The sequence below is a fragment of the Suncus etruscus genome, chromosome 7 (genome assembly GCF_024139225.1).
Source record: "Suncus etruscus isolate mSunEtr1 chromosome 7, mSunEtr1.pri.cur, whole genome shotgun sequence".
NCBI classification, from domain to species: Eukaryota; Metazoa; Chordata; class Mammalia; order Eulipotyphla; family Soricidae; genus Suncus; species Suncus etruscus.
The window spans coordinates 357,837-502,015 of NC_064854.1; the positions used below are offsets into that span (position 1 = coordinate 357,837).

Here is a 144,179-nt window from a genome sequence, read left to right on the forward strand (position 1 = left end):
CATGCAGTCAAGAGAGCAAAACAAGAAGACACAAATTATCACCACAAAATTGTCCTTTACTAACAAGACCAAAGCACCTACATACAGCCTTTTTATTGACATCAAGTTCTTTCAAATTTTAAAGTGAGTAAACTCTGGAACCATTCTGGAGAACGAACAAATCACAGCTGTTCACACAGAGCATTTGCCTGTGAGGCCTGAAACTGGATACTGCATTACCACACAAGGACACCACTTTGGAAAGTCAGGCCACTTCCCCAGTGTGGGAATGAAAGAGCAATGGTTTCAGAGCAGTCTAAAACAGATGCTGGGAAGTGGGTTAGATTACAGAACTGCACATTGGTTAATACTGGGTGGGTGAAGAGCAAGGTGCCAAATGGCTGCTGAGAGGGAAAAAAACTGCTGCTATACTGCCCCCTTTCACTTTATCTTTCTTTCTCTCCCAGTTAGCCAAGAAAACCTAACAAAGAATGAGTCACTTTTGCTGCTGCTTGTCTGGAAATATGTAGCCAAAATCGGGGTATACATGAGTAGCTATTAATGGGAAGAAGGGGCTCAGAATGATCCTATATGGTCCCACTTGCTTTAAAACTGCATTAAACCAGGAGGTTTGATGGCTACAGGTAGTGGTGTGGATTGGGGCAGGCAGTGGAGGAAAGAAATGCCATTGGCTGAACTGTGGTATTTACTGAGTCCCTCGGCTCAGTCAGGAGGGCAGTTTTGCCTTCTGGTATTTCAGGGCACTCAACTTCTCAGAAAGCCCATGAGAAGGCTTGGATATTGACAAAGATATATCTTGGTCAAGATATAAACCACCAATTTTCATATTCATATAAATTACCTACATTCAACCTATAATGAGTTAGAAAGAAGAGTCCAATGAACTGGCATCACGCAGAAATAGAGTCAGATATTTAGGGTATTACCCCTGCATATAAAACTCTCAACAGCCTAAGAAATGCATATGCATGAGAGGATTTGTCATCTATCTCAATATTCTTTCTCCTTCATGAGAGGAGTGAAAGTAGGGCTAATAAATGATTAAACAAAAAACAGTGTCCTGGAGTCAGGTCTCCTCTGACACATGCCTGAGCTCCCAGGCTCGCATATGACAAAGCTGTCCAAGCACTATGTATCATGACAAAACTCTTCTTAAAACCAACATCTACAAGAGAAAGTATGCAAAGCCAGTTTGACAATCATTTTAAAAAATAAGAGCTCTGAAGCCAGAAGCTATTTTAATTTTCTTGGCTGGAATGTAATGTTTCCCACATGTGTCCCATGTAAAAAAATGTATGCTAGCACTTCTGTGACTAATGCAGTTCCTTTATGAGATATTAATCACCCAAACAGTAGGCAAAAAAAAAAAAAAAAAACAACTCTATGTAGCCCAAATGTATGCTGATAAGTCAGCAAACTTTGAAATGAGTTAAATGACAGGGCTATGGATCCAGTTGAGTCACCTTTCTGCTTCTCAACTATCTGGAATTGGATCCACTAAACTTAAGGATAAAGTTAGAGTGTTGATAAAATAAAGACTAGCTTGTCTTCATCATACATAGCTGGGTATGTATGCTAGAACTGTTGACCTTCTTCACTGCTTTGCTATGCAGCCATAAAAAATCCCTCTGATGTCACAGAGTCAGTTTCTCCCAGGCAGAAATTTCTGAGAATCTCAAGGAGCCTTTGGAACTTAAGCCCTTGGGCAAGAAACCTTTGCTGAGAATCAGAGGTCCCAAAGGGCTGCAGTGGGCTCTCTTGGGTTCCTGAAAACACTCAAAAGACAGAGGGGTTGTCCATCTCTTACTTCATAGGCCTACTCTCCCAAAAATCTGAGCAATTCCTTCTTAATTCTTCGGTTTCTTTTCCTATACCTGAAAGGCACCCACAAGAAATGCAGGAAAAGTACCGACAGTAGGATGTCACCGAGAATCTTTGCAGCCCAAGAGGCTGCCTGATGCTTCCTGCTGGCTAGTCAATAGGGGAGACATCCACCTGAAATATTATGTACAGAGAGAAAAGTGGTGTCGCTGTTCCCATGCACAGCTAGCTCTGTTCAGGAGACTTACACTTACAGACAACACCGAGTAACATGCAACACTACAGAGGTTCCAAATGTGAAGAATTTCTATTTACACCAGTAAGGGTCTCTGTTACAACACGGTCATCACTCATGCTCTAACTGGAAGGTTTCTGGAGCGAAAGGAGCTAGGTAGGTGTTTGCGCTTCACTGTTCCTTCTTACGTTCCACTGCTCACTCTGCAGCAGGCATGATGCACTCTGGTGTGTGTTAGGTCTGAATAGGTCTCTTAGTGATCTTTGGGCACCTTTTTCTCTCCCTTTGAAGAGCCAAGTTCAAATGCTGGAAACTGTGAGGTCTCTGGAACCAGGATGTCTGAGAGAAAGTGAATTGCTCCAGCCATACCTGCAATGCAAAGAAAATGCCATTATAAAACCAGTGGTCTGGGGTGGGTGGTCAGAAATCATGGTATGTTGTTTCTTCTGAGGAAATTGAGGACCTGAAGGGAGCCCTGTCCTGTGCTTCTCTGTCTTTTCTGAATCCTTGAAGCTCTCTCCTCAGAGCCCTGGGAAGTGAACCCCCCCAAAAACTGCATTCTGAAGCTACCCAGCAAGCGAGCGAGTATGAAATGGCTGACTGTGGGGACTGCCAGGTGAAGTGCTGATTGCTTAACCTGTGGAGTGTCTGCCCTGCTGTTTTCTTCTGAGGAAACTGAGGACCTGAAGGGAGCCCTGTCCTGTGCTCCTCTGTCTTTTCTGAATCCTTGAAGCTCTCCCCAGAGCCCTGGGAAGCAAACCCCCAAAAAACTGCATTCTAAAGCTACCCAGCAAGCGAGTGAGTAAGAAATGGCTGACTGTGGGGACTGCCAGGTGAAGTGCTGACTGCTTCACTTGCGGAGTCTCCGCCCTGCTGTGCTTCTTCTGAGGAAACTGAGGACCTGAAGGGAGCCCTGTCCTGTGCTTCTTTGTCTTTTCTGAATCCTTGAAACTCTCCTCAGAGCCCTGGGAAGCAAATCCCCAAAAAACTGCATTCTGAAGCTACCCAGCAAGTGAGTGAGTAAGAAATGGCTGACTTTACAAGCCCAGAAAGGGGAAGCCACTGAACTCTGCTGGAACTCAGATGCTAGCACCCCTATCTGCCTCTCTTCTGTGCTGTGCTCCATTTTTGGCTTGATTTCATCCTGTGTGTGGATCATCTGCAGACAGCTCGCCTTCCCTGGAGGTGAGTTTACAAGCCCAGAAAGAGGAAGCTGCTGAACTCTGCTGGAACTCAGATGCCAGCACACCTATCTGCCTGTATTCTGTTCTGTGCTCCATTTTCGGCCTGATTTCATCCCGTGTGTGGCTCATTTGCAGACGGCTCACCTTCCCTGAAGGTGAGCTTACAAGCCCAAAAAAGGGGAAGCCACTGAACTATGCTGGAACTCAGATGCCAGCACCCCTATCTGCCTGTCTTCTGTGCTGTGCTCCATTTTCGGCCTGGTTTCATCCTGTGTGTGGCTCATCTGCAGATGGCTTGCGTTCCCTGGAGCCTTCCCTGGAGGTCAGTTTACAAGCCCAGAAAGGGTAGAGCTAGAGGAGCACGGCCACTCCGCTTCGCTTCCCGGACGTGCACATTATTTAGCCAATGAATACAACCACAACACGTAGAAAAACCCACAATACAAGTGTGATAATGGGGAATCAATGCAGGCCAGTGCCAGACTGAGAATGACTCTGATGACGTGAACATGACCAACCAACTAGTCAGTCTATCAGATAAGGAGTTTAGAGTTGCAAAATGGAAGATGTTCAAAGAACTCAAAGAAAGTATAGAAGAGAACACTAATAAGAATCAAGAGAATATGAAGATAGAAATCAGAAAACTCCAAACTGAAATTTCAGGTCAAATAACAGGTCTGAAAAACTCAGTAGATGAATTGAAGAAAAACATGGTTGAGCTTTCCCACGAGTTAACAGCAGCTGAGGATAGAATTAGTACACTGGAAGATGAGATGAATAACAATTCCATACAGCAGAAGAAATTGAAAAAAGCCTTAAAGCAAATGATCAAACAATGGAAAAATTAATCAAAGAATGGGAACAGATGAAAATAGAAGTCTATGATAAGCTCAACAGAACAACTTAAGATTCATTGGAGTCCCAGAAACCCAGGAAGAAAATCTCCAGGAAGAAACAACAGTCAAGAACATTATTAAAGAGAAATTACCAGAGCTAATGCATACATGTGATCAAATCCTGCATGCCTGAAGAATACCAACTAAAAGAAACCCCAGAAAAAACACCCCAAGACACATCCTAGTCACAATGACGAATCCCACAGATAGAGACAGAATTCTGAAAGCAGCAAGATCAAAAAGAGAAATTACATTCAAGGGAACATCCTTGATTTACTGCAGACTGTCACCGGAAACACTCAAGGCCAGAAGGCAGTGGTGGGACATAGTGACAAAAGTCAATGAAATAAATGCTTTGCCTAGAATACTGCACCCAGCAAAACTCACTTTCAGGTTTGAAGGAACAATACATGGTTTCACAAACAAACAACAGCTCAGAAACTTTACAGATTCAAAACCATTCTTAAAAGAAAAACTGAACAGCATACTTTAAGACAAGACTGACCAACAGACACACCAAACTTCGATATAAAGATGGCACTAACTCCCAGGACAATTCTTTCTCTCAATGTCAATGGACTAAATGCACCAGTTAAGATACACAGAGTGGCTAAATGAATCAAAAAACTCAATCCAACCTTCTGCTGCCTACAAGAAATGCACCTGAATAGTCAGAACAAACATCGACTCAAAATAAAAGGCTGGAGGAAAATCCTCCAAGCAAACAATACCCATAAAAAAGCTGGAGTGGCCATACTAATATCAGATGATGCAAACTTTATACTCAGGAAAGTTGTAAGGAACAGAGATGAACATTTTGTATTAATCAAGGGATACGTAGAGCAGGAAGAAATCACTCTCCTAAACATATATGCACCGAATGAGGGGCCAGCAAAGTATTTAATAAAATTGTTGACAAATCTGAAAAATAGTATCAATAACAACACAATAATTGTGGAATAACCAGTGGGTCCGAGATGAAATCAAAGAGGAAATCAATACCTTCCTAGAAACAAATGACAATGGAGACACAAACTATAAGAACCTATGGGACACAGCAAAAGCGGTACTGAGAGGAAAATTTATAGCTTTGCAAGCACACATCAGGAAAGAAGAATGGGCATATCTGAATAGCTTAATGATGCAGCTCATAGAATTAGAAAGTACTCAACAAAAGGACTCAAAAATAGGGAGACAGAAGGAAACAACAAAGCTGAGAGCAGAAATCAATGAAGTGGAAACCCGAAAAACAATCCAAAAGATCAACGAGAGCAGAAGTTGGCTCTTTGAAAAAATAAACAAGATTGATAGACCACTGGCAAAACTAACAGAGAGAGAGAGAGAGAGAGAGAGAGAGAGAGAGAGAGAGAGAGAGAGAGAGAGAAACTTGACAACTCGTATTAGGAATGAAAAAGGAGAGATCACTACTAATATGGTAGAGATTCAAAGTGTAATCAGAAACTACTTTGAGAAACTGTGCCACTAAAAATGAAAACTTGGAAGAAATGGATAAATTTTTGGACTCTTATAATCTTCCATGGTTGAATGAAGAGGATGTAGCATATCTAAACACACCCATCACTATTGAGGAAATTAAGACAGTAATCAAACGTCTGCCCAAAAACAAAAGTCCAGGCCAAGATGGATTTACTAATGAATTCTTTCAAACCTTTCAAGAGGAACTTCTACCAATCCTGGCAACACTCTTTCATGAAATCGAAAAAATAGGAACACTTCCAAATAGTTTTTATGAAGCCAACATCACCTTGATACCTAAACCAGACAGAGATGCTACCAAAAAAGAAAATTACAGACCAATATCGCTGATGAATACAGATGCAAAGATCCTCAATAAAATCCTGGCAAATAGGATTCAATGCCTCCTTAAGAAGATCATCCACTACAATCAAGTAGGTTTCATCCCAGGAATGCAAGGCTGGTTTAACCTTTGTAAATCTATCAACATAATACACAGCATCAACAACAAGAAAAATAGAAATCACATGATCATATCAATAGATGCAGAGAAAGCATTTGATAAGGTCCAACACCCATTCTTGATCAAAACTCTCAGCAAGATGGGATTGGAAGGAACCTTTCTCAATATAGTTAAGGCCATCTACCACAAGCCAGAGGCAAATATTGTCCTCAATGGAGAAAAACAGAAAGCCTTTCCTCTAAATTCTGCACAAGTCAAGGCTGTCCTCTCTCACCACTCCTATTCAACATAGCACTGGAAGTACCTGCTATAGCGATTAAGCAAGAAAAAGATACCAAGGGAATCCAGATAGGAAAGGAAGAAGTCAAGCTCTCGCTGTTTGCAGATGACATGATACTCTACCTAGAAAACTCTAAAGTCTCTACGAAAAAGCTTCTAGAAACAATAGACTCATATAGCAAGGTGGCAGGCTACAAAATTAACACACAAAAATCAATGGCCCTTCTATACACCAACAGTAATAAGGAAGAAATGGACATTAAAAAAACAATCCTATTCACAATAGTGCTATACATACTCAAATATCTTGGAATCAACTTGACTAAAAATGTGAAGCACCTATACAAAGAAAACTATAAAACTCTGCTCCAAGAAATAAGAGAGGACACGCGGAAATGGAAGCACATACCCTGCTCATGGATTGGCAGCGTTAACATCATTAAAATGGCAATACTCCCCAAAGCATTGTACAGATTTAATGCGATCTCTCTAAAGATAACCATGACATTTTCAAAGAAGTGGATCAGGCACTTTTGAAATTCATTTGGAACAATAAACACCCTAGAATAGCTAAAGCAATCATTGGGAAAAAGAATATGGGAGGAATTACTTTCCCCAACTTTAAACTGTACTACAAAGCAATAGTTATCAAAACAGCATGGTATTGGAATAAAGACAGGCCCTCAGATCAGTGGAATAGGCTTGAATACTCAGAGAATGTTCCCCAGACAGACAATCACCTAATTTTTGATAAAGGAGCAAGAAATCCTAAATGGAGCAAAAAAAGCCTCTTCAAGAAGTGGTGTTGGCACAACTGGCTAGCCACTTGCAAAAAATTGAACTTAGACCCCCCAGCTAACATCGTGTACGAAGGTTAAATCTAAATGGATGAAAGACCTCGATATCAAACCTGAAACCATAAGATATATAGAACAACACATAGATAAAACACTCCAGGACATTGAGACTAAAGGCATCTTCAAAGAGGAAACTGCACTCTCCAAGCAAGTGAAAGCAGAGATTAACAGATGGGATTATATTAAACTGAGAAGCTTCTGCACCTCAAAAGAAATAGCACCCTGTAGGATACAAGAGCCCCCCACTGAGTGGGAGAAACTATTCACCCAATACCCATCAGATAAGGGGCTAATCTCCAAAATATACAAGGCACTGACAGAAATTTACAAGAAAAAAAACATCTAATCCCATCAAAAAATAGGGAGAAGAAATGGACAGACACTTTGACAAAGAAGAAATACAAATGGCCAAAAGACACATGAAAAAATGCTCTACATCACTAATCATCAGGGAGATGCAAATCAAAACAACTATGAGGTACCTCATAGGTACCTCATACCCAGAGATTGGCACACATCACAAAGAATGAGAACAAGCAGTGTTGGCGGGGATGTGGAGAGAAAGGAACTCTTATCCACTGCTGGTGGGAATGTTGTCTAGTTCAACCTTTATGGAAAGCAATATGGAGATTCCTCCAAAAACTGGAAATCGAGCTCCCATATGTCCCAGCTATACCACTCCTAGGAATATACCTTAGGAACATAAAAATCAAATACAAAAATCCCTTCCTTACACCTATACAGCACTATTTACCATAGCAGGACTCTGGAAACAGCCAAGATACCCTTCAACAGATGAATGGCTAAAGAAACTATGGTACATATAGACAATGGAATATTATGGAGCCGTCAGGAGAGATGAAGTCATGAAATTTTCCTATACATGGATGTATATGGAATCTATTATGCTGAGTGAAATAAGTCAGAGAGAGAGAAAGACGCAGAATGTTCTCACTCATCTATGGGTTTTAAGAAAAATGAAAGACATTCTTGCAATATTAACTTTCAGACACAAAAGAGAAAAGAGCTGGAAGTTACAGCTCACCTCATGAAGGTCACCACAAACAGGGATGAGTTTAGTTAGAGAAATAACTAAGTTTCGAACTATCCTAATAATGAGAATGTACGAGGGAAATAGAAAGCCTGTCTAGAGTACAGGCGGGGGTTGGGTGGGGAGGAGGGAGATTTGTGACATATGTGATGGGAATGTTGCATTGGTGATGGGTGGTGTTCTTTACATGACTGAAACCCAAACACAATCATGTATGTAATAAAGTTGTTTAAATAAAAAAATTAAAAAAAAAAGAAATCATGGTATTTCATCATTCATTTACTGGGTGGTGAAGATTTCAAAAAGGGTGCTGAGAATTTATTCCATTTATTAAGGCACTGTGATTTATAATGTTATTTCTAATATTGTTATTTTTAAATAAATTCTTTAAGTGAATTACATTGAGAAACAGTTACAAAGTTGTTTATGATTGCATTTCTGTCATACAATTCCAATATCCTTTACCCAGTGCATATTTCCTGTAATGGCCCCAGTTTCCCTCATGCCCTCTCCCTTCCCTGCCTTTGTGGCAGATTTTTTTTGTCTTCTTCCTATTGTTGCTTTTAGACACTGTGGTTTTTAGACATAGATGCCCCTTTACTGAAGAGACATCATGCATATCACTTTTCCTTTCAGTGTCTAGTTCTTTTTTTTACACTTTAACTATTTATTGGAACAGAATGGCAGTAACTAAATAACTTAACTCAAAATATAAAAACTAAGAGAACTAGTAAGATTTTCCTTTAAATCACAGTTTTTTTTTTAATTTTTATTGTGACTAAAGTGCATTACACAGATTTACAGTACATTGTGTCAATGAATGAAGGGCATTCCCACCACCAATGGTGTCCTCCCTCCACTCCTGTTCCAAGCATGTCTCCCATATCTCCCTCCTTTATCCCCCAGAATACTAGTGTAATTGGTCTCCACTTTACAGTGTGTTGCAGATTGGGTATCTATTCTGTTATTGACTTTGGGTTTGGTGTTCCAGTCTGGTCATTTTTTATTTGCACTACATGTTCATATGACTGGTCTTGGTATCATCATTTCCCCCCCTCAATTTATGACGCTGAATGATTCAAGTTATGCTATTCTGTTGGAGATAAAAAAGTTAAGGAAAGGAGAAGAAAAATTTGGTATCAACTACTAAAAAAAAAAAAAATCACCAAATAATATCTACAAGAGTGAAAGAGAAAAAAAAAGTGAAAGAAAAAGGAGAAGGAAAATAATATCAAAAACAAACAAGACAAAACAAAACAAGAAAAAGGAATGCTGGAGTGGCAGCATTTGGTGTTCCTCCCACTTTTTTTTTTTTTTTTTTTTTTGCATAGGTACAGTTAAGTATTGGGGAAGGAAGGAAATTCCCGTGGCCTAAGAGATTCAGGGTTTCTCGATTTTTGAAGCATATTGTCATGGGAACAACCACTGGCTCCATACAAACTCATTGCAATATCCCAGGGTTTTTTTTTTTTTTTTTTTTTTGTGGTGTCAGGAAACTTTCCTCTCGGTTGTGGATGAGAAAATCAGGCCACTGTAGCTAGCAATCTTGGTATTTGCTCAGGTCCTAGGACAAGGCCTAGGACAGAGTCTTTACAGTTCTAGAGGTTCTGTTCCATCATCATTGGTGTGTTCAGTTTTCTGTATCATGTGCTCCATGTTTTTGCTTGTTCCGTAAGCCGAAGTCTAGGAAATTATGGTTCCAAAGGTTCTGCTCAGTCTCTGTTCTCAAAATTGGGAAGTGCCTAGTTCTTGTCCAGAGTAATCATTTCTAACTTACACTGTTATAGTGATTCCTTCTCTTCCCTAACTGAACTCCCTTCCTATTTGTGGCAAGCTGCCTACCAAGTAAGGGTTTAGCATGCAATATTTCAACACCAATCCTAATATGCATGCCAACTCATGACAGTCTCCCATATTCCTACCCTTGGTTTTGAGAATTTAAAAATGGCTTCTGGAACTACACCAGATTAAGGAGCTTCTGCAACACACACACACACACACACACACACACACACACACACACACACACACACACACACACAGAATGATCAGAATAAAGTCACCCTACAGACTTTCCTAATGTCCATCAGACAGAGGGTTAATTTTTCAGTTATATAAAGTACTGGACAATCTAATGAGGGGAAAAAAACCCACAATCAACAAATCCATATAAAAAATTGGGAAAAAGGACTGAGAAAATATAAAAATGTTCTATATCAGTCATCAGCAAAAAAATGCAAACCAAAACAAAAAAAGGTATAGCACATCATATTACTGAGCTTGGCAAACATTTAAAAACATTACCAGTGTTGGCATGCATGTAGGAAAAAAAGAAACTGCATTCACAGCTCATAGCTATGTCAACTGGCTCAACCTTTCTGGAAAATAATATGGTTATTTCTAAAGAATACTATGAAATGAGCTTCCACGTGAACCAGCAATCCTTCTCTGGGCATATAGTCCAAGGTCCTAAAAACTCATTCAGAAGACACTGGCACGCCAATGTTCACTGCAGCTCTAGTCACAAGAAGCAAAATCTAGAAACAACTCAAATGTCCAAGAACAGAAACTGGGTAAAGAAACTACAGTGCATATATACGTAATGGACTACAACTTGGCTATCGAAGATTTGCTGCTATCTGGAGGTATCTGGAAAATGTTACACCAAATTAACAGAAAGAGCACAGACACAGAACGTTCCCTCTCATGTGGAAAATAAAAACCCACAGCATGAGAAAAAATCAAGGGCTCAAACCAACAGAACCTAAGAAACTTAGCTCTACAGATCAGTCTACCAGGGCTAGAGAAGTGGGATGAGAAGGGTGAAGTGGAGGCAGGAGGGACCTAGAGACCATAGTGGTGGGTCTGGTGAAAGAATGTTTTATGCATGGAGCTCTACCACTGACAGGATGGGAAAACTGTAAATCACTGTGGCTAAAAGTAAAAAAAATTTTAGAAATTAGAAAAGATATTCTTAAAAGCAGGTTTTCAAATCACTATTTTTTTTTTAAACTGGTTTATTGCTGGCGAATTTGTTCATGAGTTGGGTGTATGCTATACATTCAGGAGTCCCCATGTGAATCTCCCCATTATAACCAGAGTGCCACTGAGTGTGGTCTCTCCTTCCCCACCCATCATGGAGTCAGGAAGAGGACCCCAGCATTTTCCAGTATGCCCCCAAAATAAAAACAAAACACTTTGGTGGAGGGAGGTTTCATACTTTAGTTTTTGTTTCTTAGAACTTTAAGATAATCTCAAATTTCCTTTTTTGTTGTTTGTGACCACAGCTGTCGGTGCTGGGAGGCTGGGGGAATACAGGGGTGCTGGGGATTGAACCTGGGTTGGCCTGTGCAAGGTGAGTACCCTACCAGTTGTGCTCTCTCTCTGACCTCACATTTTCACCAGCAAAGGTTATGCATGCTGCTGCTATTGTGGGATTTCAACATAGAAAATTTCCCCTTTCTGAGACTTTATAGCATATCGTTAATTTAAAGCTATATTTAATATTGTTTTAAGGCTTTAAGAATGCTATTCTAAAGCAGCTTCATTTTTTATCAAAATGCTTACCCCAATTCACAGCAGTAACATGTTTTAAGCTACTGACATGGTGTTTCTGAAGAGGGATTAATGCAGGCTGCCTGCTGCTCCCCAGGTTTATCCCCTATTTCAATTAGAACAACACCTTCCCTAATGGGTTTCTGTTTGGTTACAGTTTTCATTCAGATGTAAATTTTATGTGAAGAAACAAACCTATCTTTAGTGAACATCTCTGAGTTTTGACATATACTCACACCTGTATAAACGAAATAAACTCCTTCCCAGCTGCCTCCCCTAAGAAGGTGCCCATCTGCCTCTCTTCTCTCCTCAGCCGAGATTTATTTTGCTCAGTTCTCAACAGCACGTGAATGGTTTCAAGCACACATGATGTGGCTTTACCTGAGGCTTCTTCCCTCAGGGGTTTCATTCTCCATTTATGTTCTCTGTGTGCTGTGCTAGTAGCTGTTTTCCTGCCTTGTGCTATCCTCGTTAGTTATTCCTACTTGTAGTTAAAAAAAAGGATACCAGTCCCTTATCTGAAAGCCAACAGATTACGGATCTATTAGAAATGCCAGTGATCCATGATAACCTCAGGAGTGGCTCTAGCCCAAGCACAATGCAGATGCTGATGTTCGTATTCTGACTAAAAAATGTAGCAGTCTGGGGCCTGATTGAAGTGATGAAGTTGAGAAAAGCTGCTACAGGAGGAGCTGCAGGTGAAATTCGCCCTTCTATTCTTACAGCCACACTCCCACTCACCGGATATTATATTATCATCACATTCTGACACCCAAACAGAATGACAGTAACCAGTCACTGGCTAGCTCTGCCAATGACACAGGTATAACTGGTACAAAAGAAGCATTTGAAAAAAACAATTTAAAATCTATCTACTTAATTTTTAAAAAATGCAATCTTTTATTCACTCTGAAGTTTATTTGGAATTGTATAGGAAATAATTTAAGATGTAGTGCTGGAGGGAAGCTGACACTGTTGATGTGCTTAAAGAGTGAATGTTGAGTGCTAAACTGTTATTAGCAGCTTTGTGAATCACAGTATCTTTAAAAAAAAAAAAAGTTCTACAATGGGGAGGTAGCTCAAAGGACTCACTTGCTTTGCATGCTGAAGGGTAGGACCATGACCCTGCTGGGTCCCCAACATAGCAGGAATACCATCACCTCAAACAGCAAGCTGGGACTAGGCCTGAGCAGCCCTGAGTAAGTAACCCCTCCCCCCTTCAAAAAAACAAAACAAAACAAAACAAAACAAAACAGAAAGCACAGAAAAGAAAGAAAATAATTTAAAATAATTCAAAGGTATCAATATATCCTAATGCTTTGTCCTTGATTTATTTCTGGCTTAAAAAAATCACAACAGGCACACACACAGGACTATTACCAAGTATCTCTGGAAGATTTTGCTTTGTTTGTTCTAATTTTATTCTATTTATTAGCTGCACCAGACTGTCAATGCTGCATTTACCAATATTATGATGTCACTGCTCTTATTTTTCAGCATCCTATTTTTCCCACTATTTCTAACTGATATTTTGTTTTTTAATTAATTAACTTTAATTATTTTTAATTAATTAACTGCCAAGAGCAGATGCCTGGGAGCATCTCCTAAATGATTCTCTGTCCACCTGGCAAGGACCCAAGGGCATGGTGTTGCCTGGACTATGTGGATGACCCAGAGCCAAGCCTACAGTGCTCAGGGACCACCAGGGCCACCACAGAGAAGCTGGGGCTTCCTGAGCCACATCTGGTTATGCTTGGAGAAGCACGTGGCTTCAGGACTATCCAGGAAGGATAGCTACATGCAAGGCAAGAGCCTTAAGCCTGGACCACCACTTTGGCTCCTGATACTTCTTAATTACAATATTACTACTTTAATTACTAATAGTCATGCTGAAGGGTAGGACCATGACCCTGCTGGGTCCCCAACATAGCAGGAATACCATCACCTCAAACAGCAAGCTGGGAGTAGGCCCTGAGCAGCCCTGAGTAAGCACCGCCCCCTCCAAAAAAAAAAAAAACAGAAAGCACAGAAAAAAGAAAGAAAATAATTTAAAATAATTCAATTAAAGTCAATTAAAATAGTAATTAATAGTTATTTAGTAATTCCCTGTATAACTTAAATATACTTAAATAACTACCCAGGCTTCCTGTAAACGGTTCATTTCATACATACATTACAGCTACAATACACCAAGTGGTAAACAATTTCTTGCTGTTTGCAAACATTCACTGTTGTGTAGCATTTATAGATTTCATAAAAGATCTGAAAATTCTTGGCAGACATTCACAGAAGCAAAAGGCAGGTAGAGAGATCGGATGTACAATTCAGCAGTAAACTGATTTGTTCATTTTATGTATTGTAAAGTTTTTACTCACATCAGATCTAACAGAGTAGTACAAATCCACAGAGAAAGAAGCAACCAGCCTCCACATACCCCTTAACCTAGGTCTTCTTTTACTCTCCTACCTTCAAAGAGTGAATAAGGTCGGTCCGGGATGCGGCACCCATGTGCACCATAGTCTAGACACCACTCTGCAAACTGAGAAGAGACTTATTTTAAAAGTGGAAGTTTTCACTTGGTGAAAGGCAACAAAAAACAACTGCAGGGGCTAGAGTTAGCATGGAGGGAAGGCATCTGCCTTGCATGCAGGACGGTGGTTCAAATCCCAGCATCCCATATGGTCCCCCGAGCCTGCTAGAGGCAATTTCTGAGCGTAGAGTCAGGAGCAGCCCCTGAGCGCTGCCGGGTGTGACCCAAAAACCAAAAAACCAAACCAAACCAAGCCAAACAAAACAAAAACCCTAAAAAACCCAACTGCAATAAACTCACCATGAATCAAAGAAAGAAGATTCTTGGCCAGCAGGAACATAGCTCAGCTAAGTGTCTCAACTAACAAGTGAAATTGCCACCCTCCTCTGCTTGCTCTCTCACCGTGTCAGGGGCTTGTAGGGAAGAACGAAGTAGAAAACCAACAATCTAACAACCTTCTATCCTCCCTAGGCCCCTGAATTTTGCTCCTCCAGATGACAATTCCAACTCCAACAACTTGTTCTATCACAACACAAAGCCTGCCTCCAAAAATGCCATTCAAACCCTTGGTTCCTCTCTCGTCTCAATGGGGAAAATAAACACCTGACTTTAGCTAGTCCTGCCACTCTGGCACTTTTCTTAGAGGATTGCTTCACTCAGGCACACTCACTCACATCATTACTTACCTCATCACTCACGAATGCATCAAATTCATCACTCATGCACTTATTCATGCTCACTCATTCACAGTCACTCACATCTACCTACCTGACTTCCCCTAAATACTCCCTACATCTCTGCATCTCTTTACTTTCTCCTTCCTCAGAGCTTCCAGACCAGTGATTTGTGGGTTATTCTGATGTCACTGTCATGGGTGTAGTCTGGGCCCCAACCATCTTATTGTTGTCCATCAAGTCTTGGATAGCTCTCACTTCCTGACCTGCAGCCCGCCCATTCCTGCAGCGCTGGAACTCAGCCATGGAAGAAAGGAAACTGTATGTCTGGCTACCAAAGGGAAGAAGTCTACTGTATCTGGCTTGAAAAAGCATTTCATAACAACAGATGTCAATAAAAAAAAAGAACAATGCCACCTTTAAAGCTGTCACTTATCAAATGCCATTTAAACATCTGTGTATTTTCTTTAAAACATTTTCTCTATATATAATTTTCAATGCTTACATGGTAATAAAAACAGCAAGCCATCAAGGCTTGCCTTGTGCTATTCATTTTTGTACATGCCATTTTTAAATTTTTTTTTTTTTTTTGGTTTTTGGGTCACACCTGGCAGCGCTCAGAGGCCACTCCTGGCCTCTCAAATCACTCCTGGCAGGCTCCAGGGACCATAAAGAATGTCGGGATTTGAACCACCATCCTCCTGCATGCAAGGCAAATACCCCACCATGCCATCTCTCTGGCCCTAGTACATACCATTTTTATCTTTAGATTTATAGAGCTTTTGCTCAATGCCAGTTGAAGGTACTAGGGTTAAGGCAGTGATGATCTGCTAAGTAAGATGACAGTCTTACCTTGCAAGCACGGTAGAGGTACTTTTTGTCCTGTGTGAGATGATACAGGGACAGGAAGGAATAGCCATTTCCTGCAGTCCCATGGCAAATCCCATAGCCCTTCCGGAGCAAACCTCGCTGCCAAATCACATCGCTGCATTCAATGGCATCTTTTAAGTATTTTTCCTCCTTAAAAACCTGGGCAATGAAAAACACAGCAATGCTATAATTATTATCTCTAGTAAAAGCAGCAAAATGTTTCCACTTTTGGTTAGATGATTCATCAAATTAGAGAACTTGAAGAGGCACTGAGATAAAAGTCAAATACTACTGTTTTGGGGCTTAGGGGCTACATCTGGATGTTCTCAGCGCTTATTCCTGATTCTGTGCTCAGAGATCATTTCTTTTAGTACTTGGGAGACCATATGTGGGGCAGGGATTGAACCCAGGTCAGCTGTATAAAAGGCAAGTGCTTTAACCACTGTACTATTTCTCTGCCCTCTACTACATGTTTTTATAAAAAATAAAAACTACTGTACAGAACCATATATAACCTACCTATTTGCTAGCTCATGGTTCTGCAAAAATAAATTCTAAACTTTATTTATTTACGGAAGTAAAATTAAAGTTACCAGATCCCCACAGTGAGATATCTCTCCCAAGCAAATTATTCTATGGCTCTTGGGACAGTCCTAAAACTGAGCATGTTGAAGACCACTGAGGGATTGATGATCACACAGTGCTCATCTGGTCTAAGAAGATTTAGTCTTGGGACAGAGAGAGCTCAGGAGTCCTGGGTTTGATCTTTGGCTTGATCTGGGTTTAATCTTGATTTCAGAGCCATGAGTTCCTGCTATCAAACTGCTATCAGGTATGCTCCCTATATAAAAACAAAATATACTAAGCTCACACACACAAAAACATTGCTTTGAGAACTTAGTCCTGTATTAAGTTCCTTCCCAGCTTGGAAGTTTCTTTCTCTTCTATTTCTAATAAAGCTTTCTACTTTTGGAAACAAAACAAAATATTACTTTGAAAAGATGTATGCATTTCTATGCTACTTGCAATGTTCTATACCAGGGGTCTCAAACAATATATCTGGGGGCCATAGGAGGCAAAGTCGGGGGAGGCAGGGCCGCATAAGGGATTTCACAAAAAAAAAAAAAAAGGCCTCAAACGTCATTATTAACAGTTTTAATTATTTCTTCTGAACATGAACAGAACATTGAGTAAAGATCATGAACAGTTCTTCTGAACATGGCATCTTTTGCCTATTCCTTGCTGCCAGAGACTTGACAACGCTTCTTCTCACAAATCTGAACCAAATTTGGCTTTAGAGAGGAAGCAGTTGAGACCCTCAGTATGGCTTGAAGATGATCATCATGAAGTCTAGACCTGTACTTTGACTTATTGAAGTTCAATGTGGAGAATAACTTTTCACACAAATATGTGCTCCCTTTGACACATGGTGCGATTGAACATTCGGGAAAGCTCAGGGAAGCTGGGGGGCAATTCTCTCAAAAATTGCCCATGCATGTCTGCTTTTCCACTTATCTCCCTGAACTTGGCTTTGAGATCAGAGTTGCATTGCAGGTCAAGGAGCTCCATTTGAAGCACAGGAGGGGCATCTTGCACATCAAAGGAAAAGGGCTCCACAAAAATTCGGAAAGTGGCTCTGTGCTTTCTGAAGTCTGCAAATCTGTGATAAATTCTTTCTCTAGCTTAAAAATAGTATCACCATATTTCTCACCACTGAATGGTATGCCTGCATCCACAGGTTCCTTGCATGCTGGGATTTCCATAACACAAGTTTTGTGGAGAATGTTCTCACGTTGTTATAGGCAGCACTGATAAGCTGCCCCGAGCCTTGTAACATCTTGTTTAGTACATTCAGCTTATGTGTGATGTCAATAGGAAACGCTAAGTCCAGGAGCCATTTATGATCACTCAACTCAGAAACAGCATTCCCATCCTTCTCCATGAAGGCTTTCACTTCTCTCAACTCAAAAAATCTTTTCAGGACATTTCCCCTGCTGAGCAACGTACCTCAGTGAAATAGAGCACATCTCCATATTCTCACTCCATTTCCTCTAAAAAAGCACAGAACCTCCTGTGCTTTAAGCCCCTGGATCTGATTTGGCTGATGCATTTCACAACAACAGACATCACATTGTCACACGGCAGGCATTTACTGCAAAGGGCCTGCTGATGGATAATGCAGTGAAGAGCAATGGCCTTCTCTATACCCTCCTCTTCAAGTTTTTTTGAACAAGTGCCACTAGTCCATTTGTCCTCCCTGTCATCGATGGCACTCCATCGGTTATTATTCCAACAAACCTCTTCCATGGCAAACCTGCATTCTCAATGGCATCACACAGATTTCGAAATATTTCATTAGTGGTGGTCTGGCCATGCTTTGGAATTATTGTGAGCAGCTCCTCTGTCCATTCAAAATTGCAATCAACACCACGGCCACAAATTGTGAGCTGCGCAGTGTCTGTTATATCTGTGACCTCGTCAAGAGCAACTGAGTATGCATCAAAACATTTGGCTTTCTCACACAGTTGATGATGTCACTTGACATGTCAGAAATGCGCTCTGCCAGTGTTGGCAGAAAGGCTGATTGTGCTAAACTGACCTTTCTTTTCCAGACAGATAATACTTGCAGCCTGTAACATGCATTTTTTTTTGTTTTGGTTTTTCGGGCCACACCCGTTTGATGCTCAGGAGTTACTCCTGGCTAAGCACTCAGAAATTGCCCCTGGCTTGGGGGGACCATATGGAATGCTGAGGGATCGAACTGCAGTCCTTCCTTGGCTAGCGCTTGCAAGGCAGACACCTTACCTCTAGCGCCACCTTGCCGGCACCTGTAACATGCATTTTTTAACAAACTCTCCTGTGAATGGTTTCCCTGCCTTAGCAATCATCTCACTAACCATGTAACTAGCTTCGACTGATGCAACATTCTTTTTGGTTGCTTTCTTGAAGAAATCTTGTTGCCTCATTAGACATGCTTTAAGACTGGCAACCCGCTTGATATTTTGCACATTCCCCAGCATGTTTAGTTGAATAATGGCATTTCAAGTAGTAATCCTTGTACACTGCAACTTTATCTGAGAAAATAAGACATGTGGGGATGCCCCTCTGCTCAACAAAGAAATATTGCGTCTCTCACTTTTCCTGAAATTGTCTGTGCTTGTCATCAATATTTCTCTTCACTGCAGGCTTTGATGAAATCATGATGAAGGTATGACAAAATCTAATTCTGTAATAAAACTTCTCTCCTTTAGGCCTCCGATAATGCAAGGGACAGCGGGCAGGAGCAGCGGAAATGACGTCTGTGCTAGGCATAAAGTATTCGCAATATTCACTTACCGAATATTCGCAAAAAATCGCATTAGTAAGAAAAGAATTGCAAAAAGTCGCATTAAACATTTGCATAGCCCGAACAAAACTGCTCGGGGTATGCGAATGTTTAATGCAATCTTTTCTTACTAATGTGATTTTTATTGCGATTATTCGGTAAGTGAATAGTTGCGAATAATGTGGCCAGCTGCAGGCCACAAAATGTTGTACAGAGGGCCGCAAACGGCCCGCGGGCCGCGAGTTTGAGATCCCTGTTCTATACAGTATTACAGAAATAAATGAGGTGCTTAATAATAGAACAACAGGTAGAGAATAAAGTTGATATATATATATATATATATATATATGCACACATACACACACATATATATCTCAAAATACTACTGACCTATGAGAAGATAAACAGTTTAAACAGTTGTGGAACTAAAGGGTATAGTACTAAGTGAAATGAGTCGGCATTTAAAGAAACACATCGAGTGAATAGGGACCAGGCAATGAAAACAAACCTAGAAACTCTACCAGAACTAAGTCTACTACATGAGGTGGGAAGAAGAAAGTGGAGGAGGGACACTGGCACTCTGTAGTAGGTGTGATATGGTAACACTACATAGGCCAAACAGCGAAACTGATACCATGCTAAATCACAATGCCTCAGTCCAGGAAGGGAGATTCAGTCTCCATCAATTGTAGGTCAACAAACGCCTAATGATGTAGCAATGCATACATTTAGGAAGGAAAAGAATGTACGATTTGAAAAAGTGATATACAAGTGATATCCCTTAGAATGACATTCTGAGCTTCAAATAATCAACTTACTAAGTGAACTTTCAGATCATAATTTAAGTGAACATGTATTTTTCTGATTTACAGACAATAATTGGCCACTGGAGTGGTCTAGTCTATGATGTTCTTTGGGGGGAGTGGGGCCACACTGGGGTTGCTCAGGGTTACTCATGGCTCTGCACTCAGAAATTGTTCCTATCAGGCTCAAGGGACCAACCTGGCTGTGACCCAGGACCCAGGACCAACCTGGATGTGATCTCTGTCAAGCCATGTGCAAGGTGAATGCCCTACCACTGTGATATCGCATCAGCCCCTAGTTAACAATTTTCAAAGCTAGCCTGTGATTGCTGGAGGGCATATCATGGTTCTTCTATCCATTTGGTAGTATATCAAGGACAGATTTAATATCACTCTGATAAAATATCTATGGCTTCCTATCACCACATATTGACCTTTCCAAACAAATTTCAGTTGACAGATGGTAATCTGTTAAATGGTTAAAACTAAACAAACGTGTTATTATTACTTCTAATTTATTGTATGCTAATTAGCAGAATAGCCTGCGGCTAAAAATTCACAAATGTAATATAAAAAAATCATTTGTAGTAGAAAGCCTGTCTAGAGTACAGGCGAGGGTGGGGTGGGGAGGAGGGAGATTTGGGACATTGGTGATGGGAATGTTGCACTGGTTGGTAAAGGGAGGTGTTCTTTACATGACTGAAACCCAACCACAGTCATGCTTGTAATCAAGGTGTTTAGATAAAGGTATTTTAAAAAAATCATTTTAAATTCTGAAATAAAGTTGCTTCATTTAGAGAAATATGAGGTGGCTGTAGAAGATTTCTGTATGTACAGCAGTGAATCTGGATGGTCGGTCTTATCATATTTTCATATTCGCTGCTGTACATACAGAAATCTTCAGGCAAAGACAGTTTGGATAAAAGGCATATATACTGTCCTCCCTAGAGCATTCCCTGCTTCTCTCCTTCTGGTCCTCTTTCACTACTCTCTCCAGCTCTCTTTCTCTCTCTGATCTCTATACTTCTGACTCCTCTCCTTTCTACATCCCAGGGATGCAAGTATGGTTCAACATACGCAAATCAATCAACACCATACACCACACTAACAACAAGAAAGATAAAAATCACATGACTGTATCAGTCGATGCAGAGAAGGCATTTGACAAAATCCAACACCCTTTCATGATGAAAACAGTCAGCAAAATAGGAATGGAAGGAACCTTCCTCAAGATAGTTACAGCTGGGGCCGGAGAGATGGCATGGAGGTAAGGCGTTTGCCTTTCATGCAGAAGGACGGTGGTTCAATCCCGGCATCCCATATGGTCCTCTGAGCCTGCCAGGGGCGATTTCTGAGTATAGAGCCAGAAGTAACCCCTGAGCTCTTCCAGGTGTGACCCCCCCCCAAAAAAAAAGATAGTTACAGTTATCTATGAAAAGCCCACAGCCAACATTATCCTTAATGGTGAAAAACTGAAAGCATTTCCACTAAGGTCAGGAACTAGGCAAGGCTGTCTACTCTCTCCACTCTTATTCAATATAGTTTTAGAAGTCCTAGCAATAGCAATCAGACAAGAGAAGGGAATCAAAAGGAATCCAAATAGGGAAAGAAGAACTCAAATTATCTCTTTTTGCAGATGATATGATAATATACATCAAAACCCCTAAAAAGTCCACAATAAAACTCATAGAAACAATTAACAAATTATCTCTTTTTGCAGATGATATGATATACATCAAAACCCCTAAAGAGTCCACAATAAAACTCCTAGAAACAATTAACCAATATAGCAAAGTGGTAGGCTACAAAGTCAATACACAAAAGATAATAGTGTTCCTCTATACAAATAATGAAGTAAAGGAGAAAGAGATTAAAGAGACAATCCCATTTAAAATAGTATCCAAAAATATCAAGTACCTAGGAATCAACCTTACAAGAGAGGTGAATGACCTATACCATGAAAACTTCAAGACACTTCAAAAAAAAACTGAAGAGGACCTAAAGAAATGGAAGAACATCCCATGCTCATGGGTAGGTAGAATCAACATTGTCAAAATGACGATCTTACCTAAACTTCTATATAGATTCAATGTAATCCCTATCCAAATTCAGACTTTATTCTTCAAGGACTTATAACAATCAATTATAAAATTCATATGGAACCACAAAAGACCCAGGTTAGCCAAACACAAACTGAAAAACAAAAAGCTGGGTGGCATCTCTAATGTAACCTGAAGCTTTACTATTAAGCCATAGTACAACAGCATGGTACTGAAACAAACACAGAGTCTCAGACCAGTGGGTCAGAACAGAATATCCAGAGATCAAAACCCAAATATACAGTCAACTAATATTGACAAAAGAGCCAAGAATTTGAAATAGAACAAAGACAGTCTCTTCAACAAACGGTGTTGGAACAACAGGATAACCACCTGTAAGAAACTAAAAATTGAACCATACCTCAAACCTTACACAAAAGTCAACTCAAAAAAGACCTTGAAATCAGACCCAAATTTATTTATTGAGGAAAAAATAGGCAACACTTGAAGACCTATATATCAAACAAGTTTTTGAGGAAGAATGCCAATGGCAAGAACTTTAGAATCAAACCTAAATAAATGGGACTATATCAAACAAAGAAGTTTCTGCATGGCGAAAGAAACTCTACTTAATACTAGAAGACAGTTAACGAAATAGGAAAAAATTTTTGCACTCAACATATCAGATAAAGGGCTGATATCTAGGATATACAAAGCACTCAGAAAGCTGAGCTCCAAAAAAATCTAATAAAGCCATAGAAAAATGGGGAGAAGAAATGAATAGACACTTCTCCGAGGAAGACCAAAAGATGGCCAACAGATATATGAAAATATGCTCACCTTCACTCATCATTAGGGAAATCCAAATCAAGACAACACTGAGGTACCACCTTACACCAGCAAGAATGGCCCACATCAAAAATAATGGGACCAATCTCTGTTGGCGGAGATGTGGTAAGAAAGGAACTCTCATCAACTGCTGTTGGAAATGCTGCCTGGTCCAACCCCTATGGAAAACAGTGTGGAGTGCTCAGTAAACTCAGAATTGAGCTGCCATATGACCCAGCAATTGCCCTCCTGAGTATCTATCCCCAAGTCAGAAGGACATTCATCCCAAAGTATGTGTGCACCCCACTATTTATTGCAGCACTCAGTACAATAGCCAAGATTTGGAACCAATCTCGATGCCCAACAACAGATGAGTGGATCATGAAGATGTGATATTTATACACAATGGAATACTACATAGCAGTTAGAAATGATACAGTCATGGGTTTTGCAGCAACATGGATAGATCTACAAAATATTATGTTAATTGAAGTAAGCCAGAAAATGAAGATAAATACAGAATGATAGAACTTTTCTGAGGTACTTAGAATATACACTATATGCACATCTAATACTTGAAGAACAAATACAATGGTCTACTAGGGTAGAAACTCCAAGCACTGTAGTTGTCAGCATTTACTGGGGAGAAGTGTTCAAAAACAAATGGAAAAGGAACAAAGCCTTGACTATCCATTATACCATAAAAAACCCCAGCAACAATGGAAACAAAGGTTTAGTGAACAGGTATGTAATCAGACTTTTCCTACAAAGCTTATAATAATGTCTTAGGGAGCTCATATACAGATACTGGTGAAGAATATGATTGGAAGTCAAAGACACCAGCAGCAGTGTTTCCTAACAATATGTTTTAGTGCCTTAATCTTACTAGGTATAAATTAACCTCTCAGCTTCTCTGTCCACAGGGATTCTTGGATACAAAGGGTGGACACCCTAATTTTCTCTCTCTTTTTTTTTTTTTTTTTGGTTCTTCAGGCCACACCCGTTTGATGTTCAGGGGTTACTCCTGGCTAAGCGCTCAGAAATTGCCCCTGGCTTGGCGGGACCATATGGGACGCTGGGGGATCGAACCGTGGTCCTTCTTTGGCTAGCGCTTGCAAGACAGACACCTTACCTCTAGCACCACCTCGCTGGGCCCCGGACACCCTAATTTGACACCTTGGTGCTCAGTTATACTAGATACCATATTCAGTATGCATTATGAAAATGTCTTGATAAAAAACCCAATATACCCTTTTTCTCTGGTTTATGTCATCTATTTGGAATTGAAGCATATGACCATTCAGACCACTGAAACAGTCAACTGCGAACCACAGACATATATTACAGAATCTACTCATCAAACACGTTTGGGCAAATTAACATTTCCTTTCTTTCTCTTCCTCTCTCTCTTCTCTGTGCTTCTTTCCTTCTTCCCTTTTCTTCTTCCTCTTTTTCCTCCTCCTCATCAATTCAATCTATTGTCAAAACCCAAACTGATAGTTTCTCTTTAGGAAAGGAACTTCGATACATAAGATGCAATGGACAGTACTACATAGGGTAGCCTCCCACATAGATAGGCCTCATTAACGAATTGTTTAGTACTCAAGACTCGAAACCTATGTGTATCCTAAACGGCTCCAGCCATTATCTAACCCTGAAACCTTCATTTAGAAGGGTCTCGAACTCAATTTACCTGGGGGCCGCAGGAGACAAAGTTGGGGTGAGGCAGGGCTGCAAAAGGGATTTCGCTTACTGAATATTCGCAATAAAAAAATCACATTAGTAAGAAAAAATATCGCAAAAACTCGCATTAAACATTTGCATACCCCGAACGGAACTGCTTGGGGTATGTGAATGTTTAATGTGATTTTTTTTCTTACTAATGCGATTTTTATTGCAATTATTCGGTAAGCGAATAATTGTGAATACTGCGATATTTGAAGGCTGGCTGTGGGCCACAAAATGTTGTACAGAGGGCCGCAAGTTTGAGACCCCTGGCCTAACCCCATTACTGATGAAATGCCTAGAAACTGGGAAAACCTCCCAACTCCAACACACTGACCCAATTTCTTGTATTTGATTTATTGAATTTTTTTAAATTTATTTTTACTTTACCTACTTTTCTGTTTTCCTCTTTCTTAACCTCTACTCTCCCTTTCTCTCTTTCTTAAGCTATACTTAAGCTAATTATTTATCTTAATTTAACCAGTTCTTAAGAGCTCAGCCCATCCTATTAGGGTCAAACCTCTAACAACATTTTAAGAAGAGATCACTAATGTATGTCTTTATGTGGGCATGAGTACATAGAGAGAGGACTCCTCCATGAGAGCCAAACCGAAACTGTAAAGTGTAAACAATCCATGCCTATAATAGTATATATCCCTCCTCTCCCCTTCAGAAATCCTACTATCCCTTCATCCCCCAATCCCAATCTGATATCCCACCTTAACGATCTCTACCCTCAGTTCTTAACTCATTAGGTATCAAGACTGACTTCCTGTCCCAATAAACCATCATTCAGCTCTCAAGCAAAGGGACACAAACTCAGGTCCACATTTTGTCCCCCAGCAAGAAACTACAACCAACACTCCTGCTAACTCATGCTCTGTGGCCCTCCTTTTCACCACCCCCCACAAATGTGGACTGTTGCTTGATACCAGATTCACCTCCAGAAGGACCCCCAGTGCAAGAACTCTACCCGAGCCCTTTCTGCTGAAAATTATTTCTGAAACTCAACAAAACCAAGGTGTATGATGAAAATGTGATCTGGATTCCATCCCCCCACAAGAATATCTCAAAAGACAATGAGGAAGCCTATATTTCCTTTATAAGTTTAAGACCTCTATAACACTACCTCTTTATCTGTATATCCTCAATTGTAAGGTAGTCTCCTGCATCACTTTGTTCCCTTAATTACTTTTTTAAACTCATTTTTTATTTTTTCCTTTATATATATAAATATGCTTTCTTCTTCTCCTAACTTCATCTGTTTTGGTTCTGCTTGGTACAAAAACCTACAAGAAAAAGTCTTGCCCGAGATTAAAGCTCAAGTCAAAACCAGGGGATAGAGATGATGAAGCCTGACACTCTCACCCCCAAATCCACCAGCAATATAATATAGCACCATTTCTTTTTGCACAGGCACACTAAAAAGAGGGAAATTTTACGTATAGAAACAAGCTCTTATCTATGAGGGATAAGAACTCATACATTTCATAATACAGGGATACCTCCCACCTTGAACATATGTCATGTGGTCCCAACTTAGACTCCATGTGATTAGACAGCGACCGTCCAACCCTGAATCCTAGATCTCAGACATAATACCGACACAGTTCTCCGCAACAGCTCCAGGAACCAAACTCCCTCTGGGACATTCTTAACACTGCTCTGACACCAACAAGCACCAGTTTTGATAATATATCCTGACAATGAGGAAATGGCAACAACTTGGTCTAAGAGCAGATTGTCTTACCTCACTACCTAACGATAAGATGAAATCAGAAGACATGTCATCTTTTGATTTGTGCAAAAGCCAAGATTGTTAACTTCAGAAGACTGTCACAACCATAGGACAGAACGTATCCCGGGACCAATAAAAAAGACTCTAGTCTAGGCTTTGACCTCCGACCTGCACAACAACTAAGATCTCTAATTCCAGAGGCCTGACTGAGACAATTGCAACTGAGCAGAACTTCTGGAAACATAATGAAAGACTATCTTAGGCTTCACCCTAGGATCGGTGCAAAAACCAATACCACCAACTACAGAAGACTGATTAAAACAATAGTGATGGAAGAGAACTCCTAGAACCATAAAGACTCCACCCTAGGCTCCATCCTATGACCTGTGCAAATACCAAGATCTCTAGTTACAGAGATTTTATCATCCACGACTGAGTGGAAAGTTTCCAGACATCACAAAATGACCTTGGGGAGAGAGTAAGAACATGTACAGAGCCTGTAGTTATTCCCATGACAGTATACTTCAAGGGTGGAGAAAATCTGTATCTCTTAGGCCAAGGGAATCTCCTTTCTAATCTCCCCAATATTTACTGTGCCTATGCAAAAAACCAAAAAGCACAAATTAATTTTTTTGTTATTGTTGTTGCTTGTTTTTTTTCTTTTTTCTTTTGGTTGTTTCTTTTTGTGCTTTGTTTTATTTTTATCTCGGGACCATGGTCATTGCTTGGTTGTCTTTATTGTTGTGGTGCTTTTTTTGTGTGTGTGTTCTTATGTTTTTCTTCCTTTTTCCCTTTCTTCTCTTAAATTGATACTTATAGCCTCTAGAAGGACTCTTCCCTATTCTCCCCCCCCCCCCCACTTTTTCTTTTCTTCTAACAGAACCACATACTTGAACTATCTTGTTCTACCTCACAAATTGGAGGAGAAATAATGGAGGGTACCAAGACCAAACAGTCGTATGAACACCGAGTAGAAATAAAAAATGAGCAGACTTAAACACCAAATCCAAAGCCAATGACAACAGATTCGATACCCAATCTACAACAAGCTAGACAAACCTATCTACAACAAGCTAGACCATTTATACTAGCAGCCTAGGAGGCAAAGAAGGGAGATATGGGATGCATGTTGGGAACAGGGGAGGAGGGAAAACAACCTTGGTGGTGGGAATGCACCTGATTCAATGTCACTATGTACCTAAAATATTACTGTGAAAGATTTTTAATCCACTGTAGTAAAAATAAAGATTATTTTAAAAAAGCTCCTAGAAACAATAAATCAATATAGCAAAGTAGCCAGCTTCAAAGTCAATGTACAAAAATCAGTTTCATTCTAATATACAAAATATAAATCAGAAGAGAAAGAGATCAACTTTATTCCATTTAAAATAGTATCCGAAAACATCAGTAATCTAAAAATTGGCTTAATAAAAGATGTAGAAGAGCCACAACATGATAACTTTAAGTCACTTAAGAAGAAATAAAATAAGACATTAAGAAATGGAAAAATTGAAAAAATCAGTATTGTGAAAATGACTATCCACCCTAAACTATTATACAGATTCAATTCAACCCCCATCTAAATTCAGGCAATGTTCTTCAAGGACCTAGAAAAGTCAATAAAAAGCTTATATGAAGTCAGAAGAGACTGTAAATAGTCAAAGCTATATAATATTGTGTTGCAAGTCAGCCCCTGAAGAGGTTGACTAATGGAGGGATGGAGGATGAGGTCTTTCCCCTCCAGCTTGGAGCACGCGTCTGCCACCCTGTCCAGCCGATGGTTCTGAGGTGAAACGGCGGGTAAACAGCTCGCAGACAGTCAGGCTTGTGGAAATATTAGCTTTATTAGGTGGACAAGACTGAAGTCCAAAGTCTCAGCCTCAGTTCCAGCCAAAAAGCCCCTCGCCTTCCACAGATCCTTGTTTTTATCCCCCGGAATCAGGTACCACCCAATGGTGGGATCAGATACCACCCAATGGTGGAAGCAGAATCAGGTACCACCCTAGGGTGGGGGCAGAATGCCAGGTCGCACCCTAGGGTAGGGCACAATCACTGATCAGGGTAGGGTCAGTAACATAATAATCCCATAAAATGTTTACATACAGAAGAGTATTGAAAATAAAAAATGTGGAGGTATCTCATTACCTAATTTGGAACTTTATCACAAAGCTATAGTGATTAAAATTGCCTGGAACTAGAATAAAGACAGGCTTTCTGATCAATGAGTCAGAATTGAATATCCAATGCAAAATACCATATAATTGGGCAATTAATTTTTGATAGAGGAGTTGAGAACATTAAATGGAGTAAAGATAGTGTCTTCAACAAATAGTGCTGGGAAAACTAGATAACTACATGTAAGAAATTAAAATTTGATTCCTACCTCACATCTTACACAAAAGTCAACTCAAAGTAGATAAAAAAACTTATGTTTTGGGGCCACATCCAGTGGTGCTCAGGGGTGACTCCTGGCTTTGTGCTCAGAAATCACTCATGGCAGGCTCAGGGGACCATATGAGATGCCAAAGATAAAACCCTGGCCGACCATGTGAAAGGCAAACACCCTACCTGCTGTGCTATTGCTTCAGCCCCAAGTTCTTGTGATATTAAATTCAATTTTTAAAGTTTCTGAATCATTATTATTCAACAATAAAGGCAAACATACCGTATTTTCCGGCGTTTAAGACGACTGGGCGTATAAGACGACCCCCTAATTTTGCAGTTAAAACATAGGCTTAGGCCTATATTCGCTGTATCAGACAGAACATTCCTGTGCTGCAACTGTATGTACCACAGTGAGTCAATCACAATAAGCAAAGGTTCAAAGGTTATACTGTAATAGACTTCCTCTCTGACTCTGGCCAATCTGAACAGGCTTTTGACAGTGTAGATTCGAGTCCAGAACATTGTCTAATTTGCATGCATAAAAAGCCTGCTTGGATTGGCTGAGTTAGAGAGGCGGTCCGAACAGCCTCGCAGTGATTGGTGCAAGATCGAGTTGGAAAATTCATTTTGTGGCAATATTCAGACAATTTTCGTTTAGCGGCATATTGAAACATTTTTCGGGATATACTCGGTGTATAAGACGACCCCCAATTTTTGGTTAACTTTTTTTGTTTCAAAAGTTGTCATATGCCGGAAAATACGGTAATCAAGCAAGGAAATAAAATGATGTCAAGTCAAATAAAAAAACAACAACAACAATCTAGTCTATCATTCCAGATATTTCTATCCCACCAGATATTTCAAGTCATTAGAATTAAAATCTTTGATACTTTAGCCTGAATTCTTTTCTTGTACAATGAATAAACTTTCTGTTAAGATACTTGACATCAAGTATGGTGATGATAAATACTGAAGACACTTTATCTTATATAAAAACATGTTTGCATCAAGTGAGTTTGACAAAATCTAACTGAAAACTTGGTTGTAGATTTGTGAACTAGGAACATGAGAAGCACATGCCACAGACAAAGCACTGACCTTGTATGCCTGCATCAGCATGTGGCTGACACCCGGAGCACCATGACACCAATGTACCAGTCGGTCTGTTTCATTGCTTAATGAAGACGGGTAATTCCCAGAGCGGAACCTTTTGTGACGCACGTAATCTATGCTGGGTTTCACAAGGTCTGTCAAGGTTTCTTGGTCCACTTTTGCTTCTGGCTTTAAATAAAAAATAAAAATAAAATTTTTATTTTTTCCTAGAGTAGAAAAAGACACTGTCAAGACTATACTTTCAGGGATCATTTCTAAAGTATGTGACTAGAGAAGTTTCTCTGATTGTATAGCAGGGGTCTCAAACTCGCAGCACGGCCCTCCGTACAACATTTTGTGGCCCTGGCCTAGAGAAATCTTTTTTTGTTTTGTTTTGTTTTAGTTGTTTGGGTCACACCCCCCAATGTTCAAGGCTTACTATTGACTTTGCACTCAAGGATCACCCTGACTTTGCATCCTGCAGCCCGCAGGTAAATTGAGTTTGAGACCCCTGGTGTAGAGCATCTGAAGCCACAAGGAGGAGCCAGAGCGTCCTCTCCTGAGTGTGAAGCCGGCTCTAGATGTTGCTTCTGTGACTGCCTCTTCCCATTGATGATCGTTCTCCCTTTCCTCTGGAAAGGGTAGAGGGAGAGGATGCAGTCTGAGTGGTAAAACAACAACAAAAAAACCCAAAACACTGTCATAGCATCACTCTATCTAATACACTGAGGAGCATATGAAGGTAGAATAAGCTTTATTTATTTGTTTGTTTGTTTATTTATTTGTTTATTTATTTATTGGGGGGGTCACACCCGGCAGCGCTCAGGGATTACTCCTGGCTCTATGCTCAGAAATCGCTCCTGGCAGGCTCGGGGGACCATATGGGATGCCAGGATTCAAACCATCATTCTTCTGCATGCAAAGCAAATGCCTTACCTCCATGCTATCTCTCTGGCCCTTGTTTATTGTGTGTGTGTGTGTGTGTGTGTGTGTGTGTGTCTGTGGTTGTGTGTGTGTGTGTGTGTGTGTGATTTTTGGACCCACACCTGGATGTGATCAGGGATTACTCATGTGTGTGTGTCTGTGGGTGTGTGTGTGTGTGTGTGTGTGTGTGTGTGTGTGTGTGTGTGTGTGTGTGTGGTTTTTGGACCCATACCTGGATGTGATCAGGGATTACTCATGGCTCTGCATTAAGAAGTTATTCCTGGCAGGCTCAGGGGACCATACAGGATACCAGGGATCGAACCCAGGTCTGCCACGTGCAAGGTAAATGCATTATTTACTATACTATCACTCCGGCCCTGGATTTTCTTCTCAGTCTATTTGGGGGGGGGGGGGGCGGGGGTCAATACCCAGCAGCACTCAGGGGTTACTCCATGGCTTTGTGCTCAGAAATTGCTCCTGGCAGGCTGGGGGACTATATGGGATGTCGGGGAACAAACCTAGGTCTGCCCTGGGTAATGCCCTACTGCTGTGCTATTGCTCCAGCCCCTCAGTCTAGGTCTTGAATTGATCTGTCATGATCCATCAATGCCACGGAGACCACTTTACAAAGTCCACCAATTTAAATATCAGTCTTACACAATATTCTCTCATAGAAACATTGAGAATAAAGCTTGTCAAATTCTTGGTCCTTTAGCCCAGTCAAATAAACCTCTGAATTAATTAGTCTATCATCACAGACATCAAGATAAATACCATTTCATTACTAACCTTTCCTGATTTATAAGGGAGTTATGATCTGCTATGTAACACCATTGCCCTTTCTTCCTGTGATAACCTTACCTACAAGAAAGACCTGCCATTTCTGGGTGGGGTCTTTGGTAGGTAACAAAAAGGTTTGGCCTCAGGGGCAAAGGGGATATTTCAGGAGGATCGTTGGAGAGGAGATGGCAGAGAGAAGCTAAGATGCAGGGCTAGCTGAAGAGAACATGCTTTAATGGTTAGCCTAGTGTCTAGGGCCATGAATTAAGATGATATCTCCAGAAGTCTGACTGCCTGTGCGTTTTCTACCCGCCCCTATCCTGAATTTGCGAACCGCGGGCTTAAGGGGGTGGAAACATGTGATCCTGGGCTGGAGGAGAAAGGCCTCTCATCCCTCCATCATCATCCACCACCATCCAAGCCCATCCAAAGGGCTTATATTCTACACTGCTAGACTTGTCCTAAATGTAAAACAGTGAAGAGAAAACACATTTAATACACATAATCTCCTGAACATGTGGTTTAGTCTAACCTTCCTTCAATGTTCTTTGAAAACAAAGACCAGTTGAGAGTTGGGAAAAAATCATTGAACACCAGGTTCACTATTCCCCAAAGTGGGTGAGTAATATCAACTCCAATAGGGATGCTGGAATAATCCAGATGGGCAACAGTATCTTGGGTGCAGGTTTACAAATTAGCATATATGCGCGTGCACGTGTGTGTGTGTGTGTGTGTGAGTGTGTGTATAAGAGAAAGTAAGAGGAGATAAGACACATACATCTGTGAACTTCTGTTCTAGCATACATTCTATTGAAGGTGAACATCTCAGACAGAAATGGGCATTTTATAGATATGGCAGGATGTGAAAATGTAAAGTCAGTATCCAAAGATTGGTTTTCATGTCCTACACAGTCTTTCAAGGTACTTATTGTTGTTTTACCTTGTGAGTGCTATGGCTGATAAGAAACAACTTTTGTTGCTGCTTGATACAGCCTAGAAAGAGAGAACTATACATTACAATAAGACTGTTTTGTACTAACTTAGCCCAGAGAAACAGCAATATTAAACAAATTTGAAAGAACGAAATTTAAAGAGCAATTTCTACCAAGTGTGTACAGCTTTCGTAACATTTTTATAAAAAACCATACATTGTGTTGTCCTAAGTTCTGTTTTATCTGGGCTGTTTGTCAAACAAAAGAAAGTCTTCAGTGCTCTTGTGAGGTGGACGCAATAGCCATGATGGACAGGAAAGTTCTGGCAGGAAGCCAGAAGGAGAATTTTTCCATGTGCCTATAGACCTTTACCTTTTGTTTAGCAGAAATTAGGGGAAGAATAGCTACCTGCCTATGCTGGGAAGACTTAGTGATAGGTCTGGCTGTTCTGTGTGAAGATTTCAAAGAAGACTTCCTATTACCTGTATCTGGATATACTGGATTGCATGCGACATCACTGCATATCAGCCACTGGATATACTGCACTCATGTGACAGCATTTGGTATTTCAAATTTTCTTTTGTTTTGGTTTTTGGGTCACACCCGCCAGTGCTCAGGGGTTACTCCTGGCTCTACGCTCAGAAATTGCTCCTGGCAAGCTCAGGGGACCATATGGGACACCAGGATTTGAACCATTGTCCTTCTGCATGCAAGGCAAATGTCCTACCTCCATGCTATCTCTCTGGCCAGCATTTCAAATTCTTAAATTCTAAGGTCAAATTGTTTTGTTTTGTTTTTTTGGGGGGGAGGGGCACACCCGGCGGTGCTCAGGGATTACTCCTGGCTATCTTCTCAGAAATAGCTCCTGGCAGATACGGGGGACCATATGGGAAACCGAGATTTGAAACAACCACCTTTGGTCCTGGGACGGCTGCTTGCAAGGCAAACGCTGCTGTGCTATCTCTCCGGCTCCTCTAAGGTCAAATTGAATTGCTGAAGCTGGCTTGCTCCTCAAGCACTGTGTCTGATGTTTCTGAATCTCTTGCCTTTCTCTTAGCATTTCTCTCATTTGATATATAGTCTGGAACCCTGAGGACTCCTAGTTTAATCATTTCTATTTTTTATTTTGAGGTTTTTCAGAGGATCTTCAAGAAGAGGAAATATCTTTTTACCCTTATGAAATGGAATTACGTTTCAGACATAGATGAGAAGTTTTTGTGTATTGTTCTGAGTCTTCCAAAGGAAACTGACAGTGGAATCACAGTTGCTACATTGCTATATTGTCACACACCTACATTATTATATTACTTGTGTAGCACTGCTAAACTGTTAAATTGCTAAACCATAAAATGCAACATTGCTACACCATTACACTAATTTACTGTCATATTGCACTATTACATCGCTTTGTCACTATTCTGTAACACTATTATAGTTCCATGATTACTTGCTAGAATCCTGCACTTCCAATTAGATTGCTTTATTATATTCTTATATCATGTATTATGTAGTTAATATATATGTTAACTATATTATATATACTATAACATATAACTATATAACATGTGTTATAGTACATATTATATTTATACTATTATACTGCTTCATGCGTGTGCTGTTATGCTGCTGTACCTCTACATGAGTGCACATTATACTACTACAAAAGTACAGTCATTGTTATACAGTGACTGTATATTACATATTATATATATTATGTTATACAGCTGCTATAAACACCTAAAGTTAATTACTATGCAGTGACATGCTTATGTTGTTACATTGCTCATTCTCACTGTCCTATTACTCTCTTACTTTGTTATGCTGCTACATTACTGTGCTGTTACTCCCTTACACTGCTACAATGTCATAATGCCACACTGTCCCAAGGCCAGACTGGTTGTATATGTGAGCAAGGAAGGAAAACACTGCTCAGTCTGAATAATAAATCTAGTTTCTGTCCCTCACTGAAAAAGTGACAACTCTCATCAGCAGAGGACACGAACAGAAGGGAAGTGGGCAACAGATGACTAATTCTGTATAAAATTGCATAAAGAATGCACTAGGGATAATTTAGTGCATAAGGAATGTGCTCCTGAGAATATGTGGCACCAAGGTACATACACCATGTGCTCTTGTTCACTTACTGTGAGGCTCCGAAAGTGGAGCTTAAGGATCTGTGATTCCAAGTTGTTTCCTGCCAACTGGTTGGTTTGTATTATAATTTCATTACAGTCAACTAATATATCCTAAAGTATCATTGTGCTGGTAATTCAGAGTGCTGCTACTTACCTGCATTAACATGTAATAGATGCCAGTCATGCCATGGGCCGCCCCCACATACTGCTTCCCATGCCACTGATACAGAAGAGGACAGCGTTCAGTCTTCCTCTCTTCCCTCGACAAGCTCTTGCCTGACTCAATTATAGCAGTGACCACCTACAAATAGGAAATAGCCTTAGTATAAAAATATAAGAGACATGTCCTTAAACTGAGAACATAATAAAAAAAGCTTTGAGTTAGCAGCTAACACTGTTGTCTTTCTTATGTAAATCTAAAAACAAACAGAAAAACTCAAAGATAATCTCAAAGAAGAAGCATGAAGGAGTTGAACAAGGGGCCAGGAAAATAGGACATGGTTAAGGCACAGGATTTGCATGCTGCTGATGTCGGTTCATTCCCGGTACTGCGTGGTTCCCAAAACACCAGTGGGATGACTCGGGAGATCCCAACATAAAGGACTAAAGCAGAAGCTCTAACATTTAACCTGGACTCTGTATTGAAGGGCTGATCTTACTGACTAGAAGCACAGGCTTCCTCAGCGAGTCCCAGCCCCCAGAAGATGCAGAAGTAGACATTGTAAGTTCTTCCTATGAACAGATTACTAATATCTAGGAAAACCACTTTATAAAAACCTGCCTACATTTTATTTTGGCTACAAAGTTTCCCCCCAGAACTGGGAAGTTGATCTTCTGTCATGTTTGGAGGAACCACATTTAGGAAAGCCTACGGAAATATGGTTTGTGGTAGAGTACAGGCTTTTAGTTAGGTATGAGAAGAGCATATCTGGAATGACTGGAAAAAATACAAGCTACTTCCTCATATTTATTTTTTCCTACTTTTGGTACCTGTGCTGTTACATGGGCATACTGCCCCCATCTGCAGAGAGCTGGACTAAGTTGTGACAAAGGGGGTGAGCAGAAATGACAAAGGAAACCACTAGACTTGGTTAAAAAAAAATGTTGATTTCTGTGTCCTCCTTTGTCCTCATAGTTAGAGGCTCAAGTGGCTTTGGTCTTGTAGACAAAATACAGTAATATAACAAACTATAGTAATACACTCTGGCCACTTGAACTGTCTACTATTCCAAAAAGCTAAGGAAAAAGAAGTAAACATTTTTTTTCCTTTGGTTCTAATAAAAATAGCTAAAGGTAAACTTAGGCCTATGCTAAGTTCCTCCCCACATGGGTACTTCCTTTTCCTTTCTTCTCTATTTTCCAATACACTTTTCTACCTTCTAAAAAATAAGCCAAAGGTAACAGAGATTAAAAAGACATCTTTTATATATTGTTTATGTATCCCTACCAAAAAAACAGGTGTCATTTATTTACTTTATAATATGCTGTCATATATTACTCCTACTAGCCATTACTATGGCCCAATGATGAGAGAGAGGTTCCCATGTATCAATGAGAAATGTCCAGATTTGCCAGGAAGCCCACAATACCTCTTTAATAGTTGACTCACTCACGGTGCCAGGACCAATCTCTGTGTTCAGATAGAGTAAGGCATACAGATAACCTGCCCGTCCATAGAGCAACTCATCAGGAAGGTCAGAATTTTGACAGATGACAGTTCTCTGGAGCTGTAAAAGTCTTCCCCAATAAGGAAAGTTCGGCTTAGACAGAAGAAGTCTATGATAACCCTCCTGAAATAGTACTTACTGTTACTTTAAGAATTATGTTTGGGGGCCAGAGAGATGGCACAGCAGCATCCCATATGGTCCCCCCAGTCTGCCAGGGGTGATTTCTGAGTGCAGAGCCAGGAGTACCATATTTTCCAGCATATAAGAAGACTGGGCATATACTTTTTCTGTTAAATATAGGGTTTGGAATATATATATAAGACATATATTTATATATATACCTATATTATTATAATAATTATAATTATTTTATTTACATTATATATTATATAATGTATATTATATTATAGTATAATAATGTAATAATATATAATGTATATTGTATGTAATAATTTTATTTATATTATAATTAATAATTATATACTTATATATACATATATATATATATATATAAGACTACCTCTCTTTTAACCCACACCAAATGGAAATTAAAAAACGTATGAGAAAAAGACTAGAACACTCAAAGGTTAATGGTATATGTTTAATAAAGCTAGACTTTGAAGTGCCAACAATCCCTAGGGATTGTTGTAGGGAGTGACTGTGATTACTTTATTGTGATCTACATTGAGAGCAGGGAGAGGAGGTTCCTCCAAGAGCGGCTGGCTGGGGTGCAGTGACACTTCTAGGACAGCTAGAGGGAGATAGAGTGCCTCATTTGTGTCCCATAAAAGCTGAACAGAGGACTGAGCACCTGAAAGTCGCGTACCCGGAAGCTGGATGAGATGTGGCACTCAGCTCCTCTGTGTGCCCTGAAAGATGAATCAGGACAAGCAGAGGACTGAGTGATGACTGGGATGCGGTGGTAAGAAGGGGGCAGATCACTTGTCCCTGAAGTTGGAGTAAGTTTCAGCATGCCGTCCGTATACTGGAGTATAAGATGACCCTGACTTTTAAGAAGTTTTCCATGGGTTAAAAAGTCATCTTATATGCCAGAAAATATGGTAATCCCTGAGTGCTGCTGGGTGTGGCCCAGAAACCAATCAATGAATCAATCAATAAATAAAGTTTAAAAAAAAAGAATTGTTGTATTTTAGGAGGAGCTGTTTCCTATTCGTTTTGAGCCATACTAGGCGGTACTTAGGACTGGCTCCTGGCTCTATGCTCACGGGACTATATAGGATGTCAAGAATTGAACCTGGTCAGCCACATGAAAGGCAGGCACATTAGCTACTGTCTTAACTCACCAATTATCACTTTGGATCAGAAAGAATGACCTGTTATTTTAAATTTTTTTAAACATTTAAACATTTAAAATTCAAATAATTCTTTGCTAACTTTAAAAATCAAAATAATTAACAAAAAATACCTCTTTATGGACTAACTTTCTACCTTTCTATCTATTCTGAAACATCTGAAGAGAGATTCAATTTTTAAGTACAGAATCAAAGAGTGATTTCATGGTAGTAGTCAGTTCTTGGGAATTAAGACTATCTTTCACTGAACTCTATCAGGTGCTGATACAGCTGGTACCAGGAACTCTATGAGGCATCTGACTTCTGCTTCTTTCAGAAAGGAAAAAAAATAAGTGCACCCAAAGCTTATGCTACCTAATTGCAATCTGCAGATCTAGTCAGTTACTTAAAGGTTGAAATTTTAAATAATTTAGTTATTAAAGTGGATCTAAGGTAAATAATTTTTTCATTTTGAGCCATACCCAGCAATGCTCAGGGATTCTTCCCGGCTCTGTACTCAGAGATCATTTCTGGTGGTGGTTGGGGAACCATACGGGATGCTGGGAATGGAACCTGGTTGGCAGCATGCAAAGCTAGTGTTCTTGTTAACTTAGTCAAGCTGCTCTCCGCCTCCTTATAAGCTAATTTCCAGACAAAAATTACTTAGAAAAAAAATAAAACAAGATAAAAATACATCAAAGAAATCTATTAATTCACTCCCTAATTAATGTAAGTACATTGGCTAGCAAGCATAGGATATTAACATTATGTTCAGGATTAATATACACATCTCTTCTTGGAGAGATCTGTCTGCAAGTGGGGAATGAATTTAAAAACATTAATTTATCTTCTGAATTTCTATCTACCAACAAGAGTCTCAACTGAGAATTTGAAGAAAATGTTTCTGGTTTTAAAAACCTCACCTTGTGATGCATTCCTGTGCCTCATTCTCACTTTTGAGTTTGTGATAGACCACAGCTCCAACAGCCAGAGGCCCTGCATCTCCACAGAGGAAGGTGACTCTGCGGCCATTGAGATTCCGAAGTGTTCTCTTGACGTGATCCAAGGATCGAAGCAGGTAGGTCTGATCAGCTGTGACCCGGTACAACTGCAGGTATAGAAGGGCTATGCCTAGAATCCCCATCCCAGAAGAAAAGCATTACTATCTTTCCTGTAGGAAATTTGTGATTACATGAAAAAGCCAGTTTACTTTGTGATTACATGAAAAACAGAGTTTACAAGATATACATACTGTTTCTGAAGGGGCAACAAATAAATTAAATTAGTCATTTCTAAGAATACAGGAGTGGGGAAGAGCTCTGTAAAATTTTTAAAACAAGCTCAAAGCCTTACTAGTATTGTTTTGTAATTCGCTTTTGCACAATGATTCAACACTATGTTGAAGTGAGCCAATGCTTCCAATCAAAAGCTACATCCCACTCTTTTCCACTTAAAGTTAAATCATTTCAAGGTTTTATTTATTTTTCTTTCCATGTTAAGATAAATTGAGCATTTGTTTTCCTGAAAATAATGATTTTTTTTATTATCCCAATAATTATTTTTCTGGATTTCATACCCTACTTTTCCCCCACCTGTTTAGTTCTCTCAACTTTCCAATTTTCCTTGTGATCATCCTACTGTAACGACCAACTAGCCATTGAGTCAAGCCATTATTTGTGTAGTCATTAATTTAAGTAGCAGCATAATAGTCTGACAGTATATAAAATATATAGCTTATATCAATACCACTTATGTACTGCTGACTTTTCTATTTTCTGAAGTAGTTCAAAATAGCCCTGAAATTTCCTTTTTTTTAAAAATAATTCTTTTTACCAATTTCATTTGTTTTTATTCCCTATGTTTACTGAGCTATTGTTGACAGTTTTATCTATTTACATGCCCATAGTGCTTACGTAATACTGACTGTGTTCAGGGATCACTTCTGTTGGGGACCCATATATAGGAGCACTGTGGTACTGAAGATCAAACCGAAGGTAGCTGTGAGAAAGTTTGGCATCCTATCTACTGTACTATTGCTGGCCCACAAAATTCCCAAGTTTTGGTTTGATTTTTGTTTTTGTTTTGGGGTCTCATCCCTTGGTGCTTCAGGGGTTTATTCCTGGCTCTGTGCTCAGGAATCACTCCTGGAGGGCGTGGTGGACCATATGGGATGCCAAGGATTGAACCTGTGGTCCGCATGCAAGGCATGCACTCTAACTCTAATTCTAATTGCTTCAGCCTCAAACTTCCCAATTAAAAAAGAAAATTATTTTCACAATTACTAACAAAGCATATGAATTTAAGACTTCAGAAAATATTATCAGACAGAAAACTTTGACACATTAATGAAAGAAGAACCACCTCTAAATTTGAGTAATATAACACATAACAGGGTGACCAACTAACATAAGGCTTGATGTATCTAGATATATACAAATTTTGATAAGGAATTTGGAAAATTATTATTCATTCCTATGTTATGAGTCAGATGTGATTGGGCAAATGGAGTTTCAATTAGAGTTATTCCTCACTGAAAATAAAGGACTACTAATTATTAAGGATTATTCAGAAATTGTCCTAATGATTTTGATAGTTTATCCCTATTAGCTAAGTTTTTCAGTCTTCAGCCTTCATTCAGATGAGGCATTGTCCCATCCACATCAATTTGCTTAGGATTTTCTCATGAAGGGAAGTTTTATGTTGTCAAATGCTCTTGCAGCATATTAATATGATTAAAGTAATTTTTTTTATCATTCATTCATTATGGTGTATCAACTGGTTTGTTTTGAACTGAGAGATAAATTTCTCTTGATCTTCATGTGTAATCCTTTTCACAAGAATGTTAGTTGCCTATGTTATAAAATTATTTTATGAAATTTTGCATCTACTTTATATCATAGATATTAATTTCACTTTTTTTTTTCACCAGCATCCACTTGTGCTGGGGATAGATCCAAGGTAGTCGTGTGCAAGGCAAATGCCGTATCCACTGTATGTATTATTGCCAAGCCCCAAGCTTTCCTTTCTTGTAGTGTCCTTTTTTGTCTTTGGTATCAGGATAATGCTGGGCTTATAAAATAAGTTTGTTTCTTTATAGCTAGTAATGTCATTTGGTCACCTTTTTTTCATTGCAAATTGAAAATATTCTTTCAGCTTTTCCCACAAGGAAGTCAAGTAATCTGATTTCCCTCAGTTCTACGGGAGTCATTATTACTCCTACATCTCAGAATAAGTTTCCTGGAGACGAAATGCTCTTAGCAGGGATTATTTTTCTTCTACACATTGAGTTTGTCAGTTCATTATCTCCTAGCCTGTCAGATTACTGCTAAGAAACGTACTTAGAATGTGGGTCTATTTGAAAGTCACAATCTTATCCCTGCTCCACCATGTCCCTTTAGGTTATTTAACTTTGATTTGTGACAGTTTCATTTTACCTCAAAAGTCTAGAGTGCCTCAGGAAAGTCTTTGCATTGAAATAACAAGATGATACACACTAAATAAGATATACAGTTCTCTCTCCAAGTTTAAGAAGTTCCTAACTACTTACATTAAAAATAAGCTTTCTATCCTCCTGCTTCTCACCTTCTGAGATAAAAATTATTCTATTATTTTTATTTTTTAATAAATTCCCATCAATCACAAAGATTTTCTTTCTTTTTATTTTTAATTGTTATGAGGGTCATTTCTGGCAGAGTTTGACCATATAGTGTTAGAAAGTCACAGTGCCATGTCTGGAGGTGCATGGGGAGGAGGGAAGGAATGCCTGGAGTTGAACCCAAGGTGTCATATAAGAAAAAAATGTACCTTACCATTGAATTCATATACCTGGTTTTCTTTGCTTATTTCTTCTGTTTCCTTACCATCTTTTACAACCCCTCAGCTTACCCTGCCTACGCTGATCACCTCACCTTACCAAAGTGGCCAATGTCCTATGAGTGATCCAATCTACTTCACTATTCCCTCCCATGTGCCATCCCCACCCTCATTTAGCTTTCTTAGTTCTATAAGCTTGGGACAAGGATTTGTCATCATTTGATACCTCTGAGGTAAAATTATCCAGACTTTGTCCTCCATCTGGCTTACTTTACTTAATGCAATACATTCCACCTAAGATCAGCAAACTAATTGCATGACTTAAATTTTTCTTATGGCTTCCAAGTATTCCATCTGTATATATGCCACTACATCTTTATCCACTGATCTGTGGACATATACTTGGAGTATCAATATATCCTGGCTATTGAACAGCACAACAATTAATACCAGTGTATATAAATTTTTGCAAATTAATGTTTTTGGATGTGTGTGTGTATGTGTGTGTTGGGGCTCGAGGTCAAGAAGTAGAACTGATGGGTTATAGAGAAGCTATATTTCAACTATTTTTTTTATGTTTTTTGGGCCACACCCAGCGGTGCTCGGGTTACTCCTGGCTGTCTGCTCAGAAATAGCTCCTGGCAGGCACGGGGGACCATATGGGACACCAGGATTCGAATCAACCACCTTTGGTCCTAGATCGGCTGCTTGCAAGGCAAACGCCGCTGTGCTATCTCTCCGGGCCCTATTTCAACTATTTTTAAGAACCAAGACAGTTTTCCATCAATGCCACACCAAATATTCCAATCAATAGTGAATGAGTATTCCTTTCCACCACTTCCCTGCCAACACTGATTAATTCCAGACTTTTTTTTATATTTACCATCCTCATTGGTGTGAGATGATATCTATTTGTCATTCTGATTTGATTATCAGAATGACAAAGAAATGAGAATGGGTAACATAATGCGAAGTGATAAAGAATACTCTTACATATGCCTATTGGTATCCTTATGTACCTTTGAGGAAGTTTCTATTCCTCTCTTCTCCCTTTTTGGGTGTGGGGACTGTCTGGGCCATATCAGCGAAGTTCAAAGCTTACACCTAACTTAACCGGTGTAAGTGGTGTTCTAGTGGTGCTCAGAACACCATAAGTGGTGCTGGGGATTGAATAGGAGTCAACCTTGTGCAAGGCAAGTGATTTAATCCCTCTACTATTTCTGTGACCTTTCTCTCCCTGTTTTTTTTGATAGGGTTATAAGTGTTTTCTGTTATTTCAGTATAAATCATTTATTTGATGTGCTTTGTGCAAATATTGCCTCCCATTCAATAATCTTTTTAATTTTAGCTTGTTTCATTAATCATCGATCAATTTGTGTAAAGTATAAGACGTAAATCCAAATAAAATTTATTTTGCCAGTGTAATGTGATGTAATAAAGTTGAACCTGTGCATGCCCCCTTGGACATGCCCCGTCATGCCAGGTATAAAGGGAAAAACTTGGAGCGTCAAGGGAGTGGGCAGGAAAGTGACCAGAGTAGCACCTGCTGGTGGAAAGATGCTGCCTGCTTTGTATCTATTCCTCTCTCTTTCTTTCTTTACCCTGGGTCTCTGGTTGGTGAATTCCCATCTATCTCTCCCTTTTTCTCAAAAACCCCAGTGGCTGAAACCTCAGATTTCAAGAGGAATAAAAAAGATACTTGATTTCTAGTTCTCTTTTCTCTCCCTCTCTCTCCCTCCTTCCCTCTCTCCCACCTTCCCTCTCTCCCTCTTCTCTCTCCTCTCTGTCTCACTCTCCTTCTGGGAGGTTGCTACTAGTTGTCATCCCTGGCTGGGCCTAAGCCCTCACCCAGCAGCGGGGCCCATGGCCCCTTCGACGAGCCTTGCAGCCCTGGAGCTCTGGCAGCCTTGGGCTTCTGCAACCTTGAAGCAAGCAGACTTGCAGCTTATTTTAGTAACCTGTCGAAGCCTGGAAACCTTGTAGACTACTGAAGTAACTGCAGTGAGGAATTCTACAAATTTGTACAAAAGTGTGTAACTGGTTTTACTAAAAACATTTTTTTAAGTTTTCCATGGCTTCACTTCTTGTACTCCACATCTCCTTTGTCATGAATTAACTCTCAATAAATCTGAAAGCTTATTTCAGAGCTCCTGACTGGTCTGAGAATCTATCTTTATCTCGTACCAAACCATTTTGATTACTAGAGTCTAAGAGTAATTTAAGTCAGATAATGTGATATATCCCATCCTGTTTTTTTCTCAGAATAGCTTTGGTTATTTTGCAAAATTTCATTATGCCATACAAATTTTAGTAAAGTTTGTTCTAAGTTCTAAAAAAATCAGAATTTTGATGGAAATTGCACTGACTCTGTTAAAATGCTACAATGGCCGCAGTCTGTTACAATGGCCATTTTGACATTAGCTGTCTCAAAACATAAAGGTAAAATTTCCACTTTTCTCTGGAATAAATCCCACCTGAACACAAAGCAGATTTTTTTTTAGGTCTACTGTAGAAGTCAGTATATTAAACTCTTATTGAAGATCTCTGTGTTTTTGTTCATTCTGGTGTCACACCTGACTGTGCTTAGGGTCTTCTCTTAGCTCTGTAATTATGAATCATTACTGAAGATGCTCAGGGGTCCATAAGGGGAGCTGGTGATCAAACCAGATTGGCTATGTGAAGGCAAGTGTCCCACCTGCTATACTATCTCTCTAGCGCCTATAGATTTCTTTAAATAAGACCCCTATTTGGCTTTGGTTTTAAGGTAATTATAGCTTCACAGAAGTTGCTAGAAAAGATTCCTGTTTTTTAGATATTTTGGAAGAGTCTGAGAAGTGTAAGGCATTAATTTTCTTTGAAGGTATTCCATAGTGAATCCATGTGGGCCTGGGCTTTTCTTGTTGGGAAGGACTTTAACTACAATTTCAGACCTTTGTTGTAATTGGACTATTCAGGTTTTCTACTTTCTTCTAATTCAATCTGGGGAGGTTGTATGATTCAAGGAATTCATCTATTTATTTTAAATTCCCCAGTTTAGTGGAACAGAGGTGTTCATAAAAATATTATGAACTTTTGTATTTCTGAAGTGTCTAGTTTTTCTCCCCTTTCATTTCTGGTCCTACTTATCAGGTTTTCACTCTCTTGTTCCTTAAGAGTCTAGAGATCGTCAACCTTCTTTATCCATCCTAAAAAACCAATTCCTGGTTTCACTGATTCATTGTATTGTTTCCTCAATTCATTGAATTCTGTACTATTTTCTATTTCGTTCCTTCTACTCATTATGATATGAGATTCTATTCTTTTTTTCTCAAGCTGTGAGAATGTTATGGTTTTCTGTTCCTGACAAAAACCTGTATTGCTATGAACATCCCCCTTTGAATTGTTTTTGTCCTATATCAAGGTTCTGAGTTTGGATCTTTATTCTATTTCATTTTGAGGGATCTTTCATTGTTGATTTCATATTTAATCCAACAATTATTTAACAGTATGCAGTCTGGTTTTCAAGTATTAGAGTTTTCCCTTTCTTTTCATAATTAATTTCTACCTTCAAGGCAAGTGGTCTGAAGACAATATTTCTATTTTCCTGATTTTATAAATACTTCAATTATGCACTAGCATGCAATCTACATTGCAGAATGTTTAACATGCACTGGAAGTACATGCATTCTATTTTTTTAGAATGGAGATTCCTGTACATGTCCATCAATTCCAGTTCTTCCAATTCCTCTTTTATGACTCATTTTCTTAGTGATGATTTGTCTCACTGATATGTCATATGACAAGAGGATATTATAAGTCTGTCACTACTAGTGTATTTCTTTTTTTGTTGTTGTTTTGGGGTCACACCCGACAGTACTCAGAGGCTACTCCTGGCTCTATGCTCAGAAATCATCACCCCCAGCAGGCTCGAGGGACCATATGAGACGCTGGGATTCGAACCATCATCCTTCACACGCAAGGCAAACGCCTTCCCGCTGTGCTATCTCTCCCGCCCCTACTAGTGTATTTCTAAAGGTGCATTTCTTTAAGTTATTAGCAGTTACTTTATAATTCTGCTGTCCCTTCATTTGGTGCATGTATGTTCAAAAAAGTTAAGTCCCTTGATCTAGTTACCCTTTAATTAAAACAACGTTAGCCCTATATCTTGCTTCATTTTTTATATAATCTGAATGCTATTTGGCCATAAAATGCAGCTATTCTGATTGTTATTTTACTCCCATATGCATAAGTAGTACCACGTGGCATTGTTCCTTTTAGCAGAGGCATATTAAAATGGGAAAATCTGGGGCTGGAGCGGTGGCGCGGAGCGGTAAGGTATCTGCCTTGCTGGCACTAGCCTGGGACAGACCGTGGTTCGATCCCATGGCATCCCATACAGTCCCCCAAGTCAGGAGCGATTTCTGAGCACATAAACAGGAGTAACCAGTGAGTGTCACCAGATGTGGCCCCAAAAACAAAAAACAAACATAATCAACAAAAAAAGGGGATCTTATGTGTGGAAATAATTTCTTATCTAATAGGGATAGGAACACATAAATTTTATCTTGCAGTGGGGCCTTACACCCTGAACATTTGTCATAATGACTTGGTCTAGGCTTCAGAAGATAAGATGGAACCTTGGATCCCATCTATTGAACCAGCACCAGTACCAGCACCAGAAATCAGACCTACCAGGAAAGGCCCTAATGCTGCCCTGGCATAAATTTCCTCCAGAGTGGGTTCATATGACACTCTGACGACTTGGTAACAGCAACAATTTATTTTCAGGGTAGGGTTCCCTGCATTTCCACCTAATGGTGAGTTGAAACCAGAAGAGGCTCAGTGTCACCCTGACTTCAACATAGGATCTGTACAACAACCAGGATCTCTAACTACAGAAACCTAACCACAACCATGATTAAGAAGAACTTTTAATGGGACCACAGAGAAAGACTTTGGGGTTAGAAATTTAGTATCCTGAAGCCTGTGGTTGGTCTTATGACAGGATGCTTCATAGGTTGGGTCTCTCTTTTTTTAAACCAAAGATTTTTCCTTTCTATTTTCCCTATATTTTGCTGTGTCTATGCAATAAACAACAACAACAACAGCAAAACCTGCCACACACACCTTTTTTTTCTTTTCTTTTATTATTTCTTATCTTTTAAATTGGGGCTCCTGCCTTTTTCATGAATCTTGGGACATGGATTATTTTGTTTGACCACATATTCCTTTAAGAACAAATGCTGTTGAATTAAAGACTTTTTAACAATGCTACCAGTTAAGCTATTTTCCTTCAAAATATCCTTATTCTTTTTATTTTACTTTAGGTTAGCACAAAAGTTTATATTTAAGAGAAATTTCTTTTCCCTGTAGATAAACTTGCTCCATCTGTCTGGATTTACAAATTAAAAAATTCAATTATAATATCATTATGTAAATGTTGCAATCATTACAGGAAGTAAAATATCACAGAAACAAATAAAAATATTAACACAAAGACAAAATTACCAGGGTCACCAACTTTGTGCATATCACAAACCAGGTGTTAATTCAAAGTTTACACCAAGCATACTTCTGTCTATGCTGTTTCTTAATTAAACTTTAAAAATTCATCACAAAAAGGCTACAAATGTATATGTGAACTGTTGTCAGAAGTGAACATACTGCAGATCCATTCCTTAGCATATAATCTGTCTGCTAATTCCTAGGTAGCTGTTACAATTGTCTGGCCAGGTGGTAAGAATGTAATAATTTGTTACATTAGCATGCTAAAACTCATTCAGAAATTAAATTCTTTGATCTGAAAGGTCTTACCAGTTTTTGTTTTTTGTTTTAATTAGTAACATCATCTGGGGCCAGAGAGACAGTACAACGAACACAGTGCTTGCTTGCAAGAAACTAACCTGGGTTCAGTACCCAATGCTCATATTATACCCTGATAATCTGCCAGGAGTGATAACTGAGTACAGATTAAGGAATAAACCCTCAGCACTGCCAGATATGGCTCCAAAACAAAACAAAAACTTAAAAAAAATTTGTTATTAAAATAAAAAATACTGAGCTGGAGCAGTGGTAAACCGTAAGTTGTCTGCCTTGCACTTGCTAGCCTAGGATGAACTGCAGTTTGATCCCCCAGCGTTCCATTTGGTCCCCCAAGCCGGGAGCAATTTCTGAGCACATAGCCAGGAGTAACCCCTGAGCGTCACCAGGTGTGGCCGAAAAACAAAACAAAAAGCAAAAAACAAAATAAAATAAAAAATACAAGTCAAATATTGTATATACATGAGTCAAATGACTGAGCATAAGCAATAACTTAAATGGTTGCAACATAAATGACCAGAGAAATCAGACAACATTGCTACAGGGTCAAGAAAAAATTCAAACAAGTAAAGATATAAAAATATACTACAGTTTGAAGTTCAAATTTCAGGCCTTTATGAAAGCATTTCTTCAGAAATCTCTACGTATTTAATCAGACACCAAATTCCAGATTTCATTTGAAAGACAGAAAGAAAAGAAAGAAAGAAAAGAAAGAAAAGAAAGAAAGAAAGAAGGAAGGAAGGAAGGAAGGAAGGAAGGAAGGAAGGAAGGAAGGAAGGAAGGAAGGAAGGAAGGAAGGAAGGAAGGAAGGAAGGAAGGAAGGAAGGAAGGAAGGAAGGAAGGAAGAAAGAAAGAAAGAAAGAAAGAAAGAAAGAAAGAAAGAAAGAAAGAAAGAAAGAAAGAAAGAAAGAAAGAAAGAAAGAAAGGAGACTTTAAAACCAAGTCTGATGTCTTCATCTAGACATAAGTATATCAGGTAGAAAACCATCTCACCTGTCCAACCAGTATAGGCAGAGCAGTCATGCGGATCTGCTGTCTTGAGTCCTTCTTCCATTTGCTGTAGAAGATCTTTTATTTTGTTCTGGATCTGCCTTGTAAAATTATGAGTGATCTGAGAACCAAAAGAAGAAATAACATTTTAATTGCTCGAAGTTAAGACACTATAATAAACATTGTAACTAAGTCTAAATTTAAGTACATAACAGACATAAATTACTATGTTTAGATGATCTCATTTAATGTTCAATGATTGGACTTATCTTTGCTTCTATGGATTAATTCTTTAAAAAAGATAATGGCAGATATAAACTATAAGTTGGGTCACAAAAAATAATAAAATATAGAAACCCCCCCAAAAAAAGAAAATGAAAGAAAACAGGAATCGGTCTCTTTCAACTACTTTAAGTTTAAAAGAAAATTTTGAAATACGATATTGAAAAATAGCAATGAAACTATAAATGTAAGATTATCAATGTACCTCAAGAAAGGGAAAAAACTCAAATAACTAGTATATGCAGAAATCACAGCAATCATGAAACACAAATAGATATTCTTATAAACTACTGGTGTTCTTTCTAATAAAAAAGTAATATTAATAACACTGAGCAGGCTTTTTTGCCTATAAAAACAAGTTTCCAAATCAATTTGAGACTTATTAACATAATTTAATTGATATTGGGGAATTATCTGCTAACAGGCATACATATGATCACGTGTTCTTGACATTCCTTTAAATTTAGAGATTATTTTTTTTTATGTTTCTACAGTTAGGAATTCCAGGGAGAAAGAAATGCTGAAATTTCTGAAGATTCTGGACTAAAAGAAAATCTTAGATTATTTCAATTGAGTTCATTGTGAGAACTTCAAAGAGGTTTATTTAAACTTGAAAGAAAGTGGTTCTTTTCAGAGTATAAGGCTATAGAATATTAAAAAAAAATTTGACTTGGAAAACTGAAGACAAATTTTTTTAAATTATAAACTTAGAATATGCTGTTTCCACCATTTACTGTCTCAAAAGCAAAGAGCATAACAGTGCCTCCCCTTCATAAAAAGCATGGGAGAATTAATTTTTCTTCTTTCATTTTATTTCATTTGAAATGAAATAAAATATCCCTGACCTGCCCTGTGCTGCTGGGACACTGCTGGGACCTGTAGACCGAGGTTGAGCGTGGAACTCGCCCGCGCGTGCGCACCCCTGAGCTGCCCCGCACCCCTGACCTGCCCTGGGCAGCCGCTGGGACGCGGATGGGACCTGTAGAATGGGGGTGAGCGTGAGACTGCTCCCCTCCCCCAACCATAAATGTGCACCTGTCCACCTGGGACCTTTGGGTACGCTAAAGACAGCCTACCCCCTGAGCCCCAGAGTGGAGCTTGTACTCCACGGGCCTGGGGAAAGGAGCCCGGGTGGGTCTCAGCACCCCTGACTCGGTCTCGGAGTACTGCTGACTATAACGTGGGGAAGGAAGCGAGTGATCTAGGTTCAACTGTGGCCAGGAATGGAACTGCACTGGCTGGCAGGAAGAGGGAAGGTAAACTGACCAGGCTCGATAGGAGGACATGGGAGGGGCCAAACCTCAGCGAACTCAGCCAACATCCCCACCTAGAGCTGCACTTCAGAGAAGGGACCCAGCCCCATGCCAGGTGTCAAAAGTGGGCTAAAATCTGAAGGCACTGCACTCCAAACCACACCAGTAAATGCAAAGAAATATGGGTAAACTAAGGAAGACTCTAACATCCCGGGATATGGAGAGATATGCTAACAAGTTTCCAAGTCCACCAAAACGCACAATAGATGAAGATCTAAAAGCAGTCATGAGAAAAGAAATGCAGGCCATAATAAAAGAAATGAAAGAATTACTAGGCAGTGAGTATAAGAAATCTATGAATGAACAAATCAACCAACGTAAAGAAGACCTGATATAGAATATGAGATTCCATAAAAATGGAATTAAAGGAAATAAAAAACACCATAAAAAGCCGTAAGAGCAGAATCACACAGTTTGAGAAGCTCATAGAAGAACTCGAAGAAAAACTGCAAACAAAAAACGACAAAGAAGCCAACAAGGAAATAAAAGGTAAAGCACTGGAAGAAAAAGTCCAGTATTTAATGAAAAAAGACAAAGAAATAATCTAAGAATTGTAGGTATATCAGAAGGGGAGGAAATAGGGAAAGAACAAGTAGTCAGGGAAATAATAGCAGAAAACTCTGCCACCCTCTAGAAAGAGGCTTCGGTGCAAATCAGGAAGTGAAAAGAGTCCCTAATAAATTAGACCCTAATAAACCAACATCAAGACATATAGTAATCCAAATGGCAAAAAACACAAAGAGAAAAATGAATTCCTTAAATCAATAAGGGAGAAGAAAAACATCAAGTACAAAGGAAGGAACATAAGAATCAAACCAGATCTCCCATTTGAAACAATTCAAGCAAGAAGATAGTGGAATGACATATTTAAACGACTGAATGAAAGAAATTTCCAACCCAGAGTTTACTACCAGCAAAACCGTAATTCATATGGCAGGGAAGACTAAAGACATTCTCAAACAAAAATGAACTTGCATTATTCAGGCAAACAAAACCAATTCTAAATGACCCACTTAGAGATGAATTACACAATCTAAACCCTCGATTGTAACAACCACCACCCTACACCCTACACAATACTGCACAAGAGCCCTCTCTGTCAATAATCTAACTAAAAGTTAATGGACTAAACTCTCCCATTAAAAGACACATAATAGAGAACTGGATTAGAAAACATAAACTGGATTTCTGCTGCCTGCAAGAAACACACATACAAGTACAGGATAAGCACAGGCTTAGAATAAAAGGATGGAAATCAATGATTCAGGCCAATGGAAAACAAAAAAAAGCAGGGATGGCCATTCTTGTATCAGACCAAATTGCATTCAACCTCAAGAAAGTAATCAGAGACAAAGAGGGTCACTAATTACTGATCAGTGGAACACTAGATCAAGAAGTACTAACCCTGGTTAATATTTATGCACCTAATGTAGAGCCAGCAAAATACGTGAGGCAATTGCTCGCAAACCTGGAGAAACACATGGAAGGAAATGTGATAGTAGTAGGAGATCTCAATACTCCACTATCACCACTGGACAGATCCACCAGACAAAAAATAGCAAAGAAATAAGAGCCCTAAATGAAAAATTAGAAGACCTAGGGCTAATAGACTTATATACAGCCCAAAAAACAAAAAACAACAAAGAAGCCAACAAGGAAATAAAAGGTAAAGCACTGGAAGAAGTCTAGTATTTAATGAACAAAGACAAAAGAAATAATCTAAGAATTGTAGGTATATCAGAAGGGGAGGAAATAGGGAAAGGGAAAGAACAAGTAGTCAGAAAGCAGAATACATATTCTTCTTAAGCCCACATGGAACCTTCTCCAGAATAGACCATGCCTTAGCTTGTATAAAATCACAAAGGTAAGGATCATTAGAAGCACATTATCAGATCACTATGCAACAGAGGTCAAAATTGACTGTAAGAAGATACAATGGAGATTAAACAACATGCTGTTCAACAATAGCTGATCAAGAAGGAACTCAAGGAAGAAATAAAAAGATTCCTGAGACAAACGATAATGAAGAAACAACTTGTCAAAATCTGTGGGACACAGCAAAAGCAGTAATTAGGGATAAATTCATAGCAAAATAGGCCTATGTCAGGAAAGAGAAAAATGACAAAATTAGCAGTTTATAGGGTCAACTTAAGGAGCTGGAAGAACAGCAAAGAAACCCAACCACAACCAGGAGACAAGAAATAATAAAAACCAGAGCAAAAATAAACAACATAGAAACTAAAAAACAATATAGAAAATCAATGAGACAAGGAGTTGGTTTTTCGAAAGAATAAACAAGATAGCTTTTTCCTGCTGAGCCAGCCTATACACACCAAGGACCATAATCTCTCCAGGACCCACACCCGGTAAGATGTCCCCACCCAAATAATTGGGGCCGATTCCTGCCGTGTGATTGGGCACCTAGAAACTTAAAAGGGACGGCGGCCATGCTCTCTGCTCTTCTCCTGCTGAGCCAGCCTAGACACACCAAGGACCGTATCTCTCCAGGACCCACACCCGGTAAGATGTCCCCACCCAACGAATGTGGGGCCAATTCCTGCCGTGTGATTGGGGACCCAGAGACTTATAAAGAATGGCGGCCATGCTCTCTGCCTCTTTTCTGCTGAGCCAGCCTAGACACACCAAGGATATAATCTCTCCAGGACCCACACCCAAAAAGCGCAGCCGCAGAATGAAGCGGGGCGGCGGCACTTATCTTGTAACCCCTGAATTCCATTTCTGCACATTGTAAGAAGCAATCTACAGCCTTACCAATGGAGTAATTTTGCAATACACCCCCATATCTACAGAATTCAAGATGGCTCCTCTAATAATCTAAAACGTAGGAAACAGCTAGGTATCCTCTCAAATAAGAAGTTTAGAGTAGAATTAAAGAAAATGTTCAAGGAGCTCTAAAAAGCATCGATAGAATTGACTGGAGCACAATTAAGCATCAAGAGGATTTGTCAACTGAATTTAAAAATTTTCACACTGAACTAACAGATCAGAAAAACTGAGCTTATGCAACTGTTGCCAGGTATGGGGTTTGGGGAGACCCCATGCTGGAGGCTTTCTCCCTAGGCTGGGGAGTGCTGGGAGGCTTGGCAGGCCCCATAGCCTAACCCCTCTTTTCCCCCTGGACTCCAGGCCCTCCCTGGGTGCCGGCTCAGGTGGCCAGAAGTGGGTTCAGGTGGATTCTTAAGGGTACTCAGGCTTCCCCCCTCCCTCCATACTCGGGGGGGGGTGTGTGCATGGGAAGGAGGGCGGCAGACATCTGGCTTCTGGTTTCCTCTATGATTCTGGAAACCAGCTCTTGCCAGGTATGGGGTTTGGGGAGGCCCCATACCAGAGCCCTTCTCCCTGGCCTGGGGAGTGCTGGGAGGCTTGGCAGGCCCCCAGCCATCCTTGTCATTTTCCCCTGACTCCAGGCCTTCCCTGGGTGCCAGCTCAGATGGCCAGAAGTGGGTTCAGGTGGACTCTTTGTGGTCCTCAGGCTTCCCCCCTACCTCTCCCTACACTAATGGGAATGCGCTTTGAGAGGAGGGTGGGCCGTTTTAGTAGTGGTTTATGTTGGGACAGTCACTGAAATTTTTTTCTCCTTGTTTTCCTATTGATAGTATTGTATGCATATATTTTATATATCCATAACATCCATCTTGTATTGTGACCTTGATACTGCCCTACAAAAATCATTTCTTAATATTTTACTGCCTCAGTCCCAACCCTTATTTCCCCCCATCTTCCCATGTAGGTGCGGCTCATGACATGAAGTTCACCACATAGAGTGATAAGTGCAGTTAGAGAAATAACTACACTGAAAACTATTATAACAATGTCAATGAATGAGGGAAAAAGAAAGCCTGACTCGAGTACAGGTGTCAGTGGGGTGGGGAGTAGGTAGATCCGGGAAATTGGTGGTGGGAATCCTGCACTGGTGAAACGGGGTGTTCTTTACATGACTGTAATCATACAACTACAATTATATTTGTAACCATGGTGTTAAATAAAGATAATTAAAAAATATAAAAGATCACTGAATTCAAAAAAAAAAGAAAACAAGCAAAAAAGAATAAACAAGATAGACAAACCACTGGCAAACTCACCAAAAAAAAAAAAAAAAAAAAAGGGAAAATACCCAAATTGGTAGAATCAAAAATGAAAGGGGAGAGATTACAACAGATCCCTGAGAAATACAACATACCATGAGGTCCTATTGCAGTGGTCCTCAAACTATGGCCCACAGGCCACATATCGTATTTGTATCTGTTTTGTTTCTTCATTGCAAAATAAGATATATGCAGTGTGCATAAGAATTTGTTCATAAGTTTTGTTTTTACTATAGTCAGACCCTCCAATGGTCTGAGGGACAGTGAACTGGCCCCTTGTTTAAAAAGTTTGAGGACCCCTGTCCTATTGTGAACAACTATATTCAGGCTAGACAGTCCAGAAGAAATCGACAAATTCCTGGAAAAATACCATCTTCTGAGACTGGAAAACGAGGATTTAGAAAGCCTAAACAGGCCAATCACTTCAGAGGAAATTGAAGCAGTAATTAAGAAACTCCCCAAGAACAAAAGTCCAGGTCCAGATGGTTTTACATGTAAATTCTATTAAACATTCCGAGAAGAATTACTACCATTGATCCACAGGCTCTTCCAAATCATTGAAAAGACAGGAATCCGCCGTAATTCCTTTTATGAGGCTAATATGACACTCATTCCCAAAGATGGCAAAGACACCGCCCAGAAAGAAAACTACAGACCAATCTCACTAATGAACATAGATGCAAAAATTCTCAACAAAATCTTAGCAAACTGAATCCAGCACTACATCAAAAAGATTATACACCATGACCAAGTGGGTTTCATCCCAGGGATGCAAGGATGGTTCAACATACACAAATCAATCAACATCATACACCACACCAACAAGAAAGACAAAAACCACATGATTATATCAATCGACGTAGAGAAGGTTTGACAAAATTCAAATTCCATTCATGTTTAAAACACTCAGCAAAATAGGGTTGGAAGGAACCTTCCTCAAGAAGTTACAGCTATCTATGAAAAGCCAACAGCCAACATTATCCTTAATGGTGAAAAACTGAAATCATTTCCACTAAGGTCAGGAACTAGGCAAGGCTGTCCACTCTCTTCACTCTTATTCAATATAGTCTTAAAAATCCTAGCAATAGCAATCAGACAAGAGAAGGGAATCAAAGGAATCCAAATTAGGAAGAGGAACTCAAACTATCTCTTTCTGCAGATATGATGATATACATCGAAAACCCTAAAGAATCCACAGTAAAACTAATAGAAACAATTAACCAATACAGCAAAGTGGTTGCCTACAAAGTCAATACACAAAGGACAGTAGTATTCCTCTATACAAATAACAAAGTAGAGGAGAGAGAGAGATTAAGAGTACAATCCCATTTAAAATAGTATCAAAAAATATTAAGTACCTCAGAATCAACCTTACAAGGGAAGTGAAGGACCTATACCAGGAAAACTTCAAAACACTTCAGAAAGATATTGAAGAGGATCTAAGGAAATGGAAAAACATCCCATGCTCATAGGTAGGTAGAATCAATATAGTCAAAATGACTATCTTACTTAAACTTCTATATAGATTCAATGAATCCCTATCCAAATTCAGAGATCATTTTTTTTTAAAGACTTAGAACAATCAATCATCAAATTCACCTGGAACCACAAAAGACCCAAGACAGGGCCCGGAGAGATAGCACAACGGTGTTTGCCTTGCAAGCAGCCGATCCAGGACCAAAGGTGATTGGTTCGAATCCCGGTGTCCCATATGGTTCCCCGTGCCTGCCAGGAGCTATTTCTGAGCAGACAGCAGACAGCCAGGAGTAACCCCTGAGCATCGCCGGGTATGGCCCAAAAACCAAAAAAAAAAAAAAAAAAAAAAAAAAAAAAAGAAAAAGACCCAAGATAGCCAAATACATACTGAAAAACAAGAAGCTGGGTTGCATCTCTTTACCAAACCTGAAGCTATACTATAAAGCTATAGTAATCAAAACAGCATGGTACTGGAACAAAGACAGAGCCTCAGACCAGTGGGTTAGAACAGAGTTTCTAGAGATAAATCCCCAGATATACAGTTAACAAATATTTGACAAAAGAGCCAAGAACTTGATATGGAACAAAGACAGACTCTTCCACAAATGGTGTTGGTATAACTGGATAACCACATGTAAGAGACTGAAAATTGATCCATACCTCACTCCTTATACAAAAGTCAACAAAAAATGGATTAAAGACCTTGAAATCAGACCCAAATCTATAAAGTTTATTGAAGAAAAAATAGGCAGAACACTCGAAGACCTATATATCAAAAAAGTCTTAGAGGATGGTGCACCAATGGCAAGAGCTTTAGCATCAAACATAAGCAAATGGGACTACATCAAACTAAAAAGTTTCTGCATGGTGAAAGAAACCCTACTTAATACTAGAAGACAGTTAACGAATGGGAAAAAAAATCTTTGCACTCAACACGTCAGATAAAGGGCTGATATCTAGGATATACAAAGCACTCAGAAAGCTGAGCCCACCCCCACAAACCTAATAAAGCCATAGAAAAATGGGGAAAGAAATGAATAGACACTTCTCTGAGGAAGACCGAAAGATGGCCAACAGACACATGAAAACATGCTTACCTTCATTCATCATTAGAAAAATCCAAATCAAGACTACAATGAGGTACCACCTTATACAAGTGAGGATGGCTCATATTAAAAATAATGGGAACAATCTCTGTTGGGGCGGATGTGGTATGAAAGGAACTCTCATCCACTGCTGGTGGAAATGCTCCCTAGTCCAACTCCTATGGAAAAGTGTGGAGAGTGCTCAGTAAACTCAGAATTGAGCTGCCATATGACCCAGCAATTGCTCTCCTAGGTATCTACCCCCAAGTCAGAAGGACATTCATCCCAAAGTATGTGTGCACCCCACTATTTATCGCAGCACTCAGAATAATAGCCAAGATTTGGAACCAACCTCAGTGTCCAACAACAGACGATTGGATCATGAAGATGTGGTATTTATACACAATGGAATACTACATAGCAATTAGAAATGATACGATCATAGTCTTTGCAGCAACGTGGATGGATCTACAAAATATTGTTAAATGAAGTAAGCCAGAAGATGAAAGATAAACACAGAATGAAAGCACTATTCTGAAGTACCTAGAATATACAACATATATATATAGGTAATACTCCATGAACAAATAACAGGGTTTAACAGGGTAGGAACTCCAAACACTGTAATTGTCCAAATTTACTGGGGAGTAGAGTCCAAAACAAGTGGAAGAGGAACAACACAAAGCCTCGACTACACATTATACCATAAAGAAACCAGCAACAGCAGAAACAACAGCGCAGAGAGAACAGGTATGTAATCAGCCTTTTACTACAAAGTCCCATAATAATGTCTTAGGGATCTTATACAGGTTTATGGGTGTAGAATATGATGGGAAGTCACTGACTCCAACGGAAGCATTTCATAGCAATATGTTTTAATGCCTTAATCTTACTATATTTAAAATAACCTCTCAGCTTTTCTGTCCACAGGGGTTCTTGGACAACCTAAGGAGGCACCTCGGTGCTCAGTCATACTAGATACCATATTCAGCTTGCATTATGAAAATGTCTTGATAAAACACTTTAACATAAACTTTATCTCTAGATTATGCCCTCTATTAGGACCTGAAGCATGTTTTTATTTCAGGACCATGGTTATTATGTGGTGCTTGTCTCTATTGCTGTAGTGCTCACTGGATTTTTTGTTTGATATTTCCTTCTGTATTGTTGTGGTGTTTCGCTTCCTTTTTCCCTTTTCTTCTCTCGAACTGAGTTGATAGCCTCTAGAACAGTGGTCCTCAAACTATGGCCCGCAGGCCATATATTGTATTTGTATCTGTGTTGTTTCTTCATTGCAAAATAAGATATATGCAGTGTGCATAAGAATTCGTTCATAAGTTTTGTTTTTACTATAGTCAGACCCTCCAATGGTCTGAGGGACAGTGAACTGGCCCCCTGTTTAAAAAGTTTGAGGACCCCTGCTCTAGAAGGACTCTGCCCATTTTCAGCTTATTTGACTTTTACCCCATTTTATTGCTTTTCTTTTCTTCAAACAGAACCACATAACTTGAACCATCTAGTTCTGCCTCTCAAATCGCAGGGGTCCTCAAACTTTTTAAACAGGGGGCCAGTTCACTGTCCCTCAGACCATTGGAGGGTCTGACTATAGTAAAAACAAAACTTATGAACGAATTCTTATGCACACTGCATATATCTTATCTTGCAATGAAGAAACAAAATAGATACAAATACAATATGTGGCCCCCAGGCCATAGTTTGAGGACCACTGCTATACAGAAATAATGGAGGGTACCAAGACCAAACAGTTGTATGATCACTAAGTAGTAAGCTAGACACAGAGGGGACCACTTATACTAGCAGCCCGGGGGGTAAGGATGGGGGATATGGGATACAAGCTGGGAACAGGGATGGAGGGAGGACAACTTTGGTGATGGGAATTCTCCTGATTCAATATTAATATGTACCTAAAATATTACTGTGAAAGATATGTAATCCACTTTGGTCAAAATAAAAATTATAAAAAATAAATAAAATGCAATAAAATATAGTCTCTATCTATAATCACAATTACTAGTCAGAAGTGGGTTAAAATGAATATAAACCCCAAAATGTAAAATTCCCAAGAAAAATAAGAAAGCTTTTTGAAGCATTTTTGGATTTACACCTAATAATGAAGGCAAATTATTAGGGGAACTACATCAAGTTAAAAAGCTTTTGCAAGCTCAGCACAATAGTACAGTAGGAAGGGCACTTGCCTGGCACTAGCACAATCCAGGTTTGATCCCAGGCACCCCATTTCTCTCTTGAGCCCTGCTAGGAATGATCTCTGAGCTCAGAGTAAGCTCTGAGTGTTAGCAAATGTAGCCCAAAATCCAAAACATGATATGCTTATCTGTTCTCCATCTTGAGAATTTCATCTTGAGAAAACATTCTTGTGCAAGGTCTCCCTGTGCTATACAAGTGTTTCCTCAAGATTTAAGGAAACAAATCTTCATGCTCCTCAAATTCCTCAGGCACCTGGAAGATAAGTATATCAATGGGGCATAGGAATAGGAAAGTAAACTTTCCAGTACCTCCTGAAAGACTTTCTCTTAGGCTTCAGTGGTGCCTCACTTGACTCTAGCTATACTTCTGCTACGTCCTATCACCCTGCAGTTATCCCTGTTCTTGTTCTATATAAGCATTGTTGGAAACAGAACAAAGACTCTTTGGTCATCAGCCTGAGACCCATTCTTTCCCGGTCATCAGTTGGGGTGGGGAGACACCCTCAGCCTTGAAAAGACTGGAGAGTCAGAAGTTGACCCCTGGCAGTCAACAGGGTCAGCACAACACTGGGTAGAGCTCAAGGGTTACTCCTGGCTCTGTGTTCAGGAATTATTCCTAGTAGGCTGAAGGGACCATGAAATGCAGAGGGGATTGAAGCTGGGTTAGCTATGTACAAGGCAAACACCCTACCTGTTAAATTACCCTTCATTTTGATTTTCTTTTCGTTTATGGTAGTTTTCCTAGTGTGTCATGTTCTAACAATCTCTTACAAAACATAGTGCTCATTTACTTATATTAAAGCCAGTCGCAGAAAAATGAAAAATTTTATTACACTACAACTTATTTCTATTTGATAAAGATTTTATACCAGACAAAATTTTAATTGGTGCATATTACTTTACGAAGGTAACAATTACTGAGCATTTTATGCTGGGTACAGAGTACTTCACATGTTTTTTTTTTTTTTCAATTAATCTTCATGTCTCTGAATGAGTCTCAAGCTTTTAGGTGAGAAAACTGACACCAAGTGGTGTGACAGTAAGACAGAATTCCTGGATCTCTATTAGACTACTGAATTCCAAAGTTTCCAACTCCAAGAGTTTTTTTTATAAAAACTGTTGCTTTTTCCCATATTTTACTTTTACCTTTAGATTTTCAAAGCACATCTGTCATACCATATGAGAAGGTCTAGCAGCCACAAACACTAATACAGAAGTGGTAAAGAATTTTGGAGGTGCTAATTATAACTAGGAGATGGACTTTTAGTAAATACATAAAACCAGAAAGGAAGTTCTTTTCCTATATTTTTCAAAAGGCATTTTTTCCAAACAAGGATGCTCAAGAACAGCACAAAGCAAAATAATATTATACTAAATAGTAACCACTGGCTATGCTTGTGCCACTGGCCCTATTCTCCCAAATAATACATAATGCAAGTAATGTCAAAACTAATTTCTTTTTTAATATATTTTTCGTGGTAATAAATGAAAGACTAAGAAAGAGAACTAATAGGAACAGGTAGACATAAATACATTGGGTGACAATTAAGCACACAAACTCCCAATTATGCTCTTTGAAAAATGTTTCATGAAATTTAATTATTCTTTAATCACAACATTCTCTACAGAATAAGGGAAATAATATTTTATCTGTCATTTCTCTTTTTGGAGGAAAATAGTACTATTTAAAGAACTATGAGGAGAAAGCGTTAAGGGTTGGAGAGAGGGGGGAGAGAGAAACAGAGACAAACTTGGTAGGGAGCCTGGACTCCTTCAGAAAGGAAAGTGGTTCTGTTATTTCAACCTGGTTTTTATGATCACACCTAGCAAAGCTCAGGGGTTACTCCTGGCTTGGTACTCAGGAATCATCCAACTAAACCCAGGCTAAGTGCCTACAAAGCTTTGTAGACCTACATCTCGCTATACATCTCTTCGGTCCTAAGAAATAACTTCCCAACTTCAAAGACTGACTTACCTTTAAAAAAAAAATGATAAAATATCTTTTAGACACTTTATATATAGTAATATACAATCCTCTCTCCTCCCACATATGTATACCAATATTTTTCTTTTTATTTTGAATCACTGTGATAGCTACAAAGTTGTTTATGATTGAATTTCAGTTATACAATGTCCAACATCCCTTCACCAGTGCAAATTTCCCACCACCATCATTCCAGTTTGTTTCTCACCCTCCTCCTTGGCCTCCCCACTGCCTGCCTCTATGGTAGATATTTCTCTTGTCTTTCTCTTCCCTTTTAATTATTAGTTTGAAATATGGTTACTGAAGAGGCATCATGATTATCCCGTTACCTCCTTTCAGCATCCAGTTCTTGTCTAGAGTGATCATTCCCAATTATTATTGTCATGGTGACCCCTTTAAGAAGTTGAACAAATTTTTTCCTTTAGAGGAATGGGTTGAGAAAGTACTTCTCATTCTTCATTCTCAGACATCCTATTGTAAAATGCTGTGATGATTTATATAAGCAAAAAGGATAGGAGGCTTGATTTTCTAATACCCCATTCTGCAAATAAAAGTGAATAAATGAAAGCAGCCCAATTATATTACCTCAAAGTGAATTGGTATTCCTAAAGAGAAATATATTATTTATTAAACTAATATATTTAATAAATTGGAAAAGGGGGGCTTACCTAAGTTTAATCTGTAAAAGAAACAATTTGCTTAGATATTTAAAAATAGTCTATTTTGGGACTTGATTGTGGCTCAGTGAGCTGATAATATGGTTTGCATGTGAGAGCCTCTGTCTGGTCCCTTGGAATGATCTGGACCAGCAAGCAGGCCATAAGCATAGTTGAATATGGCTCCAAAAGAAAAAAACAAGTAAAAGTTTTATTCTTTTTAAAATACGGGCCGGGACGGTGGCGCTAGAGATAACGTGTCTGCCTTGTCAGCGCTAGCCTAGGACGGACCACGGTTCGGAGCACATAGCCAGGAGTAACCCCTGAGCGTCACCAAGTGTGGCCCCCCCAAAAAAAAAAAAACAAAACAAAAACAAAAACAAAAAACCCCTATAGATACTGGGGCCAAAGAGAATGAAGGGCAGGGCGTTGGCATTGCACGTGATAGACCAAGCTTCAATTTCCAGTAACCCACATGGTCCCGCTCCCTATTCCTGCTATGAGTGACTCCTAAAAGCCTAGTATAGTCCAAAATAAAACATAAATAATATAAAAATAGGTATCATATATGGTGCAAGAGATAGTACAACTTGTCGGGAGCTTGCCTTGCACCTGGCCAGTCCCAGCACCCCATCTGGTCCCACAAGCACCGTCAAGAGTGATCAATGACTGTACAACTAAGAATAAGCCCTGAGCACTGCTGAGTGTGCCCCAGCAAGAAACAGGTCCATGTTTACCTAAGTTGCTGTTTCTGTTGTGTCAAATTAAGTAAAAATATAATCCAGATTATGTAATGTAAACATCTGCTCGGTTTTGAGGTTTTGACGTATTCACATCATTAACTGATGAGCTGTATATACTTTGCTGGGAGTCTCTCTCTGTCTCTCTCTCTTTATACACATACACACACGGAAAAAAAAAAAACAGGTCCTATGCTAAGTGGGTATCCTAACTAGAGCTGGAAATGCCTTATCCACTGTTCTCTCTCCAAGCCCCAAGGAGTATTCTAGGGCTGCACATGCCCTCATCTCAGGTGTCAGAATCATTCTGTGCCTGACAGTCCCTTAGTGTTCTTCAAACGCCATGTGTTTCTGGATACATTTCCAGCAAGTTGCCTAACAGTAGGAACATGACTGGGACATGCACAACAAAACAAAGATCTCGGACCTGATCTGCGGAACCCAGGCATGATTTCTGGTCTTACGTAAGCTGTGCCCCCCCTCCACACACACAGGTATGAATCATGGCCTCGCACAAACAAAACCTGCTGTTTTATGGTTCTGCACAAATAAAAAGCTCCAAAGATTCTTGATCTCGCACAGGTAAAACCTCAGCTCTGATGTATGATGATCTTGCGCAAATAACCTCCCCGCATGGCATGACATATGTCTCTCTCTCTAGTCTAGTCTTGGCACGGCTCGGCCCCGTGGGCAGCTAGGCCCAGCGTCCAGCCAATCTCTCTCTACGGCCAACAGCAGGCAGGCACGAAGCAGCAGCCTGCTCCGGGAATGAAGCCTGAGCCGCCTGAACGTTCGCGCGCTCGCCGACGCTGGCTTCCGGCTCCGCACAGACGGCCCAGGGCCTGGCCCAGTCCAGTGGGCAGAGCGCGGCGGGGCTCCCCGGCAGACTCGGGCTGACTGCGGCGCCCTGGGGCGCGGTCTGGGGCCTCAGGAGCCAGGCCCCGGGCCCCGAGGCGCCTTCGATCAGTGACTCCCGGGCCCCGCGGTCGCCGCGCCCCGGCGAGGCCAGAGCCGACTCAGGCACGTCCCTCGCGCCCGCCGGCCCGCGCACTCCCGCGAGAGCCAGTCGCAGGCGCGGCGCGCGGCGCGGGCGAGTGACGTCACGCGGACCCTACCACTGCCGTGCCCCGCCCGCCATGGCTCCGGGCCCAGCGCCGCGCCGCCTCGAACTCACCCTGCCGTCGTCCTGGAACGGCAGGCCGGGCGGGTCGGCGGCGGGAGGGGCGCGCGCGTAGCCCGCGTCGTCGGCAGCCCCCGCGGCGAGCGCGGCGGAGGCCGCGGCGTCGTAGTCCGGGCAGGGGTTGGCGAAGGCGCGCTCCTCCATGTCGGCCTCCCCGCCCAGCTGCCACTTGAGCCTCTTGGACATGGTCTCGCCCATCGCCGCGCCGCCGAGCCGCGAGCCGCGCGCTTCCGTCTCCGCCCGCCCTGCTACGGCGCGCGCGCGGGCACAAACCTCCTCCGCGCGCGCCGGGGGTCGCCGGCGGGCCGCCTCAGGAGCGGCGCGCGCCGCGGGGCGCCCGGCAGCCGGCCCGCGGGCCCCCCCTCGCCGCCGCCGGCCCGCGCATCGGCCCGACGCCGCGAGCGGGGAGGCGTCGCTCGGGCTGCGGCGCCGCTCGCGTGGCCGGAGGGAGCCCGGGGCCGGGGCGGTGGCTGGGCGCGCGGCCCCTCTCGCCGGCGCTCGCCGCCGGGCCGCTTCCCACGCCGGGCGGGGAGGGAGGGGCCGGAGCAGCCCGCCGCGGAGGGGGCGCTGGGGTGGAGCCTCGCCTCGCCTCGCCTCGCCTCGCCTCGCCTCGCCTCGCCGTTCTCTGGTGGGGGGGGAGGCCGAGTGCGAGCGGACCGACCCTCGCGGGTCGCCTAGGAGAGCCTCCGCGCACGGTCGCGTGCAGGGACCCCGGAAAGGAAGGGAGGGACACGCAGGCAGGCAGGCAGGCGTGCCCATCCTCGGGAGACGCCGCCGCCTTCCCTGGATGCACGTCCCCGCAGGTGTTGGACATCGCAGAGCCCGCGCGTGTGTCCCGTCGGGGGCTGCCTCGTTGCCACGCAGATGTCCGCTCTGAAGGCAGAGGCCTTTCTTGTGCCCGGCACGGCCGCAGGAAAGGGAGCGCGGGCTGCTGCTGCTGCCTGTCTTCCCTGCAGCGACCCTCCGTGTCCCCGGCTGTGGCTGTGGCTGTGCTAGGACGGGCTTGCCAAGGCCACCTGCACGGTCCGCTCACTGAACTCGGAGCCCAAGGACAACGTCCGAGAGATGGGCGCTTCTTCCGAGTCCTGCTTCATCGTCTTGTTTGCCCCATTGACCTCAGGAGATTTCCTATCTTCACCATACTGGAGGCCACCCACTCAGTAGGGCACCAACTCACCCAGAAGCAGCCTTCTCCCTCCCAAGTGCTTCACTGACGATAGAAACACAGAGGACATCACCCAAACTACTCCAGCTATCTAGGTTACAGTTCTCTTGCAGGCGGGAGAAGGGGACAGAAGTAGGGTTCCTGAGGAACTTGGCAGGTATCCGATTCCTAGGTTCCTAGTTGTCTTCCCTAATGCAGGTGACTTGGGATCGAAGGAGGGAGTTTTAGGAAGACAGTGCTTAAACCTCTATGTGACACACCTGGGATCATCAGGGAAATGCCTGGCATGGGCAAAAACTTGATAAAGTCTGCAGAAGTAGATTTATTCCTGAGCTCCGGGGTTTTTGAGAATTGTGTAAAAAGATTGGCATACTTACGCTATAGTTTACACTGGAAACACGATCCTAACTACAACCAAACTTAAAAAGTGCCTATAAGGAGTCAGTTGGGAGGGAGCCCGGGGACTTTAGTGGAGGGAAGCTGATACTAGTGATGGAATGGGTACTGGAACTTACGTCTAAAACAACCATGAATAACTATAAATCACAGTGCTTTAATAAAATTTAAAATTAAAGTTGTTAAATCTGTGTTTAAGAGGAGTCTGGGTCCTTTCCCTAACCATGCCTCCCCCATTTACCCATATACACCATTATTCATCCTGTTCCTTGATGCCTTTGTAATGTCCTGATCCTACCTGTACACTGTCTACCCACCTCCAGTGCATGCCATCTTCTTTTTCTTTTTGTGGTTTTTGGGTCACACCCGGCAGTGCTCAGGGGTTATTCCTGGCTCCAGGCTCAGAAATTGCTCCTGGCAGGCACGGGGGACCATATGGGACACAGGGATTCGAACCGATGACCTCCTGCATGAAAGGCAAACACCTTACCTCCATGCTATCTCTCCGGCCCTCATGCCATCTTCTTATGTGCTAGGACAGGCTGTGAGGCTACCTGCACAGTCCGCTCACTGTTCTTATCTCTCTGTTGTTCCCTGTTTAGTGTACACTTTTCTAGTCTGAATTTATAGCTGGATCCCAATAACTTGGGTCCCCTTGCTGGGACTTGCTTGTCCTGTAAAATGGTGCTGGGCTTCTTTAGAGTTGCATTCCAGTGGCTTCTTGTCCCCACAGCTTTCCGGGCTTAGTCTCTGACCACAACCACATGTGTGTGAGTTAGAACCTCTGTTGTCAAGTTGTCTGACTGGACTTACAGGAGAAGCTAAAGAGCATTAGCATTCTTTTATCTTCCATCCCAGCTGTTCCACTATCTATTTTGATTGTTTACCTTTCTGGCAGGTGACATTTAAAATAATCAATTAAATTATCTAGTTTATCCGGCTCTACTCCCTCAACCCAAAAGGTAATACTGTGACCACTGATGCAATCTGGAGGCCAACATTTTATCAGCCCCATAAGGTAGCCATTAAGATGCACTTGAAGTCTGTTCTGGCACCACCCAATTTCTCAGTCTGGAGCAAGGAACTGCTCTTGCCAGGAAAAAGAAAGTCAGTACTAACCTTAGCACTGGTGTTCAAGAGAACACAGGCTTCTCCAGAGGGGAAGCTTTGGGGAAAAGGATATATACATTTTTTCTAATTGTCTTGGCCTTAGTTCTCTGCAGACAAAAGTTCGTCTAGGTGTTGTTACAGGGAAAGCCTTACACTCTTTCATAATGGTAGTCCTTTCTCACTCATCAAGACCTTTCCATTTACCCTGCAGTGTCTTTTTTCTGAGAAAATGCCAGAGTCCCCTCCAGGTAAAACAGGCCTGAAGCAGGGGTGTTGTGAAAATTAAGAAAAAGGGACATTAGACACAGCATGGGATCAGGTGGCTTACTGCCTCCAGCACATGAGGAAAGCCTCAACTGTCTTCCACTTAGGACTTTTATTGTTTGGCAATAATCAGTCATAGAAAGAAGGGCACATAACAAATTCCCATTTAAGGTTTACTAAGCCTAAGGGGTAGAGTGTGAGGAATGAGGAAGCTAAAATATAATCTCTGAAGGTTGTCTTCCTCCAGGAAGAGTGACATATCAGAGACTACACAGGACTCACACTAGCATTCAGGCAATTTGCCTCCAATCATTATCTGCAACTTCTTTCAGACTACCTGTCCTCTAGCTGAACTTGCTTATTTCTTGGATGTCTTCCTGTCCCACTGTGCACCATTTCTGCATCTGGGTAGTAGCTTATTTTCTTCATCTCCAAAGAACTCATTATTTTTATCTCAGATGTGGTAACTTTGAGCTACTTCAGGATTAGCAAAAACGTAATACCAGCCTCCAACCCAATTCTGCCTACAACACCACTACAGAGATGTCATACAAATTTCCAATGCAGACTTGGATGTTAAGCTCATTTTAAATACTGACATATTCACTCTTCTGTGAGGTGAGTGAGGTGAAGATAATGTTTCTCATTCTTGGTTTTGATGGACTATACCTGACAGTTCTCCCGGTTACTTCTGACTATTAGAGATCACACCTGGTCAGATGTGGGCACCCATAGATGGTTCCAGTTATAGAACAAAGGACAGCCATATTGTGAGGCAAACATCCAAGTCACGGCACAATCATCCTGGCCTTCATTCTTAAAATTTGGTGGATCCCATGGGCAGGTGTTGATATTTTTCCTAAAAATAACCAATATTTTAAAAGCATGGACAATCTAACTCAAAAATAAGGAAATGCAGCTTTCTGAATGTCTGCTTTACATGTCCACTGTTTTCAATGGAGATTTTACTGGACACTTCTGCAACAGAAAGTGAAGTCTCTTTATCTTTTATGCAGAATCCATCACAATGATAGTTGTTTTAAAACTAAAAACGTCTACAGCTTTCTTATACCCTTTTCCCCTTCCACCTCCCACCCCAGTCCCTTCCTGAGAAGAGGGGTGGGGAAAATGAGAAGAAATAGAAAGAATATGAAAAGGAAAAAAAAGTACTGCTTTGTCTCAAGTCTTTCATGTCTAAAGTCTGTACTTTTGGAAGAAGGAACCTTTCTGTGAAGGTTGCTATAATGACTTTTCACATAAACATATTTTTTGTTTTGTTTTTTGGCCACACCCATTTGATGCTCAGGGATTACTTCTGGCTAAATGCTCATAAATTATCCCTGGCTTGAGGGGACCATATGGGACGCCAGGGGATCAAACCACGGTCCTTCCTTGGCTAGCACTTGCAAAGCAGACACCATACGTCTAGTACCACCTCTCCGGCCCCCATAAAAATATTTTTAAGCTGGATAACCAATTGCAGTTATCCTGGCACTGATGATAACTGTGATCTATCCAACTGATACATTGGAGCCAGATCTTCCACAGCACAAACACTGTGCAGGTAGCTGAAGTCGAGGTACAAAAGGCTCACTACAGCATTATTTGTCTGTTCACAAGTATTCTTTCTTGACTGTACAGTGGGGTTTCCAGAGCAACATGAAATATGATGTCATAGCAGAGTAAAATTTATGAGCATGTTTAAGCTCAATTGATATGAAGAGCTATAAAATTATGAAAGCTATAAAAGTATGAGAAAAATAACACTTCTCATTACATTATAAAAGTATGAGAAACCATTAAATGGTTTCTGTGGTTAGTCATGTGGATTCTGCCACCTTTTTGCTTATGCATTGGTTCTCTATTATACAAGTGGATTATTCCATTTTGTTTAAAACTAATTGGTTTTGATCTAAGGACAATCACTGCAGTTGGATGGTTGTGGTCTATATTTCAAATGAAAATTGCATTGTCTCCAGCTGTCATAGTTTGTGGAATTTCTGTGTTGGCTCATGTTGTTACTGTGAGCATAGTTATTGGCTAGTATTTAGGAAATAGAAAGTGTAGAAATGGTGAGGCTAAAACCAGTATGGATAATAAGGAAATCTTTCCGATGAAAATTCAGACCAAGTTGCAGGCTAACAAATCCAGCCCCACCATCAACAATGTAGGAAATTTTGCTGGAAGAAAAACAACTTGGAAAGTTAAGCCTGATTCTAGCAAATCGCATGACACTAGTGACTCAGACAATGATACACCTCCGGTGCTAACTCCAGAAGTGAGGCCTGATTCTATTCACAAAATTGAATCACACAACAGTACAGATTCAGATGATGAACCACACGCATGGCCTCAGAGCTTTATTCAGAGTAATTTTGCTAATCTGGTCTCATCCCCTTTATACGGGGTAAATGTTTCTAACTATGTACCCTATCAGATGGAAAAATTAGATCGGTTTAAAAAAGTATGTAAAGAATATGGTCCAAAATCACCATACAGTGTGGAGTTACTAAGATTTTGGAGTCATAACTCATCTTAGACTTTGTATGATTTTAAAAGAATCGCTGAAATATGCCTGTCGTCTAAACAGCAAACTGAATGGGAAATGTACTATTCAGTAAAAGCCAAATTATATAGCCTGGATGGTAAGAAAAAACAAGTGGCAGGTGTTACTCTATTGTATGAATTATTGATAGCAGAAAAACAATTTGCAAATACTCAGACACAAGCAGCTTTACCTAAAGAAATCTTAAATTTAATTAGGGATATTATATTGTCATCATGGGAAAAAATGGATTCTAACAGCATTGGTAGTGGAAAATTTTTAAAAATTACCCAAGGCCCTTATGAGTCATATGCAGAGTTTGTAGGTAAGATTAAAGATGCTCTGAAGTTACAAGTCGAAGATGAGAAGATGAGAAACTTCCCAGTAAATCTTTGGCTTATCATAATGCAAATTCAGCCTGTAGATTAGTATTGAATACATTAAATGAAAAGGCAGATGTGAATGATTTCCTTTATGCCTGTCGGAATGTCTATGGGGAACCCCAACCCCCACCCCACTTAGACTCAGTACAAACCTTCCCAGTTACCAAGGGAATGATGCCTTACTCCTCTAGGGGACAGGACTCTTTCTGTAAACCAGGTCTTTGCCCAAAATGCAAAAAGGGTCGCCACTGGGCAAAAGATTGCAGATCCAAAAACCTCATTGATAATAACCTAAGTAGAGGTTTCAACACAATCCCCAGAAGGCAAATCGCCTGCTACCATCACGGAAAACGGGCATATCAAAAGATATTGTTGTTTTCTTATAAATTTAGTTCCTCAAGGGCACACATACAAGATGCAGGGAAACGCCCACAGAGCCTCCCCCCAGGCCCTTTCAAATCAGGGGCAAAATTACAGACAATAATCCTTCCAAGCCCAGCCCAAGAAAATTCATCACTATAAGGGAATTAATTCACTCCACATCAGGGAGTGTCAGATTAGACATATTATGCCCAGAGGACATTACAATTTACCCTGGAGCATGCCCTTACATATTAGAAACTGGCATTGTAGGCCCACTACCCCCAGATACTATGGGTTTGATTCTTGGCAGAAGTTTCCCTAAACATAAAGGGTATATCAGTAACCACTGATGTCACTGACTCAGATTCTATGAGAGAAATCATTGTATTTATTACCGTACCAGTTACATGGACCTTTAAAAAAAGAGAAGCAATTGCCCAGATAGTAATAATGCCTATGTCAAATTTTGGACTTCAGATAAGACTAGAATTGGAGGTTTTGGAAGCACAGTTCCAGGTGCTGCTCAAATCCCAATCATGGCTCTGGTTACTAAATTTTAAGATGAACACCCAATGATCAAACTTCACTAGGAAGGGCAACCCTGTGACGGCATGATAGATATGGGTGCTCAGGTTACCATAATTTCTGAAAAAGAATGGCCAGAAAATTGGCCTCTTCAGGAAATCTCTTATTCACTAGGAGTAGGAGGCCTGAGCTCCTGTCTGTTGAGTACGAGGACTATGATATTTTATGGCCCAGAAAATAAAGTAGCGATAATCAGACCTCAGGTGGGACCATTTTCACTATCCCTGTGGGGCCGTAACCTACACAAACAGTAGAAAGCAGATTTCCACATCCCATTAGCTCCAGAAGAGCCCGAACCTTCTTTTGATTTAAAAACCCAAAATTTTTAGTAGGGGCCACTACCATAAAAACACCAGCACCAATAAACATAAAATGGAAATCTAAAGAACTGACCCCTTAAAACTGATAAATTAAAGTGCTGACAGAATTAGTGGAGGAACAGCTAAGTTTAGGACATATTGAACCATCTTTTTCTCAGTGGAATTCACCTATATTCACTATAAAAAAGAAATCCGGTTAATGAAGACTTTTGATGGATCTTAGAGCTATAAATTTATCCATGATACCTACGGGCAAATTGAAGACTGGTTTACCATCACCTGTAATTATTCCAAAGGAATGGCCACTAATTATAATTGATCTGAAAGACTGCTTCTTCCATATTCCTACCCACCCAGATGATAAAAAAACGTTTTGCATTCTCGGTTCTTTCTCTCAATAATACCCATCCCTGCAGACATTTCCAATGGACAGTTCTCCCCCAAGGCATGCTGAATTCCCCAACAATGTGCCAGTTTTTTGTAGGTAAGATTTTGAGCCTTGCTCGTGAAAAATTTCCTCAAGCCATAATATTTCATTATACAGATGATATCTTGCTCACAATGAACAATGGAACTGATTTACAGGACTTATACTCTTATGTTATTGACTATTTACAAACATTAGGACTGAAAATAGCTTTAGAAAAATACAGATAATGCCACCGTATTAATATTTGGGTTTTATTTGGGACCGGACCTCTATACATCCACAAAAAATTTCTATCAAAAAAGAAAACCTCAGAACGCTTAATGATTTTATGATTTTCAGAGATCTTTAGGTGACGTAAATTGGCTCCACCCTGCACCATGAATCCCAAAAGCAGAGTTGTCTAATCTGTTTAAAACATTGGAGGCTGACCCTACTTTAGATAGCTTGAAAAACTTAGCAACAGCTGCCAAAAATGAATTGGACATCTTCTTGAGCAGATTACAAAAATTGTTTCTCTTAAGATTAATCCCAGGAGAAAAGGTATTTCTGTTCATCTTCCCTACTATAGAACCCCCCCACGGGGGCCTTGATGTAACAGGCAGGACCTTTGGAATGGGTGTATTTACATAACAAACAGCCTCGCTCAGTTGTCCCCTACTTGCAACTGATTGCAGAGATTTATCAAGGCGAGACTCAGATCTATATCTTTACTAGGTTTTGACCCAATATAATAGTTTTGCCAATACCAAAAAAGGAAATTGAGTCAATATTGCCCCTTAATGAATCTCAACAAAGGGCCTTCTCAGATTTCACAAGAGAAATATCCTCCCATTATCCAGTAGGAAAATCTTGGTACTTTTTAAAGAAAACTCAGTTTGTTATTTCTTTGATTGTTTGGGATTCCCCTATTCCCAATGCCAAGGTTTTTTACATCGATGGATCCCAAAATGGAAAAGGAGGAATAACTGAAGACAACATTAATCTGACCATAGATACCAAATATATATCTGCACAGAAAGTTGAATTAGCAACTTTAATTTTTCTATTAGAAAAAGTATCTGAAGCCATGAATATTGTTTCTGATTCTTTGTATGTGGTAAATTTATGTCCTGTAATAGCCACTGCCTCCCTTAATGCTAATAACCCAATCATACAAAACTTACTTAAACGATTACAGTAGCTTCTTCAAAAAAGGAACTGAGTCTATCTTCATCACTCATATTAGAGCCCACTCAGGTCTTCCAGGACCGATGGCTCAAGGAAATAATACTGCTGACTTGCTAGCAATGCCTATATTTAAATCACCTGTAGAGGAACATTCAGCCCTACACATAAATGCTCGCCATTTACTTGTGAATTACCAAATGCCATGGAGGCAAGCTAGAGAAATTGTAGAAAACTGGAACATATGTGCACCGTTAACAAAAAAAAAAAAAACTCACATAGCAGGAGCAAACCCAAGGAGCTTACAGTCTAATGAACTTTGGCAAATGGATATAACTCAAACGGATTTATTTCCAAGAAAACCTTATCTTCATATTGTAGTGGACACTTATTCTCGGTTTATATGGGAAATTCCTGTCTTCTCAAAAATCTAAGGCTGTTTGTAGTTTTATTTTACAATGTTTTTCTGTGATGGGTATTCCATATTTTATAAAAAACTGATAGTGGGCCAGCCTGTGTTAGCAAAACTTTTGAATTTTTTTTGTAAAGAATGGCAGATAAGACATATGAAAGGAATTCCATACAATTGTAGGGGACAGGCCATTGTATAAAGAACTCACAGAATCTTAAAATTTTAATTACAAAAAAATAGAAAAAGAGGTTTACCACGAACAGATTTGCTATCTTTGACTCTTATCACACTAAATTACTTAAACTTACCCCAAGGGGAAAGTTACACTGCAGCGTAAAAACATTTTAAAGAAGATATTCAGAGACAAGAAACAACCCATAAACCTATTTGGATCAAAGAGGATAAAAAATGGATAGCTGGATACCTTCTCCTGAGAGGAAGTGGTTATGCCTATGTTTCTACAAATGACAACCCTTCCAAGAAATTTTGGGTTCCATTACTCCTTGTTAGAAATAGGGCTAGCACAAATGATCAGGTTTAGACTATAAACTCCCCTTCAGAGCAAAAACAGAATACTCAAGACACTAACAACAGTAATATTGCTGAGGTCTCTGGGATAGGGAACAAAGATTTAGCTGTCACACACCATACATTGAGTGAGACTGACGGTAGTGATAAACCCTTACACTCTGAGATACAAAAAGAAGGAGGAACCTTCTTAACTGGGCTCCAAAATATAGGAAACTCTTGCTACATGAACTCAATATTGCAATGCTTGTATAATATTTCGGACTTGACTCAGTATTTTCATCAAGATCATTATAGAAAGGATATTAACAAGAAAAATCCAATGGGGCATGAAGGTAAATTAGCCGAAGAATTTGGTCGGCTCATCAAAATCATGGGAAATGGATTTTATAGATATATTAACCCTGAAAGCTTCAAAGTAACAATTGGTTTACTTAATGACCAGTTTGCTGGACACAATCAGCAGGATCCACATGAACTACTGATGTTTCTAATAGAGGGACTACATCAGGACTTGCTTACTGTAAATCTAATGACAGACAAAACTACACATCCTATAGAAAATGAATATTATGAACAATTTAGTCCAGAACACCAAAAGGCTCACAAATCTATTATTTATTATCTTTTTCAAGGACAATTCAAATCTATACTACAGTGTCTCACATGCCACCAAAAGCCTGAGGTTTATGAGACACTTGTTCACTTGTCTCTGGCTGTTACATCTACAGATAAATGTACATTACACGAATGCCTCTCTGAATTTTTTAAAGAAGAAGAGATAAGGGATGACAACAAAGTTCAGTGCAACAGCTGCAAAACTAGAAGGCATTTTTCAAAGAAAACTTCTTATGGAAACTGCCACCAGTACTTATAATACACTTGAAACATTTTGCTTTTGATGGCAAACAAAAAAAATTTCACACTTATGTGTTTTTTCCAATAGAAGACCTCAATGTAGTAGAATTTACTCAGAGAATAAAAGATTAAGAACTACAACTTAGCATCACTGTCAAACCATTATGGTAAAGTTCATTATGGACACTGTACTTCATACTGTAAAATTGCTGCAAAACAACACTGGATTAATTTCAATGACAAGAAGATCAAAAAGTCCCTAATACATTGGTGAAATCCACAGCAGCATACATCCTGTTTTATACTTCTTAAAGATCTACAATCAACAACAGATAATCATTTCATTTTCTTTTTTTTTTTTTAATTTTTTTTTATTTAAACACCTTGATTACATACATGATTGTGTTTGGGTTTCAGTCATAAAAGGAACACCACCCATCACCAGTGCAACATTCCCATCACCCAAGTCCCAAATCTCCCTCCTCCCCCCCCCCAACCCCCGCCTGTACCCTAAACAGGCTCTACATTTCCCTCATACATTCTCAATATTAGGACAGTTCAAAATGTAGTTATTTCTCTAACTAAACTCATCACTCTTTGTGGTGAGCTTCCTGAGGTGAGCTGGAACTTCCAGCTCTTTTCTCTTTTGTGTCTGAAAATTATTATTACAAGGGTGTCTTTCATTTTTCTTAAAACCCATAGATGAGTGAGACCATTCTGCGTTTTTCTCTCTCTCTCTGACTTATTTCACTCAGCATAATAGATTCCATGTACATCCATGTATAGGAAAATTTCATGACTTCATCTCTCCTGACAGCTGCATAATATTCCATTGTGTATATGTACCACAGTTTCTTTAGCCATTCGTCTGTTGAAGGGCATCTTGGTTGTTTCCAGAGTCTTGCTATGGTAAATAGAGCTGAAATGAATATAGGTGTAAGGAAGGGGTTTTTGTATTGTATTTTTGTGTTCCTAGGGTATATTCCTAGGAGTGGTATAGCTGGATCGTATGGGAGCTCGATTTCCAGTTTTTGGAGGAATCTCCATATCGCTTTCCATAAAGGTTGAACTAGACAGCATTCCCACCAGCAGTGGATAAGAGTTCCTTTCTCTCCACATCCCCGCCAACACTGTTTATTCTCATTCTTTGTGATGTGTGCCATTCTCTGGGGTGTGAGGTGGTATCTCATCATTGTTTTGATTTGCATCTCCCTGATGATTAGTGATGTGGAACATTTTTTCATGTGTCTTTTGGCCATGCGTATTTCTTCTTTGTCAAAGTGTCTGTTCATTTCTTCTCCCCATTTTTTGATGGGGTTAGATGTTTTTTTCTTGTAAAGTTCTGTCAGTGCCTTGTATATTTTGGAGATTAGCCCCTTATCTGATGGGTATTGGGTGAATAGTTTCTCCCACTCAGTGGGTGGCTCTTGTATCCTGGGCACTATTTCCTTTGAGGTGCAGAAGCTTCTCAGCTTAATATATTCCCATCTGTTAATCTCTGCTTTCACTTGCTTGGAGAGTGCAGTTTCCTCCTTGAAGATGCCTGTAATGTCCTGGAGTGTTTTGCCTATGTGCTGTTCTATATATCTTATGGTTTTGGGGCTGATATCGAGGTCTTTAATCCATTTGGATTTTACCTTTGTACATGATGTTAGCTGGGGGTCTAAGTTTAATTTTTTGCAAGTGGCTATCCAATTGTGCCAACACCACTTGTTGAAGAGGCTTTCCCTGCTCCATTTAGGATTTCCTGCTCCTTTATCAAAAATTAGATGGTTGTATCTCTGGGGAACATTTTCTGAGTATTCAAGCCTATTCCACTGATCTGAGGACCTATCCTTATTCCAATACCATGCTGTTTTGATAACTGTTGCTTTGTAGTACAGTTTAAAGTTGGGAAAAGTAATTCCTCCCATATTCTTTTTCCCAATGATTGCTTTAGCTATTCGAGGGTGTTTATTGTTCCAAATGAATTTCAAAAGTGTCTGATCCACTTCTTTGAAGAATGTCATGGGTATCTTTAGAGGGATGGCATTAAATCTGTATAATGCCTTGGGGAGTATTGACATTTTGATGATGTTAATCCTGCCAATCCATGAGCAGGGTATGCGTTTCCATTTCCGTGTGTCCTCTCTTATTTCTTGGAGCAGAGTTTTATAGTTTTCTTTGTATAGGTCCTTCACATATTTAGTCAAGTTGATTCCAAGATACTTGAGTTTGTGTGGCACTATTGTGAATGGGGTTGTTTTCTTAATGTCCATTTCATCCTTATTACTATTGGTATATAGAAAGGCCATTGATTTTTGTGTGTTAATTTTGTAGCCTGCCACCTTGCTATATGAGTCTATTGTTTCTAGAAGCTTTTTGATAGAGTCTTTAGGGTTTCCTAAGTAGAGTATCATGTCATCTGCAAACAGTGAGAGCTTTACTTCTTCCTTTCCTATCTGGATTCTCTTGATATCCTTTTCTTGCCTAATCGCTATAGCAAGTACTTCCAGTGCTATGTTGAATAGGAGTGGTGAGAGAGGACAGCCTTGTCTTGTGCCAGAATTTAGAGGGAAGGCTTTCAGTTTTTCTCCATTGAGGATAATATTTGCCACTGGCTTGTGGTAGATGGCCTTCACTATATTGAGAAAGGTTCCCTCCATTCCCATCTTGCTGAGAGTTTTGATCAAGAATGGGTGTTGGACCTTATCAAATGCTTTCTCTGCATCTATTGATATGATCATGTGGTTTTTATTTTTCTTGTTATTGATGTTGTGTATTATGTTGATAGATTTACGGATGTTAAACCAGCCTTGCATTCCTGGGATGAAACCTACTTGATCGTAGTGGATGATCTTCTTAACGAGGCATTGAATCCTATTTGCCAGGATTTTGTTGAGGATCTTTGAGGATCTTTGCATCTGCATTCATCAGTGATATTGGTCTGTAATTTTCTTTTTTGGTAGCGTCTCTGTCTGGTTTAGGTATCAAGGTGATGTTGGCTTCATAAAAGCTATTTGGAAGTGTTTCTGTTTGTTCAATTTCATGAAAGAGTCTTGCCAAGATTGGCAGTAGTTCCTCTTGGAAAGTTTGATAGAATTCATTAGTGAATCCATCTGGACCTGGGCTTTTGTTTTTCGGCAGACATTTGATTACTGTTTTAATTTCATCAATGGTGATGGGGGTGTTTAGATATGCTACATCCTCTTCCTTCAACCGTGGAAGATTATAAGAGTCCAAGAATTTATCCATTTCTTCCAGGTTCTCATTTTTAGTGGCGTAGAGTTTTTCAAAGTAGTTTCTGATTACCCTTTGAATCTCTGCCATATCAGTAGTGATCTCTCCTTTTTCATTCCTGATACGAGTTATCAAGTTTCTCTCTCTCTCTTTCTTTGTTAGGTTTGCCAGTGGTCTATCAATCTTGTTTATTTTTTCAAAGAACCAACTTCTGCTTTCGTTGATCTTTCGGATTGTTTTTTGAGTTTCCACTTCGTTGATTTCTGCTCTCAGCTTTGTTATTTCCTTCTGTCTTCCTATTCTTGGGTCCTTTTGTTGAGCATTTTCTAGTTCTATTAGCTGTGTCATTAAGCTACTCAGGTAAGCTCCTTCTTCCTTCCTGATGTGTGCTTGCAAAGCTATAAATTTTCCTCTCAGTACTGCTTTTGCTGTGTCCCATAAGTTCTGAGAGTTTGTGTCTTTATTGTCATTTGTTTCCAGGAACCTTTTTATTTCCTCCTTGATTTCATCTCGGACCCACTGGTTATTGAGCATGAGGCTGTTTAACTTCCAGGTGTTAAAGTGTTTCTTCTGAGTCCCTTTGGAGTTCACAAATAATTTCAGAGCCTTGTGGTCAGCGAAGGTAGTCTGCAAAATTTCTATCCTCTTGATCTTATGGAGGTATGTTTTATGTGCCAGCATGTAGTCTATCCTGGAGAATGTCCCATGTACATTGGAGAAGAATGTGTATCCAGGTTTCTGGGGATGGAGTGTCCTATATATATCCACTAGGCCTCTTTCTTCCATTTCTCTCCTCAGGTCTAGTATATTCTTGTTGGGTTTCAGTCTGGTTGACCTGTCCAGTGTTGACAAAGCCGTGTTAAGGTCCCCCACAATTATTGTGTTGTTGTTATTATTTTTCAGATTTGTCAACAGTTGTATTAAATATTTTGCTGGCCCCTCATTCGGTGCATATATGTTTAGGAGAGTGAATTCTTCCTGCTCTATGTACCCCTTGATTAATATAAAATGTCCGTCTTTGTCCCTTACAACCTTCCTGAGTATAAAGTTTGCATTATCTGATATTAGTATGGCCACTCCAGCTTTTTTATGGGTGTTGTTTGCTTGGATAACTTTTCTCCAGCCTTTTATTTTGAGTCTATGTTTGTTCTGACTATTCAGGTGCGTTTCTTGTAGGCAGCAGAAGGTTGGATTGAGTTTTTTGATCCATTTAGCCACTCTGTGTCTCTTAACTGGTGCATTTAGTCCATTGACGTTGAGAGAAAGAATTGTCCTGGGATTTAACGCCATCTTTATTTCAAAATTTGGTGTGTCTTTTGGGTAGTCTTGTCTTAGATTAGGTCTTTCAGTTTTTCTCTTAAGACTGGTTTTGTGTCTGTGAAGTTTCTGAGCTGTTTTTTGTCTGTGAAACCATGTATTCTTCCATCAAACCGGAAAATGAGTTTTGCTGGGTATAGTATTCTGGGTGAAGCATTCATTTCATTCAGTCTTGTCACAATATCCCACCACTGCTTTCTGGCATTGAGCGTTTCTGGTGACAGGTCTGCTGTGAATCTCAGGGAAGCTTGCTTGAACATGATTTCCCCTTTTGATCTTGCTGTTTTCAGAATTCTGTCTCTATCTGTGGGATTTGTCATTGTGACTAGGATGTGTCTTGGGGTGGTTTTTTCTGGGGTCTCTTTTGGTTGGTACTCTTCGGGCATGCAGGATTTGATCACATATATTCTTTAGCTCTGGAAGTTTCTCTTTAATGATGTTCTTGACCATTGATTCTTCCTGGAAATTTTCTTCCTGGGTCTCTGGGACTCCAATGATTCTTAAGTTGTTTCTGTTGATCTTATCATAGACTTCTATTTTCGTCTGTTCCCATTCTTTGACTAATTTTTCCATTGTCTGCTCATTTGCTTTAAGTTTTTTGTCCAATCTCTCCTGCTGTATGGAATTGTTATGTATCTCATCTTCCACAGCACCAAGTCTATTCTCAGCTTCTGATACCCTGTCCCAGAGCTTATCCATTTTGTCATTCACTTCGTTTACTGACTTTTTCAGTCCTGTTAGTTGACATGTTATTTCAGTTTGGAGTTTTGTCATTTCTGCCTTCATATTTTCTTGGTTCTTATTAGTGTTCTGTTCAACTCGATCCATGGTTTCTTGGAGTCTGTTGAGCACCTTCCATATTGCTAGTCTAAAGTCCTTATCTGAGAGGTTGATTAGTTGTTCAGTCATTATCTGGTCCTCAGAATTGTCATCTTCATTCTCTATGTCTGATGCTGGCCTGCGTTGTTTCCCCATTGTCACACTTGTATTGTGGGTTTTTCTACGTGTTGTGGTGGTATTCATTGTCTATGTGATGTAGGCAGCACACTCCTCTGGCTCCTCCCTTTCTGGATTGGCTGACTTGCCTCTAAGGGAGGGGAGTCCTCCGTGGATGAAGCCTCACACCGGGTCAAATCTTAGGCCCGAATTTGCAACAGAGAAGACAGTCCAGAGAGAAATGTTTGCTTCTGTGATATAGCGCCGTTCTTAGTGTGATTTTTCCTTCTTGTTGCAATGGAGTTCTTTCCTTAGAAAGAGTGCACGGCCGCGTAGCGAAGCGGAGCGGCCGTGCTCCTCTGAGCCTCTTTTTGCCCCACTCGCAAGAGTTTCACGCAAGAGGACAGTAGACAGACATAGACAGGTCACACTCACAGTCTTTCACAGCTGAGCCCCACTGGGCCGGTGTACTTTTGCGGATTTTCCCCGCCTGGTGTCACACACAGGGAGCCAGCTTTTGCAAAGGTTAGCCGGTTTTTATGCTCTGAAGTCCCTCCCTGAAAATGGCGTCTGGGCGAGCGAGGTTTCTGGAGGCTCTTTTTGCCCCACTCGCAAGAGTTTCATGCAAGAGGACAGTAGACAGACATAGACAGGTCACACTCACAGTCTTTCACAGCTGAGCCCCACTGGGCCGGTGTACTTTCGCGGATTTTCCCCGCCTGGTGTCACACACAGGGAGCCAGCTTTTGCAAAGGTTAGCCGGTTTTTATGCTCTGAAGTCCCTCCCTAATCATTTCATTTTCTTATCGGTTGCTATTAATGCTCTATGATCCTTTCCACAGGTATGATCAATGAATAGGATTGAAAATCATGGACCCTAATGTTTTTCCTTGTATGGTGGATTTATGTCTTAATTTCATTATTGCTTTAGGTCTCAGTTAATCATGAAATCTTACAATTTAATTTAGTCAAGGTTCGCCTGAAAGAAAAATTTCTCATCATATTAATGTTGTTTTTCTTTATAGGTATACTCATTTAGTGACTTTCACTCTTTTTATTTTAACATTATTGCTTTATTTCTCCCAATTTAGGTTTTAAGATGCTGACATAACGATACTATTTAGGCCGGCTTTCTTCACAGTGCTTCTTGCCTATTATTGACTGTCATAGCGTTACTGTTATACAATAACTTTGTATATATGCTGTTATACACTTATAGTAATAGAGTTTTTCATGTTTGTATTATGCATGAAATTCTCTTTCAGATCTGCTCTGCCATTAAAAAATTTTTTTTGAATTTGAAATTACTCATCTAAACAGTTGCCGGCTATTACATTTTAAAGCACTTTTAGTTGATTCAGCTGAATATTTTTTATTTTGCTCTATTTTGGATTCTTTCCATCATTATTTTTTGGCATGAGTGAGTGTTATGGCCATATTTTTTGTGAAGTCTGTATGTGTATGTCTTGTTCAATGTCTATCTGTTTTGCATATTTTGTATATAGTTCCCTTTTTCCTAACTTTATTTTCCCCAATTTAGTCTTCCTTATCCTTCCTTCTATCTTTCTAGTCCTTCAAATTTAATTTTCAGGATTCCTTTCACATGTGTAAATCATCTCCTTCACCCACAACTACAAGCCTCCTGATCTCGGCCTGAGGAAGAAATCCATGACTGTTGGAGTTTTGTACCATGTTTGCTGCAAACTTGTTGGAAATGAAGCCACCTGGAATTTGTGTCACAATGTAACCCCAGAAAAAAGTTTCATGGATAAGACCCACAGTCTCGGGATCCCAGTTAAACTGTGCTATCTGAATTTCTGGTTTTCCATCCACATACACAGTGCTATTGTTGACCATTTCTACCAATGGCTACACCAAGATTGCACCGAATCCCAAAGGAAATGCAGAAGCCCAGCCAACTCATGATGGCAATGATGTAACGCTTGGGGCTGCCCCAACACATGGATGCCTGTACTGGCCTTCCTTCCTTATTCAGCTTTATTTATTTATTCAGCTATATTTATCTATAATGTTATTTTCTGTACCAGGCTTCAACTCACTTTTCCAGACCTGTCAAGTGTCTTTTGCCGGTCTTTTTGGAGTTCCAGACACCTCATCTTTACAGATTGGTATTGGACTTTGTAGAAATTTCACCTTTTGTATTTTTCTTATAATTGTAATTTTTTCAATTTATATTTGGTACTACACTTCTTTTGACTATTGTAATTAATGTTTTTCTATTTTAGTTTTTAATCTTAGGAATTGATGTTGTATTACATTAGGGTTTTGCTTTCTTGACTTTAGGTTAGTGGGTTAGATATTGTTGTCTATAATTTCCTAAATGACATTTTTGTCTGTTCTCTGGGTTTTTTTGTGTGGGTGCATCATAGGCAAAAATACTAGGTTTAAAAGGAGGCTCTATCCATTTTGGAAGGACCCTCAAGTTGTTTACTTACACAGGGAGGTTCTTTGCCTTAAACATTTTGTTGTGGTTTGTGACTTAAGCCCCCATCTATAAATAGTTGGCTATACTTAGTACATCAATTTCAGACCTCATATGGACTCTGCCTGAACTAAGAACTTGGATTAAGTTCAGATGCCTGTTGATCTTCATTGCTGTGCCCCCCCCCCCACTGTGCAGGGGGTATATGCTTCTTCCTCCAGAATAAGGGCCTAATTCAATGTCCTCAAAGATGGGCTTTCTGGTCTACCTGGACTTGAATGGAAAATGTGCCGGAGAGATAGCACAGCGGTAAGGCGTTTAGACGTAGAAAGACGGTGGTTCAAATCCCAGCATCCCATATGGTCCCTCGAGCCTGCAAGGAGCAATTTCTGAGTATAGAGCCAGGAGTAACTCCTGAGTGCTGCTGGGTATGACCCAAAAACTAAATACCAAAAACCAACAACAACAAATAAAGAAAAGGTGCTTCTTCTCACCTGCTACACAACCTTTCTGGCGTCTCTTCGAAGGATCTATGTCTCTGGATTACAATTGGTCTCTCTGATTGCCCGGGAGCTCCCCATCGCCTACTAGATCCTTGATCATTGAATTTTAGATTCTCCATCTGCTTCTCCAAGGAAGAACTTACTTGGAATTTTCATCGTGTATGTCATAGATCGATCATCTCAGGAGTTTTAGTTGATTCCTTGACACATGTTTCTGGCTTTCGACACCCTGTGTTTAGGTTAGAAGCTTATTTTTTACATTTTCCTGTGATGTGCATATGCAAACAGCCGCTCTTTTATTATTGACTAGTTTTTCCTTTAATAATTGTAGACAATATTGTTTCTTTACTAAAAACAAAGGTGAGGAATTGTGTATGTACACATTTTAATGGTATTATTAAGTTACTGACCCTACCCTGATCGGTGATTGTGCCCTACCCTAAGGTGTGACCTGGCATTCTTCTCCCACCCTAGGGTGGTACCTGATCCCACCATTGGATGGTACCTGATTCGGGAGCATAAAAACAAGGGTCTGTGGAAGGCGAGAGGCTTGTTTCCTGGGCCTATTCTTAAGCCTTTTGGCTTCGGCCTTTTCACGGAATAAAGAGCTGTTTTCTTCGGAAGCCTGACTGCCTGTTGGCTTTCTTCCCGCTGCATTCACCTCAGAACCACTGACTGAACAGGGTAACAGACGTGTGGGCCGAGCTGGAGGAGAAAGGCTTCATCCTCCATCCCTCCATCAGTCAACCTCTTTAGGGGCTGACTTGCAACATAGAACAACACATAGGTAAAACACTCTATGACATTGAGACTAAAGGCACTTCAAGGAGGAAACAGCACTCTTCAAACAAGTGGAACCAGTGATAAACCGATGGGACTATATTAAGCTGAGAAGCTTCTGCACCTCAAAGGAAATAGTGTCTAGGATACAAAAGCCACCCACAGAATGGAAGAAACTATTCACTAAATAACCATCAGACAAGGGACTAATAACAAAAATATACAAGGTACTGACATAACTTCATAAGAAGAAAAAACATATAGCCCCATCAAAAAATGGAGAGAAGAAATGAACCAACACTTTCTCAAAGAAGAAATACAAATGGCCAAAAGACACATGAAAAAATCTCCACATTATTAATCACCAGGGAGATGCAAATCAAAACTACAATGAGGTACCATCTCACATTACAGAGACTGACACACATCACAAAGAACATGAACAATCAGTGCTGGTGGGAATGTGGAGAGAAAGGAACTCTTATTCACTGTTAGTGGGAATGCCATCTTTTCCATCCTTTATGAAAAACAATATGGAGATTTCTCAAAAAAAATGAAAATTGAGCTCCCCTATCCCACTACTAGGGATATATCCTGGAAACACAAAAATACTTATCAAAATACCTTCCTCACACTATATTCATTGCAGTGCAATTTACAATAGCCAGACTCTGGAAACAACCAAAATGCCCTTCAACAGATGAATGGCTAAAGAAACAGTAGTGCATATACACAATGGAATATTATGCAGCTGTCAGGAGAGATAAAGTCATAAAATTTTCCTATATGTGGATGTACATGGAACCTATTATGCTGAATGAAATAAGTCAGAGGGAGAGAGACACACAGAATAGTCTCACTCATCTATGGGTTTTAAGAAAAATTAAAGACATTAAGGCCCAGAGACAATAGAGTTTAGGGCTGGAAGGGCCAGAAGGACTCACAATTTGAAGAGTGGTGAATGATGTTAGGGAAATAACTATACTAACAACTAGCATGACAATGTTAAAGAATGAGAGAAGCAGAATGCCTGTCTTGAATACAGGCTGGGATAGGTGCAGGTGGGGGGATTGTGGTGGGAATGTTGCACTGGTGAAGAGGGTTATTCTGTTTATGACTGAAACCCAACTACAATCGTACTTGTAATCATGGTGCTTAAATTAAGATTTTAATATAAAAATTTAAAAAAAGACACAAGGTGCATATCACTTCTATATCCCCTCTATATCCAGTTACTTTCTCGAGTGATCGATTCTAATTGTCATGGTCATAGTGTCCCTTTTTTGCCCTAATTGCACTGCTCCACTCTTTGTGGCAAACTTTCTATTCTGTACTGGTACCTGAACCGTCCTCTCTATTGTCTCTGTATATTATTACTACATTATCTTTTATTTTTCTTAAATTCCATAAATGAGTGAGATTATTTGATGATAGATAAAAAATCCATTTTTATTTTCCTTTTTTTTTTTTTTTTTTGGTTTTTGGGTCACACCCGGCAATGCTCAGGGATTATTTCTGGCTCTATGCTCATAAGTCACCCCCGACAGGCTCGGGGGACCATATGGAATGCCGGGAATCAAACCAGTGACCTTCCACATGGAAGGCAAACGCCTTACCGCTGTGCTATCTCTCCAGCCCCTAGTTTTACTTTCTTTCCAGAACCCTCTTGCAGTGTTGACATAGATTATATTCAGAGATGATCCCTTTTTGACTCTTTCTCAGATTCATACTGTGTAGGAATTGGAGCACAAGTCTCTAAACACCTGTGGCATCATCACATAGTTTCACAGCCCCAGAATATAGTTTTGTGCTACCCCTGTCCAGAGAGTGAAATAATTACCACTAGATTCTAGTGGGAAGCATGGATTGTAGGCCTGATATTGTGCTCATTGTTCAATAGTAAATTATAAAAAGTCTGAATTGTTTGGACCCTTTCTGTCTCATTCATTCTCTCCTTTTTGTTCCTTTCCTGTGAGCCTATACCACTGTCTTTTCAATGATTCTGTCTGTCTCTTCTCTTAGAAATTTTATCTAGCATATGCCCTATCTTCTCTACATCACTCTGCACATGGCAATTCTGCTTCTTGTTCTCTATTAAATTGTGAGCCATATATGGAGGAACAGTATCATAACATTCTCATTTTTGGATTAATGAAAAGCATGGGATATACTCTTTATTTATAATAGAGGAGAGCAAGTTGCAATTTTTATAATAGATATTTAAAAATATTATTTCAAATTAATTGTTTGAAGATATACTTTACAGATATTGCCAGAAGTAATCATTTATTAATTAATTATGTTCCTGTTCCTGAAAGCTCGGTGAACAACATTAGCAAAATGATTTATCCAGGAGTTTAAAAAATCCTGTCATGGTCAATAACCTTAACATAAAGTTCTATAGAAATGCAGAGAAACTGACATTCATGTGTCCTGAACAGAAGCAGCATTCAAGAGGCAGGTAATATAGTTGTGGGTGTGCTAGGGTTCACCAATACACTAACTGTTTTTTGTTGTTGTTGTTGTTGTTGTTGTTATGATGCTACATTGTGGTACCAGGTTAGGAAGCACAATGTTCCATGAAGACACACAGCCCAGATTTCCAAGATCTACCATCTTCATGTTAAGGGTTGTCTCACCAAACAATAAAGATTTCCCATCTTCCCATATGGAGATAAGATTGCTGAACAAACTTCAGGGTTTTTTTTTTTTTGTTGTTGTTGTTTTGTTGCTGTTGTTGTTGGTTTTCAGGTCACACCTGGCAGCGCTCAGGGGTTACTCCTGGCTCCATGCTCAGAATTTGCTCCTGGCAGGCTCAGGGGACCATATGGGATGCTGGGATTCGAACCAATAACCTTCTGCATGAAAGGCAAATGCCTTACCTCCATGCCATCTCTCCGGCCCCAAACTTCAGGTTTTTGTTTGAGAGAATATCTCTTTTTAAACCAGGAAGTTATATGTGTGTGTGTGTGTGTGTTGTGTATATGTGCATTATAAAAGGCAATAAAGATCTAGCAGAGACTACAGAATTTTGCCAACCAAAGAGAGATCAGTCACAGGATTGTGTATACCAGGCACTCCATCCAGGAGCCTTACTCCATGTATCTCTCCCATACGTCAAATAATAAAGACACTAAAATTGTGCTTTTATTGGGGACTTGTGGAAGGTCCAACTGATCTGAGTAGGTAGAGATCTATATGCTGCTATACATCATGCATTTTTCAGGACTCCCCACATCAGAAAAGATTCTTTAGTACAGAATGTCAGCACTGGTTTTGTTGCCTGGGCCATTTAACAACACAGTCCAATAACTGCAACCAACTTTTCTTCAATAGCTGAGGATTTATGAATGCAAATTTGCCATACGAGCACCTTGCTTAAATTACCAATGATTAAATTACTAGTGATTCAGAATAAATCACAAATCTCTCAGTATGTTCACCAGCTTGACCTTTTGTCATCTTTGTGAAAGTTACATGTCCTTTCTTCCTTACTTCTGGGCTCCTGTATGCTACCAACCTTTCTGGCTTCCTAAAACATAGATCCCTTTATAATACATAGTGTAATTATAAAGACCCTTTCTAATCCCGTTTCTCATAGACCCCTGGTACTTCTTATTTTCCTTGCCTGAAAGTCTTCTTTTTTCCCTCCATCACTTCACCTAATTCCTATAACTCACAGGTTTTGACAACTACCATTTCAACATTTCCTCATGATCTGGTTTATTATTGGAAGTACAGTGTTTTATCCTCTCATTTGGAAAATCCACTGTTTTCTCTTTTAGCAGCTTTCATGGTTGCAGTTAAAGAGTTTTGCAGTTGGTTGTTTTGATCACAAAAGTCTGACTATTCTTCTGGTTAGAAAGCTCCAAGGCTGCATACTCAGAGCTTCTTGGAGATTTATACCCAGACCAACAAATGAATGTAGTGAATGGAAAAATATGCTGATATCTCTCTAGTCCAGTTAATAGCACCATCAGACACTCAGTAAATTCTTTGTAGATTTGAAAACCCTTGAATCTATTTGTATTGAACAGGGAAGAGAGAGGGTGTTTAGGAGTCTGAGCAGTTTTTCCTCTTTAATCAGATTAAAGATGTCATGCTCTTCTAAAAGGTGTTTCATCACTTTCAGTTTCCTTCAGGTTTATTTATAACAGCAAGTAGAAGTGCTAAAACCATTTTCTCACTAACAGATTGCAGCTGACAAGTCTCTAAGGCTTTGACTTTAGACAATAGTAAATTTAGACATTTCCTGACTCACCAAAATAATTACTCATGATTCTCATCCACACTTAATTTTCTCATAGCATTTACATTGCTTCAAGTGGTGTTATTACTAAGCATTCTTAGAGGTGGGTCCAAAATAGGACCAAATCTTGTGAAGAAATTACACACACACACACACACACATACAGCTTAGATGTTGTATGAGAATTAAATTTTGATAAGCTTCAAAGTGAAAGGGGTCAAAAACAACAACAACAACAAAAAACAAACAACCCATACCTAGGAGAGAAAAGAGCAGTTTTTACAGGGTTGGGAAGACAGTGCTTGAGAGCTAAATCTAAGTTTCAAATATGTTGCTGCTACCTGATAATGTGAAATCAATAAACAAAACCCTATGAATATAGAATAGAGCAGGAAAGATCCAGCCATGATGATATTAATGGAAAAGAAAGTGGGAAGTGGAATACCTTATGTTTGGACAAGTTGGCGAATACCCTAAGCTTCAGCATCTTCACCTCTAAATGGGGATCATCACAGCACCTCTCCTCCAGGGTGCTGTTTGGAGTGACTCACTCAGCACCCAGTTCCCTAGAACTAGCTGTTGAGTAGCATTTGTCCTTACTCTTTTTTTTTTTTTTTTTTTGGTTTTTGGGCCACACCCGTTTGACACTCAGGGATTACTCCTGGCTATGCGCTCAGAAATCGCCCCTGGCTTGGGGGGACCATATGGGATGCAGGGGGATTGAACCAAGGTCTGTCCTACGCTAGCACTTGCAAGGCAGACACCTTACCTCTAGCGCCACCTTCCCAGCCCCCTTACTCTTAACTCATATTCTGCACCTTGATTTTTTTTCTTGGTTATAATCAACTTCAAATTTGGAAAAATCTGAATGAGAGCAGTGAAAGATGAAACTCTAAATCCAGAGAGCCTGAAGTCTACAACAAGAGTCTGACAGCCTGTAACAGAGTAGCCAGAGTGTCAGGTAGGACATGAGCACTGTAATGCCTGGCCTCAGGGCATCTGACTTCTGTGTGGGAATCTAGCCTAGAAGTTACACAGAGGGAGGCATGTCTGGAACAGACCCCGTTTTTATATACTGTGCTTGGTATCACCTGATTGGATGTCTATTTCTTAGCTATATCTAGAGATAATCACACCGTAATTCAGGACTAATGGAGACTTCAGGTGATCATCAAAGTGCTTACTAAGAGAGCTGCTGCTTCTATCAATGAGAATGGGCCTGGTGGACATGGATAGACACACACAAACAGGGGAGTCCATTAGAAGAGCTGAGAGCATGTGTTTAGCACACACGGGGGTTGGGGAGAAGGCAGTGGAAGGCAGGAGACAAGAAACTATTGGTTGTATTCAGTTCCCTGAATCTGGGCTTCTTAGCCTTTCCTGCCTTGTAGGTCCACTGTTCTTGCTTGTGACAAAATGCTTCAGTTTAGAACTCTAAGTGGTGGGAGACTACAGGATAATGTACCTGTATGTTCCTCCTCTCCAGAGGAAAGATACAGGTCATAGGCTGGCTAAAATAATGTCACTATATGACACTCTGGCAATGATGTGATGCTGGATTCATGCATGTTTTATATGTATAATTGGCAGTATTTTACTTCAGTAAAAAGGTTAATAATAAAGAAAAAGTGCTACCAGATGATTGTCAGGAGAGTAAGACATGTGCTGCTAAAGCTGCCATTAGCAAGCAATCCAAACTCGTGTGTGTGTGTGTGTGTGTGTGTGTGTGTGTGTGTGTGTGTGTGGTATATGAGTAGTAGAGCATTTATACTTTCCAAGTTTTTTTTTTTATTTTGAAAATAGTGACTTCTAGATGAAGATGTGGCTGGGTTGCTTTGTTCCAAGGCGTGGAGAGAGAATCTGTTCTGCTGTCCACAACTGTAGTGACCTTGTCTGGCTTTTCTTGGCCTACCTCTGCCTTTTCCTGGAGACATGCTTCTTTCTCTCTGTGTGACATCCAAACATGCACTTTCATGCAGACATCTATTGAATGTGACTCCTCTGCTCCTAGGGAACCTTATATACTTTATCCTCCCTCCTGTTCTGATGAAATTTCTAAGTGCTGCCATATTCTGGGGCACTAGCAGTTAGGATTGAACCTACAAGGTTTGGGAGAGAGTGGGTAATTTGATATACCATCACAGGGACAGGGAAAGCCCTCAGGGAATTTTTAAAAATAGAGGAAATATTAACATAAAGTAAAAAAAAAAACCTTTTTAAACAACTTTTATTGAGATGAATGTGAATTACAAGTCTTTCACAATTGTATTTAAGGTACATAGTGATAGTGAGTTAGGGCCATTCCCATCACCAGTATTGACCTCCCACAGCCCCTATTCCCAGCATGCTTCCCCTGTCTCCACCCTTATCCTTCTAGACTGCTAGTGCAACTAAACCCTTTTGTGTTTGAGTCTCTTGATTCTATTGTCCTTGACTTTAGTTTGAGTATTTAGACTTTACCATTTTTTATTTTCACTAACTGCTCCTGAGATTGCTTGGCTCCTGGGTCCCATCCTTTTTTATCTCTCATTTTGTAGGAAGACATAGAAATATGAGGCAGAACAGAATGATTCATGTCCTACGTTCTGTAAAATAAAAAAGAAAACAGGAATCCCTGTCTAAGAGCTATAAATATAAATAAAATTAAAAGAATTAAAAAAAAGGAAAAAGAAAGAAGAAAAATGGGGTCAGATATGGCAAGTTTTATTTATTTATTTATTTTTCATAGGCACAGCAAATGTTTGAGAAATTAGGAAATTCACTTGGCCTAAGAGATATAGGATATCTCTACCCTTGAAGCATACTATCATGAGATTGACTATAGGCTCTGGACATGTTAGTTGTCAAACCCCAAGATCTTTCTTTATGGTGCCAGGAAATGTTCTGCTCAGTCTCAGTTGTCTAAGTCATCCTCTGTAATAGGAGATCTTGGTTTTTGCACAGATCCTAGGACAAAGTCTAGGCTAGAGTCTTAAATAATCACTTTTTTTTTTGGAAGGGCTACACCCAGTGACGCTTAAGGTTACTCCCTACTATGTGCTCAGAAATCTCTCCTGGCTTGGGGGACCATATAGGATTCTGGGGATGAACCATATGGGACAAACCGTCGTCCATTCTAGGCTAGTGCCAGCAAGGCAGACACCTTACCACTCCGCGCCACTGCTCTGTTCCCTGAAATAATCACTTTTTAAGCGGTCATTTTCAGGACTGAAAAACTGCTCCACAGAATAAACATCTGTCTTAAATGGGAAAGATCCCCAAATTCAGGATACCTAGGTACCACTAAAAATGAAGAGCCTGACATAGCTTATCAAGCTCACATACCACCAGGCATGCCCCCAAGATACCCCCTCCTTGAAAACTATTTTTTTGGGCCACACCCGGTGGTGCTCAGGGGTTACTCCTGGCTGTCTGCTCAGAAATAGCTCCTGGCTATTTCTGGGACACTGGGATTTGAACCAACCACCTTTGGTCCTGGATCGGCTGCTTGCAAGGCAAACACCGCTGTGCTATCTCTCTGGGCCCGAAAACTATTTTTTAAAGTAGCAAAGCTCCAGAAACTTTTGCCTTGGAAGAATTTCAATTTCTGGCTTGCCTTCACATGCATTAATAAAAATAGTTCTGCACAATAGGATGCATGTCATAGGACTCCAAAGAGCATGAAGCACACAGGCACACATGCAAGAAGAGATAGGTTTTGGTGTGATCCAGCAGAAATGAAACCCTGTAAAAGGGTCAGAGAAATAGTTCAAAGGGCCTGGGCACAAGGCTCTGGACACAGGAGCCACTGCCCCCTCCCCTCAATCCATCAAGGCCCCCCAAGCATCACAGCTGTGAGGTATAGATTATCTCTCCTCAACACTTGCAATAAAATTAAACAAACAAAAATAACAAACAAAAAAACAAGATCAGGGAGATAGTAGCACTATAGAGGGCTAAGGCAATCGCTTCTTATACAGTCCAATCACCAGAACCTTATGTGGTGGTCTAAAAATATCAGGTTTACTTGTCAAGATTTACCTACGTGTGTTTGGCCCCAAAGCCAGTCCATCACCAATTATATTAAAAAACTAAACTAGGGTTTAAACTGGGGTTTAGACTAAATTGGGGAGAGGGGAGAGAGAGGACAAAAGAAAGAGAGGAAGAAAGAAAGAGAGAAAGAGAGGGAGAGAATGTTTTTTCCCAGAGGCAGGAAGGGCAGAGGGCAGGAGAAGGGCAGAAGGGAAACTAGGGACATTGGTGATGAGAATGTGCACTGATAGAGTACTATGCATGATATAACTAAAACTCAGAGGACAGTTTTGTAACTGTACCACACAATAATTCAATTAAAGAGTTTGGAATAAATAAAACACCAAAGGAGAAAAAAGGAGGCTCCAGGAGAAAGGTGGAAACATGTTCAGAAGAACTAAAAGTTAGGAATGATGAGAAAGGCAGATCCTCTGTGCCATCAGGCTGGAGAAATATGCCCCTGCTGAGTGATTACCAACTGCAAGAGACTGTGAGTGTCACCTGTGTGTGTTTTTCTACTGTCCTGTATTCTGAACCTCTCATGAGTGGGCTGAGAAGGGCTCAGAAAAATTGCTCTGCTAGAGTTGCTTGGGGCCTGAAAACAAAGGAACACTAAGTCTCTGAGTGAAAACTGGCAATAGAGAAAACCAATAGAGGGCCAGTCCTCTGTGCCATCAGGTTAAAGAAATCAGCCCCTGCTGAGTGGTTACCAATTGTGAGAGACTGTGAGTGTCGCCTGTGCATGTTTTTCTACTGTCCTGTGTCCTGAACCTCTCCTGAGTGGGCTGAGAAGGGCCCAGCAAAATCTCTCTCCTAGAGGCTTCAGAAGATCATGGCCACTGTGCTTTGCTTTGCAGCTGTGTGCTCTTTCTAACGAATGAACCACACCATAACACACAGAAAAAAATCACACTACAAGTGTGACAATGGGGAAACCTCGCAGGCAAACACCATGCACAGAGAATGAAGATGATAGCTCTGATGACCAAAAAAATACCAACCATCTGATTAACCTCTTAGATAAGGAGTTTAGAATAGAAATATGGAGGGTCCTCTTGGAAATAAAAGAAAATATAGCCCTAGCTGAACTGAACACAAAGACAGAAATCAGAAAAATCCAAATTAAAATAATGAACTGAAAAACATGGTAGCTGAACTGAAAAACCCAATGAACAGCTTCTCCAGCAGGGTAACAACAGCCGAGGACAGAATCAGTAAACTGGAAGGTAAAATGAAGAACAACTCCATACAGCAGAAGAGACTGGAAAAGAACCTTAAGGCAAATGATCACACAATGGAAAAAATACTCAAAGAATGTGAACTGGTGAAAATAGAAGTCTTTGATAAACTCAACAGAAATAACAATAAGAATCATTGAAGTCCCAGAGGCTCAGGAAGGGGGATCCACAGGAAGAATCGGCAGTCAAAGACATCATTTCAGAGACACTTCCAGAGCTAAAGACTGCATGCGATCAAATCCTGTATGCCCTAAGAGTCCCAGCTAAAAAAAAAAAGACCCAAGAAAAATTACCCTAAGACACATCCTAGTCACAATGACGAATCTTATAGATAGAGATAGAATACTGATAGCAGCAAGATCAAAAAGGGAAATTACATTCAAAGGATCATCCATAAGATTTACAGCAGACATGTTACAAGACACTCTTAAGACCAGATGACAGTGGTGGGATATTGTGATAAGACTGAATGAAATGGAGGCTTCATCAAGAAAACTGTGCCAAGGTCGACTCACATTTAGGTTTGAATGAAGGATACATAGCTTCACCGTTAAAAAACAACTCAAAAATTTCACAATGCAAAGCCAACCTTAAAGGAAAAACTGAAAGGTCTACTTTAATACAAGAGAGACCAACAAACACACCAAACTTATACACAAAGATGACATTAAATTCTATGACCATCTCCCTCAATGTCAATGGACTAAATGCACCAAAAAAAGAGACACCGAGTGGCTAAATGGATTAAAAAGATAAACCCAACCTTCTGCTGCCCACAAGAAACACACCTGAATAAACAGAACAAACATAGACTCAAAATCAAAGGCTGGAGGAAAATAATCCAAGCAAACAACACCCTTAAAAAAGCTGGGGTGACCATATTAATATCTGATGACACCAACGTTAGACTCAGAAATGTTGTAAGGGACAAAGATGAACATTTTGTACTAATCAAAGGATATGAGCAACAGGAAAAAATCAGACTATTAACATATATGCACCCAATGAGAGACCAGCAAATTATCTAATACAATTACTGACAAATTTAAAAGAAGACATAAATAATAACACAATAATTGTGGGAGACCTCAACACGGCCCTGTCAACACTTGATAGATAAACCAGACTGAAACCCAACAAAAATATACTAGCCCTGAAAAGAGAGATGGAAGAGAGAGGACTAGTATGTCATATATAGATGACACTCCATCTCCAGAAACCTGAATATACATTCTTCTCCAATGTATATGGGTCATTCTCCAGGATAGACTACTATGTTTATGCTGGCACATAAAACATACCTCCATAAAATCAAGAGGATAGAGATTTTGCATGCTACTTTTGCTGACCACAAGGTCCTGAAATTAGATGTGATCTACAAAGGGACACAGAAGAAATACTTTTACAACTGGAAATTAAATATCCTGCTACTGAACAACCAGTGAGTCCAAGATGAAATCAAAGAGGAAATCAAAACTTTCCTGGAAACATATGACAATGAAGACACAAACTACTAGAATCTATAGGACACAGCAAAAGTGGTCCTGAGAGGAAAATTTATAGCTTTGCAAGCACACATCAGGAAAGAAGGGGCATACCTGAACAGCTTAATGACTCAGCTTATAAAATTAGAAAATGAACAACAAAAGGAACCAAAAATAGGGAGACAGAAGGAAATAACAAAGCGGAGAGGAGAAATCAATGAAGTGGAAACCCCCCCCCCCAAAAAAAAAAAAAACAATCGGAAAGATCAACGAAAGTAGAAGTTGGTTTTTTGAGAAAATAAACAAGATTGATAGACCATTGGCAAAACTTACAAAGAAAGTGAGATAGAGAAACTTGATAACCCTTTTCATTAAAAATGAAAAAGAGGGAAATCACTATAGATATTGCAGAGATTCAAAGGATAATAAGAGACTACTTTGTGAAACTCTATGCCACTAAATATGAGAACCTGGAAGAAATGGATAAATTCTTGGACTCATAACCTTCCACAGTTGAGTAAGGAGGCTGTAACATATCAAAACACCCCCATTACTATTGAGGAAAGTACAACGGTAATCAAATATCTGCCCAAAAAGAAAAGCCCAGGCGGATTTTTTTAAATTTTTATTTTGATCATATTGGCTTACATATCTTTCACAGTAGTATTTTAGGTACATATTAACATTGAATCAGGGGAATAACCATCACTAAATTTGTCCTCCCCATCCCTATTCCCTTCCTGCAACCCATATCCCCCACCAACACCCCTGGGCTGCTAGAGTAGGTGGTCCCCTCTTTGTCTAGCTTACTATTAGTGATCATATATCTGTTTGGTCCTAGTACCCTCCCTTGTTTCCCCCTTTATTTGAGAGGTGGAGCTCGATAATTCGAGTTATGTGGTTTTGTTTGAAGAAAAGAAAAGCAATAGAATGGAGTAAAAATAAGAGAAAATAAAAATATATAAAATAAAAAAATCAAATAAATCAAATAAGCTGAAAATGGCAGAGTCCTTCTAGAGGCTTTCAACCTCAGTTTGAGCGAGGACATAAAAAAGGTAATTGAAACACCACATCAATACAGAAAAAATATCAAATTAAATATCCAGTGAGCACTACAGCAATAAAGACAAGCACCACACAATAGTCTCGGTTCTAAAATCAAACCATGCTGGAGTACAAAAAGAAAGATAAAGATAAAGATAAAATAAAATAAAATTGGAGATATCAACTTCAATATTTACACCAAAATAAAGACGTCAATAAAAATTGATCAATATTTATATATATGTGGAAAAATGATTATTTTGTGCTTTTTTTTTCTTTTTCTCCCTGCATAGGCACAGTAACTATTGGGGATATTATAGAGGAAATTCCCTTGGCCTACGAGATACAGGGTTTCTCCACCCCTAAAGTATACTGTCATGGGATTAACTATAGACTCCTTACATGATCATTTACTCTCCCCTTTTTTGGTGTATAGAAGACTTCTGCTTCGTCATGGATGGTAAAATCAGACCTCTGTATCTAGAGATCTTGATGTCTGTACAGCTCAAGGAATGGAGCTTATGATGAGTCTTTCTTTGTGGTTCTAGCAGTTCTGCTTCTTTGGTGTCGTTTTAATTCATCTTCTGTAGTTGGTGGTCTTGGTCATTACGTTGCTCCTAGGATGAAGCCTGGGATAGAGTCTTTCGTTATGCTTCCAGAAGACCTGTTCAGTTGCGATTATCTCAGTCAGACCTCTGGAATTGGAGATCTTGTTTGTTGAACAGATCGTAGACCAAAAGCTAGGCTAGTGCTTTTTGTTGTTGTTGTTCCTGGGATGCATACTGTCCAGTCCTGGTTGTAACAACCAGTCATCTGTATATAGCGATCTTAGCTTTTGCACAGATCAAAGGGTGACATGTCTTCTGATTTTGTCTTATTGTTGGCTAGTGAGGAAGGACAACTTGCTCTTAGATCAAGTTGTTCCCATTTCTTTGTTGTCAGGTTATCAATTTAGAACTGGCGCATGTTGGTGTCAGAGCAGCATTATGGATGCCCTGGAGGGGATTTGGTTCCTGGAACTGTTGTGGAGAACTCTGTCATTTCTGTGTCTGGGATCCAGGAGTCAGGCCTGGAAGTCAGTGCTTAATTACCTGGGGTCTAAGTTGGTTCCACATGACATACATTCAGGGTGGGAGATGCCCCTGTGTTATAAAAAAGTATAAGTTCTTATCCCTAGTAGATAAATGCTTGTTTTTACATGTAGAATTTACCCCCTTTTTTAAAATATGCCTTTGCAGGAAAAAGTATTGTTACATTATATTGCTGGTGGATTTGGGGTGGAGAGAGAAGAAAACAGACACGGGACAAAAACTAAAAATATATATGCTCACACATATCTAAAGAAAAATTTCTTTAAAAAAATTAAATAAAAGATGTAATTAAAGGAATAAAGTGGGGCTGGGAGAGATAGCATAGAGGCAAGGCATCTGTCCTTCCTGCAGAAGGATGGTGGCTCAAATCCCGGTGGGATGCACATGGTCCCCCGTGCACACCAGGGGCAATCTCTGAGAATAGAGCCAGGAGCACCCTCCGAGTGCCGCCAGGTGTGAACCAAAAGAAACAAAAAGAAATCAAATCAAAAAACAAAACAAAAAAAAAAACCAAAGAAAAAAAATGAACAAGAAGAAAAAAACAAAAACAAAGAAGAAGGGAGAAAGTGATACAGGAGATTACATTTGGGGAAAAACAGGATAAGAGGTAGTGTTATATAGGTCTATATTTATGGTGATAGTATAGGCTTCCCCATTTTCTTTTGAGATTTTTCTTGTGGGTGTGGGGTCCAGGCAGGGTGGTCTTGGGTAGAGTTCTTGCAGTGGGAGTCCTTTTGGAGCTAGGTTCGGTATCAAGCCACAGTCCACATTAGGGAGAGGTGATTAGGAGGGCCACACTGCATGAATCAGTCGGGGTGTTGGTTGTATTTTCTTGCCAGGAACAAGGTGTGAGTTTGAGTGGGAGTCTCTTCACTTGTACTGGGTACTGGATCGTTGGGGTAGGAGGTCGGTCTTGATGCCTAATGGATTAAGAACTGAGGGTGAAGAGTTATAATGTGGTGGGGATATCGGGGATGGAATTGAAGAGTGAAGGGACAGTCAGATTTCTGAAGGGGGAGAGGGAATAGGGAGGGGTTATATAGGGTATAGGTGTGGGTTGTTTGTGGTTTAGGTTTGTCTCTTAAGGAGGATTCCTATCTCTGTGTGCTCCTGCCCATGTATAAACATATAGAAGTTAGCTTATGTATACATTAATGTAGACAGGTGGGAGGGCAATAGATGCACTGAGTACAGAAAGATAGGTAAGTAAAGTGCTTGTAAGGAAAAGAAACTAATAGATCAACTTTTGGGTATGTATAGGATTCGTGTCTAGAGTACTAACCCTTGTGTTAGTGAGGTCTATCTATATAGGTGTTTACCCTTTGCAGTATTGTCCGCAGAACCCTATATGTCAGCTTTTCTTTCCTATAGAGGAGGTAACAGTGTGTTTTTTGTTTGATATAGATTGAATTGATGATAATGAGGAGAAGGTAAAAGAAGAGGGAGAAAAGAAAAAACAAAACAAACCAACAATCAAACAACAACAACAAAAATACAAAGTAATGAGAAGGGAGGGTAACAGAGCAAGGGCATGTTAGTTTACTTGAACGTGTTCAATGTTTAGGCCCTATATATAAATCTGTAGGTCACAGATGTTGCTTTGGTGGTCTGGCTGGTCATGTGCTTCAGGTCCTAAAAGAAGGCACAATCTAGAGATAAAGGGTATGTTAAAGAGTTTTATCCAAACATTTTCATGATGCAAGCTGAGTAAGGTGCCTCATATGACTAACCACCGAGGTACCACCGTACGATGTTCACCCTTTGTATCCAGGAACCCCTATGGACAGAAAAACTGAGAGGTTATTTTATATGTGGTCAGCTTAAGGAATTCAATCATATTTTTTGAAATGTTTCTGTTGGAGTCAGGAATTTCCCATCATAATCTTTACCTGTAATCCTGTATAAGATCCCTAGTAAATTATTATGGGCCTTTGTAGTAAAACGCTAATTATATACCTGTTCTCTCTACACTGCTGTTTCTGCTGTTGCTAGTTTCTTTATGATATAATGTGTATTTGGGCTTTGTGTTGTTTCTCTTCCCTTTGTTTTGGGCTCTACTCCCCAGTATATGGTGATTATTACAGTGTTTGAGGTTTCTATCCTGTTACACCCTGTTACTTGATCATGGGATATTGGTTGTATATCTGATGTATATTCTAGATACTTCAGAATAGTGCTATTATTCTGTGTTTATCTTTCATTTCTGGCTTACTTTGTTTAACATAATATTTTCTAGGTCCATCCATGTTGCTGCAAAGTCTATGATTGTATCATTTCTAACCGCCATTTAGTATCCCATTGTGTATAGATACCACATCTTGATGATCCACTCATCTGTTGTTGGACATTGAGGTTGGTTCCAAGACTTGGCTATTATACTGAGTGCTGCAATAAATAGTGGGATGCACACATACTTTGGAATGAATGACCTTCTGGTTTGGGGGTAGATACCTAGAAGAGCAATTGCTGGATCAAATGGCAGCTCAATTCTGAGTTCCTTGAGCACTCTCCAGACTGTTTTCCATAGGGGTTGGACTAGGGGGCATTCCCACCAGCAGTGGATGAGAGTTTCTTTCATATTGCATCCTCACCAACAGAGATTGTTCCCATTATTTTTGATGTGAGCCATCCTCACTGGTGTAAGTTGGTACCTCATTGTTGTCTTGATTTGGATTTCCCTTATGATGAGTGAAGGTGAGCATGTTTTCATGTGTTTGTTGGCCATCTTTTGGTTTTCCTTGGAGAAGTGTCTATTCATTTCATATCCCCATTTTTCTATGGTTTTATTTGGTTTTGGGGGACTCAGCTTTCTGAGTGCTTTGTATATTCTAGTTATCATCCCTTTATCTGACGTGTTGAGTGTGAAAATTTTTTCCCATTCAGTTAATTGTCTTCTTGTTTTAAGTTGGGTTTCCTTTGCCATGCAGAAGCTTTTTAGTTTGATGTAGTCCCATTTGTTTATGTTTGATGCTAAAGTCCTTGCCATTGGTGTTCCATCCTCCAAGACTTTTTTTTAATATATAGCTCTTCGAGTGTTCTGCCTATTTTTCCTCAATAAACTTTATAGATTCTGATCTAATTTTAAGATCTTTAATCCATTTTGAGTTAACTTTTGTATAGGGAGTGAGGAATGCATCAATCTTCAGTTTCTTACAGGTGGATTTCCAGTTGTACCAAAACCATTTGTTGAAGAGACTTTCTTTGTTCCATTTCAAGTTCTTGGCTCAATTGTCAAATATTAGTTGACTGTATATCTGGGATTTATGTCTGGAAATTATGTTCTAACCCACTGGTCTGAGGCTCTGTTTCTGATCCAGTACCAGGCTGTTTTGATCACTATGGCTTTATAGTATAGCTTCAGGTTAGGTAAAGAGATGCCACCCAGCTTCTTGTTTCTCAGTATCTGTTTGGCTATTCTGGGTCTTTTGTGAAATTTATAATTGATTGTTCTAAGTCTTTAAAGAATGATGCCTGGATTTGGATGGGGATTGCATTGAATTTATATAGAAGTTTGGGTAGGATAGTCATTTTGATTGTGTTGATTCTACCTACCCATGAGCATGGGATGTTCTTCCATTTCCTTAGATTCTCTTCAATTTCTTTCTGAAGTGTTTTGAAATTTCCCTGGTATAGGTCCTTCACTTCCCTTGTAAGATTGATTCCTAGGTCCTTAATATTTTTGATACTATTTTAAATGGAATTGTATTCTGTTGTATTACATAATTAAGGATGGGGCTGGATGGGGCTGGATGGCGATGGATCTCTTTCTGCCATCCCAGGCCACGTGGCTCAGCAACCCCATGAACCGGCGAGTTTCAGGCCAAGGTGAAACGCGAAATCACTCACTCACAGGCAGGCATTAGGAACCATCAGCTTTATTCATGCCCTAGCCACCACGTGTGTGTGGCCTATCTCATAACCTTTTAAGCATTCAGCCATTCCAGGCTACCCTGCGTCTAAACTCTTTCAGCCATCTTCCTCAGAGCGCCCAGCAGGGCCAAAAGGCAAAGACCCTTAATCCCCTGGCTTCCGGGTTTATCTACCTATTCCAAGACCACTCCCAGGAATGGGCCGGGTTTTGCAGGTAAGGTCACACCTATTATCCGGTTCCCAAGACCCCTCCTGTGGGGGTAGGTCAAACCCCTTGTTGATGGTCTCCAAGTCAAAGAATGATTCCCAAAAAGATAAATTGAATCCCATTCTTCCGTCCCCCCTTTTGGGGGAGACTTTGATAATAATGTCCGGAGTAAATAATCAACGAATGCACCAGATTAGGGGACCAAAGGTTCAGCAAAGAAAGTCTTTTGTCAGTTGCAGCCAGCTCCAAAAAGCAAACCGAACCAGCAGTCAGTTCTGGCAAAAGAGATCCCTATGCCTCCCCAACAAGCTTTTTATTTCATTCCTTAATCACCCCCACCTGGAAGATCCAGGTGGGATGACAGGCAAAAACAATATTACAACAATTACTCAACAATTCCCCCTTTTTTGTAAGCAAACAATAATAGTATACAATACAATACAATAATAATATACAATACAATACAACACTACATAATTACAATTACAAAACTTTAATAAAATATTAAATACTATAAAATTAAAAACATTAATTTCAATTAATTAAAACATTTAATTACACTAATCATAAATTAAATATACTTTAAAAGATTTTAGTCATAAAAAATACAAATATATAAGTTAAAAATTTTTTACTAGGTTCAAAGTTACTCTCAAAAAATAAGGAGTATAGAACTCCTAAAAGTCCAATCAAAGACATTTGATGAATCAGGAAAGACGAGTTGTAACTTGATATAGAACACAGCACTGGAACAGTTAATGATGTATTCCTCAGTTCGATATCAGGAGGCTTGCAATTGTGATGAGATTCCTACAAATAAAACGTTAAGAACTAGGAAGAAAAGATGAATTGTGAGAAATAATAAATTAAGGCATAAAGTGTCAGGAAAAAAAAACCATAAACAAAAATTATAAAACTGATAAACATGAAAATACATACTATACAAAATTATGGGAATAACACTCATTTATAATTGCCAGAAATATCTATTAGACAGGAATCAAAATAAAGCCAAAGAAAAAATTTGAACTAAATCAAAAAAAAAAAAAAAAGAAAAAGAAAAAACACTTTGAAAATACAATAATGAAAAAACTGTTTAAATAAATATTTCAAAATAACAAAAAATTATAGTAATGAAAAAAAACTTTTTAAATTAAAGTCAAGTAAATTTAGGTGATCAAGAATTTCATGTGCAACATGACCATAAAATTCCATAATGCAAATATGAAACAATAAATATATTATAATCAGTCATCAATAATGAGCATTGTGAACAGTCTACCCAAAATTATGGTTATATCAAAACTATGATTATACTTTCATCTCAAAATCTATATTGAGAGCAATAAAACACTGATGTTACAATGAAAAGTCAAAAGTTGCCAAATGAACATACATCAATACACAATCATAAAGCAACATTAAAATGATTAAGAATCTTTCTTTCATATAGGTCTTAAGTAACATCAATATATTGCAAAATCTTCTAATTAATAGTAACCTAAAACAATACTGAAATTAAGGCATAAATACATCATACAAACAACCACAATGGGGATTCATCGTATTCATTCCTATTAAGGAATCATACCTAAAAAATGACCAGTAAAACATCAATGATAATTGACAAATAAAGGAAATGATCATTAAGTCTTCATAGTAGATCTCTGAGAAATATAAAACAAGATATATGCTGCTGTAGATTTTACCGATGCAATAGGGATTTTCTTGATCTTCTTATCATCAAAATTGATCCAATACGGTTCTGTGGCAATTTTACAATATGAAGTACAATGTCCATAATAAACTTGACCAAAATGATTTGATACTGATGATAAATTATATTTTTCAATCTTGTTATTATCTTCTTGAGTGAATTCTGCTAAATTGAGGTCTTCCAAAGGAAAATCCACATGAGTATATAATTTTTTAATCCGTTTTCCATCAAAAGCAAAACGTTTCAAATGAATTATCAATACGGGAGGTATTTTCCATAAATAAGTTTTCTTTGAAAAATCCCTTTTAGTATTGCAATTATTGCAGTGAATTCTATTGTTATCTCTCAAATCTTCTTCTTTAAAAAATTCAACAAGGCATTCCTGTAAAGTACATTTATCTGCAGACTTGACAGCCAGGGACAACTGAACAAATGTTTCATAAACCTCAGACTTTTGGTAACATGTAAGACACTGTAGTATAGACTTAAACTGTCCTTGAAAGGTATCATAGATAATAGATTTGCAAACTCTAAATTGTTCATATTTATCATTGTCTATAAAGTGTACAGTTTCATCTGTTATTGAATTTTTAAGCAAATCTTGATGTAGTCCTTCTATAAGAAACATTAATAATTCGTGAGGATCCTGTTGGTTGTGTCCAGCAAATTGGTCATTGAGTAAACTTATTGTTGCTTTGAAGCTTTCAGGATTGAAATACTTATGGCATCCATTTCCCATGATTTTGATAAGATGACCAAATTCATCTGCTAATTTACCTTTATGTCCCTTTGGATTTTCTCTGTTAATATCTTTTTTATAATGATCTTGATAAAAATACTGAGTCAAGTCTGTAATATTATACAAGCATTGCAATATTGAATTCATGTAACATGAGTTACCCAAATTTTGTAATCCAGTGAAAAAAGGTTTCTGTTTTTCTATATGTAGTCCGGACTGTAAGGATTTTTCACTTTTGTCAGATTCACTGAGAATATGGGGTATGAAAGTTAATCCTTCACTTACTTTCCCAGTCACCTCAGCAGCACCACAACTGTCAATATCTTGAGCACTCTGTACTTGATGTGGGGAGGAATCTATAGTCCTAGCAACCTGACCTTGATCATCAGTGCCAGTCCGATTTCTAACGAGATGCAAGGGGACCCAAAATTTCTTAGGAGGGTTGTCATTTGTAGAAACATAAGCATAACCCCTCCCTCTCAAGAGGAGAGAACCAGCAATCCATTTTTTATCCTCTTTTATCCAAATTGGAATATTTGTTGTTTCTTGTCTCTGATTATCTTCTTTAAAATGTTTTCCCCTGCTGTATAGCTCTCTCCCTGAGGTAAATTTAGATAATTTAGTGTAATGAGAGTCAAAGATAACAGCTCCGTTGGCATTAAACCTCTTTTTCTATTCTTTTGCAACTGAGTTTTCAGAGTTCTATGGGCTCTTTCCACAATTGCCTGTCCTTGACAATTGTGGGGAATTCCTTTAAGATGTTTTATCTGCCATTCATTACAAAAAAATTCAAAAGTTTTACTTATATAAGATGGTCCATTATCAGTCTTAATAGAATACAGAATACCCATAACAGAAAAACATTGTAAAAGAAAACTGCAAACTGCCTTAGATTTTTGGGAAGACATAGGAATTGCCCAAATAAATCGAGAATATGTATCCACTACCACATGAAGGTATGGTTTTTTGGGAAATAAGTCTGTTTGAGTTACATCCATTTGCCACAATTCGTTAGACTGCAAGCCTCTTGGATTTGCTCCTGCTATATGAGTCTTTTGTGCTAGCGGGGCACATATGTTACATCTTTTTATAATTTCTCTCGCTTGCCTCCATGGAATTTGATAATTTACATGTAAACGACGAGCATTTGTGTGTAAGGCTGAATGTTCCTCTACAGGTGATTTAAATATAGGCATTGCCAACAAATCAGCAGTTTTCTTTCCTTGAGCCATTGGCCCTGGAAGGCCTGAATGAGCTCTAATATGTGTGATGAAGATAGGTTCAGTTCTTTTTTGAATAATGTGTTGTAACTTTTTAAATAAATTTTGTATAATAGGACTGTGAGAATTGAGGGAGGCAGTGGCTATCACCGGGCATAAATTTACAACATATAAAGAATCAGAAACGACATTTATGGCTTCAGATACATTTTCTAATAGATAAATTAATGTTGCTAATTCAACTTTCTGTGCAGACTTATATTTGGTTTCTATTGTTATGTTCATATTTTCTCCGGTTATTCCGCCCCGTCCCCCGCTTGATCCATCTACATAGAAAACTTTTGCATTGGGAATAGGAGAATCCCTCACAATTGAAGAGATAACAAACTGAGTCTTTTTCAAAAAGTCCCAGGTCTTTCCTTTTGGATAATGAGAAGAAATCTCTCCTGTAAAATCTGAGAGAGCCCTTTGTAGAGATTCATTAAGAGGCAATATTAATTCAATTTCCTTTTTTGGTATTGGCAATACTATTATATCTGGATCAAAACCTAACAAAGATATTGATCTGAGTCTTGCTTTAATAATCAATTCTGAGATTAGTTGCAGGTAAGATATCACAGACTGAGGCTGTTTGTTATGTAAATACACCCATTCCAAAGGACCAGCCTGTTGCATTAAAGCCGCAGTAGGTGTTTCTTTTGTAGGGAAAATTAATAAAAATACCTTCTCTCCAGGGATAAATCTTAAGAGAAATGATTTTTGCAGTCTGTTCAAGAAAATGTCCAATTCATTTTTAGCAGCTTGTGTTAAATTTCTGGGACTATCTAATGCAGGATTACCTTCCAAAGTTTTAAACAGATTAAACAGCTCTGCATTTGAGATTCCTAGTGCTGGGCAGAGCCAATTTACATCACCCAAAAGTTTCTGAAAGTCATTAAGTGTTTTAAGGTTCTCTTTTTTATGGAAATTTTTTGTGGATGTATTGATGTTCTGTCCAAAATAAAGCCCAAGTATTGATATGGTGGCATGGTCTGTATTTTTTCTAAAGCTATTTTCAGTCCTGCCATTTGCAAACAATTGATCACATAAGCATATAATTTCTGTAAATCTGTTTCATTATTCATTGTAATTAAAATATCATCGGTGTAATGATAAATTATAGCTTGGGGAAATCTTTCACGAGCAGGGCTCAAAATTTTGTCCACAAAATATTGACACATAGTTGGTGAATTTAGCATGCCCTGAGGGAGAACAGTCCATTGAAAACGCCTGCAAGGGTGAGTATTATTAATAGAAGGAACTGAGAATGCAAAACGGTGTTTATCATCTGGGTGAATAGGAATATGATAGAAACAGTCTTTCAAGTCAATTATAATTAGTGGCCATTCCTTAGGGATTACTACAGGTGATGGTAAACCTGTCTGTAATTTTCCCATAGGTACCATAGATAAATTCACAGCTCTCAGATCCATTAACAATCTCCATTTACCAGATTTCTTTTTTATGGTAAATACAGGTGAATTCCATTGAGAAAATGAAGGCTCAATATGTCCTAATTTTAGCTGTTCGTCCACTAATTCTGTCAGCACCTTTAATTTATCAGTTTTAAGGGGCCACTGGCCTATCCAAATTGGTTCATCAGATTTCCATTTTATTTTTATTGGTGCTGGGGTTTTTCTGGCAGTGGCCCCTACCAAAAATTTTGGGTTTTTAATTCAGAAGAAGGTTCAGGCTCACCTTGAGCTAATGAAATATGGAATTCTGCCTTCCATTGTTTATGCAAATCACGGCCCCATAGGGATGGTGAGAATGGGCCCACATGAGGTCTGATTATAGCCTTTTGATTTTCTGGGCCATAAAATACCATGGTTCTTGTGCTTAACAAGCAAGAACTCAGGCCTCCTATTCCTTTTAACGAATATGGAATTTTTTTGCTGAGACCAATTTTTTGGCCATTCTTTATCAGAAATTACAGTGATCTGAGCACCTGTGTCTATCATGCCATTGAAGACTTGCCCTTCTATATTAAGTTTAATCATTGGATTTTCATCTTTACATTTAGTAATCAGAGCCACTAATGGGTTTTTGGCAGCCCCTGGATCTGTGCTTCCAAAACCTCCAGTTCTTATCTTATCTGAAGTCCCAAATTTAACATAAGGTATTATTACTATTTGGGCAATCGTCTCCCCTTTTTTGAAAGTCCAAGTAACTGGCACATTGATAACTACAATAATTTCTCCCTTTGAATCTGAATCAATAACACCTGTGGTTACTGATATACCTTTTACATTAAGGGAACTTCTGCCCAGAATCAAACCCATTGTATCTGGGGGTGGTGGTCCCACTATGCCTGTGTGTAACATATAAGGGCATTCTCCTGGGTAAATTGTAATGTCCACTGGGCAAGTTATATCAAGCCCAGCACTGCCCACAGTGGCATGTGTTGATTCATTAATTGAGATTAATCTTCTTGGGCTGGGCTGGGGAGAATTATGGTTTGATGACTTTGCCCCTGATTTGTAAGGGCCTGGGGATTGGCCCTGTAGGCGTTTCCCTGTTTTTTAATTGTAGATCCTGGAGGAACTGAATTTAACAAAAGATGGCAATTCCTTTTAATATGCCCTTGTTTTCCACAATGGTAACAGGCAAATTGTCTCCTAGGGTTTGTATTAAAACCTCTTCCTATGTTATTATTAGGGGGATTTCCAGATCTACAGTCTTTCGCCCAGTGGTAACCCTTATTACATTTTGGGCAGAGACCTGGTTTTCGGGCAAGTTTTTGTCCCCTTTGGTAAAGAGGTTTATTTCCTTTAGTAATTGCAAAGGTTTGCACCTGATCTGAATTTGCTAATGAATGGGGTATATCTTAAACATTCCTACAGGCATATAAAAATTCATTTAAATCAGCTTTTTCCTGCAATGGAGCCAATACCAATTTGCAAGCTGAATTAGCATTATGATAAGCCAAACATTTTTCTAGAAATTTCCTCACCTCATTATTTTTAACTTGTATTTTTAAAGCATCTTTGAGTTTAGCCACAAATTCTACATAAGGCTCTTGGGGGCCTTGGATGATTCTTAAAAAGGTTCCCTCACCAGTACTGTTAGTATCAATTCTTTCCCATGCAGATAATGCAATGTCTTTAATTATTTTTGAGATTTCCTTTGGTAAAGCTGCTTGTGTCTGTATATCTGAATATTGATTTTCTCCCATTAATAATTCATATGAGAGATTAACCCCTGCCACTCGTTTTTGGTTCCATCTGGACTATATAGTTTGGATTTCACACCCTCTGCATATAACATTTCCCATTCAGTTCGCTGTTTAGATGGCAGGCATATTTCAGCAAGTTTTTTAAAGTCATGCAGAGTCCAAATTGATTTTCGACACCACATGCTTAGCACCTCCTGACAATATGGAGAGGTAGCCCCATATTCTTTACATGCTTTCTTAAACCGTTCCACATCCTCCATTTCAAGAGGTTCATAATTTGAAACATATACTGTTTGAAATGGAGTTGAGGCTGGATTAGCAGAAGTACCTTGCACAGGACTCTGATTTCTGAGGTGTGGGATACTAGAATGTGGTTCATTGTCTGAGTTGGCATTAACATGTGAGTCCATACTGTGAACAGAATCAGGACTCTCTTGTGGACTTAGCACTGGAGGCTGATCATCAGTGTCAAGATCTTGATTTGGATTATGAGTATCTAAATTACGTGTCTGAGTTGATTTTTTACCGGCAATTTTTTTGTTGCCAGTGTCAGATTTATCAGCCTGTATCTTAGTTTGAATTTTCGTAGGAAAATTTTTTTTATTGTCCATATTTGTCATCACTTTACAATTTCCACATTCTCTATTTCCTAACCACCAGCGAATGCCTATGCATATGGTAGTCATATTAGCCAACACAGAAATTCCACAAACTATGACTAATGGAGACCACTCAAGCAATGCAAATATTGGAGTAGAAATTTTTGATTGAATTGTAAGCAGCAACCATCCAACAACAATGATATTTACTAGTATCAAACCAAATGGTTTATATCCAAGCAGAGTAATGCACTTGAGTAATGCCAAACCGATGTATTTAATAACAGATGGCATAGTGAGCGTGAGTATCCATAATAACCAGCCAAGGATCTCCAGAGGTGATTTCCAATAAAACATGTCACTTACAGTTCCAGAGGGTCCAGATTCACCTGTTCCGGGCGCCAAATGTGGGGGTAGGTCAAACCCCTTGTTGATGGTCTCCAAGTCAAAGAATGATTCCCAAAAAGATAAATTGAATCCCATTCTTCCGTCCCCCCTTTTGGGGGAGACTTTGATAATAATGTCCGGAGTAAATAATCAACGAATGCACCAGATTAGGGTCCAAAGGTTCAGCAAAGAAAGTCTTTTGTCAGTTGCAGCCAGCTCCAAAAAGCAAACCGAACCAGCAGTCAGTTCTGGCAAAAGAGATCCCTATGCCTCCCCAACAAGCTTTTTATTTCATTCCTTAATCACCCCCACCTGGAAGATCCAGGTGGGATGACAGGCAAAAACAATATTACAACAATTACTCAACACCCTCCCAGAAATGGGTGGGTCTCAGATAGGTACCCTACATTTCCTCCTTTTTTGAAATATAAAAAGAGCCTTTTGTAATTTTGACTCCACCTTTAGCCAAAGGTGGGTTAATATTTTCATACAACAACGTAATAAAGTGAAAATTAATATACCAGCCCTTTTAAAAAACATAACATTTTTGCAAAATATACTATACACCTGTAACCTAAAATTCTATTAATGCTTTTTTACCAAGCACTATTCCGGAACTTTCATGTTCCTATACTTTTAAACTATATTGGGGGAACCTTTTGTTCCTATACCTTTTCTATACACAAGTACTACAGCATAAATGCATAACATACATTTTAAAAACTGGCTAAGTACATTAAAATACACAGTAAAACATTTTGCAATTGAAAATATTAACTATGAAAGACAACAAAACACATTTAAATTATAAAGAAAATGACTTAAGACAAAGATGCAGGTGGTTAGAAATTAGATGTTTAAATGGGCTAAACTGTATTACCTCCCTTTTCTTTTTATTTTTTAACCACTAACTAACTAAAACTTATCCCATCACCAACTATGAGTAAACTATAAGACTACCCTCTTAGTACCTATACTAAAATCATAAGTTCAGATGATTAATTTGTTCCACGCTGATTTCACCACGTGGCTTCTGTAAACTTTTAAAGTTAAGATGCTGGTTTGTCCCACGCTGATCTCACCACGTGGCTTCTTTTCAGTTTCAGGCCCCGCAGACGGTTTTGTAGACCATGAGGTTGCAGGTTTCGCTGCCCGCTGCCGGTTCGCTCGCTGTTTCACCTTTGTGATCTGGATGGTGTGTGATTTTAGGCTTGCCGCGAAGCAAAGCTGAGCTGAGGCGTTTCTGCTTTTGGGCTGATAGCTTTTCGCCGCTTTTTCCCTCCGGGCAGAACTTAGCAAGCCAGTTTTCGGCCACAGCTTTTTTGCAGAGGGCTTTTGGATGTTCAAAGTTCAAAGTTATTTAAACTAAAAGTTTAGTCCGAAATTTTCAAAGTCGAAATCCAAATTCAAGCCGCAGGTCATTTTCAGAAAATCAGTCCACTTTAAATACAGTCTTTTTTCTCCTCCATTTCCAATTTAGACTTTTAATCAGTTTATGAGAAGACCGAGGTTTTTGTTTTTTGTAACAAAGTTTCAGTCCTAGGCCTGGGCCTGGGCTGGAGGTGATGCAAGCTTCCACCTCCCTTCTTTCAGTTGCCCTTCTTCCCCTAGAAGGGGTCACGGCCATGTTTGAACATGGCTTCACGTGGCCAAACACTTGGTGCTGACTGCATTTGAACAGAGCGAAAATGAAACAGAAGAGCAAAAATCTCACCATATTCGCTGTTTTCTTGGGTTCAGGATTCAGGTCCCTGTTCGGGCGCCATTTGTTGTGTTAAATAAATAACGATGGGGCTGGATGGCGATGGATGGAGGCCTTTGTGCTTAGGCCCCAGCCACGTGGCTTCATCCCCCATGCAGCCGGCGCGTCCCAGGCCCAGGTGATCGGCGTAAACAGACTCACTCACAGGCAGGCTTCAGGAAGCATTAACTTTATTTAGGCCCTAGCCACCACGTGTGTGAAATGAAATGAAAATGAAAAGGGCTGGTATATTAATTTTCACTTTATTACGTTGGTGCATAAAAATATTAAGAAAAGGAGGAAATGTGGTGTACCTGAGACCCACCCATTTCTGGGAGGGGTCTTGGGAACCGGATAATAGGTGTGACCTTACCTGCAAGACTTCCCATTCCTGGGAGGGGTCTTGGAAAAGGTAGATAAGGCTGGGACCGAGGGAATTCGGCCCCCTTTTTGGCCGTTTCCTTTGGCCCGGAAGATGGCTGAAGTGAGTTAAGACGCAGGGCTAGCCAAGAATGGCTGAATGCTTAAAAGGTTATGAGTAGGCCACACAATGTGGTGGATAGGGCATGAATAAAGTTAATGCTTCCTGATGCCTGTTTCTAAATGAGTCTGATTTCCGCCTTTCACCTGGGCCTGGAACTCACCGGCTAGATGGTGGATAAAGCCATGTGGCTGGGGCCTAAGCACAAAGGCCTCCATCCATCGCCATCCAGCCCCATCATTATTTATTTGACACAACAAATGGCGCTCCAAACTTTGACCTGAATCCTGGACCCAAGAAAACAGCAATCATGGTGAGATTTCTGCTTTTCAGTTTCATTTTGGCTCTTTCGGGTGCACTGAGCCCAAAACCTTGGGCCACGTGCAACAATGTTCAAAGATGGCCGTGACCCCTTCTAGGGGAAGAAGGGCAACTGAAAGAAGGGAGGTGGAAGCTTGCATCACCTCCAGCCCAGGCCCATGCCCAGAACTGACACTTTGTTACAAGAAACATAAACCTCGGCCTGTACAAAAACTGATTAAAAGCTTAAATTGGAAACGGAGGAGAAAAAAGACTGTATTTAAAGTGGACTGATTTTCTGAAAATGACCTTTGGCTTGAATTTGGATTTCAACTATGAAAACTTCGGACGGAACTTTTACAACTCTGACCATCCAAAAGCGCCCTGTAAAGCTGTGGCCAAAAAGCTGCAGTGGCTGTGGTGCTTCCAAAACTGCAGCCCGGAGGGGGAAAAGCGGCGAAAAGCTCCTATCGGCCCAGAAGCAGGAACGCCTCAGCTCCGCTCAACTCGGCTCGGCTCGGCTCAGCTCTGCTTTTGCTCCACTGCAAGCTCAAAAAGGTGAAACAGCAGGAGCGAACCGGCAGCGGGCAGCGGAACCTGCAACCTCATGGTCAACAGAACTGTCTACGGGGCCTGAAACTATGATAGGAAGCCACGTGGTGAGATCAGCGTGGGACAAATTAATCATTTGAACTATGATTTTAGGTGTAGGAACTAAGCGGGTAGTCTTATATTTTACTCATAGTTGGTGATGGGATAAGTTTTAGTTAGTTAGTGGTTAAAAAATAAAAATAAAAGGGAGGTAATACAGTTTAGCCCATTTAAACATCTGATTTCTAACCACCTGCATCTTTGTCTTAGTCATTTTCTTTATAATTTGAATGTGTTTTGTTGTCTTTCATAGTTAATAATTTCAAATGCAAAATGTTTTACTGTGTATTTTAATGTACTTAGCCTGTTTTTAAAATGTATATTATGCATGTATGCTGTAGTACTTGCCTATAGAAAAGGTATAGGAACAAAAAAGTTCCCCCAATATAGTTTAAAAGTATAGGAACATGAAAGTTCCGGAATAGTGTTTGGTAAAAAAAGCATTAATAGAATTTTAGGTTACAGGTGTATAGTATATTTTGCAAAAATGTTATGTTTTTTAAATAGGGCTGGTATATTAATTTTCACTTTATTACGTTGCTGCATGAAAATATTAACCCATCTTTGGCTAAAGGTGGAGTCAAAATTACAAAAGGCTCTTTTTATATTTCAAAAAAGGAGGAAATGTAGGGTACCTATCTGAGACCCACCCATTTCTGGGAGGGGTCTTGGGAACCGGATAATAGGTGTGACCTTACCTGCAAGACCCGGCCCATTCCTGGGAGGGGTCTTGGAATAGGTAGATAAACCCGGAAGCCAGGGGATTAAGGGTCTTTGCCCTTTTGGCCCTGCAGAGCTCGCTGGCTTTGGGGCCTCTGTGTTTTGGTCTTGGACCAGCATGTAGCCCAAAGGGAAGATGGCTGAAAGGAGTTTAGATGCAGGGCCAAGAACAACTTGTGCTTAAAAGGTTATGAGATAGGCCACACACACGTGGTGGCTAGGGCCTAAATAAAGTTAATGCTTCCTGAAGCCTGCCTGTGAGTGAGTCTGTTTACGCTGATCACCTGGGCCTGGGACCCGCCGGCTGCATGGGGGATGAAGCCACGTGGCTGGGGCCTAAGCACAAAGGCCTCCATCCATCGCCATCCAGCCCCATCGTTATTTATTTAACACAACAGTATTCTTAGTCTCTCTCTCCTCTACATCGTTATTTGTATAGAGAAATGCTACTGTGTTTTGTGTATTGACTTTGTAGCCAGCCACTTTGTTGTATTGGTTAATTGTTTTTAGGAGTTTTGCTGTGGACTCTTTAGGGTTTTCAATGTATATCATCATATCATTTGCAAAAAGAGTTAGTTTGAATTCCTCCCCAATTTGGATTCCTTTGATTCCTTCTCTTCTCAGATTGCTATTTCTAGGACTTCTAAGATTATATTGAATAAGAGTGGGGAGAGTGGACAGCCTTGCCTAGTTCCTGACCTTAGTGGAAATGCTTTCAGTTTTTCGCTGTTAAGGATAATGTTGGCTGTGGGCTTTTCATAGATAGCGGTAACTATATTGAGGAAGGTTCCTTCTAGCCCTATTTTGCTGAGTGTTTTGCAGAATGAGTGTAGGATTTTGTCAAACGCCTTCTCTGCATCGGTTGATATGATCATGTGGTTTTTGTCTTTCTTTCTTTCTTTCTTTTTTCCTTTCTTTCTTTCTTTCTTTCTTTCTTTCTTTCTTTCTTTCTTTCTTTCCTCTTACTTTCTTTATTTCTTTCTTTCTTTTCTTTCTTTCTTTCTTTCTGTCTTTCTTTCTTTTCTTTCTTTTCTTTCTTTCTTTCTTTCTTTCTTTCTTTCCTTCCTCCTTCCTTCCTCCTTCCTTCCTTCCTTCCTTCTTCCTTCCTTCTTCCTTCTTCTATTCATTCTTTCCTTTCTTTCTTTCTTTCTTTCTTTCTTTTCTTTACTTTTCTTCTTTCTTTCTTTCTTTCTTTCTTTCTTTCTTCTTCTTTCTTTCTTTCTTTCTTTCTTCTCTCTCTTTCTCTTCTTTCTCTCTTTCTCTTTCTTTCTTTCTTTCTTTCTTTCTTTCTTTCTTTCTTTCTTTCTTTCTTTCTTTCTTTCTTTCTTTCTTTCTTTCTTTCTTTCTTCTTTCTTTTTTTGCTATTTGGATTACTATATGCCTTGGTCTTGGTTTATTAGGGCCTATTTTATTAGGGACTCTTTTCACTTCCTGGATTTGCATGGAATTTCCTTTACATAGTGTGAGGAAATTTTCTGCTATTATTTTCCTAATTTCTTGTTCTTCCCCTCTCCCTGTTTCCTCCCCTTCTAGTATACCTACAATTATTGGATTATTTCTTTTGTCTTTGTTCATTAAGTATTGGACTTTTCCTTCCAGTGACTTGCTTCTTGTTTCCATGTTGGTCTCTTGGTCATATTTAGATCACAGTTTTTCTTCGAGTACTTCTATGTGCTTCTTCAACTCTGTGATTCTGCTTTTTATGGTGTCTGTTAATTCCTTAAATTTCTTTTGTATGGAGTCTTTCATGTTCATCTTTTTTAATTTGGCTAATTTGTTCACCCATAGACTTCTTGAACTTGGTGGATAGCGATTCTCTCATTTCCTTTACTATGGCTTGCATTTCCTTTCTCATGGCTGCTTTTAAATCTTCATCTGTTGGATCTGTGTTTTGTTGAACTTGGTAACTTACTAGGGGTTCTCTCTGTATCTCCAGCTGTTAGGGTCCTCCTCAGTTTACCCATGATTTTTTTTTTTTTTTTTTTTGCATTCATTGGTGTGGCTTGAGGAGCAGTGCCTTCCGATTTTGGCCTGCTTTTGCTCCCTGTGGTGTGGGGCTGGGTCCCTTCTCTGGATTGCAGCTCTGGGTGGGACTGTTGGGTGGTCTGGCTGAGGTTTGGCCTCTAGCATGCCCTCCAGTAGAGCCTGGTTAGTTGCTTCCCCCTTGCTGCCAGCCAGTGCAGTAACGCTCCTGACCACAATGGTGGAGGACGCTGTTGAGCCTGGCTCCCTTATACTCCACCCCTACCTGGAAATCAGCAGAGCTCTGCCCCCCTACAGGCCTCTGCCAGAAACCCCTCCTGTCTGTAGTTCCTAGCCCATTCCAGTGGCGCCAGAGACCTCAGAGACGCACGTGGGGGAAGAGTGGGGAGAGAGAGGAAGGTCTCCTACTGTCTGATGGACCCAGAAACTTCATTGACGCAATCTGGGGAGGGGTGGAGACAGCAGAATTTCCCTTCCGTCTGCAGGACCGGAAACCTCAGGGACGCAATCAGGGGAGGGCTGGAGATAGCAGAAGTTCCCTTCCATTTGCTGAACCCGAAAACCTCTGTGATGAGATTGGGCGAGGGGCGGAGACAGCAAAAGTTCCCTTTTGTCTGCCGAACCAGAAACCTCAGGGATGCGATTGGGGGAGGGGCAGAAACAGCAGAAGTTCCCTTCTGTCTGCTGAACCCAGAAAACTCAGGGACACAATCGGGGAGGGGCAGAGACAGCAGAAGTTCCCTTTCTTCTGCCCAACCCAGAAACCTCAAGGATGCAATCGGGGGAGAGGTGGAGATAGCAGAAGTTCCCTTCCGTCTGTCGGACCGGAAACCCCAGGCCCAGATAGATTTCCTAATGAATTCTTTCAAAACTTTCAAGAGGAACTACTACCAATCCTGGCAAGACTCTTTCATGAAACCGAAAAAAACAGGAACACTTCCAAACAGCTTTTATGAAACCAATATCACCTTGATACCAAAAGCAGACAGAAATGCTGCCAAAAAAGGAAATTACAGACCAATATTCCTGATGAACACAGATGCAAAGATCCTCAACAAAATCCTGGCAAACAGGATCCAATGCCTCATCAAGAAGATCATTCACAATGATTTTTCATCCCAGGAATAAAAGGATGGTTTAAAATCCTTAAATCTATCAATATAATACACAACATCAACAACAAGAAAAATAAAAATTATATGATCATATCAATAGACGCAGAGAAAGCATTTGATAAGTTCCAACACCCATTCTTGATAAAAACTCTCAGCAAGATGGGAATGAAATGAACCTTTCTCAATATAGTCAAGGCCATCTACCACAAGCCAATGGAAAATATTATTCCCAATGGAGAAAAACTAAAAGCCTTCCCTCTAAGTTCAGGTACAAGACAAGGCTATACGCTCTCTCCATTCCTCTTCAACATAGTACTGGAAGTACTTGCTATAGCAATCAGGCAAGAAAAAGATATCAAGGGCACCAGATAGGAAAGAAAGAATTCAAGCTGTCACTGTTTGCTGATGACATGATACTCCACTTAGAAAACCCTAAAGACTCTACCAAAAAGCTTCTAGAAAGAATAGATTCATATAGCAAGGTGGTAAGTTACAAAATTAACACACAGAACTCAATGGCCTTTTTATACACCAATAATTGTTGCATTGAAGCCCTTTGGAATTGACTTGGATGGTGGTAGATAGTGATGGAGGCCTTTATCCTCCAGCCCAGGACCACATGTATCTGCAACGCTCGCCAGCCAGTGGGTATGCAGGTGCAGGTAGAGGTGAGAAAATCATCCACAGACAGGTTCCAGGAATAATCAGCTCTATTCATGCCATAGTCAACATGTGTAGCTTCTCTTATAACATTTTATGCTGAATTCCTATTCAGCCCTGCATTGTGCCTTTTCCCTTAGCCATCTCCTCCTGCTTCCTTCTCCATCCTCCATCCATGCAAATTCCCCTTGCCTCTGAGGCCAAACCTTTTTGTTACCTACCGAAGACCCCGCCCAAAAATGGGCAGGTCTTTCTTTAGGTAAGGTTACACAGGAAGAATTGGGGGTAACAAATAACAATAGGGAAGAAATGAACATTAAGAAAACAAATCCATTCACATTAGTGCCACACAAACTCATATATCTTGGAGTCAACTTGACCAAAGATTTGAAGGACCTATACAAAGAAAACTATATAACCTTGCTCCAAGAATTAAGAAAGGACACATGGAAATGGAAACACATACCCTGCTCATGGATTAGCAGGATTAACATAATTAAAATGTCAATACACCCCATAGAATTGTACATATTTTATGCAATTCCTCTAAAGATTCCCATGACATTCTTCAAAGAAGTGGATCAAACACTTTTGAAATTCATTTGGAACAAAAAACACCCTCAATAGCTAAAGCAATCATTGGGAAAAAGAATATCGGAGGCTTTATTTTCCCCAACTTTAAATTGTATTACAAAGCAATAGTTATCAAAACAGCATGGTATTGGAATAAAGACAGACCCTCAGATCAGTGGAATAAGCTTGAGTACTCAGAGAATGTTCCCCAGACATACAATCACCTAATATTTGATAAAGGAGCAAAAAATCCTAAATGGAGCAAGGAAAGCCTCTTCAACAAGTGGTCTTGGCACAACTGGCTAAAAAAATTGAACATAGACCCCAGCTAACATCATGTACGAAGATAAAATCCAAATGGATTAAAGACCTTGGAATCAGATCTGATACCATAAGGTATAACAACATGTACGTAAAACACTCCATGACTTTGAGACTAAAGGCATCTTCAAGGAGGAAACTGCACTCTTCAAACAAGTAATAGCAGAGATTAAGAGATGGGAATATGAGCCATCTTGGGCCATGCTGCTCCCAGACGCCTGAGATCAGATTTTATCAGCATTCCTGCCTGGCGGTCCTGCCTGCTTCAGAGGTGGTGCGGAACGTACACAGACTGATTCCTGCCAGTTTCTGCTGGGTGTCAGAGGTGCTCAGCGATCATCTTGGCCTTGCTGTTACCAGCAGCTGGAGATTGGATTTCTTCAGCTTCCTTACTATGGGACTTGCCAATGAACACCACCACAACACGTAAAAAAAAAAAACAAAAAAAAAAAACCACAATACAACTGCAACAATGGGGAAACAATGCAAGACAACACCAGGCAATGAAAATGAAGATGGAAATTTCCAAAAATGGCCAATCATCTAGTTAGTCTCTCAGGCATGAAATTTAGAGAAGAAATATGGAGAACGTTCAAGGAACTCAAAGAAAGTATAGAAGAGACCACTAATAAGAATCAAGAAAATATGAAGATATAAATCAGAATACTCCAAACTGAAATATCACGTCAAATAACAGGGCTAAAAACCTCAGTAGACGAATTGACAGGCAAAATAGATATGCTCTCCAACAGGGTAACAGCAGCCGAGGATAGAATTAGTGTGCTGAAAGATGAGATGCATAACAACTACATATAGCAGAAGAGACTGGAAAAGAGCCTTAAAGCAAATGATCAGACTATGGAAAAATTACTCAAAGAATGTGAACAGATGAAAATAGGTCTTTGATCAGCTTAACAGAAACAACTTAAAAATCACTGGAGTCCCAGAGACCCAGGAAGAAAATCTCCAGGAAGAATTAATGGTAAAGAACATCATTTAAGAGAAGCAACCATCACTAAAGAATACATGTGACCAAATTCTGCATGCCCGAAGAGTACGAACTAAAAGAGACCCCAGGAACAACACTCTGAGACACATCCTAGTTACAATGACTAATCCCACAGAGACAGAATACTAAAAACAGCAAGATCAAAAAGGGAAATTACATTTAAGGGAGCATCCTTGAGATTTACAGCAGACCTGTCACTAGAAACACTCAAGGTCAAAAGGCAGTGGTGGACATAGTGACAAAACTCAATGAAATAAATGCTTCGCCTAGAATACTGCACGCAGCAAAACTCACTTTCAGGTTTGAAGGAACAATACATGGCTTCACAGATAAATAACAGCTCAGAAACTTTACAGACCCAAAACAAATCAAAAAAGAAAAACCGAAAGATCTACTTTAAGAGAAGACTGACCAACAGACACATCAAACTTAGACACAAAGATGGCACTAAATCCCAGGACAATTCTTTCTCTCAATGTCAATGGACTAAATGCACCAGTTAAGAGACACAGAGTGGCTAAATGAATAAAAAAACTCAATCCAACCTTCTGCTGCCTACAAGAAACACACATGAATAGCCAGAACAATCATAGACTCAAAATAAAAGGCTGGAGGAAAATCATCCAAGCAAACAACACTCATAAAAAAGCTGGAGTGGCCATACTAATATCAGATGATGCAAACTTTATACTCAGAAAAGTTGTAAGGGACAAAGATGCACATTTTGTATTAATCAAGGGATATGTACAGCAGGAAGAAATCCCTCTCCTAAACATATATGCACCGAATGAGGGGCCAGCAAAATATTTAACACAATTGTTGGCAAATATAAAAAAAAGGATATCAATAACAGCACAATAGTTGTGGAAGACCTCAACACGGCTTTGTCAACACTTGATAGTCAACCAGACTGAAACCTAACAAAAATATACTAGACCTGAAAAGAGAAATGGAAGAAAGAGGCCTAGTAGATATATATATATAGGTCATTCCACCCACAGAAACCTGGATACACATTCTTCTCCAATGTACATGGGTCATTCTCCAGAATAGACTACATGCTGGCACATAAAACATACCTCCATAATATCAAGAGGATAGAAATTTTGTAGGCTACTTTCACTGACCACAAGGCTCTGAAATTATATGTGAACTCCAAAGGGACACAGAAGAAAAACTTTAATACCTGGAAATTAAACAGCCTAATACTGAACAACCAGTGGGTCCTAGATGAAATCAAAGAGAAAATCAAAAATTTCCTGGAAACAAATGACAATAAAGACACAAACTATCAGAACTATGGGACACAGCAAAAGCGGCCCTGAGAGGAAAATTTATAGCTTTGCAAGCATACATAAGGAAAGAAGGGGCATACCTGAATAGCTTAATGACACAGCTCATAGAATTAGAAAGTGCTCAACAAAAGGAAACAAAAATAAAGAAACAGAGGAAATAACAAAGCTGAGAGCAGAAATCAATGAAGTGCAAACCCAAAAAAACAATCTGAAAGATCAACGAAAGCAGAAGTTGGTTCTTCGAAAAAATAAACAAGATTGATAGACCATTGACAAAACTAACAAAGAAAGAGAGAGAGAAACTTGATAACTCGTATTAGGAATAAAAAAGGGGAGATCACTACTGATATGGCAGAGATTCAAAGGGTAAAAAGGAACTACTTTGAGAAACTCTATGCCACTAAACATGAGAACTTGGAAGAAATGGATAAATTCTTGGACTCTTATAACCTTCCACGGTTAAATGAAGAGGATGTAGCATATCTAAGCACTCCCATCACTATTGAGGAAATTAAGACAGTAATCAAATATCTGCCACAAAACAAAAGGCCATGCCCTGAAGGATTCACTAATTAATTCTTTCAAATCTTTCAAGAGGAACTACTACCAATCCTGGCAACTCTTTAATGAACTCTAAAAACCAGAAACACTTCCAAATAGCTTTTATGAAGCCAACATCACCTTTATGCCTAAACCAGACAGAGATGCTACAAAAAAAGAAAAAAAAAGAAAAGAAAAGAAAAGAAAATTACAGACCAATTTCCCTGATGAACACAGATGCAAAGATCCTCAAAAAATCCTGGCAAATAGGATTCAATGTCTCATTAAGAAGATCATCCACTACGATCAAGTAGATTTCATCCCAGGAATGCAAGGATGGTTTAATATCCATAAATCTAACAATATAATACACAGCATCAACAACAAGAAAAATAAAAATCACATGATTATATCAGTAGACACAAAGAAAGCTTTTGATAAGGTTCAACACCCATTCTTGATCAAAACTCTCAGCAAGATGGGAATGAAACAAACCTTTCTCAATATATTTAAGACCATCTACCACAAGCCAATGGCAAAAATTATCGTCAATGGAGAAAAACTAAAAGCCTTTCCTCTAAATTCTGGCACAAAACAAGGCTATCCTCTCTCACCACTCCTATTCAACATAGTACTGGAAATACTTGCTATAGCATTTAGGCAAGAAAAAGATATCAAGGGAATCCAAATAGGAAAGGAAGAAGTCAAGGTCTCACTGTTTGCAGATAACATGATACTCTACTTAGAAAACCCTAAAGACTCTACCAAAAAGCTTCTAGAAACAATAGATTCATATGGCAATATGGCAGGCTACAAAATTAACACACACAAATCAATGGCTTTTTTATACACCAATAATAACAGAGAAGAAATGGACATTAAGGAAACAACCCCATTCACATTAGCGCCACACAAACTCAAATAGCTTGCAGTCAACTTGACTAAAGATGTGAAGGACCTATACAAAGAAAACTATAAAACTCTGCCCCAAGCAATGCCAGAGGACACATGGAAATGAAAACACATACCCTGCTCGTGGATTGGCAGGATTAACATAATCAAAATGGCAATACTCCCCAAAGCATTGTATAGATTTAATGTGATCCATATAAAAATACCCATGACATTCTTCAAAGAAGTGGATCAAGCATGTTTGAAATTCATTTGGAACAATGAACAACATTGAATAGCTAAAGCAATCATTGGAAAAAAGAATATGGGAGACATAACTTTCCCCATCTTTAAACTGTATTACAAAGCAATAATTATCAAAACAGCATGGTCTTGAAATAAATACAGACTATCAGATTAGTGGAATAGTTTTGAATACTCAGAGAATGTTCCCCAGGCATACAATCACCTTATTTTTGATAAAGGAACAAGAAATCCTAAATGGAGCAAAGAAAGCCTCTTCAACAAGTGGTCTTGGCACAACTGACTAGCCACTTGCAAAAAAGCGAATTTAAACCCCTGGCTAACATCATGTATGAAAGTAAAATCCAAATGGATTAAAGACCTTAATATCAGATCTGATACCATATGGTATATAGAACAACACGTAGGTAAAACACTCCATGACATTGAGACTTAAGGCATCTTCAAGGAGGAAACGGCATTCTCCAAATAAGTGAAAGCAGATACTAACAGATAGGAATATATTAAGCTGAGAAGCTTTTGCACATCGAAGGACATAGTGCCCAGAATACAAGAGCCACTATTCACCCAAACCCCATCAGATAAGGGACTAACCTCCACAATATTCAAGGCACTGCCAGAACATTACAAGAAAAAACATCTAATCCCATCAAGAAATGGGGAGAAGTAATGGACAGACAATTAAAAAAAGAAGAAATATAAATAGCCAAAAGGCACATGAAAAAATGCTCTACATCACTAATCATCAGGGAGATGCAAATCAAAATAACGATGAGGTACCACCTCACACCACAGAGATTGGCACACGTCACAAAGAATGAGAACAATGTTGGCGGACTCTGGAAACAAGCAAGATGCCCCTCAACAGATGAATGGCTAAAGAAACTATGGTACATATACACAATGGAATATTAGGCAACTGTCAGGAGAGATGAAGTCATGAAAGTTTTCTATACATGTGTTGCAAGTCAGCCCCTGAAGAGATTGACTGATGGAGGGATGGAGGATGAGGCCTTTCTCCTTCATCTCGGACCACGCATCTGCTACCCTGTTCAGTCGGCAGTTCTGAGGTGACTGAGGCGGGAAGAAAGACAACAGGCAGTTGGGCTTCCGAAGGAAACAGCTCTTTATTCCGTGTAGAGGCTGAAGTCAAAAGACCTAAGAATAGGCCACAGGAAAAAAGCCTCTCGCCTTCCACAGACCCTTGTTTTTAATCCTCTAGAATCAGGTACCACCCAATGGTGGGATTAGGTACCACCCAATGGTGGGAGCAGAATCAGGTACCACCCTAGTGTGGGAGCAGAATGCCAGTTTACACCCTAGGGTAGGGCACAATCACCAATCAGGGTAGGGTCAGTAACATAATAATGCCATTAAAATGTTTACATACACAACATACATGGATATACATGGAATCTATTATGCTGAATGAAATAAGTCAGAGAGAGAAAAAGACACACAATGGTCTCACTCATCTATTGGTTTTAAGAAAAATGAAAGACATTCTTGCAATAATTTTCAGAGAAAAAGAGAGGAGGGCTGGAAGTTACAACCCACTTCATGAACCTCACCACAGAGTGATGAGTTTAGTTAGAGAAATAACTACATTGCGAACTATCCTAACAATGAGAATGTATGAGGGAAATAGAAAGCCTGTCTAGAGTACAGGTGGGGGCAGGGTGGGGAGGAGGGAGAATTGGGACATTGGTGATGGGAATGCTGCACTGGTGATTGGGTTGTTCTTTACAAGATATTAACCCAACCACAATCATGTTTGTAATCAAGGTGTTTAAATAACAAAAAGTGATGGGAATATATTAAGCTGAGAAGCTTCTGCACCTCAATGAAAATAGTGCCTAGACTACAAGAGCTACCCACTGAGTGGGAGAAACTATTCACCCAATACCCATCAGATAAGGGGCTAGTCTCCAAATTATACAAGGCACTGACAGAACTTTACAAGAAAAAAATCTAATCCCATCAAAAAATTGGAAGAAATGGACAATTTGACAAAAAAAATACAAATAGTCAAAAGGCACATGATAAAATGCTCCACATCACTAATCATTAGGGAGATGAAAATCAAAACAACTATGAGGTACCTTATACCATAGAGAATGGCACACATCACAAAGAATGAGAACAAACAGTGTTGGTGGGGATGTGGAGAGAAAGAAAATTTTTTAAAATAATATTTTATTTAAACATCTTGGTTACAAACATGATTGTGGTTGAGTTTCAGTCATATAAGAGGACACCCCCCATCACCAGTGCAACATTCCCAACACCAATGTCCCAATTCTCCCTCCTCCCCACCCTGCCCCCATCTGTACTCTAGACAGTCTTTCTATTTCCCTCATAGATTCTCATTGTTAGGATAGTTTGCAATGTAGTTATTTCCCTAACTAAACTCATCACTCTTTGTGGTGTGAAGTGGGCTGTAACTTCCAGCCCTCCTCTCTTTTGTTTTGGAAAATCGTTTCAAGAATGTCTTTTATTTTTCTTAATACCCATAGATGAGTGAGACCATTCTGCATCTTTTTTCTCTCTCTCTGACTTATTTCACTCAGCATAATAGATTCCATGTACAAGAAAATTTCATGACTTCATCTCTCCTGGTGGCTGCATAATATTCCATTGTGTATATGTACCACAGTTTCTTTAGGCATTCATCTCTTAAAGGGCATCTTGGTTGTTTCCAGAGTCTTGCTATGTTAAATAGTGCTGCAATGGATATAGGTGTAAGGAAGGAATTTTTGTATTGTATTTTTGTGTCCCTAGGTATATTCCTAGGAGTGGTATAGCTGAATCTTATGGGACCTCAATTTCCAGCTTTTGGAGGAATCTCCATATCACTTTCCAGAAAGGTTGAACTAGACAGCATTTCCACCAGCAGTGGATAAACTTTCTTTCTCTCTGCTTCCCTACCAACACTGCTTGTTCTCATTCTTTGTGATGTGTGCCAATCTCTGTGGTGTGAGGTGGTACCTCATAGTTGTTTTGATTTGCATCTCCTTGATGATAAGTGATGTGGAGCATTTTGTCATGTGCCTTTTGGCCATTTGTATTTCTTTATCAAAGTGTCTGTCCATTTTTTCTCCCCATTTTTTGATGAGATTAGATTTTTTTCTTGTAAAGTTCCATCAGTGCCTTGTATATTTCAGAGATTAGCCCCTTATCTGATGAGTATTGGGTGAGTAGTTTCTCCCACTCAGTGAGTGGGTCTTGTATCTTGGGCACTATTTCCTTCAAGGTGCAGAAGCTTCTCAGCTTAATATATTACCATCTGTTAATCTCTGCTTCCACTTGTTTGGAGAGTGCAGTTTCCTCCTTGAGATGGCTTTAGTCTCGATGTCATGGAGTGTTTTACCTACGTATTGTTCTATATACCTTATGGTATCAGGTCTAATATCGAGGTCCTTAATTCATTTGAATTTTACCTTTATACATGATACTAGCTGGGGGGTGTATAAGTTTGCTTTTTTGCAAGTGGCTAGCCAGTTTTGCCAACACCATTTGTTGAAGAGGCTTTCTTTGCTCCATTTAGGATTTCTTGCTCCTTTATCAAAGATTAGGTAATTGTATGTCTGGGGAACATTTTCTGAGTACTCAAGCCTATTCCACTGATCTGAAGGTCTGTCTTTATTCCAATACCATGCTGTTTCAATAACTATTGCTTTGTAATACAGTTTAAAGTTGGGGAAAGTAATGCCTTCGATATTCTTTTTCCCAATGATTGCTTTAGCTATTGAGGGTGTTTATTGTTTCAAATGAATTTCAAAAGTGCTTGATCCACTTCTTTGAAGAATGTTATGGGTATCTTTAGAGGGATCGCATTAAATTTGTACAATGCTTTGGGGAGTATTGCCATTTTGATGATGTTAATCCTGCCAATCCACGAGCAGGGTATGTGTTTCCATTTCTTTGTGTCCTCTCTTATTGCTTAGAGAAGAGTTTTTTAGTTTTCTTTGTATAGGTCCTTCACATCTTTAGTCAAGTTGACTGCAAGATATTTGAGTTTGTGTGGCATTAATGTGAATGGGTTGTTTTCTTAATGTCCACTTCTTCTCTATTATTATTGGTGTATAGAAAGGCCATTGATTTTTGTGTGTTAATTTTGTAGCCTGCCACCTTGCTATATGAGTTTATGCTTTCTAGAAGCTTTTTGGTTGAGTCTTTAGAGTTTTCTAAGTAGAGTATCAATGTTATCTGCAAACAGTGAGAGCTTGACTTCTTCCAAGACAGGAACTCTTATCCACTGTTGGTGGGAAAACAGTCTAGTCCAACCTTTATTGAAAGCGATATAGAGATTCCTCCAAAACCTGGAAATTGAGTTTCCATATGATCCAGCTATACCTCTCCTAGGGGTATAACCTAGGAACACAAAAATACAATGCAAAATTCCCTTCCTTACGCCTATATTCATTGCAGCACTATTTACCATAGTAAGACTGCAAAGAACGAAGATGTCCTTCAACAGATGAATGGCTAAAGAAACCATGGTACATATACACAATGGAATATTATGCAGCCATCAGGAGAGGTGAAATCATGAAATTTGCCTATACATGGATGTACATGGAATCTATTATGCTGAGTGAAATAAGTCAGAGGGAGAGAGAAAGACACGGAATAGTCTCATTCATCTATGGGTATTAAGAAAATGAATTAAGAATGAAAGACATTCTTGCAATAATTTTCAGAGACAAAAGAGAGGAAGGCTGGAAGTTCCAGCTCACCACAAAGAGTGATGAATGTAGTTAGAGAAATAACTACATTGAGAACTATCCTAACAATGAGATTGAATGAGGGAAGTAGAAAGCCTGGGGGTGAGGTGGGGAGGAGGGATATTTTGGACATTGGGGATGGGAATGTTGCACTGGTGAAGGGGGGTGTTCCCTACATGACTGAAACCCAACCATAATCATGTTTTTAATCAAGGTGTTTAAATAAAAATATTAAGAAAAAGGTTAGGAATGAATTTAGCTGGAGTAATTCTAGGGCCAGAGAGTTCACTACCCGGGACCCTGATCCAGATTCCACAGGCAGGAACAAAAAAGTCTGACTAAACATCTGATTGACCCTGACACCTAACAACCAGAGTCTGTGTCCCAACCCTGAGGAGGTGTGAGGACTTCCAGTGTGTGTTCTGGGCTACCACATCAAGAAGAACCCCCAGGGGTCTCACTGCCAAAGGCCTCTGAATACAAAACTCTCTTGGCACATGGTAGTATGAGTGACTGACTAGGAATTAACTCCAGATAAAACACCAACCATGATGGGTGCTCATCACCCTGCCCCACAAATAATGCCCAGTCATAGTCTATGCTTCCTCTCTTGCAATGATTCTAAATGAGTGTAAAAGAATCTGTCAGGAGATCGGAGGGCACATGCTCAAATGAGCTGAGGCCTGGAAGGATGGAGTTGATTGAAGTGTGCACATCCATTGAAAGGAGAAACAAACCATCAGAAAACAGCAGGCAACGCCCTGCTTGACACCTGGTCAACCTTGGAACCAAAGACGAAGAGTGTTGGACATCTGTTCCATCTGGTGGTAGATAGGTAGGTGCTGGGCTCCTATGGATCTGGTGCTGAGAGGATGCGGGATAACTCTCAGTGCACCCAGGCCAGTCACTACCACGTTGACCATATAGGACCAAATAGGCTCTGGGAAGGAGGGTGGTACATGGCACTCTTGAAGTCCACAGACCAACCCAGTGTTTTCCTGATTCTTGAGCACCTCCAGGCACACCTGCACTGAGGAAGAAGCCTAGGTTAAACCAGTCACTAATCTTCACCTCAGCCTTTTCAGGCAACTTTCCACTCCCTCAAGACTCCTCCAAGTGTCCAGTATAAGCTCACTTCAAAAAGTCTCAAGCTCCAGTTTTCCTACACAGAGGTATAAAAGCAGCGGTGAGAGGCAGGAAAGGCCCTTTAGACAGTGTAGGTACAATGTGTGACCATTGGACCCCAACAATGATATCCAGGAGTTGGCCCCAACTCCTGATACAGCAGGAGCTCCATCTCCTGGGAATACCAGCAGGACCAACTCCCCTTGCTCGGAAGCGCGGAGCTAGGAGCCGTATGGAAGTGGCCGCTAGGCGGTGCCCACGCACCATGACAGACTCAGGCTGCCCAGGCTGCCTGCGAAAACCTTGTGAGTCATCAAGGGGAGAACAGATGTACTGGGTTTATAATAGGCGCTGAGTTTGGAGGAATGGCTTTTATAAACGCAGACGAAACATTGAAAGGTACTAGCGCTGGGAAAAGATGTATCATGGATGCATTTGAAAGCCATTTGCAAGCCAGTTTAGACAGGCTTCAATGTCATATTTCATAGAAATATAACATCATCTGAAGGGGGAAAATGGACGGTACCAGGACTAGACAGTCCTATGAACATTTAGTGGAAATAAAAAGTGATCAGAATTGAACACCAAACCCAAAGTCAATGACAAGAGAATTTATATCGAATATAGAATCAATATATATATAGATATATATAGAATATAGAATCAATATAGAATTGATCTACAACAAGCTGTACAAGTGGGTCCAGTTACACTAGCATCCTGGGGGGTAAAGGAGGTAGAAGTGGGACACATGCTAGGAAAAAGGATGGAGGGAGGACAACACTGGTGGTGGAAATTCTCCTTATTCATTATCACTATGTACCTTAAATATTACTGTGGAAGATTTGTAACTCACTTTGGCCACAATAAAAATTAAAAATAAAATAATATAACATCATCTGCACTGAGAAAACCCTGATGGGGATATTGGTTGATTGCACTCACTTGTAGAACAGCCTATTGCTCCAACATGATCAGTAAAAAGGCACAAGCATTCTCAGAGTATTCTCAGGTCAGTCCAGTGGGGGAGACAGATACTAGTGACCCGCTCTGGCCTTTCAGCTGTTGATGTAAGCTATTGACGAGACCATCTTGTTGGGCAATAGTGGAAATTCAGAGAAGCAGTTAGGTATTTTTCGCACAACATGGCTGATGCCCAGGAACAGCGGACACTGAAGTGGTGGCAAGCAAGTCAAGTCCCTTCATCTTTAAAATATTTTGGACAGCTGGAAGGAATCAAAAGGTGAAAGCCTCAAGCTGTTACTGTCAGGACTTTAGGTGAAGGGTCTACTTGGAAGTAGAAGTGAGGGTATTTCTGGGAGAAAGTGTGAAGTTTCTAGTCAGAGTTTTTGTTCTGTTTCCAAGTCCCTTTATTATTCTATGCTGAGCAACCAGACTTCAAATAGGGGTGGGGTGTGGTCAGGCTAAGATTCAAGGAGCAATCATAGTCGCCCTTGAGCAGGGGGATGAATCTTTAGGAGGATCCAAAATTCCATAGATTCCATCCAGAAAGACCAGTTTTTCAGGACACCCAAGGAATGTGGTGGTGATATATCCTCTAGACCAGACCAGCCACAAGGGCAAATATTCTACAAATAACAAACTGGAAGAACAAAGTCAATTCACTCGTCTGTGATCACTAGAAACCTCCTGTAGAGACAGGGGTAGATGGGATTTCTGGGAAGAACTTATCCTTATCTTGGTTATGTCTCTGTATCCTTGAGAGGTGCTCACAGCAGTTGAGATTTTCCTCCTTTCACTTACCACCTCTCCTCCCCCCTTCTTTGCCTCCCTCCTCTCCACCTTGGCTGCCAGAACATAATTTCTATGTAACATACATCTTGAGGCAAGTGCTACGTCTATTTTAGCCCTGCAACAAATACTAAAAGATCTCCCACAGAAACTTCAATCCTCACCTTCTTAACACTCCCCCTCCCACATACAAGTGTTTTTTGGAAACTGAATAACCACATGTAAAAAATGAAGCAGGATTTATATCTCACATCTTACATACACAGAAGTCGATTCAGAGTGGATCAAAGACCTCAAGAATCTGTAAAGTAAACTAAGGAAAACATAAGCAGAATGCTCCAAGATTTAAGCATCAAAGGTGTTTTTAGTGAAATGATGCCAGTGACAAAAGCAACAGAAACAAATAAAAAATGAGACTTCTCTTTCTCTCCCCTTCCACTTCTCCCTCCCCTATTCACTCTTCCCCTTCCTACAGCCTCCATTTCCCCATCCCCACCTTCTCTGGGTGAGTGGGAAGAGATCCCCTCCCAATCTATGCATCACAACCTCTCATCACGCTCCTGCTTCTGTTCTCTGAATTTACAATGACAAATACAATCATACAACTCTTGGGAGTCTATTCCACCCACCCTCTCCTCTGGCCAACTCATACAAGGGGGTGGGGGTTTCAGAATTATTTCCAGGCAAAAGCAGTCCCTGGGGTCCTGAAATCAGAAATGCATTTCGCACATGCAGTGGAACAAGTCTCTCAGGCTGGCTTGGGTTTCCTTGGTTTTCCTCTCAGGATCTTGTCAGACCCAAAGGACATTTTCAGGGCTTATCTGTGGTCATGGCTCTTTCTGGACTGTGGTCAGTGGCCCTGTTGCTGAGACCCTCCTTGAAACATTCCAGTCCCATGCAGCTGCTCTAAATCAAGAAGCCTTCCTTCCTTTCTGTACCCTGTGTAAGCCAGTTTATTTTGCTCTAGATTCCTGATTTGGGACTTCACCTGCCTGACTTCTTTTTCTATGATTTCTACCTGGAGTAGGAGCTCCGTATCCATCTATCTAGTGATTCTTCAAGTTAGAACTCTCCCCATTAGTCCTTAAGGCCATGGGAACAGAGGTAAAACACAGTGGCAGGATCCCCTTGCAGAAAACCAACTTGGACCCTGAAAGATAAAAAGAGACACCAGCATTCTTGGCAGTGACAAAAGAAGACTTCTCTCAGTAAGGCTTCACATCATCTTTAATGGCACTAGTAGGACTCCGCACTGGCTCTCTCAGAGAAGGGAAGGCAAGGGGAGCACAGACCCACATAGCCATTTCCTACTGTTGGGTCTTTGTGACCACCCTAGGATACCCCCAGTCCTCAAGATTCTCACAATGTAGTTGGGTATCACTCTCAACCTTCTCATTTATCATGATGGAGCCAGAGAATTATCTGCATTTAGGAAGTATCGACTCTCCCAGAGAGTCAGATACTTCCTACAAGAAAACACACAGGGCAGTATGAGGGGCTAAGGTACTCTCTTTATATTCAGCTGATTCGGATTTGACCAGGCAGCCTGGAGTTCCTGAGCACAGCCAAAATTGATCCCTGAGCCAGGAGCAGGCCCTGCCTACAGTTGTATATGGCTCATACTACTCAGAGGCTCATGGCCACCATTTCTCAAATTCCTTTTGCAGTGAGCTATGATAGTGTTTAGTCACAGTGGGCTGGAGCACAATGTATAAGAGCTAGAGACACCCCCTTTCCTACCTCTATGACTTTAAAAATAATAATTTCTTGGGGCCGGAGCGATAGCACAGCGGTACAGCATTTGCCTTGCAAGTGGACAATCTAGGATGGACCTTGGTTCAATACCCTGGTGTCCCATATGGTTCCCCTGAGCACATAGCCAGGAGTAACCTCTGAGCACAGGGTGTAGCAAAAAAAAAACTTTAAGCAACGTGGTTAAAATTTGTTTGTAGTTGGGTTTCTGTCATAAAATATACATCCCCCCCTTCACTAGTGCAACATTCCTGCCAACCAATGTCCCCATTTTCCTCTTACCCTACCTCTTGCCTATCTTCTAGACAAATCTTCTATTTCTCTCTCACACTAGCATTGTCATGGTAATCGTTAATGTAGTTATTTTTCTAACTGCACTCATATCATGGGCCGTCCTTCCAGCCCACATCTCTATTGTCTCTGGGTATTATTTCCATACTGTCTTTTACTTTTCTTAAATCCCACAGATGAGTGAGACTATTCTGTATCTATCTCTCTTCCTCTGACTCATTTCACTCAGCACAATAGTCTCCATATTCATTCATGTATAGGCAAATTTCATGCCTTCATTTTTCCTAACATATGTGTAGTATTCAATTGTATTGTGTTTTTGTGTTCCTATGGTATATCCTTAGTAATTTTTTTTTTTTTTTTGGTTTTTGGGCCACACCCGGCATTGCTCAGGGGTTACTCCTGGCTGTCTGCTCAGAAATAGCTCCTGGCAGGCATGGGGGACCATATGGGACACCGGGATTCGAACCAACCACCTTTGGTCCTGGATCGGCTGTTTGCAAGGCAAACGCCACTGTGCTATCTCTCCGGGAGTAATTATATTTATTGTTAGATTATATGTAAGCTCAATTTCCAGGTTTTTATGTGGAATATTAACATTGTTTTCCAGAAAGGCTGAATTATACTGCATTCCTACCAGTAGTGAATGAGAGTTCCTTTAACCCCACATCCACACCAGCACTGGCTGTTCTTGTTTTTTTTTTTTTTTTTTTTTTTTTTGTGATGTGTGCCAGTCTCTGTGGCATGAGATGATAACTCATTGTTGTTTTGATTTGCATCTTTGTGATGTTTTTGGTCTGGAATGTGGAAATAACAGCTGGAACCAGAGCAGTAGCTCAGACTGAGAAGTGGAAATTGTGCTGAGGATAGCAGAGACAAAGAAAAAACAAAAGCATAAGCCCCTGAGGAATGCCTAAATACTAATTTAAGTTTTAAAAGATGTATTTCCTTATTCTTTCTTATTTACATGCATTTTAATGGTTAGAAAAATTCACCACTAAAGTTTATTTGCATTTTTATCTATAAAAACATGTACATAAAACATCATGGTGTCTCCTGCCGTTCTGGACTCAGACCCTATTGTGCAGTTCACATTTGCCAAGCTAGATTTTTCATACTTATCTCCAGTTCTATATTGTCAAAGCCAATTGGACTGGGGCATTTAGACTCTGACCAGTGGGTTCAGTTGCAAAATACGAAAAAGCTCAGAAGAAGACAAACACACAAGGACTGTTCAAATTTTAGGGGTCACCTGAACAGCCATGAGTGAGCTTACACCCTGGCCATTTATTTCAATAGACTATCACTCCCTATCTCCCAACACACTAGGCATTGGTTAATATTGACAGACATTAAGAACCATTAGTAATAATCTGATCATTTAAAAGGTACATGCAGAGCAGAGGCTGGTATATTTTATTTAGCCAATCAACATGGACCCTTAAGATTAAGAGTAAAGTCATGGAAATTTCCTATTCTATTTTTTGCCTATGTTCCCCCTCTGTAGTAAAAGATCCTAAACTGTTTTATTCTATTCTTTCTTGGGTGCATTTTTTTCTTGTCCAATTATTCTAAAAGACCTAAACTGTTTTGCACAGGACACTAGCCTAATCCTGTGGTTATAGTTATTTCCTACAAAAACACTGAAATCATCTGGAAGAAGCAATATCCATGGTTCTTGTGGCCAGATACTCAATCTTACATCTGCAGAACAATTTTGTGAATTGCAATGTAGAAAGATCTCTTTTCCTTATATCCCTCTTTTAACCATAAACTTATGTCATGAACTGAAATTTAGGAAGCAGCTAGGTCAGCTTAATGGTGAATCCAGAATGAAGATACTCCTGGGATCCTTATTCTGAAATTCAGAAAGCAAGGATGCTGGAAAATAAAAATAAAACTAAGCCTCTGTTATATTATATGTACATATATTAAATACATATATGTTATGTACAATATATACCTGTATGTATATATTGCACATGTACACACACACACACACACACACACACACACATATATATATATATATATATATATATATATATATATATATATATATATATATAAAGAACAAGTTTCTGTGTCTCTAACTTTAACTCTTCTGGCTCTTTTCACTCAGGAGGTTCTACTTACAAAACCAACATGTCTTATTATATGATTATATCCTGTAACATATGTAACCATGTACTGGTTGCTAAGGTACAGATTTTGTTGCCAGCAAATGGTCTCAGCTGAGGGTGAGAGGTGTGTTGAGGATGTCAAGGTAACAGTTATATTATTAGTGATCATTGCAGTAAGAATTAGGGAGATATTCACCAGTCAGTTAGGGAAGGGGACAGACTAAGTGTTTGGGGTCTGAGAAAGCTTTGTAGTGGAGTGGTAGAAGTGCTCATCCCTATTTACCTTCTTTGGGCATGCCAGAGGGGCTGGAAGGGCTTCCAGCTCAGTACACTCCCATCAACTCCAATGAATGAGGGTTAATCTCTATCCATCCTTGGAAGAAGTGCTTCCTTTGTCAAACATACATTATTGGACTTCTCTAGGCCCACCAGAGAGCGAGAAACCCTTCTATTTCACCACTGCTCCCATCAATCCTGATAGAAATCCAAGATCTAAGTAAGAGACATCTATTTTTCAGTAAGTTCATACACTGATTGGACAACTTGGGGCACTTACTGAAGAATTGGCCCATCTCAATGTCAGTCCTCTCGCCCATATTTTTAGGCCACATCCAGTGTTGATCAGGGGATACTCCTGGATCTAGTCTCAGAAATTAGTCCTGGTGGTGGTTGAGGGACAATATGGGTTGCCAGGGTTTGAACCTGTATTGACTGCATGCAAAGCAAGTGCCCTATCCACATTACTATTATTCTTGGCCTTTTAAAATCATGGTACTCATTGCTAATTACTTCTTTGTACTGTTGAGTCTTCCTCTTTTTCATCTGTGCAACTGAGCTCTTGGATTCTGGGTGAGCATCAGTTGACTGGACCCATGTCTTTATCTGAAGCTTTGTAGTTACTACCCTCAAAATACAAACCAATTAGAAAATCCAAGGAAATTAGGCTTAAGAGGACAAAAACCTGGAGGTGTCTTTAAGCCCATCAAAAACCTTGATATCATTCAAAGAGAACTTAAGAGCTATAGTCTTCATGTTGGCAGAGGAGATTAAAGAAGCTATGGAAGAGAAATTTAATCAACTCAAAGAAAAACTGATAAAAAATATTAAAGTACACATTTAAATAAAGTTGAAAGAGACAATACAGTAGCAAGTAATGGCAAGAGAATTCAGAATGCCTATGACATTCTGAATGATCTTGAAGATAAAACATAAGCTAGCATCACAAATAAAGAGGTAATAGAAAAGCAACTTGGAAAAATAGAATAAATGTAGAATAACAGCAAGATGAATCATTTCAAATAATATATATCTTATATATAATCATTTCAAATTATATATAATGTATATTTGGCCAAAAATATGACCAGTCATTGGAAAGAGGCCTGTGTACAGATTAAAGATCACAAAGAGTACCAAAATATATATATTCAAATAGAACAACACTAACATTTATTGTAATAAAAACGACAAGAACAAAAGACAGATGACTTAAAGTGGGAAGAGAGGAGCAAAATTTAAATTACAAGGGAAAAAGAAAATCAATCTCACAGCAGATCTCTCTTTTGAAACCAACCCTCATGCAGGAAGACAATGGAATGACATATTCAAATCATTGAAAGACAAAAACTCAATTTAGGGTCCTCTGTCATATATGATTGGGTGCCAGGCCTTCAGTCTGCAAGGATCAGGGCCATTGCTTCCCTCATATGATTTTAGTGGTTTAGAACTTGAGATTAGACTAGTCTCTCTGACCTGTACCAGTGCAAAACTATAGGCTGTGAGCTCAGATATGGCCAAGAATTGCACCATAGGAATGGGGTCAAGAAGGGAAGGAGGCACATTCTCTTGTATGTATCTGTTGTTCTTAAATTTGATTAAGAATCACCTTCCCCTTGAATAATTTTGTGAATGCTAAACAAGACATTCATTCAAAAGGGCACATTGGACACAATTGTTCATTGTAGCACAATGTAGTTCGTTGTAGAACAATGACAGATGAATAGATAATGAAGGTGTGGTAAATATATGCAATGGAATACAATGCAGCTGTAAATAACAATGGAATCATGCAACTTGCTGCAACGTGGAGGAAATTGGAAAATATCTTATTAAGTGAAGTAAGTCAGAGAATGACAAATTATCTCTGTTTTCTGTGGCATATATAAAAGCAGTTCAGGGAACCTAGAGTACCCTGGATGCTAGAATATAAAAATGAGAAGAATTGAAAAGGAAATAATTAAGAAAAGGGGAGTAAGAAAAGATGGACAGCACGTAACAAGGGTGTGGGCCAGGGGCCTTGGGCACATGAGTGGTATAAAGGTGAGATATATGGGGGCCGGGCGGTGGCGCTGGAGGTAAGGTGCCTGCCTTACAAGCGCTAGCCAAGGAACGGACAGCGGTTCGATCCCCCGGCGTCCCATATGGTTCCCCCAAGCCAGGGGCGATTTCTGAGCACATAGCCAGGAGTAACCCCTGAGCGTCAAACGGGTGTGGCCAAAAAAAAAACCAAAAAAAAAAAAAAAAAAGGTGAGATATATGAATCTTTCTAAATCACAGAGTCAACAACACTGTGAGCATGAAGTCTAAACTATAAAAGCCAAAATTAAAATTGTGCCTTTTAAGGAGGCAGGCTTGAGGGTATGGAGGGAACAAGAGGTCATTGATGGAGAGAGGGTGACACTGATGGTGGAATTGGTGTTAGACCATTACATGCCTGAAACACTTTATGAACAAACTTGCAAATTTAATGCCTTAATACAAAAGAAAAGTAAAAAATTTAAATATAAAAAAAGAAATTTAAATAATGAATTAAACAAAACTGGGTCTGTAAAATTTATAAATAGGGGTTGGATAGATAGTACAATGGGAAAGTGTGCTGACCTTGCACATGGCTCACTCAAGTTTGCACGTGGCTGATTCAAGTACTCCATATGGTTCCCCAAATTCACTAGGAGTAATCCTTGAGTTTAAAGTCAGGACCATGCTTTGAGAACCACTTAGTGCCACCTCAAAACAAGCAAAAAATTAAAAATAACAAATACTTGACAAGAAAATAGAAGGGAGTATGAGCTGATTCCTATAGACTGAGTGAAGTAAGGCAATTTTAGGTGGAGATGCCCAAAAACTAATCAACAAGTATAGAGGGAGGATGTGGACAGTGTCACACTAAGCAGATGTAAGACAGGGCTCTATCCTGAGCTCTCTAGCATCAAGGAAAATATTCTTTCTTTCTTCCTTTTTTTCCTTTAATAATTTCTTTATTAAGCACTGTGGTTACAGAAATGTTCATAGTTGGGTTTCAGAAATAGAATGTACACCAGTCTTCATCAGGGCAACTTCCCTCACACAAATGTTCGCATCCCTCCATCACCTGTGTTGGAGACAAGCATTCCACTGCTCTCTCACTATCATTGTCATGGTAGTTGTCAGTGCAGTTAGTACTCCAAATGTGGTCACTGCTCTTTGTGGAAAACTTCATATCATGGGCCAGAGACAATATCTTGATCCAAAGGAGAGATCTCTCAGTTTGAGGAGATAAACGTGATTAGTAAGAATCTACATATTAGAGGAAAAGGGCATAGAATAAATATCACTTGCAGAAAAGGCCTGTACATGACTGACCCACTTTCAACCCTTGGCACCACATGTGGTCTCCTGCACTCTGCACAATTGGTGAGTGAGAAGATCAACCATCTCTTTGCTAAGTTTCAGAATGCTATTGTAATTGAAATGTTTACAGGAAACTTACAAAAGAAATGAGTATTTAAATATCTTTGCATAATTGGGACCTTTTTTTTGGCGAGGGTTTGGTTCAAACCCAGAGGTGTTCAGGTGGTGATTCTGGCTTTGGTGATGCTGGGGCCTTCACTGGCACCATGCCCCTTTACTACTGTGAAATCTTCTTTTCTGATGCAAAGAACTCACAACATGAGTGAATTTGTTTCTTTCTTTCTTTATTTTTTTTTGGTTTTTGAGCCACACCCGGCATTGCTCAGGGGTTCCTCCTGGCTGTCTACTCAGAAATAGCTCATGGCAGGCACAGGGGACCATATGGGACACCGGGATTTAAACCAACCACCTTTGGTCCTGGATTGGCGCTTGCAAGGCAAACGCCGCTGTGCTATCTCTCCGGGCCCTTGTTTCTTTTTTTTTTTTTTTTTTTTTTGGTTTTTGGGCCACACCCATTTGACGCTCAGGGGTTACTCCTGGCTATGTGCTCAGAAGTCGCCCCTGGCTTGGGGGGACCATATGGGACGCCGGGGGATCGAACCGCGGTCCTTCCTTGGCTAGCGCTTGCAAGGCAGACACCTTACCTCCAGCGCCACCTACCCGGCCCTGGGCCCTTGTTTCTTAATCATACTTGCCAATGCAATTGTTACTTAAGTGTGAAAATTAAAACCATGTAAATAAAGATTCAAATTATTGCATTAGAATTTATTGTCTACTTTGCAGTTCAAATAGATGATGTATCCAAATGTGACTTTCAACACTGATCATATGTGTCTGAAGATTTTTCAAATTCTGTTTCAGTCTAAGAGAAGCTATTTTATACTGGAGAATGATCAAGTTGATAGTGACAGACACTTTAAATGTCTAGTTTTTGTTCAAAACTTCTATTTTTTATTAGCAACAAAAGCTCTTGATTACTTTCCCTGAGCATCAGGTTTATTTATAAGAAAATGTCTGCCTGATACTCAAGATAACTAGTGTATTTTTCTGTCAATGATGCTGTCAAGTAAAGTTGGACGTCCATCAGAAAACCAGTCATTGGGGCTGGAGCGATATAGCATAGTGGTAGGGTGTTTTCCTTGCACACAGCCTACCTGGGACAAACCCGGGTTCAATTCCCAGCATCCCATATTGTCCCCTGAGCCTGCCAGGAGCGAATTCTAAGCGAAGATCCAGGAGGAACCCCAGAGTGTCACAGGATGTGGCCCCTTTCAAAAAAGAAGAAAATCAGTCATTGATCTTGGAGTCAGATTTCTTACACGTTTTCCCTGAGTTTGCTACCACTATTCAGCCTTATTATTATTATTATTATTATTATTATTATTATTAGTGTTGTTGTTGTTGTTATTTAGGTGCTGTCATTCTTTAATTTTACCATCACAGCTTAATAATAACCAGGGCTAGCCAGGGCAGTGTAGAGACCCAGATTTTAATAAGGTCCTTGAGGTTTCACTATTGTGGCTTTGGCTTGAACAGTGAAAATATTGACATTGCCATATTTTAATCTTATTTATATTTAATAGTTGGTGTTCTACATTAAGGGATGCTTTTAATTTGTTCTTTATATGTCTCATATTAGTATAGATTTATGAGTTCACAATGGATTCACTGAATTACAATCTGTTAGACTCATTACTGGTTTTGTGGTTGACATTGTAAGACAGTTCTGGTGGAAATCTATGAACAGATTCATGACAGTGCCTTCCCAATCCATTTCTGGTTTGTTTCTGAAGAATGATTACTGCGTCTGCCTCAAGTGTCCATTGCCAACTGGCCAAACAAGGCATGGAGCACTCAGCCTGGTACATGATCCTCAACCCCAAATTCAGCCCTGAAACGAGGTGTAAAGCTACAATATCAACTCCAACATACAGCATGTTGATCATATTTAATTCCATTTTCTTTTTTTCTGTGAACAAAGTTGACAATGTTGTCCTTCATTTTAGGTGGCACACCTTTTTATTACATTATTTTAGCACCATAACCCATATACTCCAGAAAAGTTTTTCTACAAATCATCAGTCCCACAAGGGATCAAGAAGATTATTTGCAGAGGTGACATTTCTAAATCGCTTTTTCACAATGGAATGATTGGTGGAATATGATTGGGTGTTCAAATCAAGTGAAGCTTCACTGTCTTTATGGAGACTAAACATATGAGACATTCAGTGAGGGCATGGTTTACCCTTATCAGGCTTAGGGCAGATATGAGATGTACCACAGGTGATCAAGAGAACATTGGATACAAGAAAGAGACCAAGTGACTCCCATGATAGGTATGAAAGAAGTTCTAGACTCAGGCTGATACAGCTGGTAAACTAGTACTCCTAGTATACTAGGGCCATCCTGCTGATTCTATTTTTCTTTTACAAACAAGGAAAGAGAGATCTAAGGTTAACTGTCTGTGATCACAGCTCTAGCCATTGAGTAAGGAACCTGAGTCATGAGTGTTCACACTGGTGTCTGCTTTCTCCCCTTATGGACATTTGCAAAAGGCACGGTGTGTGCATGCTTAAGCAGCAGAAATGATGAAGGAAGGTGGAGTGCGAGCAATATGGAAGAGATTAAAACTAGGTGCCTACCTAGTATTATGGCAACAAAATGAAAGAAGTTATTCCTCTGTTCCTTGAGAAAAATTTTTTTTCCAATCAGTGTACTACTATGAAGCCCTTTAGCACCAGTACAAATCATGAGATTCCATTCTTTGCCAGGTTTGTGGAACCCTGCAGGAGGCATAAGGCTGTGCAGGCATAGCTTGGCAGGAGTCCAGTGTGACAGAGTCTATAACCCTCACCTGTCTCGTCCTGTTTGTATAGCACAGTATCCCGGTCTTCACACCTTGCCAAGATGACTCTAACTTTGGAAATTCAGTTGATGAAATTTAATTTCTTCCAGAATCCCTGTTGGAGGCCCAGAGAGCTAGTCTAGTGTACTTGGAAGCCAAAGGCTTCATCTGTGCTGCCCTGGAAGTCCCACAGCCATGACGGCATCTATACTATACTCTCTTATGGATTCCATTTACCTTTTTTGAGTGACACAAGGTGAATGAAGTAAAAGCCTGGGCAAAAGCCATTTTATTTATATATATTTTATTTTATATTTTATAAATTAAATTAAATTAAAATTTTATTTTATATATATTTTATTTTATTTGTATTTTATTTATATCAATCTGGCTCCTTGGTCTACTATTGTAACTTGATTATCATTTTCCTCCAGAAGCACAGTTGTCTTATCATGATTGATTTGGTTCCACAAATTGAAATTCAAATAACTCGAGTTCTTTCATCCTGGACTTTGTATTAATTCTAGGAAGATTGTGTCCAGATGGCTACAGGGAACAAGATAGGAGAGATGCAAAAGATATAGTGAGTTTTATATTTGTCAATTAGGAGGTGGCCCAAGAAAATAAAAAGGGGTAAGATATCAAGCCAACTTTGGGACAGAGCTCTGATCAGGCAGAAAATCCCAATTTTTATTAAATAAGATATTTTATTCTGATTATGTTAGATAATTTACTACTAAGAGGATATTATTTTTCTATATTGCTTTGGAACACAAACTCACAAATAAATGGGATTGTGTCATATTAGTTGTTTCTTATCCTAAGTAATGTGATCACCACTAAAATTCATGGTATGTCCTATCTGATAAAGTTGAAAAGACTAAGACAGAGATAAAAGACTGAACTGCAATAGGGAAGAGACAGCGTCATAAAAGAAAGTCTGGAGATAAAGAAATGAAAACATTCTGGGCTTGATAGTTTTCCTGTCTGTAAAACAGCTGTTGTATCTCTAATCTATAAGCTCAAATTCTATGTGAGAAGAATGGGACTCAGGATGTACCTGAAGGGTTTGAGGCATAAACCATTTGTGAGGCTCTAATGTCTCCCCACACTCTAGAAATCTCAGTGAATACATGTAGACAGGACAAGTGCCACATGGAATGGCACTTGATGATGCCTCAGTAAACCAGAGTGTGCTAGGGTCGGCAGACACAAGTCAAGAACGTGGGAGCATCTGTGGCAAGAGAAGAGAGTGCTGTTCTCTGCTTTTCCTCTGGAAACACAGAAATGGAGGAAACATGAGGCAGACATATGAGGATGAGAAGTGAGGGGGGATATGTGTGTCAATAAGAGCTGCCAGGACTCTGCCAGTACTTGCTTCTTGCCTCCTCTGCTGTTGTCACTTAGTTCCAGTCACTTCAATAAGAGCCCAGCAATAATATTTAAGGGGGAGGTAGGAAAATGGTGGAACTTCATCCTATTGATGGCGGATAGAAACATTAATCTCCCTCTCTCAACCTAATTTTTTGCCATTGATCCTGGTTCCTGCCATTCCTAAGGGGCACTTCCGGGCTCTGGATATTCTGCCAAGCTCAAGATTTCCCAGATTATGCTGATTGATGCCTTTGGCATATGCTTGGAGTCTGACCTCAGGGATGACTTTTACTTTCCTCCTGAGGCCTTGGCTTATACCTGCTCAGAGGGTCCTTATATCCTGATCTAATTTTCAGTCCCTCTCCTGAAGGCTAGACACTTCCCGTATGGTCCCTACTGCCTTTTAGGGCTCCAATTAAAATTGTATAGTAGGAGCTGTGTCACTCTGGCACCCCCTAGAATCCCCATCTACTGGGAACTTAGCAAAATCCACCTATCACTCTCTTTCATCACATTTTGTCTAATTACCCAGGCTGAAGGAAATCATGTCAGACCACTGATGCCTCAGGAGATCTACTACTTTGACCACAGACCTGTTTTCTCCAGTGTTGTGTATGTAAACATTTTAATGGGATTATTATGTTACTGATCCTACTCTGATGGGTGATTGTGCCCTACGCTAGGGTGTGACCTGGAATTCTACTCCCACCCTAGCATGGTACCTGATTCTGCTCCCACCATTGGGTGGTACCTGATTCTGGGGGATAAAAAACAAGGGCCTGTGGAAGGTGAGGGGCTTTTTGGCTGGAACTGATGCTGAGGCTTTGGATTTCAGTCTTGTCCACTGAATAAAGCTATTATTTTCACAAGCCTGACTGTCTGCTAGCTGTTTACCGCCACTTCACTTCAGAACCGCTGGCTGAACAGGGTAACAGACACGTGGTCCAAGCTGGAGGAGAAAGGCCTCATCCTCCATCCCTCCATCAGTCAACCTCTTCAGGGGCTGACTTGCCACACTCCAGATTTTTTCCTCTTGTGTGCATGGACTCGTAGCTACTTGACAGGGCCTCATCTCTGATTTTCTGCTAGAGTCTTTATATATTTTAGACAGTTGGCAGCGATTTCTAAATCTTGAAAGGGAGAGTGACTGGCCTTACCACTCCAAGGGATGAGTCAGGGTTTCCATCACCCACAACTCTCTAGTTCTGTCAGGTCAAATACAATCATTTGTTTCTCTGTGACTCAAAGGCATTCATCTCACATGGAATTTTTGCAGTGACTTCCCCATCACATCTCTATCCTTTCCCTGTATTCTTGATTAGATACTAAAATGTGGCTAGCAGGCAGAGCAGTCAGTTGGAAGACAATTAAGAGATAAATTCATCACAAGAAGCTGGTGAACAGGTAGTCGTAGTAGCTGCCACTGTGCCAGTGCATTGAGTCGCTCATGGTTGGGTGTTGTTTGAATTTAAAGGAAATTACTTTTTGTGAAAATGTCAAATTCAGGTTATGTTCTGTGATTGATAACCAACCTCACTCTTGCCTCATCTACCTTTCCTCACCAACTTGAGCTGGCAGTCCTCAAAGTTGAGACAGTGGGGAGAGTAGGGATGAGACTAACAATGGGAAAGTGTCAAAGCAAGAAGTCAACTGTGGCAAAGCAAGATGCCCAGTAGGGCAGAGAGTGCTACTTTGTGAGGCTGTCCAGGGTGTCTAGGCTGTTCAGAGCCTTGGGCCCCTCTCACTCCCTGACACCCACCCCTGTACTGGAATGAATCCCTGGGCAGAATAAGCCAGTGGAGCACCTGATTGATGTGAGCCTCCTCCAGGTAGCACTCCCAAGGTAGCACTTTGGGTTTAAGGCACAGTGGGTGTGCAGGAAGTGCCACTCCCTCTGGCTGGTCCAGGACAGGGCAAAGATGCAGGGTATATCTCTGCACTTTATTGAGAGCTGGGACTTTGGGTGCCATCACATTGTGAAGTGGGCATGAGTGTGTTTAAGGAGGGCACACAGCGGGGATAATGGGGACTCGGGTCTGGATGGGACCTTAGCCTCCCAGATCCACCAGGAACCTGCCCAGATAGCAGGATGTGAAATCAGGCACCACACAGGGTAGATGTTCTGTTCATATCCACAAAACAAAAAGATTAAGATATCCTGGAGAAAAAAAATTACAGATGAGAAAACAGACATATCTCTGGGAAAAATGTAGCAAGTTAAGATAAAAAACATTCATATGCAAGTCTCCGTGAACAGGGAGGCAGCTTCGTGGAAGATCACATGCAGCACATACCACAGCCTCTGACTTGGTTCTTGGTATCATAAACATAATAAAAACAAAAATTCCGCTGACCAATGTTGTGGTTCATTTGAATAGACAATGTGTGAGGCTCTGGTTTGAACCTTGGCACTGCAAAAACAAACAAGAGTACTAACTAGACTTCCTTCCTGTAGTGTAGTCTCAAGTTAAAATAAAAGTCTCATTGATGACAGTTTAGAATATGTGGGCCTGGAGAGATAGCACAGCGGTGTTTGCCTTGCAAGCAGCCAATCCAGGACCAAAGGTAGTTGGTTCGAATCCCGGCGTCCCATATGGTCCCCCGTGCCTGCCAGGACCTATTTTTGAGCAGACAGCCAGGAGTAACCCCTGAGCACCGCTGGGTGTGACCCAAAAAAAAAACAAAAAACAAGCAAACAAATAGAATATGTTATATAGGTTTTTATAAAATTAGAGGTGAGATTGAGATATAATATTGAACTCCTGTAAGTCCAGAAGAAGGGGAGAGATGAGCCAGAGAGATAGTACCAGAGTCAAGGCACTTACTTGCCTTGTATGCTGCTGATTCTAGTTTGATCCCTCGAATTCCCTAGGAGGGACATCTGAGCACTGCTATGTGTGAGGTCCTCATGAAGACACATACCTTCAAAGGAGAGAAGTTTTTTGAAGTTTTCAAAGAATTTGGTAAGCAAGATAGATGTCTTTAACATATTTTTTGATATTTATTTTAAATGTTTTATACATAATATCTATTTTATTTTATACGCAAATGTCAAATTAGAAATATATACTCCTGCTCTGTAAACCCCCCCCCCCACCTCTTGAGAAAGGTGTTCTCCTGCCACAGTAGTGCTGGAGGGAGGACTTTCTTTTCCCTGGATGGCTTTCCTAGGGGAAACTGCCATGGATTTTATTCTAGCAGAGTCATCAGAAGGATGAAGAAGAAAGCAGATAGTTGCTAAATATTTTGTTGTGACTAAAGGGAAGGAAGGGCTATACAAAGAATATTTTCTCCAACAAAATTTCTAAGATACTGTAAATTCATTAAAATCCAAATAATAGGAATAAATAAGTGCTATGGAAAATATTATTAGGAGTATAAAAATTCTATTGGAATATAGAAAACATCGAAATATAGAAATATAGGTAAAGTTCCCTCCTGGCCAATTTATTATTTCATATTTTACTCATTTCTCTCCACAGGGAGCAAATCGACTTTTAATGGGCATTTCCAGGGGTCTGAGGAAAATATAGTGGATGGGTTGTTGGCTGTCCAGATTAGTTTCTTGGATATCTGGGTACCTGAGCTCCTCTAGTAATGATCCCTGAGCACTGAATTGAGTTTTTGGTGTGACCACAAACAAAAATTTTCAGAGCGTAATGTTTTTTTTGTTTTGTTTTTATTTTGGTTTTTGGGTCACACCCAGCGGTGCTCAAGGGTTACTCCTGGCTGTCTGCTCAGAAATAGCTCCTGGCAGGCATGGGGGACCATATGGGACACCAGGATTCAAACCAACCACCTTTGGTCCTGGATTGGTTGCTTGCAAGGCAAACACAGCTGTGCTATCTCTCCAGGCCCAGAGCATAATGTTAATACACAGGCATATATTCCACACTCAAAAATATACTCAAAGATGCACATACTTCATTTATATGCACAGACATGGTTAGCATACTTACACAGAGGAGTAGGCATATAGG

At 39.9% G+C, this 144,179-nt stretch overlaps 1 protein-coding gene, 1 non-coding gene and 1 pseudogene across 2 annotated transcripts; 2 read left to right on the forward strand and 1 right to left on the reverse strand.

Annotated features, from left to right (window-relative positions):
• Positions 1–1,221: 1,221 nt before the first annotated feature.
• On the reverse strand, positions 1,222–63,403 carry LANCL2 (LanC like glutathione S-transferase 2). The gene is made up of 9 exons (XM_049777230.1): positions 63,200–63,403; positions 48,162–48,279; positions 38,480–38,687; positions 36,187–36,334; positions 34,752–34,898; positions 29,833–30,015; positions 15,874–16,050; positions 14,284–14,356; positions 1,222–2,425 (listed from the first exon to the last, which is right to left on the reverse strand). Exons 1-9 carry the CDS (start codon positions 63,401–63,403, stop codon positions 2,310–2,312), a joined length of 1,374 nt encoding a protein of 457 aa, XP_049633187.1. The 3' UTR covers positions 1,222–2,309.
• On the forward strand, positions 30,077–30,161 carry LOC126014967 (uncharacterized; annotated as a pseudogene).
• On the forward strand, positions 30,287–30,496 carry LOC126014963 (small nucleolar RNA U3). The gene has a single exon (XR_007497882.1). It is a non-coding gene; the product is annotated as a small nucleolar RNA U3 (small nucleolar RNA).
• Positions 63,404–144,179: the final 80,776 nt, after the last annotated feature.

Excerpts from the sequence above, each read along its gene's own strand:
- LANCL2 (XM_049777230.1), bottom strand. The coding sequence starts at position 63,403 with ATGGGCGAGACCATGTCCAAGAGGCTCAAGTGGCAGCTGGGCGGGGAG. Across the intron at positions 16,051-29,832 it reads TGCTGATGCAGGCATACAAG|GTTTTTAAGGAGGAAAAATA; the intron begins GTCAGTGCTTTG and ends TTCATTGCCCAG. Across the intron at positions 14,357-15,873 it reads ACCTCTACCGTGCTTGCAAG|TTTGCAGAGTGGTGTCTAGA; the intron begins GTAAGACTGTCA and ends GTCTCTTCTCAG.